Below are 144,179 nucleotides of genomic sequence, written 5' to 3'. Positions count from 1 at the left end.
ATCCAGTGAGCGGCAGTTCTGTGGGCGGAAATGCCTTGTTGATGCCAGAGGTCAGAGGAGAATGGGCAGACTGGTTCGAGCTGATAGAAAGGCAACAGTGACTCAAATCGCCACCCGTTACAACCAAGGTAGGCCTAAGAGCATCTCTGAACGCACAGTGCGTCGAACTTTGAGGCAGATGGGCTACAGCAGCAGAAGACCACACCGGGTACCACTCCTTTCAGCTAAGAACAGGAAACTGAGGCTACAATTTGTACAAGCTCATCGAAATTGGACAGTAGAAGATTGGAAAAACGTTGCTTGGTCTGATGAGTCTCGATTTCTGCTGCGACATTCGGATGGTAGGGTCAGAATTTGGCGTAAACAACATGAAAGCATGGATCCATCCTGCCTTGTATGGAGCATCTTTGGGATGTGCAGCCGACAAATCTGCGGCAACTGTGTGATGCCATCATGTCAATATGGACCAAAATCTCTGAGGAATGCTTCCAGCACTTTGTTGAATCTATGCCACGAAGAATTGAGGCAGTTCTGAAGGCAAAAGGGGGTCCAACCCGTTACTAGCATGGTGTACCTAATAAAGTGGCCGGTGAGTGTATATTAATTTAACAACGGCGGTTCCTCTCGTACTCTGAAAAACAACTTAGGAGGAGAGAGGGACCGCCCTTTTTATCTCTTTATCTCTGTAGGTTTCCTGTTCCTATGGGCGGGTCCCTCTCTCAAAGTGGGTGCTGTCGTGGACTCATTAAAAGAGCATTACCGGTAAGTAATCCGGCTTTTTGCATCGCTTTATTCTGGGAGCTATAACTTTTATTTTTCTGTGATTGGAGCTGTATGGCGGCTTGTTTTTTGTGGGACAAGATGACGTTTTTAGCGATTTCATGTTTATGTACCTTTGTTTTTTTGATTGCAGTTTATTCCACATTTTGTTTGGCGGTACGATGATAAAGCATCATTTTTTTTACACTTTTTATGGTGATTACTGAAGAGGTTAACTAGTGGTACAGTTTTATAGGTCGGATCGTTCCGGATGCGCCGGTAATAAATATGTGTACTTTTTTTCCCACAAAAATATGGTATTTATGAGTTGCAATACATTTTTATTTTTCTGTGATTTTATAAAAAAAAATAAAAAATAAAAAAATACATTTTTTTTTCCACTTAGTCCGTTTCTGGGACTTTCACTTTCAGCAGCCTGATCGCTGGTATAAAGGATGGCAAAATTTTATACTTGTCAGTGCTGCACTGACACACTAAGCTCTTATGCTCTGCACGTGGTCTAGGGGACTTACCATAGCCTGAAGACCTGGGTGTTGCCATGACAAAGATTGGAGGAGATACAATAATTCTTGGCACTCAAGAGAAATTTGTAGAAAAAGTTCAAAAAGTAGATTTTTATTTTAGTGCATCCAGCTCAACATATAAACGTTTTCGGTCTCGACAACTGAGACCTTCATCAGATATGGTTGTCAAATGCTGCAATGTATATACAAAAAAGACAAAAGAAAATGCTTTTGAATAAAGAAAATACTGTTGCACAATAATATATGAGAAAACGAATGACAAGGAATGCGATCCATACTATACTAATCAAAATGACAGTCTGCATACAAACATAAATAGTGACATGCAGCGCAGATGGCAGGGATAGGTGGATCCGGCCTGAATCAGCGTGAGTCGTGAGTCCTGTTCAAAAAAGTGCTGGAGAGTGTACACGTGTTAAGGTTATGCTAAGTAGAAACGAAAATAAGCACAGGTAACATAGAACGGGTAATATGAGGAAACATCGGGGTGTGACCTGGTGGTGGGTCTGGTGTAGCATTAAACACACTGTCCTAGGTAAAGGATACGGGAAGTGGACTACCCTCCACTAGTAGGTGTGGGGCTATGCACAGTGAGCTACCTGCAAACAGGAGAGAGAATACGCATCAGAGTATTAAAGACAAAAGGAAAAAGGAACAAAAAGGAATTGTACAGTGAAAGAACACAAGATATCCTGTGGGATGTATGCCATAATGACTACGGGGGTGACCACCATTAAACCAGATAGCTGCTATATAATACAGGGCCAATTGGTCCAGGGAGGTTTACCTGGAGAATACCGGTAGTGTGTGTGGGTCACACACAGCGTGTGTAGCCAAGGAGCGGGAATGCAAAGCGTCTGTAAATGAAAAGTTGATACACAGAACCGTATGAGACAGCTATAGGGGTACCACAGAAGGCTGTCATGGGCCTGGAAGCCATACCTGTAACACTGGACGGCAGTATATGGCGCTTGTGATAATGCGAGGTACTCGCAGGGTGAGGAGCGCTGTGGACAGAAGGTATGGGCAAAGGTTATAGGACATTAGTGGGACCAGAGCCAAAATAGACAGAAGGCCAAGCCGGCGGGGGGCTGGAACCGATGTTGGTATTACCTGTATGGTGCCGCTGCCAGGGGTGGGGAAGACGCTGCGCTGCTGTGCAAGGAGGCGCTCCCGGGGCTGCTAGGAGAAGTGCAGCACTTCCGGGTATAAGAGCGCGCAGGGAAGAGTCACCTGACGTCTGACGTCATCGGATCATGTGACCGGAGAGGCCGGCGCATGCGCAGAAGCGCTGATGGGGCTAACAGGGGGAATAAGCGCAGGGAACAGTCAGCGCTTGCATGGAACGCTCAGGGGGACGAAGTGAATGAATGTGAAGCTGCATTGCAGCATGTAGAAATGAACAGGCTGTATGATGGGGACACTAATGTGGGATAAACTATCATAAGGCCATCTGGTATGGGTCACCCCGATTATATAGAGAAATGGTTAACCCTCTATATAAAGGCATACAGTGCATACTATACCGTGTGCAGTGTTACGTGCGAGGGGTGCGTTTAACGGTTCTGTTGAAAGAAACAGAAAAGAACACAGGTTAGAGGCATCCAAAATGACTACAATGTTACATTTTACAAACCAGTGCTAAAAATCTATATTAACCCCTTAACGACCGCCGATACGCCTTTTAACGGCGGCCGCTAAGGGTACTTAAACCACAGCGCCGTTAATTAACGGCGCTGTGGAAAAAGTGAATAGCGCCCCCCAGAGTCGGATTTTCTCTGGGGTCTCGGTTGCCGAGGGTAGCCGAGACCCCAGAGAACATGATTCGGGGGGTTTTTACCGACCCCCGAGTTGCGATCGCCGGTAATTAACCGTTTACCGGCGGTCGCAACAAAAAAAAAAAAAACGCGATTTGCCGTTTAATTTCTCTGTCCTCCGATGTGATCGCACATCGGAGGACAGAGAAATGTGGTCCCCGATGGCCCCCAATAGCCCCCCAATACTTACCTACCTCCCCCGGTGCTCCTCGTGTCTCCCCATGGGCGCCGCCATCTTTTTTCCGGGAAAAAATGGCGGGCGCACGCGCAGTGCGCCCGCCGCCCGGATGTTCTTTGGGGTCTCGGCTGCCGGGGGTAGCCGAGACCCCAAAGAACATGATCGGGGTCGATTTGCACCGACCCCTGCTTTGCGATCGCCGGTAATTAACAGTTTACCGGCGACCGCAAAAAAAAAAAAAAAAAAAGCGATCAGTTATTTCTCTGTCCTCTGATGTGATCGCACATCAGAGGACAGAGAAATAGGGGGATTCGGGGACCCTATCATACTCACCCGGGGTCCCTGGGTCCTCTTCTGTCTTCTCCTGCCAGCCGGCTTTTTCATCATGGCGGGCGCATGCGCAGTGCGCCCGCCATCTGCTGCCATCTGCCGGCCGGCAGGAGAAGACAAGTTGGGGCTAAAATTAGGGTTAGGGTTAGGGTTAGGGTTAGAGTTAGGGTTAGGGTTAGAGTTAGGGTTAGGGTTGGGGCTAAATTTAGGGTTAGGGTTAGGGCTAGGGTTAGGGTTAGGCTACTTTCACACTAGCGTTTTTTGGCTTCCGTCGCAATGCGTCGTTGGAGAAAAAACGCATCCTGCAAAAGTGCTTGCAGGATGCGTTTTTTCTCCATTGGCTTGCATTAGCGACGCATTGCGACGCATTGCCACATGTCGCATCCGTCGTGCGACGGATGCGTCGTGCTTCGGCGGACCGTCGACACAAAAAAAACTACATGTAACTTTTTTGTGCGACGTGTCCCACATATTTCAGTGCCACGTGCCACGTATTTAAGTGACACGTGCCACGTATCAAAGTGCCACGTGCCACATATTTCAGTGCCACGTATCAAAGTGCCACGTGCCACGTATCAAAGTGCCACGTGCCACGTATCAAAGTGCCACGTGCCACGTATCAAAGTGCCACGTGCCACGTATCAAAGTGCCACGTGCCACATATTTCAGTGCCACGTATCAAAGTGCCACGTGCCACGTATCAAAGTGCCACGTGCCACGTATCAAAGTGCCACGTGCCACGTATCAAAGTGCCACGTGCCACATATTTCAGTGCCACGTGCCACGTATCAAAGTGCCACGTGCCACGTATCAAAGTGCCACGTGCCACGTATCAGAGTGCCACGTGCCACGTATCAAAGTGCCACGTGCCACATATTTCAGTGCCACGTATCAAAGTGCCACGTGCCACGTATCAAAGTGCCACATCTTTCAGTGCCACGTGCCACGTATTTAAGAGACACGTGCCACGTATCAAAGTGCCACGTGCCACATATTTCAGTGCCACGTGCCACGTATTTAAGTGACACGTGCCACGTATCAAAGTGCCACGTATCACGTATTTCAGTGCCACGTATTTAAGTGACACGTATCACGTATAAGTGCCACGTGTCACGTATTTAATTGCCACATATTTAAGTGCCACGTATCAAGATTTTCCATGGAGAACAGACACATCCAGAGATATGTCTGCTCTCCACGGCTGCAGCAACACACTGACAGGAGCCATAGTTCCTGTCGGTGTGTCACTGCGCATGCGCGAGCGAGTTTACCGGCGGTCATTGACCCCGGCACTCTCGCTTAACGGCAGTGCTGCGTGGGAAAGTTCAACGCAGCTGTACTGCTGTTAACCGAGACGCCGGAGTCATTGAACTCCGGAACAGTACGCGATACACTGCTAGGAGCTTCGCTCCTGGCAGTGTATCGCCGGAGAGCAGCCGATCGGCGTGGGACACTCGTTTTATGGATTCTGCGGACAGGGAGTATGAATTTGGTTTATTATTTTTGGATTTTTTCCTGGAGGATCGAGGGCTTCGCCTACAAGTGTGCTGTTGGTGAGTATATACTCTGTGTTATATGTTGTATGTACTGTGTGTCATGTATGTGTATTGTGTGTAGGTGTTTTGTGTAACTTTACAATTGTGCTAAGTCGCCGGACACAGGGACAACTCTCCCATCCTAATACCGGATGGGAGTAGTAGTCCCATACGGCGACTTAGCACAATGGTGGCACTAGCGTCGCATGGGGACACACACACGCACACACACGCACACACACGCACACACACACACACAGAAGGACTCCATGCTGCTTCACTGGGGGGCGGGGGCTTCCCTCTTCCTGTCCGACGTCACGTCCGGTCCTGGGTGTCAACCCCTCCGTACAAAGACGCCGACACCCAGGACAAAGGCGCTGTGTGTGGAATGGTACTCCCTCCCTTCTGAGCTCTGCCGTGCGCCCAAACAGTGGTTTACCCCCACATATGGGGCATCAGCGTACTCGGGATAAATTGGACAACAACTTTTGGGGTCCAATTTCTCCTGTTACCCTTGTGAAAATAAAAACTTGGGGGCTAAAAATCTTTTTTGTTGGAAAAAAATATATTTTTTTATTTTCACTACTCTGCATTATAAATTTCTGTGAAGCACTTGAGCTTTCAAAGTTCTCACCACATATCTAGATAAGTTCCTTAGGGGGTCTAGTTTCCAAAATTTGGTCACTTGTGGGGGTTTCTACTGTTTAGGTACATTAGGGGTCTGCAAACGCAACATAACGCCCGCAGACAATTCTATCAAAGTCTGCATTGCAAAATGGCGCTCCTTCCCTTCCGAGCTCTGCCGTGCGCCCAAACAGTGGTTTACCCCCACATATGGGGTACCAGCATACTCAGGACAAATTGGACAACAACTTTTGGGGTCCAATTTCTCTTGTTACCCTTGTGAAAATAAAAATTTGGGGGCTAAAAAAATCTTTTTTGTGGGAAAAAAAATATTTTTTATTTTCACTACTCTGCATTATAAACTTCTGTGAAGCACTTGGGCATTCAAAGTTCTCACCACATATCTAGATAAGTTCCTTGGGGGGTCTATTTTCCAAAATGGGGTCACTTGTTGGGGGTTTCTACTGTTTAGGTACATTAGGGGTCTGCAAAGGCAACATAACGCCCGCAGACAATTCTATCAAAGTCTGCATTCCAAAATGGCACTCCTTCCCTTCCGAGCTCTGCCATGCGCCCAAACAGTGGTTTACCCCCACATATGGGGTACCAGCATACTCAGGACAAATTGGACAACAACTTTTGGGGTCCAATTTCTCTTGTTACCCTTGTGAAAATAAAAATTTGGGGGCTAAAAAAATCTTTTTTGTGGGAAAAAAAATATTTTTTATTTTCACTACTCTGCATTATAAACTTCTGTGAAGCACTTGGGCATTCAAAGTTCTCACCACATATCTAGATAAGTTCCTTGGGGGGGTCTATTTTCCAAAATGGGGTCACTTGTTGGGGGTTTCTACTGTTTAGGTACATTAGGGGTCTGCAAAGGCAACATAACGCCCGCAGACAATTCTATCAAAGTCTGCATTCCAAAATGGCACTCCTTCCCTTCCGAGCTCTGCCATGCGCCCAAACAGTGGTTTACCCCCACATATGGGGTACCAGCATACTCAGGACAAATTGGACAACAACTTTTGGGGTCCAATTTCTCTTGTTACCCTTGTGAAAATAAAAACTTGGGGGCTAAAAAATCTTTATTGTTAAAAAATATATATTTTTTATTTTCACGACTCTGCATTATAAACTTCTGTGATGCACTTGGGCATTCAAAGTTCTCACTACACATCTAGATAAGTTCCATGGGGGGTCTAGTTTCCAAAATGGGGTCACTTTTGGGGGGTTTCTGCTGTTTAGGCACATCAGGGGCTCTCCAAACGCGACATGGCGTCCGATCTCAATTCCAGTCAATTTTGCATTGAAAAGTCAAATGGCGCTCCTTTGCTTCCGAGCTCAGCCATGCGCCCAAACAGTGGTTTACCCCCACATATGGGGTGTCGGCGTACTCAAGACAAATTGTACAACAGCTTCTGGGGTCCATTTTCTCCTGTTACCCTTGGTAAAATAAAAATTTGGAGGCAAAAAGATCATTTTTGTAGAAAAAATGCGATTTTTTTATTTTCACGGCTCTACGTTATAAACTTCTGTGAAGCACCTGGGGGTTTAAAGTGCTCACCACACATCTAGATAAGTTCCTTAAGGGGTCTAGTTTCCAAAATGGTGTCATATGTGGGGGGTCTCTACTGTTTAGGCACATCAGCGGCTCTCCAAACGTGACATGGCGTCCGATCTCAATTCCAGCCAATTCTACATTGAAAAAGTAAAACGACACTCCTTCTCTTCCAAGCTCTGCGGTGCGCCCAAACAGTGGTTTACCCCCATATATGGGGTATCGACGTACTCAGGAGAAATTGCACAACAACTTTTGTGGTCTAATTTCTCCTGTTACCCTTGTGAAAATAAAAATTTGGGGGCAAAAAGATCATTTTTGTAGAAAAAATGAGATTTTTTATTTTCACGGCTCTATGTTATAAACTTCTGTGAAGCACTTGGGGGTTCAAAGTGCTCACCACACATCTAGATAAGTTCCTTGGGGGGTCTAGTTTCCAAAATGGTATCACTTGTGGGGGGTTTCCACTGTTTAGGCACATCAGGGACTCTCCAAACGCGACATGGCATCCGATCTCAATTCCAGCCAATTCTGCATTGAAAAAGTCAAACGGTGCTCCTTCACTTCCAAGCTCTGCGGTGCGCCCAAACAGTGGTTTACCTCCACATATGGGGTATCGACGTACTCAGGAGAAATTGCACAACAACTTTTGTGGTCTAATTTCTCCTGTTACCCTTGTGAAAATAAGAATTTGTGGGCGAAAAAATCATTTTTGTGAAAACAAATGCGATTTTTTATTTTCACGGCTCTACGTTATAAACTTCTGTGAAGCACTTGGGGGTTCAAAGTGCTCACCACACATCTAGATAAGTTCCTTGGGGGGTCTAGTTTCCAAAATGGTGTCACTTGTGGGGGGTTTCCACTGTTTAGGCACATTAGGGGCTCTCCAAACGCGACATGGCGTCCGATCTCAATTCCAGCCAATTCTGCATTGAAACAGTCAAACGGTGCTCCTTCACTTCCAAGCTCTGCGGTGCGCCCAAACAGTGGTTTACCTCCACATATGGGGTATCGGCGTACTCAGGAAAAATTGCACAACAAAATTTGTGGTTAAATTTCTGTTTTTACACTTGTGAAAATTAAAAAAAATGGTTCTGAAGTAAAATGTTTGCAAAAAAAAGTAAAATGTTAATTTTTTTCTTCCACATTGTTTTAGTTCCTGTGAAGTACGTAAAGGGTTAATAAACTTCTTGAATGTGGTTTTGAGCAGCTTGAGGGGTGCAGTTTTTAGAATGGTGTCACACTTGGTTATTTTCTATCATATAGACCCCTCAAAATCACTTCAAAGGTGATGTGGTCCCTAAAAAAAACATGGTGTTGTAAAAATGAGAAATTGCTGGTCAACTTTTAACCCTTATAACTCCCTAACAAAAAAAAAAATTGTTTCCAAAATTGTGCTGATGTAAAGTAGACATGTGAGAAATGTTATTTATTAACTATTTTTTGTGACATATCTCTCTGATTTAAGGGCATAAAAATACAAAGTTTGAAAATTGCAAAATTTTAAAAATTTTCGCCATATTTCCATTTTTTTCATAAATAATCGCAAGTAATATCGAAGAAATGTTACCACTAACTTGAAGTACAACATGTCACGAAAAAACAATCTCAGAATCAGCGGGATCCGATAAAGCGTTCCAGAGTTATAACCTCATAAAGTGACACTGGTCAGAATTGTAAAAATTGGCTCGGTCATTAAGTACCAAATTGGCTCTGTCACTAAGGGGTTAAAAATAACAACATACGTGTACATTGTTACAGATATGCCGAGACGTCATAGTCCCTATTGAGTCCCTTTGGTTCTAAGGTCTGCAGGGTGTATATCCAGTAAGCCTCCCTTTTGAGAAGTAAACTAACGCGGCTTTGGCCCCTTCTTGGAGTGTCTACCTGTTCCAGGACTTGAAAACGGAGCTGAGAAATATTGTGGTTATATTTGGAAAAATGGTAGGGGAGGGGTAGGTGTGCCTTGTTACAGCGGATTGTAGATTTGTGTTGGGCCACTCTGTCTCTAATTGGCTGTGTGGTTTCACCCACATATGCCAGCCCACAGGGGCATTTGATGATATAAATAACATGTGTGGATTCGCAGGTGAAGAAACCTTTAATGGGAATGGCCTTGCCCGTCTGAGGGTGAAAAACTGAGGGCCCCCTCTGGACATTGCTACATTGTAGGCAACTCAGGCACGGGAATGTACCTTGTCTCTGGGTTTGTAAGAACGATTGTTTGGGCATCCTAATGCTAGAGCCAATGTCCGCTTTGACCAGTTTATCCCTAAGATTTCTAGCTCGTTTGTAGCAGGGCATAAAAGGTGCTCTAAATTCTGAAATATCAGGGTAGCTTTTTGTAAGGATACCCCAGTGTCTCCTGATGGTAGACTGAACCATATTGGAGAAGGGATGAAATGTGGAGACAAAAGGAATTCTCTTGCGGTCATCTTTAGGTCTAACCACTGAGATATTGCGTTGGGCCTCTGTGAGGATGTGCTGTGGATACCCCCGGTTGGAGAATTTTTGTTCCATCTCGCCCAGTCTTGTTTTTTTGATCTTGTCATCTGAGACAATCCTTTCCACTCTGTGGAATTGGGACTTGGGGATAGAATTTTTTATGGAAGGTGGATGGCAACTGGTGAAGTACAGGAGGCCGTTACGGTCCGTTGGCTTGGTGTATAAATCAATGGATAGGCGACCGTCCCTTTCCTTGTAAATAAGGGTATCTAGAAAGCTGATTTTGGAATTGTCATGTTGTAAGGTGAAACCGAGTTCGGGCCAGATGCTGTTGATGTGTTGGTCAAAGGTTATTAATGACTCAAGGGGACCGTCCCACACGCAGAAAATGTCATCAATATATCTGCGCCATACCCTACAGTGGGAGGAGAACAGAGGATGTTCATACACAAAGTCGTTTTCAAAAGCAGCCATGTATGCATTGGCGTATGGGGGCGCTACGTTCGCGCCCATTGCAGTACCCTGTAGCTGGGCATAATAGGAATCTTGGAACATGAAGTAATTATCTCTCAGGACTAAGTTTAACAGGTCCGCACAGAAGTGACGAATTTTGATGTCAACTTTATTGTCTAGCAGGAGCCTATCGGTCGCAGCAAGACCTTTGTCATGAACAATGGATGTGTAAAGGCTATTTACGTCCCATGTGATTAGGAGGGAGGAAGGAGGTATAGGGCCCAAAGTTTTTATGACTTGGATGAATTCACCAGTGTCCAAAAGAAAGGACCGGGTGGTTTTGACGAGTGGAGTGAGAATTTTCTCTAAGACTATGGACAGTAGTGAGAGTACAGAATCAGTCAGGGAGACGATGGGCCGACCCGGAGGTTTAACTAGTCTTTTGTGTATTTTGGGTAGGATGTACAGGATGGGAGTTATAGGGTCTTTTTTGATGAGAAAATCCCTCATCTTACCGTCTATGGTGCCAGTTTGCATGTGAAAATCAATGATTGGTGTGATTTTCTTCACCAACTCATTGAGGGGGTTACGTGGTATTAGTTTATATACCGCGGTGTCCCCCAGCTGTCTGTACACCTCCTCCAGGTAATCAGTTCTGTCCATTATTACCGTTGCTCCCCCCTTATCCGCCGGTTTGATGATGAGAGATTTGTCAGACGCCAGTTGCTCCAATGACAGTCTTTCAGAAGGTGAAAGGTTGGGCTGAAAATGGAACTTCCCCTGTTCCAATTTCCGAGTTAATGAGTGGATGTCCCTTTCAACAAGGGATACAAAAGTCTCCACTGGGGGATCCGACCGGGGTGGCATGTAGGAGCTATGGTTCCGAAGACCCAGGCTCTGGAGTTCCAGGAGAGTTTTTTCGCCCCTAGCAGGGTTTACCGCCGGAGGTTGCGCTGCAAAATGGACCCGAAGTCTGAGGTTCCGGTAGAACCTTTGAAGGTCCATACTGAGTTCAAATGAGTTGAACTTGTATACCGGGCAGAAGGATAAACCCTTCTGAAGTACAGCCAATTGGTGTGAGTCCAGGTTTTTTGATGAAATATTTACCACTAGGGGGAGATCCATACCTGTGAGCGTGTTGTCATCTGGTCTCTTGATTCCCCGGTGGCACTGGCCGCCCCGCCTCGTCTTCCTCTTCTGCGGCCTCGGTTGTACCCTAAAAAAGAAGCAGAGCTTGAGGTACCGGGTCTGCTGTCGGTGGATCCAGAAGAGCTTCTTGAGCTGTGCCGCCTGGTGGAAGGCTGAGTATCTCGCCACTGGTAAACCCGGTTCTGTAGGTAGTCTTCGGTATCCCGTAGGAACTTTGACCTCTTTCTCTTTTCGACCTCCAACCTGTGCTGCCGTAGTTGTTCCTGATTCTTTGTCTTTAGTTCCTGGAATTCTTCCTGGGGCATCGTGCTGGTCAGTTGAGACTCGATGGCCTGTATCTGGGTGTTGACTGAGTCCAAGTTCTTTTGAAGATAGGAGAGAGTGAGAGTCATCAGATCTGCTGAGCATTTGTTTAGAATGTGTTCAAATTTTTCACAATACTCCTTGTCTTCCCTGAAAAAGGTTGGTTGTAAGGGGACCCGCAAGCCGCGTGGGATCCTCTGGACTCGAAGGTACTCGGCAATGGTAACGATATGTAATTCAAGATTGACCGCTCTTCTGGATTCACGTTCCAGGTCACGGTTCTTTAATTCCTTGGTTGGAATTTGGAGAAAGTCGCTCGGTGCGGTTACTTTAGAGAGAATTTCTGCCGCCTCTGCTGCATTGAAGGAGAAGGTTTCAGACATCGTCCAAGGTGCTCGTGTACGGAAACAGCATATGGAAAGTAGTGACCACGGCACTCAGGGATTCTTGGGAGGTGCTCAAGTAGGGGATCCAACCCGTAAGTAGCAAATACAATAATTCTTGGCACTCAAGAGAAATTTGTAGAAAAAGTTCAAAAAGTAGATTTTTATTTTAGTGCATCCAGCTCAACATATAAACGTTTTCGGTCTCGACAACTGAGACCTTCATTAGATATGGTTGTCAAATGCTGCAATGTATATACAAAAAAGACAAAAGAAAATGCTTTTGAATAAAGAAAATACTGTTGCACAATAATATATGAGAAAACGAATGACAAGGAATGCGATCCATACTATACTAATCAAAATGACAGTCTGCATACAAACATAAATAGTGACATGCAGCGCAGATGGCAGGGATAGGTGGATCCGGCCTGAATCAACGTGAGTCGTGAGTCCTGTTCAAAAAAGTGCTGGAGAGTGTACACGTGTTAAGGTTATGCTAAGTAGAAACGAAAATAAGCACATTCTATGTTACCTGTGCTTATTTTCGTTTCTACTTAGCATAACCTTAACACGTGTACACTCTCCAGCACTTTTTTGAACAGGACTCACGACTCACGTTGATTCAGGCCGGATCCACCTATCCCTGCCATCTGCGCTGCATGTCACTATTTATGTTTGTATGCAGACTGTCATTTTGATTAGTATAGTATGGATCGCATTCCTTGTCATTCGTTTTCTCATATATTATTGTGCAACAGTATTTTCTTTATTCAAAAGCATTTTCTTTTGTCTTTTTTGTATATACATTGCAGCATTTGACAACCACATCTGATGAAGGTCTCAGTTGTCGAGACCGAAAACGTTTATATGTTGAGCTGGATGCACTAAAATAAAAATCTACTTTTTGAACTTTTTCTACAAATTTCTCTTGAGTGCCAAGAATTATTGTATTTGCTACTTACGGGTTGGATCCCCTACTTGAGCACCTCCCAAGAATCCCTGAGTGCCGTGGTCACTACTTTCCATATGCTGTTTCCGTACACGAGCACCTTGGACGATGTCTGAAACCTTCTCCTTCAATGCAGCAGAGGCGGCAGAAATTCTCTCTAAAGTAACCGCACCGAGCGACTTTCTCCAAATTCCAACCAAGGAATTAAAGAACCGTGACCTGGAACGTGAATCCAGAAGAGCGGTCAATCTTGAATTACATATCGTTACCATTGCCGAGTACCTTCGAGTCCAGAGGATCCCACGCGGCTTGCGGGTCCCCTTACAACCAACCTTTTTCAGGGAAGACAAGGAGTATTGTGAAAAATTTGAACACATTCTAAACAAATGCTCAGCAGATCTGATGACTCTCACTCTCTCCTATCTTCAAAAGAACTTGGACTCAGTCAACACCCAGATACAGGCCATCGAGTCTCAACTGACCAGCACGATGCCCCAGGAAGAATTCCAGGAACTAAAGACAAAGAATCAGGAACAACTACGGCAGCACAGGTTGGAGGTCGAAAAGAGAAAGAGGTCAAAGTTCCTACGGGATACCGAAGACTACCTACAGAACCGGGTTTACCAGTGGCGAGATACTCAGCCTTCCACCAGGCGGCACAGCTCAAGAAGCTCTTCTGGATCCACCGACAGCAGACCCGGTACCTCAAGCTCTGCTTCTTTTTTAGGGTACAACCGAGGCCGCAGAAGAGGAAGACGAGGCGGGGCGGCCAGTGCCACCGGGGAATCAAGAGACCAGATGACAACACGCTCACAGGTATGGATCTCCCCCTAGTGGTAAATATTTCATCAAAAAACCTGGACTCACACCAATTGGCTGTACTTCAGAAGGGTTTATCCTTCTGCCCGGTATACAAGTTCAACTCATTTGAACTCAGTATGGACCTTCAAAGGTTCTACCGGAACCTCAGACTTCGGGTCCATTTTGCAGCGCAACCTCCGGCGGTAAACCCTGCTAGGGGCGAAAAAACTCTCCTGGAACTCCAGAGCCTGGGTCTTCGGAACCATAGCTCCTACATGCCACCCCAGTCGGATCCCCCAGTGGAGACTTTTGTATCCCTTGTTGAAAGGGACATCCACTCATTAACTCGGAAATTGGAACAGGGGAAGTTCCATTTTCAGCCCAACCTTTCACCTTCTGAAAGACTGTCATTGGAGCAACTGGCGTCTGACAAATCTCTCATCATCAAACCGGCGGATAAGGGGGGAGCAACGGTAATAATGGACAGAACTGATTACCTGGAGGAGGTGTACAGACAGCTGGGGGACACCGCGGTATATAAACTAATACCACGTAACCCCCTCAATGAGTTGGTGAAGAAAATCGCACCAATCATTGATTTTCACATGCAAACTGGCACCATAGACGGTAAGATGAGGGATTTTCTCATCAAAAAAGACCCTATAACTCCCATCCTGTACATCCTACCCAAAATACACAAAAGACTAGTTAAACCTCCGGGTCGGCCCATCGTCTCCCTGACTGATTCTGTACTCTCACCACTGTCCATAGTCTTAGAGAAAATTCTCACTCCACTCGTCAAAACCACCCGGTCCTTTCTTTTGGACACTGGTGAATTCATCCAAGTCATAAAAACTTTGGGCCCTATACCTCCTTCCTCCCTCCTAATCACATGGGACGTAAATAGCCTTTACACATCCATTGTTCATGACAAAGGTCTTGCTGCGACCGATAGGTTCCTGCTAGACAATAAAGTTGACATCAAAATTCGTCACTTCTGTGCGGACCTGTTAAACTTAGTCCTGAGAGACAATTACTTCATGTTCCAAGATTCCTATTATGCCCAGCTACAGGGTACTGCAATGGGCGCGAACGTAGCGCCCCCATACGCCAATGCATACATGGCTGCTTTTGAAAACGACTTTGTGTATGAACATCCTCTGTTCTCCTCCCACTGTAGGGTATGGCGCAGATATATTGATGACATTTTCTGCGTGTGGGACGGTCCCCTTGAGTCATTAATAACCTTTGACCAACACATCAACAGCATCTGGCCCGAACTCGGTTTCACCTTACAACATGACAATTCCAAAATCAGCTTTCTAGATACCCTTATTTACAAGGAAAGGGACGGTCGCCTATCCATTGATTTATACACCAAGCCAACGGACCGTAACGGCCTCCTGTACTTCACCAGTTGCCATCCACCTTCCATAAAAAATTCTATCCCCAAGTCCCAATTCCACAGAGTGGAAAGGATTGTCTCAGATGACAAGATCAAAAAAACAAGACTGGGCGAGATGGAACAAAAATTCTCCAACCGGGGGTATCCTGTTATGACCCCAATGGCGAGGGTCTCAGAGGAACGTGGAAGTCTGCAGAATACAAAAAACCAGCTCATAGGGCAGTGGTAACTGGGTTGACCATATATCTACTCCTAACGCCAACACTAGAAGTAGCCGGGGATCATTCCTACGTTGATTCTAGATGACACGCGCCAGCCGGAGAATCTAGCTACCCCTAGTAGAGGAAAACAAAGACCTTTCTTGCCTCCAGAGAAGGGGACCCCAAAGCTGGATAGAAGCCCCCCACAAATAATGACGGTGAGGTAAGAGGAAATGACAAACACAGAAATGAACCAGGTTTAGCACAGAGAGGCCCGCTTACTGATAGCAGAATAAAGAAAGGTAACTTATATGGTCAACAAAAACCCTATCAAAATCCACACTGGAAATTCAAGAACCCCCGAACCGTCTAACGGTCCGGGGGGAGAACATCAGCCCCCCTAGAGCTTCCAGCAAAGGTCAGGATATAGATTTGGAACAAGCTGGACAAAAATACAAAACCAAAACAAATAGCAAAAAGCAAAAGGCAGACTTAGCTGATATAACTGGAACCAGGATCAGTAGACAAGAGCACAGCAGACTAGCTCTGATAACTACGTTGCCAGGCATTGAACTGAAGGTCCAGGGAGCTTATATAGCAACACCCCTAACTAACGACCCAGGTGCGGATAAAAGGAATGACAGAAAAACCAGAGTCAAAAAACTAGTAACCACTAGAGGGAGCAAAAAGCAAATTCACAACAGTACCCCCCCCTTAGTGAGGGGTCACCGAACCCTCACCACGACCACCAGGGCGATCAGGATGAGCGGCATGAAAGGCACGAACTAAATCGGCCGCATGAACATCAGAGGCAACCACCCAGGAATTATCCTCCTGACCATAGCCCTTCCACTTGACCAGGTACTGAAGCCTCCGCCTGGAGAGGCGAGAATCCAAGATCTTCTCCACCACGTACTCCAACTCGCCCTCAACCAACACCGGAGCAGGAGGCTCAGCAGAAGGAACTACAGGCACAATGTACCGCCGCAACAAGGACCTATGAAATACATTGTGAATAGCAAACGACACAGGAAGATCCAGACGAAAAGATACAGGATTAAGGATTTCCAATATCTTGTAAGGCCCAATAAAACGAGGTTTAAATTTGGGAGAGGAGACCTTCATAGGAACAAAGCGGGAAGAAAGCCATACCAAATCCCCAACGCGTAGTCGGGGACCCACACCGCGGCGGCGGTTGGCAAAGCGCTGAGCCTTCTCCTGTGACAACTTCAAGTTGTCCACCACATGATTCCAGATCTGCTGCAACCTATCCACCACAGAATCCACCCCAGGACAGTCAGAAGGCTCCACATGACCCGAAGAAAAGCGAGGATGGAAACCAGAGTTGCAGAAAAAAGGCGAAACCAAGGTGGCGGAACTAGCCCGATTATTAAGGGCAAACTCAGCCAACGGCAAGAATGTAACCCAATCGTCCTGATCAGCAGAGACAAAACACCTCAAATAAGCCTCCAAAGTCTGATTGGTTCGCTCCGTCTGTCCATTAGTCTGAGGATGGAAAGCAGACGAAAACGACAAATCAATGCCCATCCTACTACAAAAGGATCGCCAGAACCTGGAAACGAACTGGGATCCTCTGTCTGACACAATATTCTCAGGGATGCCGTGCAAACGAACCACGTTCTGGAAAAACACAGGAACCAGATCGGAAGAGGAAGGCAGCTTAGGCAAAGGAACCAAATGGACCATCTTGGAGAAGCGATCACATATCACCCAGATAACGGACATGCCCTGAGATAGCGGAAGATCAGAAATGAAATCCATGGAGATATGTGTCCAAGGTCTCTTCGGGACAGGCAAGGGCAAGAGCAAACCGCTGGCACGAGAACAGCAAGGCTTAGCTCGAGCACAAGTCCCACAGGACTGCACAAATGACCGCACATCCCTTGACAAGGAAGGCCACCAAAAGGACCTGGCCACCAGATCTCTGGTGCCAAAAATTCCCGGGTGACCTGCCAACACCGAGGAATGAACCTCGGAAATGACTCTGCTGGTCCACTTATCCGGGACAAACAGTCTGTCAGGTGGACAAGACTCAGGCCTATCAGCCTGAAATCTCTGCAACACACGTCGCAGATCCGGAGAAATAGCTGACAAGATAACTCCATCTTTAAGAATACCAACAGGATCAGCGACTCCAGGAGCATCAGGCACAAAGCTCCTAGAAAGAGCATCGGCCTTCACATTCTTTGAACCTGGTAAATACGAGACAACAAAATCAAAGCGGGAGAAAAACAATGACCAGCGGGCCTGTCTCCGGAAAACAGTTCAGGAATCGGTATTTTAGGTTCTGACCTAGGATTTCTAATAACATAGTCTTGTATGCCCTGCACACGAGTAGCCAGCTGGTCCACACTTGTAATCAAGGTCTGGACATTCATGTCTGCAGCAAGCATAGCCACTCTGAGGTAAAGGGGAAGAAGAAAAAAAAAAAAAAAAAACTCAGAATCTTCTTTCTTATAATCCCTCTTCTGCAATGCATTAAACATTTAATACTGGCCTGGCAAACTGTTATGACCCCAATGGCGAGGGTCTCAGAGGAACGTGGAAGTCTGCAGAATACAAAAATCCAGCTCATAGGGCAGTGGTAACTGGGTTGACCATATATCTACTCCTAACGCCAACACTAGAAGTAGCCGGGGATCATTCCTACGTTGATTCTAGATGACACGCGCCAGCCGGAGAATCTAGCTACCCCTAGTAGAGGAAAACAAAGACCTTTCTTGCCTCCAGAGAAGGGGACCCCAAAGCTGGATAGAAGCCCCCCACAAATAATGACGGTGAGGTAAGAGGAAATGACAAACACAGAAATGAACCAGGTTTAGCACAGAGAGGCCCGCTTACTGATAGCAGAATAAAGAAAGGTAACTTATATGGTCAACAAAAACCCTATCAAAATCCACACTGGAAATTCAAGAACCCCCGAACCGTCTAACGGTCCGGGGGGAGAACACCAGCCCCCCTAGAGCTTCCAGCAAAGGTCAGGATATAGATTTGGAACAAGCTGGACAAAAATACAAAACCAAAACAAATAGCAAAAAGCAAAAGGCAGACTTAGCTGATATAACTGGAACCAGGATCAGTAGACAAGAGCACAGCAGACTAGCTCTGATAACTACGTTGCCAGGCATTGAACTGAAGGTCCAGGGAGCTTATATAGCAACACCCCTAACTAACGACCCAGGTGCGGATAAAAGGAATGACAGAAAAACCAGAGTCAAAAAACTAGTAACCACTAGAGGGAGCAAAAAGCAAATTCACAACAGTATCCACAGCACATCCTCACAGAGGCCCAACGCAATATCTCAGTGGTTAGACCTAAAGATGACCGCAAGAGAATTCCTTTTGTCTCCACATTTCATCCCTTCTCCAATATGGTTCAGTCTACCATCAGGAGACACTGGGGTATCCTTACAAAAAGCTACCCTGATATTTCAGAATTTAGAGCACCTTTTATGCCCTGCTACAAACGAGCTAGAAATCTTAGGGATAAACTGGTCAAAGCGGACATTGGCTCTAGCATTAGGATGCCCAAACAATCGTTCTTACAAACCCAGAGACAAGGTACATTCCCGTGCCTGAGTTGCCTACAATGTAGCAATGTCCAGAGGGGGCCCTCAGTTTTTCACCCTCAGACGGGCAAGGCCATTCCCATTAAAGGTTTCTTCACCTGCGAATCCACACATGTTATTTATATCATCAAATGCCCCTGTGGGCTGGCATATGTGGGTGAAACCACACAGCCAATTAGAGACAGAGTGGCCCAACACAAATCTACAATCCGCTGTAACAAGGCACACCTACCCCTCCCCTACCATTTTTCCAAATATAACCACAATATTTCTCAGCTCCGTTTTCAAGTCCTGGAACAGGTAGACACTCCAAGAAGGGGCCAAAGCCGCGTTAGTTTACTTCTCAAAAGGGAGGCTTACTGGATATACACCCTGCAGACCTTAGAACCAAAGGGACTCAATAGGGACTATGACGTCTCGGCATATCTGTAACAATGTACACGTATGTTGTTATTTTTAATATAGATTTTTAGCACTGGTTTGTAAAATGTAACATTGTAGTCATTTTGGATGCCTCTAACCTGTGTTCTTTTCTGTTTCTTTCAACAGAACCGTTAAACGCACCCCTCGCACGTAACACTGCACACGGTATAGTATGCACTGTATGCCTTTATATAGAGGGTTAACCATTTCTCTATATAATCGGGGTGACCCATACCAGATGGCCTTATGATAGTTTATCCCACATTAGTGTCCCCATCATACAGCCTGTTCATTTCTACATGCTGCAATGCAGCTTCACATTCATTCACTTCGTCCCCCTGAGCGTTCCATGCAAGCGCTGACTGTTCCCTGCGCTTATTCCCCCTGTTAGCCCCATCAGCGCTTCTGCGCATGCGCCGGCCTCTCCGGTCACATGATCCGATGACGTCAGACGTCAGGTGACTCTTCCCTGCGCGCTCTTATACCCGGAAGTGCTGCACTTCTCCTAGCAGCCCCGGGAGCGCCTCCTTGCACAGCAGCGCAGCGTCTTCCCCACCCCTGGCAGCGGCACCATACAGGTAATACCAACATCGGTTCCAGCCCCCCGCCGGCTTGGCCTTCTGTCTATTTTGGCTCTGGTCCCACTAATGTCCTATAACCTTTGCCCATACCTTCTGTCCACAGCGCTCCTCACCCTGCGAGTACCTCGCATTATCACAAGCGCCATATACTGCCGTCCAGTGTTACAGGTATGGCTTCCAGGCCCATGACAGCCTTCTGTGGTACCCCTATAGCTGTCTCATACGGTTCTGTGTATCAACTTTTCATTTACAGACGCTTTGCATTCCCGCTCCTTGGCTACACACGCTGTGTGTGACCCACACACACTACCGGTATTCTCCAGGTAAACCTCCCTGGACCAATTGGCCCTGTATTATATAGCAGCTATCTGGTTTAATGGTGGTCACCCCCGTAGTCATTATGGCATACATCCCACAGGATATCTTGTGTTCTTTCACTGTACAATTCCTTTTTGTTCCTTTTTCCTTTTGTCTTTAATACTCTGATGCGTATTCTCTCTCCTGTTTGCAGGTAGCTCACTGTGCATAGCCCCACACCTACTAGTGGAGGGTAGTCCACTTCCCGTATCCTTTACCTAGGACAGTGTGTTTAATGCTACACCAGACCCACCACCAGGTCACACCCCGATGTTTCCTCATATTACCCGTTCTGTGTTACCTGTGCTTATTTTCGCTTCTACTTAGCATAACCTTAACACGTGTACACTCTCCAGCACTTTTTTGAACAGGACTCACGACTCACGTTGATTCAGGCCGGATCCACCTATCCCTGCCATCTGCGCTGCATGTCACTATTTATGTTTGTATGCAGACTGTCATTTTGATTAGTATAGTATGGATCGCATTCCTTGTCATTCGTTTTCTCATATATTATTGTGCAACAGTATTTTCTTTATTCAAAAGCATTTTCTTTTGTCTTTTTTGTATATACATTGCAGCATTTGACAACCATATCTGATGAAGGTCTCAGTTGTCGAGACCGAAAACGTTTATATGTTGAGCTGGATGCACTAAAATAAAAATCTACTTTTTGAACTTTTTCTACAAATTTCTCTTGAGTGCCAAGAATTATTGTATTTGCTACTTACGGGTTGGATCCCCTACTTGAGCACCTCCCAAGAATCCCTGAGTGCCGTGGTCACTACTTTCCAAAGATTGGAGGAGAGCGGGAGCTCCCTCCCTTCTAAATGCAGAGATTAATATCGATTGCAGCATTTAGTCGGTTAGACTGCCGGCAGCGGTTTGGGCACGGCTCCTGGCAGTGAGAGCCAGGTGTCAGCTGTGATGTTCGGCTCCTGGCAGTGAGAGCCAGACGTCAGCTGTGATGTTCGGCTCCTGGCAGTGAGAGCCAGGCGTCAGCTGTGATGTTCGGCTCCTGGCAGAGAGAGCCCGGTGTCAGCTGTGATGTTCAGCTCCTGGCAGTGAGAGCCCGGATGTCAGCTGTGATGTTCGGCTCCTGGCAGTGAGAGCCCGGTGTCAGCTGTGATGTTCGGCTCCTGGCAGTGAGAGCCCGGTGTCAGCTGTGATGTTCGGCTCCTGGCAGTGAGAGCCCGGTGTCAGCTGTGATGTTCGGCTCCTGGCAGTGAGAGCCCGGTGTCAGCTGTGATGTTCGGCTCCTGGCAGTGAGAGCCCGGTGTCAGCTGTGATGTTCGGCTCCTGGCAGTGAGAGCCCGGTGTCAGCTGTGATGTTCGGCTCCTGGCAGTGAGAGCCCGGTGTCAGCTGTGATGTTCGGCTCCTGGCAGTGAGAGCACAGTGTCAGCTGTGATGTTCGGCTCCTGGCAGTGAGAGCCCGGTGTCAGCTGTGATGTTCGGCTCCTGGCAGTGAGAGCACGGTGTCAGCTGTGATGTTCGGCTCCTGGCAGTGAGAGCACGGTGTCAGCTGTGATGTTCGGCTCCTGGCAGTGAGAGCCCAGATGTCAGCTGTGATGTTCGGCTCCTGGCAGTGAGAGCCCGGTGTCAGCTGTGATGTTCGGCTCCTGGCAGTGAGAGCCGGGTGTCAGCTGTGATGTTCGGCTCCTGGCAGTGAGAGCCCGTTGTCAGCTGTGATGTTCGGCTCCAGGCAGTGAGAGCCGGGTGTCAGCTGTGATGTTCGGCTCCTGGCAGTGAGAGCCCAGTGTCAGCTGTGATATTCGGCTCCTGGCAGTGAGAGCCCGGTGTCAGCTGTGATGTTCGGCTTCTGGCAGTGAGAGCCCGGTGTCAGCTGTGATGTTCAGCTCCTGGCAGTGAGAGCCGGATGTCAGCTGTGATGTTCGGTTCCTGGCACTGAGAGCCGGGTGTCAGCTGTGATGTTCGGCTCCTGGCAGTGAGAGCCCGGTGTCAGCTGTGATGTTCGGTTCCTGGCACTGAGAGCCGGGTGTCAGCTGTGATGTTCGGTTCCTGGCACTGAGAGCCGGATGTCAGCTGTGATGTTCGCTCCTGGCACTGAGAGCCGGATGTCAGCTGTGATGTTCGGCTCCTGGCACTGAGAGCCGGGTGTCAGCTGTGATGTTCGGCTCCTGGCACTGAGAGCCGGGTGTCAGCTGTGATGTTCGGCTCCTGGCACTGAGAGCCGGGTGTCAGCTGTGATGTTCGGTTCCTGGCACTGAGAGCCGGGTGTCAGCTGTGATGTTCGGCTCCTGGCACTGAGAGCCCGGTGTCAGCTGTGATGTTCGGTTCCTGGCACTGAGAGCCGGGTGTCAGCTGTGATGTTCGGTTCCTGGCACTGAGAGCCGGATGTCAGCTGTGATGTTCGGTTCCTGGCACTGAGAGCCGGGTGTCAGCTGTGATGTTCGGCTCCTGGCAGTGAGAGCCCGGTGTCAGCTGTGATGTTCGGTTCCTGGCACTGAGAGCCGGGTGTCAGCTGTGATGTTCGGTTCCTGGCACTGAGAGCCGGATGTCAGCTGTGATGTTCGCTCCTGGCACTGAGAGCCGGATGTCAGCTGTGATGTTCGGCTCCTGGCACTGAGAGCCGGGTGTCAGCTGTGATGTTCGGTTCCTGGCACTGAGAGCCGGATGTCAGCTGTGATGTTCGCTCCTGGCACTGAGAGCCGGGTGTCAGCTGTGATGTTCGGCTCCTGGCACTGAGAGCCGGGTGTCAGCTGTGATGTTCGGCTCCTGGCACTGAGAGCCGGGTGTCAGCTGTGATGTTCGGCTCCTGGCACTGAGAGCCGGGTGTCAGCTGTGATGTTCGGCTCCTGGCACTGAGAGCCGGGTGTCAGCTGTGATGTTCGGTTCCTGGCACTGAGAGCCGGGTGTCAGCTGTGATGTTCGGCTCCTGGCACTGAGAGCCCGGTGTCAGCTGTGATGTTCGGTTCCTGGCACTGAGAGCCGGGTGTCAGCTGTGATGTTCAGGCCCTGGCAGTGAGAGCCGGGTGTCAGCTGTGATGTTCGGTTCCTGGCACTGAGAGCCGGGTGTCAGCAGTGATGTTCGGCTCCTGGCAGTGAGAGCCGGGTGTCAGCTGTGATGTTCGGTTCCTGGCACTGAGAGCCGGGTGTCAGCTGTGATGTTCGGTTCCTGGCACTGAGAGCCGGATGTCAGCTGTGATGTTCGGTTCCTGGCACTGAGAGCCGGATTTCAGCTGTGATGTTCGGCTCCTGGCACTGAGAGCCGGGTGTCAGCTGTGATGTTCGGTTCCTGGCACTGAGAGCCGGGTGTCAGCTGTGATGTTCGGTTCCTGGCACTGAGAGCCGGATGTCAGCTGTGATGTTCGGTTCCTGGCACTGAGAGCCGGATGTCAGCTGTGATGTTCGGTTCCTGGCACTGAGAGCCAGGTGTCAGCTGTGATGTTCGGCTCCTGGCAGTGAGAGCCGTGTGTCAGGTGTGAAGTTCACTGAACACCCGGAAGGGATTGGGTGATCGCCTATGACGTATATATACTGCACATGTTTTCAAGCGGTTAATGTTTTTATGGTATAAAATATGAAAAATTATCAAGAAAGTTTTGATATTTTCTTCATGTAAACACCAATGGGAGCAGCTACTGACATTTGTTATGGAAAACTAGTGCAGTGCTGGCTCGCCTTACGACTGCAGCAAATGTGGGCGGGGTCTGCTCTGCCCTCCTGCAGACATCTATGTCCTCTCTCTTCCTTCAAACTCCTCTGCACCCCTTCTTCTCAAAACTCATCTTCCTCCAGACCTCTCAGTCCCTCTCCTCCTTCAGACTCATCTGTCGCTCTCTTCTTGCAGACTATTGTCTTCCTAATCCAGACTCCTATGTCCTCCTCCAGACTTCTGTCTCCCTCTTCCTCCAGACCTCTCTGTCCTCCTCCAGATTCCCAGACCCCTCTGTTCCCCAGTCCTCCTCCAGACTCCTCTGAACTCACCCAGACCTCTGTCCTCCTCCAGATTCCCAGACCCCTCTGTTCCCACTCCTCCTCCAGACTCCTTTGTCCTCCTCCTCCTCCAGACCCCTCTGTGCTCCTCCAGATTCCCAGACCCCTCTGTTCCCACTCCTCCTCCAGACCCCTCTGTGCTCCTCCAGATTCCCAGACCCCTCTATTCCCACTCCTCCTCCAGACTCCTCTGAACTCATCCAGACCTCTCTGCCCTCCTCCAGATTCCCAGACCCCTCTGTTCCCACTCCTCCTCCAGACTCCTCTGAACTCATCCAGACCTCTCTGCCCTCCTCCAGATTCCCAGACCCCTCTGTTCCCACTCCTCCTCCAGACTCCTCTGAACTCATCCAGACCTCTCTGTCCTCCAAATTCCCAGACCCCTCTGTTCCCACTCCTCCTCCAGACTCCTTTGTCCTCCTCCTCCAGACCCCTCTGTGCTCCTCCAGATTTCCAGACCCCTCTGTTCCCAGTCCTCCTCCAGACTCCTCTGAACTCATCCAGACCTCTGTCCTCCTCCAGATTCCCAGACCCCTCTGTTCCCACTCCTCCTCCAGACCGCTCTGTCAGCAGCTTATCTCTTGGATAATAGAAGGATCAGCTGTTGGAAATCCAAGGTGCCGGATGCGGCATTATCTGTTGGTGGAGAGTTAGGGTACCGTCACACGGTGCCATTTTCATCGCTACGACGGCACGATCCGTGACGTCGCAGCGTCGTATGATTATCGCTCCAGCGTCGTAGACTGCGGTCACACTTTGCAATCACGGCGCTGGAGCGATGCCGAAGTCCCCGGGTAACCAGGGTAAACATCGGGTTACTAAGCGCAGGGCCGCGCTTAGTAACCCGATGTTTACCCTGGTTACCAGCGTAAACGTAAAAAAAACAAGCAGTACATACTTACATTCCGGTGTCTGTCCCCCGGCGTTCTGCTTCTCTGCACTGTGTAAGCACCATAGCCGGAAAGCAGAGCGGTGACGTCAGACGTCACCGCCGTGCTCGCTTTCCGGCCGGCAGGCGTTTACAGTGCAGAGAAGCTGAGACGCCGGAGGACAGACACCGGAATGTGAGTATGTACTGCTTGTTTTTTTTACGTTTACGCTGGTAACCACGGTAAACATCGGGTTACTAAGCGCGGCCCTGCGCTTAGTTACCCGATGTTTACCCTGGTTACAAGCGAACACATCGCTGGATCGCTGTCACACACAACGATCCAGCGATGTCAGCGGGTGATCAAGCGACGAAAGAAAGTTCCAAACGATCTGCTACGACGTACGATTCTCAGCAGGATCCCTGATCGCTGCTGCGTGTCAGACACTGCGATATCGTAACGATATCGCTAGAACGTCACGAATCGTACCGTCGTAGCGATGAAAATGGCACTGTGTGACGGTACCCTTAGTCTGATTTGTATGGGGCCCCTAGACCGCCTCACATGTAACCATAAGAGCACACATTCAAAGATCCCGCCACTCACCAACTACTGGTACGAAGTCCTCACACCAAACCCTCTCCAACCATACACAGGTCACACGTATGAGACAAACATACTACAGAGACGTTTTGTTTCAGTCTGCTATACATAAATGTAAAGCGTTTAATATTTACAAAAGTAACAAATTACATAAAATGTGCAAAAACAATCTAAAAATAATGAGGGGGTCCAACACTGAGCGATTCCTGGTGGTAGCGAGTCCTCCACCTGCTCCAGGGACGAGGACAGAGGTCACACAAATGTCTGCTCACAAGTTCATGATGGACCATCATCTGTAGACTCTGGTGTTGGTGCGGGGAATGATCCTCCTCCATGCGCCCATAACGAGGGGACCACAGCCCCCAATACATAAATAATGACGCCCCAGCACGGAGGAGGCTACGGACAAGGACGGTCTCATCCATCCGATACCAGACGTGACCTGTGCAGACACCAATGATATATGGAGGCGAGGGGTCTGCACCGGAGCTAAAGTCCGAGCCACACAGAGGATGGGCCCCGGGGGGACACAATGTATAGCAGAAGGTGTAGAAGCGTCTGCACCGACCACAAGGGCTGCACTCATAGCACGGCACTCGGGTTGTCAGATGGACACCTCTTCCCTCTGCAGACCATTCTTGGTTGTGACGTTTTTCCTTTTTTTGTCTTTCTCGGTCGCTGTACGAGGCTTGTTCGAGTTGTAGTTTTGTATTACATAATTCATTTTACTATATAATGTACAAAAAGTGGGAAAAATCCGCCAGGTGCAGTGAAATGGTGAAAAAACCCACAATCCCGCCATTGCTTTCAGGGCTGTTTTTATGGCGCTCGTTTTATGGTAAAGACCCGACAAAGCGATTCTCCAGGTTGGTGCGATTACAGCAAGACCAACATTGTTTAATTTCCTCATATTTAATTAGTTTAAAAAAAAAAAAAATTTTTTCAACACCCAATTCAACCCCCGCAAAAAAAAATTGTTTCAACATCTTTTTATAGTTTATCAGTTTGGACAATTACTTGTGCAGCAATACCAAACATGCTGTTCTCTATTTTTAGACTTTTTTGCCATTTACATTAAGGGTAAGGGAGGGTTAAATTCTTACTTTATATTTAGAAACATATTTTTCACAGTTTTGCCCTTTAGGAAGTGAAGGTGCGATCACATGAAGACTGTAGTATTGCAGTGTACGGTGGAATCACCAATCTGCTGCAAAGTTACAGGCTTCACGTGGACAATAACATGGAGGCCTTCAGGCGGCCACAGGCTACACATGGATATTACCATAGAGGCCTACAGAAGGCCACAGGCCACACATGGATAATACCATGGAGGCCTCCAGAAGGCCACAGGCCACACATGGATATTACCATAGAGGCCTACAGAAGGCCACAGGCTACACATGGATATTACCATAGAGGCCTACAGAAGGCCACAGGCTACACATGGATATTACCATAGAGGCCTACAGAAGGCCACAGGCCACACATGGATAATACCATGGAGGCCTCCAGAAGGCCACAGGCCACACATGGATATTACCATAGAGGCCTACAGAAGGCCACAGGCTACACATGGATATTACCATAGAGGCCTACAGAAGGCCACAGGCTACACATGGATATTACCATAGAGGCCTACAGAAGGCCACAGGCTACACATGGATAATACCATGGAGGCCTCCAGAAGGCCACAGGCTACACATGGATATTACCATAGAGGCCTACAGAAGGCCACAGGCTACACATGGATAATACCATGGAGGCCTCCAGAAGGCCACAGGCTACACATGGATATTACCATAGAGGCCTTCAGGCGGCCACAGGCTACACATGGATATTACCATAGAGGCCTTCAGGCGGCCACAGGCTACACATGGATAATACCATGGAGGCCTCCAGAAGGCCACAGGCTACACATGGATATTACCATAGAGGCCTACAGAAGGCCACAGGCCACACATGGATAATACCATGGAGGCTTCCAGAAGGCCACAGGCTACACATGGATATTACCATAGAGGCCTCCAGAAGGCCACAGGCCACACATGGATAATACCATGGAGGCCTCCAGAAGGCCACAGGCTACACATGGATATTACCATAGAGGCCTCCAGAAGGCCACAGGCCACACATGGATAATACCATGGAGGCCTCCAGAAGGCCACAGGCTACACATGGATATTACCATAGAGGCCTACAGAAGGCCACAGGCTACACATGGATATTACCATAGAGGCCTACAGAAGGCCACAGGCTACACATGGATATTACCATAGAGGTCTACAGAAGGCCACAAGCCACACATGGATAATACCATGGAGGCCTCCAGAAGGCCACAGGCTTCACGTGGACAATAACATGGAGGCCTCCAGAAGGCCATAGGCTTCACGGGGATAATAACATGGAGGCCTTCAGGCGGCCACAGGCCACACATGGATAATACCATGGAGGCCTCCAGAAGGCCACAGGCTACACATGGATAATACCATGGAGGCCTCCAGAAGGCCACAGGCTACACATGGATATTACCATAGAGGCCTACAGAAGGCCACAGGCCACACATGGTTAATACCATGGAGGCCTCCAGAAGGCCACAGGCTACACGTGGATAATAACATGGAGGCCTCCAGAAGGCCACAGGCTACACGTGGATAATAACATGGAGGCCTCCAGAAGGCCACAGGCTACACATGGATAATACCATAGAGGCCTCTAGAAGGCCACAGGCTTCACATGGATAATACCATGGAGGCCTCCAGAAGGCCATAGGCTTCACGGGGATAATAACATGGAGGCCTTCAGGCGGCCACAGGCCACACATGGATAATACCATGGAGGCCTCCAGAAGGCCACAGGCTACACGTGGATAATAACATGGAGGCCTCCAGAAGGCCACAGGCTGCACGTGGATAATAACATGGAGGCCTCCAGAAGGCCACAGGCTACACATGGATAATACCATAGAGGTCTACAGAAGGCCACAAGCCACACATGGATAATACCATGGAGGCCTCCAGAAGGCCACAGGCTTCACGTGGACAATAACATGGAGGCCTCCAGAAGGCCATAGGCTTCACGGGGATAATAACATGGAGGCCTTCAGGCGGCCACAGGCCACACATGGATAATACCATGGAGGCCTCCAGAAGGCCACAGGCTACACATGGATAATACCATGGAGGCCTCCAGAAGGCCACAGGCTACACATGGATATTACCATAGAGGCCTACAGAAGGCCACAGGCCACACATGGTTAATACCATGGAGGCCTCCAGAAGGCCACAGGCTACACGTGGATAATAACATGGAGGCCTCCAGAAGGCCACAGGCTACACGTGGATAATAACATGGAGGCCTCCAGAAGGCCACAGGCTACACATGGATAATACCATAGAGGCCTCTAGAAGGCCACAGGCTTCACATGGATAATACCATGGAGGCCTCCAGAAGGCCATAGGCTTCACGGGGATAATAACATGGAGGCCTTCAGGCGGCCACAGGCCACACATGGATAATACCATGGAGGCCTCCAGAAGGCCACAGGCTACACGTGGATAATAACATGGAGGCCTCCAGAAGGCCACAGGCTGCACGTGGATAATAACATGGAGGCCTCCAGAAGGCCACAGGCTACACATGGATAATACCATGGAGGCCTTCAGAAGGCCACAGGCTACACGTGGATAATAACATGGAGGCCTCCAGAAGGCCACAGGCTTCACGTCTTCACAAGGACAATAACATGGAGGCCTCCAGAAGGCCATAGGCTTCACGGGGATAATAACATGGAGGCCTCCAGAAGGCCATAGGCTTCACGTGGACAATAACATGGAGGCCTTCAGGCGGCCACAGGCTACACATGGATATTACCATAGAGGCCTACAGAAGGCCACAGGCCACACATGGATAATACCATGGAGCCCTCCAGAAGGCCACAGTCTACACATGGATATTACCATAGAGGCCTACAGAAGGCCACAGGCTACACATGGATATTACCATAGAGGCCTACAGAAGGCCACAGGCCACACATGGATAATACCATGGAGGCTTCCAGAAGGCCACAGGCTACACATGGATATTACCATAGAGGCCTACAGAAGGCCACAGGCTACACATGGATATTACCATAGAGGCCTCCAGAAGGCCACAGGCCACACATGGATAATACCATGGAGGCCTCCAGAAGGCCACAGGCTACACATGGATATTACCATAGAGGCCTACAGAAGGCCACAGGCTACACATGGATATTACCATAGAGGCCTACAGAAGGCCACAGGCTACACATGGATATTACCATAGAGGCCTACAGAAGGCCACAAGCCACACATGGATAATACCATGGAGGCCTCCAGAAGGCCACAGGCTTCACGTGGACAATAACATGGAGGCCTCCAGAAGGCCATAGGCTTCACGGGGATAATAACATGGAGGCCTTCAGGCGGCCACAGGCCACACATGGATAATACCATGGAGGCCTCCAGAAGGCCACAGGCTACACATGGATAATACCATGGAGGCCTCCAGAAGGCCACAGGCTACACATGGATATTACCATAGAGGCCTACAGAAGGCCACAGGCCACACATGGATAATACCATGGAGGCCTCCAGAAGGCCACAGGCTACACGTGGATAATAACATGGAGGCCTCCAGAAGGCCACAGGCTACACGTGGATAATAACATGGAGGCCTCCAGAAGGCCACAGGCTACACATGGATAATACCATAGAGGCCTCTAGAAGGCCACAGGCTTCACATGGATAATACCATGGAGGCCTCCAGAAGGCCATAGGCTTCACGGGGATAATAACATGGAGGCCTTCAGGCGGCCACAGGCCACACATGGATAATACCATGGAGGCCTCCAGAAGGCCACAGGCTACACGTGGATAATAACATGGAGGCCTCCAGAAGGCCACAGGCTGCACGTGGATAATAACATGGAGGCCTCCAGAAGGCCACAGGCTACACATGGATAATACCATGGAGGCCTTCAGAAGGCCACAGGCTACACGTGGATAATAACATGGAGGCCTCCAGAAGGCCACAGGCTTCACGTCTTCACAAGGACAATAACATGGAGGCCTCCAGAAGGCCATAGGCTTCACGGGGATAATAACATGGAGGCCTTCAGAAGGCCACAGGCTACACGTGGATAATAACATGGAGGCCTCCAGAAGGCCACAGACTTCACGGGGATAATACCATGGAGGCCTTCAGAAGGCCACAGGCTTCACATGGATAATACCACGGAGGCCTTCAGGTCACAGGCTTCACATGGATAATACCATGGAGGCCTCCAGAAGGCCACAGGATACACATGGATAATACCATGGAGGCCTCCAGAAGGCCATAGGCTACACATGGATAATACCATGGAGGCCTCCAGATGGCCACAGGCTTCACGTGGATAATAACACGGAGGCCTCCAGAAGGCCATAGGCTTCACGTGGATAATACCATGGAGGCCTTCAGAAGGTCACAGGCTTCACGTGGATAATAAAACAGAGGCCTCCAGAAGGCCACAGTCAAATAAATAAGGCAGCCACTGTAGCACCAAAACCTGCAAACATGAAAATTCAATTGCATTACTGCACTAGAAATATGAAAAAATTAGAACGTTTAGCGCATAAATTGGCCAATTTATGTGTACCTCATTCTAGCCACAGGTGTTTTTAATCACAGCAGGACCACTACCCCTCCACACAGAGATTTTTAGTCAAAACAGAAGACTCATTAGGTTCCCATTCACATGAAGACTTTATTCTCAGAGAGGAAAGGCATTGCTAGGCCCTTATATACGAGAAATGCCTAATCGTGGCTACAAGGTACACATAAATTGGCCATTTTATGCGCTAAACTTTCTCATTTTTCATATTTCTAGTGCAGTAATGCAGTTCAATTTTCATGTTTGCAGGTTTTGGTGCTACAGTGTGCTGCCTTATTTATTTGACTGTATACGAGTTGGTGACTCTAGGTTCAGCACCTGTTCACACTTAGTCTATGTTTGGATGTGACGGTCAGTTTTTTAAAGTTTGTATCCAGAAGGCCACAGGCTTCACGTGGACAATAACATGGAGGCCTCCAGAAGGCCATAGGCTTCATGGGGATAATACCACGGAGGCCTTGAAAAGGCCACGGCAGCCATGTAAACATGTCACCAGGTCAAGGGTGACAGGGCAAGGCAGGCTCTGGACTGACAGTAGTCATCTTAGCGGCCTTTAAAACGCGGCTGTCATAATGGACTGCAGTATTTAAGATGTAACAGTGACGTGATCGGAGCCAGCTATGATCGCATCCATTACTCTCAAGATGACGTCTGTGTAATGCAGCCGTCTTCCGCATTGTACGGCGCGCTCAGCTCCTGAGCCAGCTCCATATAGCGACAGTGCTCGCCCGCTGAATATACATGGTGGCCGTTACCAAGGAATTAATAGTGATACATAGGAGAGGTTTGGAAGACAGAGAACACTTATGGTGACAGATCCGAGTCCACGCAGCACACGAGGATATGAAGAAATTAATCACATTATGTCCAGCAATAATTATACACGCTACATTATTATAGTCAGCTTCATTATAGGCCGAGTACGAAGACGATGAGGACAACTCCTGTATGATGGCATTGACTACGCCCCTGGGACAGCGAGGCGCCGCCCATGGGATGGCAAGGGTACAGACGTGGACTCCCCTGGGACAGCGACGCCCCTGGGACAGCAAGGGCAACACCCCTGGGACAGCGAGAGCAACACCCCTGGGACAGCGAGAGCAACACCCCTGGGACAGCGAGAGCAACACCCCTGGGACAGCGAGAGCAACACCCCTGGGACAGCGAGGGCGCTTCCCGTGCGATGGCAAGGGTACAGAGAAGAACTCTATTGGGAGAGCGAGGGCGACACCCCTGGGATAGAGAGGGTACAGAGGGTGACTCCAACGGGATAGAGAGGATGACACCCCTGGGATAGCGATGGCGACACCTCAGGGCTAGTGAGGATGACTCCCGTGTGATAGCAAGGGTGAACAATGATTCCTATGGCATAGCAAGTATGACACGCCTGAAATAGTGGCACAGATGATAACTCCCACCGGATGGCGAGGGCACAGAGGATGACTCCCACCGGATGGTGAGGGCACAGAGGACGACTCCCACCGGATGGTGAGGGCACAGAGGACGACTCCCGCTAGATGGGGAGGGCACAGAGGACGACTCCCACCAGATGGGGAGGGCACAGAGGACGACTCCCACCAGATGGGGAGGGCACAGAGGACGACTCCCACCAGATGGGGAGGGCACAGAGGACGACTCCCACCAGATGGGGAGGGCACAGAGGACGACTCCCACCAGATGGCGAGGGCACAGAGGACGACTCACTTGCAATGTCGCAGTCACCAGAGCTGAATCTCGTTTTCTAGGCTGGGTGCAGATGACGATACTCGTGTGCTACTAAAGATGCCACTAAAGTCCAGAAGTGACGTCCAGGCGAATAGACTGCCATTACTTATGGAGCAGTCAGAACACTCTGCAGGAATGATTAACATGTGTCTCAGTGTCCGTCTCACCTGACACATAAGGAGATTTTCCTTCTGATCTCTATAGAATAAAGAAGACCCTGCAGCTCTACAATGAGGGTGGCTGAGGTCCGGTCTTCTCCTCAGTAGGACGAGTGGGGGAGTCCATCTCCCATGTCACATTCTCAGCACATGATTACCATCTTCTGCGGCTCGAGTCCCAGATCGCCGACTCCAGAGCGACCATTCCCACATATTGGAGGATTCCTTCACAGTTTGTATAAAAAAAAAAAAATCAGCAACAAAATGCTTGAGAACACTGGTATAAAAGTATCGACATAAAAAATGTCACAAAGGCATGGAAGCAGAGAAATGTCCAGAGAATAAGTGCAGTGTGGTGAGTGCAACATGTCACCCGCTCCCCGGCCGCTGGATGCGATAATATACATCGTACATCACTGCTCCGGGATGTCCTTATGGGGGATAAACATGACGAGACCCTCCAGGATAGGAAAACTAGGCAACCTGGGGAGAAATGTCACAAATTATAACCAGTCATATCATCAGTGACCCCCCCCACAGGACCCATATAGTGATCTCATCTGATCCTCCCCCACACAACATACACCCCCATTATAAATTCGGATTATTCTATCGACTCTTGAAGTCTCAGGAATATTCAAGGCTTCATGACCAGCATCTTCAGCATTTGGTAGAGCACCTCTGGCTGTTATGACCTGCTGCAGACATGATGCTTTCCTGAGAAGTCTCAGCTCAGTCCTCATGGGTCAAGGCCCTCAGGTCACTAAAAGTATTGGATTTTTAAGACCGTGCCAACAATCTCTCCTCTGCACGTTTTGGGCCAAAGAAGAAAGTTCAAGAAGACACAGCAGCACTGAATGTTCCTAGAAATACAGCCGGGAGCAGAGGTCACATAGGAGCCCAGGAGACACTATCTGGACGAGGCAAGGAGAGGAGGCCGTCACAGGCTGCCACCAGATTCCTGAGAAGGCAGGTGCTCAAAACCCTCCAGTGACAGCAGAAGACCGGCAGAGCTCTGGTGGCAGCCGACGCTGAGGGTTCAGTTTGCACAGTAAGGAACATACTAAACACTGGAAATCTCATGTCTGAACTTCAGGACGTCCCTTCTACTGTTTCTGTGAAACAATGAAAAAACTGGAACTTTCCAAGTCAAGAAGAAAGGAGCATCTGGTAGAAAGAACACCCTGTGCACAGTGAAGCAGAGCGGGGGCTCGGTGATTTCTACAGTGAAGCAGAGCGGGGGCTCGGTGATTTCTACAGTGAAGCACAGCGGGGGCTCGGTGATGTCTACAGTGAAGCACGGCGGGGGCTCGGTGATGTCTAAAGTGAAGCATGGCGGGATCTTGTTGATGTCTACAGTGAAGCATGGCGGGGGCTCGGTGATGTCTACAGTGAAGCACAGCGGGGGCTCGGTGAGGTCTACAGTGAAGCACAGCGGGGGCACAGTGATGTCTACGGCGAAGCACAGCGGAGGCTCGGTGATGTCTACGGCGAAGCACAGCGGGGGCACGGTGATGTCTACGGCGAAGCACAGCGGGGGCACGGTGATGTCTACGGCGAAGCACAGCGGGGGCACGGTGATGTCTACGGCGAAGCACAGCGGGGGCACGGTGATGTCTACGGCGAAGCACAGCGGGGGCACGGTGATGTCTACGGCGAAGCACAACGGCGACTCGGTCATGCCTACAGTGAAGCACAGCGGAGGCTTGGTGATGTCTACAGTGAAGCACAGCGGAGGCTCGGTGATGTCTACAGTGAAGCACAGCGGAGGCTCGGTGATGTCTACAGTGAAGCACAGCGGAGGCTCGGTGATGCCTACAGTGAAACACGGCGGGGGCTCAGTGATGTCTACAGTGAAGCACAGTGGGGGCACGGTGATGTCTACGGCGTAGCACAGCGGGGGATCGGTGATGTCTACAGTGAAACACGGCAGGGGCTCGGTGATGTCTACAGTGAAGCACAGTGGGGGCACGGTGATGTCTACGGTGAAGCACAGCGGGGGCTCGGTGATGTCTACAGTGAAGCACATTGTGGGATCGGTGATGTCTACATTGAAGCGCGGTGGAAGATCGGTGATGTCTAAAAAGGAGCATGGTGGGGGTTAGGGTATGTTAATGACCTTGAGGATACCCACTCAGCCGTTATGGATAGAGAGAAACAGAAGCCCCAAATCTGCCTGATCCAGGACATTTATGCTACATTTCAAACACATCATTGGTGCCATCCTGAGGAAGTAACCGGATTATGTGACACCTGAATATAAGAGGGAATTAGGACGTGCAGATTACCGCGTACAAGGAGATGGAGATCACATGATGCTTCGTCATCTCTTACCTTCTACAGCTTCGATGTGCTGGTCTCATCTTCCTTTTCAGAGTCTTGAGCTTCTAGAAGCAGAAAGACGGGGATAAATTAGAATATCTGGAAGTCTCGAGTGAGGTCTGCGCTAATTCAGGGTTTACTGCCTACATTAATGCCTCAATAATTTACTATTAGTACCTTCCATACACAAAACCAGGAGGGTAGATACAGCTCTGTGCAAAAGTCTTAGGCAGGTATGGAATGAGTCAGAAGCTTCAGATATTAGAAGGAATAATAGATAATGTTTATCAATTAACAAAATACCAATGGAATTCAGAGGAATGTGAATCCCATCAGAATCTGGTGACCGCCCGTCTCCTCCATCATTAGAATCTGGTGACCGCCCGTCCCCTCCATCATCAGTATCTGGTGACCGCCCGTCCCCTCCATCATCAGTATCTGGTGACCGCCCGTCCCCTCCATCATCAGTATCTGGTGACCGCCCGTCCCCTCCATCATCAGTATCTGGTGACCGGCCGTCCCCTCCATCATCAGTATCTGGTGACCGCCCGTCCCCTTCATCATCAGTATCTGGTGACCGCCTGTCACCTCCATCATCAGTATCTAGTGACCGCCCGTCACCTCCATCATCAGTATCTGGTGACCGCCCGTCTGCTCCATCATCAGTATCTGGTAACTGCCCCTCTCCTCAATCATCAGTATCTGGTGACCGCCCGTCCCCTCCATTATCAGTATCTGGTGACCGCCCGTCCCCTCCATCATCAGTATCTGGTGACCGCCCGTCCCCTTCATCATCAGTATCTGGTGACCGCCCGTCCCCTCCATTATCAGTATCTGGTGACCGCCCGTCCCCTCCATCATCAGTATCTGGTGACCGCCCGTCCCCTCCATCATCAGTATCTGGTGACCGCCCGTCCCCTCCATCATCAGTATCTGGTGACCGCCCGTCCCCTCCATCATCAGTATCTGGTGACCGCCTGTCACCTCCATCATCAGTATCTGGTGACCGCCCGTCTGCTCCATCATCAGTATCTGGTAACTGCCCCTCTCCTCAATCATCAGTATCTGGTGACCGCCCGTCCCCTCCATTATCAGTATCTGGTGACCGCCCGTCCCCTCCATCATCAGTATCTGGTGACCGCCCGTCCCCTTCATCATCAGTATCTGGTGACCGCCTGTCACCTCCATCATCAGTATCTGGTGACCGCCCGTCCCCTCCATCATCAGTATCTAGTGACCGCCCGTCTGCTCCATCATCAGTATCTGGTGACCGCCCCTCTCCTCCATCATCAGTATCTGGTGACCGCCCGTCACCTCCATCACTATCTGGTGACTACCCATCACCTCCATCATCAGAATCTGGTGACCGCCCGCCGCCTCCATCATCAGTATCTGGATTATAGTCGGGTGTATGAAAGGCCAATTAGACCTAACAGTTAAGTGGAAACACAATCATTAACTGAAACCAATAGTTGTGTAGGAGGCTTAACACTGGGTGAGGATACGGAAGACAGATTCATGTCACAGGTCATACATCATGGCAAGAATGCGCACCACAAGACACCAGGTAGTTATACTGCATCAGCAAGGTGTCTCCTGGGCAAACAGGTCATAGTAGACGGAGGTCTCAAGGGTTTTCCAAGCTCTGGGGCAGAAGCACCAAGTAATGTGCAGTGCTGACGATAGAAGCAGTAATCGGACAAGGAGACAGTTCTGCAGATGAGACATCATAGTTACTGCTGCGTACATAAACCCTTTACAAAGCAAATGTTTATTGTGCAAATCGCCTCTTCAGAGAGAAAGAGGACTTGAACTCTATTGGAAGTAGCAATCCTACACGTCACAATCAACCGTTTAACGAGCCTTGCAATAGGACTTAGGATAAAAGCCAAATCAGAATCTCAATGTTTGGTGTTTCGGGCTATTGGCCCTCGTCAGTGCAAAGTATTAATAATTAATAAAAAAAAAACAACTCCTTACAGTGCAAAAGAACTAGATACCCCAAAAAATGTCTATAAGATGCAGACCACTAATAAGATCATCAGACCAGTAGTGTCTGTAGAGTCAGATCAATATTAAATATGTATACACACATAGGTTAGTGAACGAGGCCAGATAAATACTGGATTAGAAAATCGGCTTCAGAACACGCTGCAGAAACCGATCAGTGAGGGAACAGGGGGCGGTAAACAGGTTTTTTTTAAATTTCATCAATGAGTGTGTGGGGGTGAGCAAAACAGTGTGTTGGGTCCATTATACTGCATGGAGGGCAGTGTGTGGTCATTATACTGCATGGAGGGCAGTGTGTGGTCATTATACTGCATGGAGGGCAGTGTGTGGTCGTTATACTGCATGGAGGGCAGTGTGTGGTCGTTATACTGCATGGAGGGCAGTGTGTGGTCATTATACTGCATGGAGGGCAGTGTGTGGTCATACTGCATGGAGGGCAGCGTGTGGCCATTATACTGCATGAAGGGCGGTGTGTGGCCATTATACTGCATGGAGGGCGGTGTGTGGTCATTATACTGCATGGAGGGCGGTGTGTGGTCATTATACTGCATGGAGGGCAGTGTGTGGTCATTATACTGCATGGAGGGCAGTGTGTGGTCATTATACTGCATGGAGGGCAGTGTGTGGTCATTATACTGCATGGAGGGCAGTGTGTGGTCATTATACTGCATGGAGGGCAGTGTGTGGCCATTATACTGCATGAAGGGCGATGTGTGGCCATTATACTGCATGGAGGGCGGTGTGTGGTCATTATACTGCATGGAGGGCAGTGTGTGGTCATTATACTGCATGGAGGGCAGTGAGTGTGTGGTCATTATACTGCATGGAGGGCAGTGTGTGGTCATTATACTGCATGGAGGGCAGTGTGTGGCCATTATACTGCATGGAGGGCGGTGTGTGGGCCCATTATACTGTGGGAGGCTGTGTAGGGATAATTATACTGTGTGGAGGACTGTCTGGAGTCCATAATACTTTGTGAACAGTGTATTACACTGTGTGAAGGGGTGATTATACTGTACAGAACAGAGGGCTGTGTAGGGGTGATAATACTGCGTGGATGGATTGTGTGGGGACACTGTACTGTGAGAAAAGTTGTGTAGGGATAAAACAGGAAAGGGACACAAAAAGATATCCAAGAAATTGATAATGCCAGTCAGCAGCGCTCAAACTGCTTTTATACAGTTCAACTACCTTTCCCCGTAGATCCGTGGACAATTCTTTTGCTTTCCCCATGACTCACAATCCAGAAACATCAGTGGCTGGATGAAAGATGCAAGAGTCTGTCTGGATCCCAGAAACTCACTCAGCTTTTATGCACACACTGATTACAAGCAAACAGGTCACAGGTGAGGATGTTACCTTTAGTAGCCATTCACACCCATTTGTCTCAACTTCTGTGCATGTTATCAGGCCAAAATCACCAGGGGATGTGAACTTTTCATCAGGGTCATTTGGATGTTTTGGGTTGTCATTATGACTTAAGGCTGAGTCACACATAACGATATCGTTAACGATATCGTTGCAACATCACGCTTTTGGTGACGTAGCAACGATCCCGCTAACGATCTCGTTATGTGTGACAGCGACCAATGATCAGGCCCCTGCTGGGAGATCGTTGGTCATTGGGGAATGATCAGGACCATTTTTTGGTCGCTGATCACCCGCTGTCATCGCTGGATCGGCGTGTGACGCCGATCCAGTGATGTGTTCACTTGTAACCAGGGTAAATATCGGGTTACTAAGCGCAGGGCCGCGCTTAGTAACCCGATATTTACCCTGGTTACCATTGTAAAAGTTAAAAAAAAAAACAGTACATACTCACATTCTGATGTCTGTCACGTCCCCCGGCATCCACAGGGTTAAAACTGCTTTCGGCAGGAGAGCTGGTAATGCTGCGCTGCTGCCGAGAGCTTCCCTGCACTGACTGTCAGCGCCGGCCGTAAAGCAGAGCACAGCGGTGACGTCACAGCTGTTACTGCCGGCGCTGACCAGGGTAACCAGGGTAAATATCGGGTTACTAAGTGCGGCCCTGCGCTTAGTAACCCGATGTTTACCCTGGTTACCCGGGTGCTGCAGGGGGACTTCGGCATCGTTGAAGACAGTTTCAACGATGCCGAAGTCGTTCCCCTGATCGTTGGTCGCTGGAGAGAGCTGTCTGTGTGACAGCTCCCCAGCGACCACACAACGACTTACCAACGATCACGGCCAGGTCGTATCGCTGGTCGTGATCGTTGGTAAGTCGTTTAGTGTGACTTAGGCTTTACAAAGAGAAAACACAGTAGTCTGACAATAAATGGCTTCACCCGACCACTGAACATGAGTGGAGAAAAAGTTTTGAAGATATTCATATTCTCTGAAAAAAAAAGCCAAGAAAGCAAAGATTCTGCCGGGGTATGTAAACTTTTGAGCACAACTGTATATCCACAGCTCCTCTCTGTAGTCACTCTGTATATACTATATATCCACAGCTCCTCTCTGTAGTTACACGCTCTGTATATACTGTATATCCACAGCTCCTCTCTGTAGTCACACTCTGTATATACTATATATCCACAGCTCCTCTCTGTAGTCACACGCTCTGTATATACTATATATCACAGCTCCTCTGTAGTTACGCGCTCTGTATATACTATATATCCACAGCTCCTCTCTGTAGTCACACACTCTGTATATACTATATATCACAGCTCCTCTGTAGTTACGCGCTTTGTATATACTATATATCCACAGCTCCTCTCTGTAGTCACACGCTCTATATATACTATATATCCACAGCTCCTCTCTGTAGTCACACACTCTGTATATACTATATATCACAGCTCCTCTCTGTAGTTACGCGCTCTGTATATACTATATATCCACAGCTCCTCTCTGTAGTTACGCGCTCTGTATATACTATATATCCACAGCTCCTCTCTGTAGTCACACTCTGTATATACTATATATCCACAGCTCCTCTCTGTAGTTATATGCTCTGTATATACTATATATCCACAGCTCCTCTGTAGTCACACGCTATGTATATACTATATATCCACAGCTCCTCTCTGTAGTCACACGCTATGTATATACTATATATCCACAGCTCCTCTCTGTAGTCACACTCTGTATATACTATATATCCACAGCTCCTCTCTGTAGTTATATGCTCTGTATATACTATATATCCACAGCTCCTCTGTAGTCACGCGCTCTGTATATACTATATATCCACAGCTCCTCTCTGTAGTCACACGCTCTGTATATACTATATATCCACAGCTCCTCTCTGTAGTCACACGCTCTGTATATACTGTATATCCACAGCTCCTCTCTGTAGTCACACGCTCTGTATATACTATATATCCACAGCTCCTCTCTGTAGTCACACGCTCTGTATATACAATATATCCACAGCTCCTCTTTGTAGTTACACGCCCTGTATATACTATATATCCACAGCTCCTCTCTGTAGTCACGCGCTCTGTATATACTATATATCCACAGCTCCTCTCTGTAGTCACACGCTCTGTATATACTGTATATCCACAGCTCCTCTCTGTAGTCACACTCTGTATATACTATATATCCACAGCTCCTCTCTGTAGTCACACACTCTGTATATACTATATATCACAGCTCCTCTGTAGTTACGCGCTCTGTATATACTATATATCCACAGCTCCTCTCTGTAGTCACACACTCTGTATATACTATATATCACAGCTCCTCTGTAGTTACGCGCTTTGTATATACTATATATCCACAGCTCCTCTCTGTAGTCACATGCTCTATATATACTATATATCCACAGCTCCTCTCTGTAGTCACACACTCTGTATATACTATATATCACAGCTCCTCTCTGTAGTTACGCGCTCTGTATATACTATATATCCACAGCTCCTCTCTGTAGTTACGCGCTCTGTATATACTATATATCCACAGCTCCTCTCTGTAGTCACACTCTGTATATACTATATATCCACAGCTCCTCTCTGTAGTTATATGCTCTGTATATACTATATATCCACAGCTCCTCTGTAGTCACACGCTATGTATATACTATATATGCACAGCTCCTCTCTGTAGTCACACGCCCTGTATATACTATATATCCACAGCTCCTCTCTGTAGTCACACGCTCCGTATATACTATATACGCACAGCTCCTCTCTGTAGTCACACGCCCTGTATATACTATATATCCACAGCTCCTCTCAGTAGTCACACGCTCTGTATATACTATATATCCACAGCTCTTCTCTGTAGTCACACGCTCTGTATATACTGTATATCCACAGCTCCTCTCTGTAGTCACACACTCTGTATATACTATATATCACAGCTCCTCTCTGTAGTTACGTGCTCTGTATATATTATATATCCACAGCTCCTCTCTGTAGTCACACGCTCTATATATACTATATATCACAGCTCCTCTCTGTAGTTACGCGCTCTGTGTATACTATATATCCACAGCTCCTCTCTGTAGTCACACTCTGTATATACTATATATCCACAGCTCCTCTCTGTAGTCACACGCTCTGTATATACTATATATCCACAGATCCCGTCTGTAGTCGCACTCTGTATATACTATATATCCACAGCTCCTCTGTAGTCACTCTATATATACTATATATCCACAGCTCCTCTCTGTAGTTACACGCTCTGTATATACTATACATTCACAGCTCCTCTCTGTAGTCACACGCCCTGTATATACTATATATCCACAGCTCCTCTCAGTAGTCACACGCTCTGTATATACTATATATCCACAGCTCTTCTCTGTAGTCACACGCTCTGTATATACTGTATATCCACAGCTCCTCTCTGTAGTCACACACTCTGTATATACTATATATCACAGCTCCTCTCTGTAGTTACGTGCTCTGTATATATTATATATCCACAGCTCCTCTCTGTAGTCACACGCTCTATATATACTATATATCACAGCTCCTCTCTGTAGTTACGCGCTCTGTGTATACTATATATCCACAGCTCCTCTCTGTAGTCACACTCTGTATATACTATATATCCACAGCTCCTCTCTGTAGTCACAATCTGTATATACTATATATCCACAGCTCCTCTCTGTAGTCACACTCTGTATATACTATATATCCACAGCTCCTCTCTGTAGTTACACGCTCTGTATATACTATATATCCACAGCTCCTCTCTGTAGTCACACTCTGTATATACTATATATCCACAGCTCCTCTCTGTAGTCACACGCTCTGTATATACTATATATCCACAGCGTCTCTGTAGTCACACGCTCTGTATATACTGTATATCCACAGCTCCTCTCTGTAGTCACACGCTCTGTATATACTATATATCCACAGCTCCTCTCTGTAGTCACGCTCTGTATATACTATATATCCACAGCTCCTCTCTGTAGTCACACGCTCTGTATATACTATATATCCACAGCTCCTCTCTGTAGTCACATGCTCAGTATACACTATATATCCACAGCTCCTCTCTGTAGTCACACTCTGTATATACTATATATCCACAGCTCCTCTCTGTAGTCACACTCTGTATATACTATATATCCACAGCTCCTCTCTCTAGTCACACACTGTATATACTATATATCCACAGCCCCTCTCTAGTCACACGCTCTGTATATACTATATATCCACAGCTCCTCTCTGTAGTCACACTCTGTATATACTATATATCCACAGCTCCTCTCTGTAGTCACACGCTCTGTATATACTATATATACAGTGGGGCAAAAAAGTATTTAGTCAGTCAGCAATAGTGCAAGTTCCACCACTTAAAAAGATGAGAGGCGTCTGTAATTTACATCATAGGTAGACCTCAACTATGGGAGACAAACTGAGAAAAAAAAATCCAGAAAATCACATTGTCTGTTTTTTTTATCATTTTATTTGCATATACTGGTGGAAAATAAGTATTTGGTCGGAAACAAACAATCAAGATTTCTGGCTCTCACAGACCTGTAACTTCTTCTTTAAGAGTCTCCTCTGTCCTCCACTCATTACCTGTAGTAATGGCACCTGTTTATACTTGTTATCAGTATAAAAAGACACCTGTGCACACCCTCAAACAGTCTGACTCCAAACTCCACTATGGTGAAGACCAAAGAGCTGTCAAAGGACACCAGAAACAAAATTGTAGCCCTGCACCAGGCTGGGAAGACTGAATCTGCAATAGCCAACCAGCTTGGAGTGAAGAAATCAACAGTGGGAGCAATAATTAGAAAATGGAAGACATTCAAGACCACTCATAATCTCCCTCGATCTGGGGCTCCACGCAAAATCACACCCCGTGGGGTTAGAATGATCACAAGAAGGCATTTTTGCAGCTGCTCTCTACAGCTCCTCTCTGTAGTCACACGCTCTGTATATACTATATATCCACAGCTCCTCTCTGTAGTCACATGCTCAGTATACACTATATATCCACAGCTCCTCTCTGTAGTCACACTCTGTATATACTATATATCCACAGCTCCTCTCTGTAGTCACACGCTCTGTATATACTATATATCCACAGATCCCGTCTGTAGTCGCACTCTGTATATACTATATATCCACAGCTCCTCTGTAGTCACTCTATATATACTATATATCCACAGCTCCTCTCTGTAGTTACACGCTCTGTATATACTATACATTCACAGCTCCTCTCTGTAGTCACACGCTCTGTATATACTATATATCCACAGCTCCTCTCTGTAGTCACACACTCTGTATATACTATATATCCACAGCTCCTCTCTGTAGTCACACGCTCTGTATATACTATATATCCACAGCTCCTCTCTGTAGTCACACGCTCTGTATATACTATATATCCACAGCTCCTCTGTAGTCACACGCTCTGTATATACTATATATCCACAGCTCCTCTGTAGTCACACGATCTGTATATACTATATATCCACAGCCCCTCTCTGTAGTCACACGCTCTGTATATACTATATATCCACAGCTCCTCTCTGTAGTCACACTCTGTATATACTATATATCCACAGCTCCTCTCTGTAGTCACACGCTCTGCATATACTATATATCCACAGCTCCTCTGTAGTCACACGCTCTGTATATACTATATATCCACAGCTCCTCTGTAGTCACACGATCTGTATATACTATATATCCACAGCTCCTCTCTGTAGTCACACGCTCTGTATATACTACATATCCACAGCTCCTCTCTGTAGTCACACTCTGTATATACTATATATCCACAGCTCCTCTCTGTATATACTATATATCCACAGCTCCTCTCTGTAGTCACACGCTCTGTATATACTATATATCCACAGCTCCTCTCTGTAGTCACACTGTCTGTATATACTATATATCCACAGCTCCTCTCTGTAGTCACACTCTGTATATACTATATATCCACAGCTCCTCTCTGTAGTTACACGCTCTGTATATACTATATATCCACAGATCCCGTCTGTAGTCACACTCTGTATATACTATATATCCACAGCTCCTCTCTGTAGTCACACTCTGTATATACTATATATCCACAGCTCCTCTCTGTAGTCACACGCTCTGTATATACTATGTATCCACAGCTCCTCTCTGTAGTCACACGCCCTGTATATACTATATATCCACAGCTCCTCTCTGTAGTCGCACGCTCTGTATATACTATATATCCACAGCTCCTCTCTGTAGTCGCACGCTCTGTATATACTATATATCCACAGCTCCCCTCTGAAGTCGCATGCTCTGTATATACTATATATCCACAGCTCCTCTGTGTAGTCACACGCTCTGTATATACTATATATCCACAGCTCCTCTGTAGTTACGCGCTTTGTATATACTATATATCCACAGCTCCTCTGTAGTCACACTCTGTATATACTATATATCCACAGCTCCTCTCTGTAGTTATATGCTCTGTATATACTATATATGCACAGCTCCTCTCTGTAGTCACACGTCCTGTATATACTATATATCCACAGCTCCTCTCTGTAGTCACACGCTCTGTTTATACTATATATGCACAGCTCCTCTCTGTAGTTACGCGCTCTGTATATACTATATCCACAGCTCCTCTGTAGTCACACTCTGTATATACTATATATCCACAGCTCCTCTCTGTAGTTACACGCTGTGTATATACTATATATTCACAGCTCCTCTCAGTAGTCACACTGTCTGTATATACTATATATCCACAGCTCCTCTCTGTATATACTATATATCCACAGCTCCTCTCTGTAGTCACACGCTCTGTATATACTATATATCCACAGCTCCTCTCTGTAGTCACACTGTCTGTATATACTATATATCCACAGCTCCTCTCTGTAGTCACACTCTGTATATACTATATATCCACAGCTCCTCTCTGTAGTTACACGCTCTGTATATACTATATATCCACAGATCCCGTCTGTAGTCACACTCTGTATATACTATATATCCACAGCTCCTCTCTGTAGTCACACTCTGTATATACTATATATCCACAGCTCCTCTCTGTAGTCACACGCTCTGTATATACTATGTATCCACAGCTCCTCTCTGTAGTCACACGCCCTGTATATACTATATATCCACAGCTCCTCTCTGTAGTCGCACGCTCTGTATATACTATATATCCACAGCTCCTCTCTGTAGTCGCACGCTCTGTATATACTATATATCCACAGCTCCCCTCTGAAGTCGCATGCTCTGTATATACTATATATCCACAGCTCCTCTGTGTAGTCACACGCTCTGTATATACTATATATCCACAGCTCCTCTGTAGTTACGCGCTTTGTATATACTATATATCCACAGCTCCTCTCTGTAGTCACACTCTGTATATACTATATATCCACAGCTCCTCTCTGTAGTTATATGCTCTGTATATACTATATATGCACAGCTCCTCTCTGTAGTCACACGTCCTGTATATACTATATATCCACAGCTCCTCTCTGTAGTCACACGCTCTGTATATACTATATATGCACAGCTCCTCTCTGTAGTTACGCGCTCTGTATATACTATATCCACAGCTCCTCTGTAGTCACACTCTGTATATACTATATATCCACAGCTCCTCTCTGTAGTTACACGCTGTGTATATACTATATATTCACAGCTCCTCTCAGTAGTCACACGCTCTGTATATACTATATATCCACAGCTCCTCTCTGTAGTCACACGCTCTGTATATACTGTATATCCACAGCTCCTCTCTGTAGTCACACACTCTGTATATACTATATATCACAGCTCCTCTCTGTAGTTACGTGCTCTGTATATACTATATATCCACAGCTCCTCTCTGTAGTCACACGCTCTATATATACTATATATCACAGCTCCTCTCTGTAGTTACGCGCTCTGTATATACTATATATCCACAGCTCCTCTCTGTAGTCACACGCTCTGTATATACTACATATCCACAGCTCCCCTCTGTAGTCGCACACTCTGTATATACTATATATCCTCAGCTCCTCTCTGTAGTCACACGCTCTGTATATACTATATATCCACAGCTCCTCTCTGTAGTCACACGCTCTGTATATACTGTATATCCACAGCTCCTCTCTGTAGTCACACGCTCTGTATATACTATATATCCACAGCTCCTCTCTGTAGTCACACACTCTGTATATACTATATATCCACAGCTCCTCTCTGTAGTTACACGCTCTGTATATACTATATATCCACAGATCCTCTCTGTAGTCACACTCTGTATATACTATATATCCACAGCTCCTCTCTGTAGTCACACGCTCTGTATATACTATATATCCACAGCTCCTCTCTGTAGTCACACGCTCTGTATATACTGTATATCCACAGCTCCTCTCTGTAGTCACACGCTCTGTATATACTATATATCCACAGCTCCTCTCTGTAGTCACACTCTGTATATACTATATATCCACAGCTCCTCTCTGTAGTCACACGCTCTGTATATACTATATATCCACAGCTCCTCTCTGTAGTTACACGCTGTGTATATACTATATATCCACAGCTCCTCTGTAGTCACACGCTCTGTATATACTATATATCCACAGCTCCCCTCTGTAGTCGCACGCTCTATATACTATATATCCACAGCTCCTCTCTGTAGTCACACGCTCTGTATATACTATATATCCACAGCTCCCCTCTGTAGTCGCACGCTCTGTATATACTATACACTCACCGGCCACTTTATTAGGTACACCATGCTAGTAACGGGTTGGACCCCCTTTTGCCTTCAGAACTGCCTCAATTCTTCGTGGCATAGATTCAACAAGGTGCTGGAAGCATTCCTCAGAGATTTTGGTCCATATTGACATGATGGCATCACACAGTTGCCGCAGATTTGTCGGCTGCACATCCCAAAGATGCTCCATACAAGGCAGGATGGATCCATGCTTTCATGTTGTTTACGCCAAATTCTGACCCTACCATCCGAATGTCGCAGCAGAAATCGAGACTCATCAGACCAAGCAACGTTTTTCCAATCTTCTACTGTCCAATTTCGATGAGCTTGTACAAATTGTAGCCTCAGTTTCCTGTTCTTAGCTGAAAGGAGTGGTACCCGGTGTGGTCTTCTGCTGCTGTAGCCCATCTGCCTCAAAGTTCGACGCACTGTGCGTTCAGAGATGCTCTTAGGCCTACCTTGGTTGTAACGGGTGGCGATTTGAGTCACTGTTGCCTTTCTATCAGCTCGAACCAGTCTGCCCATTCTCCTCTGACCTCTGGCATCAACAAGGCATTTCCGCCCACAGAACTGCCGCTCACTGGATTTTTTTTCTTTTTCGGACCATTCTCTGTAAACCCTAGAGATGGTTGTGCGTGAAAATCCCAGTAGATCAGCAGTTTCTGAAATACTCAGACCAGCCCTTCTGGCACCAACAACCATGCCACGTTCAAAGGCACTCAAATCACCTTTCTTCCCCATACTGATGCTCGGTTTGAACTGCAGGAGATTGTCTTGACCATGTCTACATGCCTAAATGCACTGAGTTGCCGCCATGTGATTGGCTGATTAGAAATTAAGTGTTAACAAGAAGTTGGACAGGTGTACCTAATAAAGTGGCCAGTGAGTGTATATCCACAGCTCCTCTCTGTATTCACACGCTCTGTATATACTGTATATCCACAGCTCCTCTCTGTAGTCACACGCTCTGTATATACTATATATCCACAGCTCCCCTCTGTAGTCACATGCTCTATATATACTATATATCCACAGCTCCTCTCTGTAGTCACACACTCTGTATATACTATATATCACAGCTCCTCTCTGTAGTCACACTCTGTATATACTATATATCCACAGCTCCTCTCTGTAGTTACACGCTCTGTATATACTATATATCCACAGATCCTCTCTGTAGTCACACTCTGTATATACTATATATCCACAGCTCCTCTCTGTAGTCACACGCTCTGTATATACTATATATCCACAGCTCCTCTCTGTAGTCACACGCCCTGTATATACTATATATCCACAGCTCTTCTCTGTAGTCACACGCTCTGTATATACTATATATCCTCAGCTCCTCTCTGTAGTCGCACGCTCTGTATATACTATATATCCACAGCTCCTCTCTGTAGTCACACGCTCTGTATATACTATATATCCACAGATCCTCTCTGTAGTCACACTCTGTATATACTATATATCCACAGCTCCTCTCTGTAGTCACACGCTCTGTATATACTATATATCCACAGCTCCTCTCTGTAGTCACACGCCCTGTATATACTATATATCCACAGCTCTTCTCTGTAGTCACACGCTCTGTATATACTATATATCCACAGCTCCCCTCTGTAGTCGCACGCTCTGTATATACTATATATCCACAGCTCCTCTCTGTAGTCACACGCTCTGTATATACTATATATACAGTGGGGCAAAAAAGTATTTAGTCAGTCAGCAATAGTGCAAGTTCCACCACTTAAAAAGATGAGAGGCGTCTGTAATTTACATCATAGGTAGACGCCTCTCATCTTTTTAAGTGGTGGAACTTGCACTATTGCTGAACGACTAAATACTTTTTTGCCCCACTGTATATGGTTCATACAAAGCTGAAGAACAATCAGTATTTCTTCCTTGATCTTCAGTGACCAGCTCCCGGTCATCATTATTTAGGGGACCCCCAACCGGAGCCGAAAAGCCCTGGGTTGTTTCCTATAGAATCCTAGATCAGTGTCCCTCGTGATGGGGCCATGATGAATTGGCTGCAGTCCTTTCTCTTGTCTGTTGGGTGGTTTGCAGAATGTCTGGCTGGTAGCTCTGTGTAAAGGTACCGTCACACTAGGCGATATCGCCAGCAATCCGTGACGTTGCAGCGACCTGGATGGCGATATCGCTGTATTTGACACGCAGCAGCGATCTGGATCCCGCTGTGAAATTGCTGGTCGCTGCTAGAAGGTCTGCACATTATTTGGTCGCTAGGTCGCCGTGTATCGCCGTGTTTGACAGCAAAAGCGACGATACCAGCGATATTTTACACTGGTAACCAGGGTAAACATCGGGTTACTAAGCGCAGGGCCGCGCTTAGTAACCCGATGTTTACCCTGGTTACCAGCGTAAAAGTTAAAAAAACAAACAGTACATACTCACCTGCGCGTCCCCCAGCCTCTGCTTCCTGACACTAAAGCGCCGGCCCTAAACTGAAAGTGAAAGCAACAGCGGTGACGTCACCGCTCTGCTGTTAGGGCCGGAGCTCAGTCAGTGTCAGGATGCAGAGGCTGGGGGACGCGCAGGTGAGCATGTACTGTTTGTTTTTTTAACTTTTACGCTGGTAACCAGGGTAAACATCGGGTTACTAAGCGCGGCCCTGCGCTTAGCAACCCGATGTTTACCCTGGTTACCCGGGGACCTCGGCATCGCTGGTCGCTGGAGAGCGGTCTGTGTGACAGCTCTCCAGCGACCACACAGCGACGCTGCAGCGATCGGCATTGCTGTCGCTATCGCTGCAGCGTCGCTTAGTGTGACGGTACCCTTACTTCAGTCTCCCAGGATGTGATCTCTGGTCTTTCTATACCCAAGGCATGCAAGCCACTCCCAGAATCACCCAGGGTCTCCCAGTCCATCATCAAGATAAGGTAAACAATGGTGATGGGATTAAGTAGCACTATTAGCATATAAGCACACATCAATAAACAAAGCTTAACCCACTCAATGTACAGTCACTATTAGGGTATGTGCACACGTCCGGATTTCTTGCAGAAATTTCCTGAAGAAAACCGGAAATTTTCTGCAAGAAATCCGCATTTTCTCTTTGCGTTTTTTTTCCGTTTTTTTAGCATTCTGCAAGCGTAATTAGCTTGCAGAATGCTAGAGTTTTCCAAGCGATCTGTAGCATCGCTTGGAAAACTGACTGACAGGTTGGTCACAGTGACGTCATCGCAGGTCCTTCACACACACCAGCTATAGAAACCGAAGCGGCAGCATGCAGCGGAGAGGCGGGAACACTCCGGGGACATCGAAGGTGAGTATATGACTATTTTTTATTTTAATTCTTTTTTTTTGACCAATTATATGGTGCCCAGTGCGTGGAGGAAAGTCTCCTCTCCTCCACCCTGGGTACCAACCGCACATAATCTGCTTACTTTCCGCATGGTGGGCACAGCCCCGTGCGGGAAGTAAGCAGATCAATGGACCCCTAGGTGTGCGGAATCCCCTGCAATTCCGCATTTTAATGAACATGTTGCTTTTTTTTCCGCGATGCGATTTTTTTGCGGAAAAAAATGCAACATTTGCACAAAAAATGCGGAATACACTGAAAATAATGGGAGGCATATGTTAGCGTTTTTTTCGCGTTTTTATCACGTTTTTATAGCGAAAAAACGCGAAAAATACTGAACGTGTGCACATGGCCTTACAGACTTACACAGTATGTTAGATAGTATATCAGTGGGCAAGTCTGTCCTCTTGACCCACCAGACATAAACACTTACATTCACAAGCCAATATACAGATAAAAAGCCAGTTCTTTTGGTTTGCAAAAACATGGTTGTCTGGGAAATTAAGATACAATCTGGTTTCTTCACAAGTAATAACGAGGAATCCTGAGTGATGATCCGGCCCCGGAGCCCAGATCTCCCATCATCCAGTCTGCCTGGGATCACATGAAGAGACAGAAGGATCCTCACAAGCCTCATACACAGAAGATCTGGGGGAAGATCTCCAAGATGTTTGGAATGAGGTCTATATATGAAGCTTCTTACCTTGAATTATTTTCCACACCTGCCTAAAATATTTGCACAACACTGTATATTATGCAGCACGATGTCTAGAGGGTATATATTATATCTATTGTATACACATGAGGGGGATTAAGATTAAGTTGTTCTGATCACCACATACCATGGAATGGAGATCTTGAAGGTTATGTACGGTCGTGGTCGAAAGTGTTGGCACCCTTGAAATTGTTCCAGAAAATTTAGCATTTCACCCAGACAATTATCACAATTCCCCATGTTTTCTTATACTCAGGTTTATTTCCTTTATGTGTATTGGAACAACACAAAAAACAAAATAAGACAAATTGAACAGAAATTCACACAAAACCCTCAAAATAGGCAGAACAATATTGTTGGCGCCCTCCTTAATATTTGGTTGCATCCTTTGGAATAAAAAACTGCAATCATATCGCTTCCTGTAACCATCCACAAGCTTCTTCCTCCTCTCAGCCAGGATCTTGGACGATTCTTACAATCTGCTCCCGGTCTCATATTTCGTCTTCTCCTAACAGCAATTGTAAGATCTCTCCACATGTGATCAATGGGATTTAGATCCGGACTCATTGCTGACACTTCAGAACTCTCCAGCGCTTTGTTTCCATCCATTTCTGGGTGCTTCTTGAAATATGTTTGGGGTCACTGTCCTGCTGGAAAACCCATTACCTAGGACGCATGTGAGGCTTGTTCAGACTCACCTGTGGCAAGTAACAGGTGTATCTGTTACTTGCCACAGGCGAGTCTGAACAAGCCTTACATGCTGGAAACAAAGCTGCTTACCCACAATTCTGGAAAAGTACCAACAATTTTGACAATCTTGGGAGTTTTGTGTGAAATGATGTCTCATTTCAGTTTTTTCCCTCTTTTTTGTGTTGTTCTAATGCACAAAGAAAATAAACGTGGGTATAACAAAACACAGGGAATTGTAATTATGTTCGGGGAGAAATACATCATCTTCTGGAACAATTTCAAGGGTGACAACACTTTTGGCCATGACTGTATAATATATAAGTGTATAGACAGGAGGGGGATTAGGACGTGACGACCACCACACATGATGGCATGGAGATCACATGCTGTTTCACCGTCTCTCACCTTCCACATATTTGTTGTTCTGGATTTTGGGCTCCTCTTTTTGTGCAGAATTCTGAGGTCCTAGAAAGAGAAAGATAAGGACAATTTATCATATCTGGGGGTCTCGTCTGGGGTCTGCACCTATTCAGCCATATCAGTGAAGCAGCACTAGCTCTGCGATATCCGACTCATCCACTCAGTATTAACACCGCACTGATAAAAGTGGAAAGGAATAAAACCAATGTGTATGGAGGCACATGAAATATCTGGTGCTGTGTCCCCTGTACAGAAAGAGCGGTCTGCAGAATCTGGCAACACCCGATGTGGGGGATAAAAGAGAGAAATCCTCTCCTACTGTCCACTACCCACCCTGGAGAAAACTGGGAAGGGGATGGATGGACCTGGATGGAGTGCAGAGCCCGATGTCCGCCCTGCATCGCCCAATGTGCGCCGCGCCCCGCCCGATGACTGCCCCGCACCCCGCCCGATGCCTGCCCCGCACCGACCGATGCCTGCCCCGCACCGACCGATGCCTGCCCCGCACCGTCCGATGCCTGCCCCGCACCGACCGATGCCTGCCCCGCACCGACCGATGCCTGCCCCGCACCGACCGATGCCTGCCCCGCACCGACCGATGCCTGCCCCGCACCGACCGATGCCTGCCCCGCACCGACCGATGCCTGCCCCGCACAGAAAGATGTCTGCCCTCCACCGCCCGGTGTCTGCCCCACATCGCCCGATGTCTGCCATGCACCGCCCGATGACTGCTCCGCACCGATCACTGACTTCCTCCCATATCACAATATTACAGCACAATGGAGGCCACATGTACGCGCAGCAGAGATTCATGGGATCCGCATCAGATCTCTATAGAGCCTTCTGACTATTTCTGCCTCATCCTCCTGATCTGGACACAAACAGAACAATCTATAGGGCAGTAATCAGATCCCCACGTTTCTCCCGTTGTGGAGAATTTCTGCTGTTTATACGCCAAGCACTGAATAATGGCAGCAATAATGCAGTAATGCCGCCATCATGGCTCCAATGTGACTGCCCTATATTCATGTGCGTGCATATACCATGGGGTCCATACAGAATCACCCCCTAATCACTGGTGCTCATTATCTGAGCCGATGCGTCATTACTATACTCCTTGCTCCAGGTTGAGTAATGTATCAGCACACTGGACATGGAGATGCAGATACAGTTCAACACAATGATGAGAGAAGGAGCCGTCCGCTGACGCTCCCTTCTCCATCATTTCCCATGTGCGCCTGAGCTCTGCGATGTCTCAGCACCCTCTGATCATGTCACTACAGAGCGACCTCTGTGCCGAGCCGTGCAGAAGGTCAGAAGACTGGAGTAGGGGGGAAATGGGGAGAGGTGAGTATTTATTTTTACTGTGGGGTCCATAATACTGTATGGAGGACTATATGGGACACATAATGAATGGAGGACCATACGGTGCCCATAATACTGTACGGAGGGCTATGTGGTGCTCATAATACTTTATGGAGGACTATGTGGTGCCCATAATACTGTATGGAGGACTATGTGGTGCCCATAATACTGTATGGAGGACTATGTGGTGCCCATAATACTGTATGGAGGACTATGTGGTGCCCATAATACTGTATGCAGGACTATGTGGTGCTCATAATACTGTACGGAGGACTATATGGTGCCCATAATACTGCATGGAGGACTATGTGGTGCCATTAGTACTGTATGGAGGACTATATAGTGCCTGTAATACTGCATGGCGGACTATGTGGTGCCCATAATACTGTATGGAGCAGAATATAGTGACCATTATACTGTATGGAGGACTATGCAGGGCCGATAATTTATTTATTTTACTCACTTATATAGCGCCATTAATTCTGCAGCGCTTTACAGATATTATCGGAACTGTCCCCATCGGGGTTCACAATCTAGATTCCCTATCAGTATGTCTTTGGAGAGTGGGAGGAAACCAGAGAACCCGGAGAAAACCCATGCAAACACGGGGAGAGCAGACAAACTCCTGGCAGATGTTGTCCTTAATGGGATATAAACCCAGGACCCCAGCGTCTCAAGGCTGCAGTGTTAACCACCATGCTGCTCATAATAATAATAATAGTAATAATAATAATAATGTACATAGACCTAAGTGGTGTCTATCATACTGCATATGTAGGGCTATGTGGGGCCCAGTAAACGATTTGCAGCACTATATGGGGGTCATTATACTGTCCGTAGGTCTATGTGAAGTGGCAGTTACACTGTTTGTCGGTTCTATGAGGGGGCCATTATACTGTATGGAAGCAATTTTACAGTGTGAAGGTTTTTGTGGGGTCAATAATGCAGTATACGGGTCAGTATGCTGTTTGGAGGGCTAGTGGGGATGATTATACCGTGTGAATGGTTATGTTGTGGCCATCATACTCAGTGGAGAGGTGCGGGGGCCATTATACTGTATGGAGGCACATTATGCTGCATGGAGGACTGTGTGGCGATCACAGTTGGGGTATCACACTTTGCAGGGAGGGTACTGTGGATGAGTATGATACTGTGATTCAGAGGGACACTACGGTTGGCATCATACTTAATGGGGGCAATCTGGGGGCTTCAATTGGAGGAAAATTACTTTATAAGGGCTGAAAAGTTGTGAAATCTGCTCTTCTGTGACCCGGTCAAATGTAAACGTTTTTTTGTTGTTGGAGGGGGCAATTAGAACGTCTGCTATGGGGCCCCATGATTTCTAGGTAAGCTAGTCTGAAGATACAATCTTTATTGCAAAATAATTCAAGAAAACACATTAACCCCTTTACCCCCCAAGGGTGGTTTCCGCGTTAATGACCGGGCCAATTTTTACAATTCTGACCACTGTCCCTTTATGAGGTTATAACTCTGGAACACTTCAACGGATCCCGGTGATTCTGACATTGTTTTCTCGTGAGATATTGTACTTCATGACAGTGGTAACATTTGTTTGATATTACTAGCGTCTATTTGTGAAAAAAAAATAATGGAAATTTGGTGAAAATGTTGAAAATTTCGCAATTTTCCAACTTTGAATTTTCAAGCCCTTAAATCACAGATATTTCACAAAAAATACTTAATAAGTAACATTTCCCACATGTCTACTTTACATCAGCACAATTTTGGAAACAAATTTTTTTTGTTAGGCAGTTATAAGGGTTAAAAGTTGACCAGCAATTTCTCATTTTTACAACAAAATTTACAAAACCATTTTCTTTTGTAGGGACCACTTCACATTTGAAGTCATTTTGAGGGGTCTAGATGAAAGAAAATAACCAAAAGTGACACCATTATAAGACTGCATCCATCAAGGTGCTCAAAACCGCATTCAAGAAGTTTATTAACCCTTCAGGTGCTTCACAGGAATTTTTGGAATGTTTTTTAAAAAAAAAAACAAAAAAAACCAAAACACATTTTCAGAAAAAATTTACTTCAGATCCATTTTTTTTTATTTTCCCAAGGGTAACAGGAGAAATTGAACCCAAAAGTTGTTGCGCAATTTGTCCTGAGTACGCGGATACCCCATATGTGGGGGTAAACCACTGTTTGGGTGCATGGCAGAGCTCAGAAGGGAAGGAGCAACAGATGTTACTGTTATGGTATTCAGGTGCTGTGACCCACTGGGAGAGCCCATGAGGTGCCAGAACAGCAGAACCCCCCATAAGTGACCCCATTTTACCAAGTAAGCCTCTCAGTGAATTCATCTAGGGGGGCAGTGATCATACTGACACCATGGGTGTGTCTCCGAATTTTATACCATTGGGCAGTGAAGAAAAAAAAATTTACATTTTACCACCACAATTTTGTTTTAGCCAAAGATTTCACATTTTCACACAAGAAGTGGGTAAAAATGGTACCAAAATTTATCGCACAATTTCTACTGAATGTGGCAATACCCCGTATGTGGCTGTACAGTACTGCTTAGCCATACGGAGAGACTCGGGAGGGACGGAGCGCTATTTGCCTCCAGGAGCGCAGATTTTCCTAGAACAGTGTGCGGACGCCATATACAGAGCCCCTGATAGCTAGAAGAGCAGAATCCCCCCTCAAGTGACCCCCCGGGGAATTTATCTACAGGTATAGTGATGAAAGCATAAAGTTGTGGCATACATAATACATATAGGGAAAATCATACTAAATAATATATATAAATAGTGTACCCTCCTAGATATGTATGTCACGGACGTAATAGGGACAACTGTAACAACAGAAATCCTAAAACACCACAAGAACACAGTTATATCCCATAAAAAATCACTTTTATTAATATACCTTTAAAAACAATATGTAGGCACAAAGGACAGGGTAGGGGAGGTGGAGAACTAAACCACAATACACTGTAAGCGTAGGGACCTGTGAAACCCCCCATAGCCGGTGTACCCAGCAGTACTCAATAGTAATAAGATAACAGCCCATGAAAATAAGAAGAATAGTAAATGAAATACAACAGGCGTGATATCAAGCACCTAACTAGGTGCAGACACAGTAATATAGGTACCGTACCTGGTGTGTGCACCAACTAGGGGGCCCAGGACCCTCCCCTATAGGTATAGTGATGACTGACTCCATGGGTATTTTCCAGAAACAAGCAGCAATGAATGTTGCCGAGTGAAAATTGCAAACTGCTGTTGTAGTGACCAGTACGCTGCAGTGACCAGTATGCTGTAGTGACCAGTACGCTGCAGTGACCAGTACGCTGCAGTGACCAGTACGCTGCAGTGACCAGTACGCTGCAGTGACCAGTACGCTGCAGTGACCAGTACGCTGCAGTGACCAGTACGCTGCAGTGACCAGTATGCTGCAGTGACCAGTACGCTGTAGTGACCAGTACGCTGTAGTGACCAGTATGCTGTAGTGACCAGTACGCTGCAGTGACCAGTACGCTGCAGTGACCAGTACGCTGCAGTGACCACTACGCCGTAGTGACCGTGACCAGTACGCTGCAGTGACCAGTACGCTGCAGTGACCAGTACGCTGCAGTGACCAGTACGCTGCAGTGACCAGTACGCTGCAGTGACCAGTACGCTGCAGTGACCAGTACGCTGCAGTGACCAGTACGCTGCAGTGACCAGTACGCTGCAGTGACCAGTATGCTGCAGTGACCAGTACGCTGTAGTGACCAGTACGCTGTAGTGACCAGTATGCTGTAGTGACCAGTACGCTGCAGTGACCAGTACGCTGCAGTGACCAGTACGCTGCAGTGACCACTACGCCGTAGTGACCGTGACCAGTACGCTGCAGTGACCAGTACGCTGCAGTGACCAGTATGCTGCAGTGACCAGTACGCTGTAGTGACCAGTACGCTGTAGTGACCAGTATGCTGTAGTGACCAGTACGCTGCAGTGACCAGTACGCTGCAGTGACCAGTACGCTGCAGTGACCAGTACGCTGCAGTGACCAGTACGCTGCAGTGACCACTACGCCGTAGTGACCAGTACGTTATTCCCAACCCGTGCTTCTGAAGTCATGCTCACAGTGCTAACGGGGATGACACCGAGGTCACGGCAGTTCAGCCCGGCTGGGAACGAGGCCTCAGTGACCGGAGGTAACCTCGATGATGTCACCGCCAGTCACCAACGCTCCGCTCACAGCAGCTCATTCCCCGGTGGTTCTCAGCTTGGACGGTCACATGTTGGCACCGTCTAGGTTGAAAACTATTTCTCCCCAAGACATAGACAGCGGCGTGGGACACAACGACGGACAGGTGAGGGATATTGGTGTTTTATTTTTGTTTTATTACAGGAAAACGAGGGCTTTGGTGGAATAGGCGAGGTGAGTGTAACGGTTTGTTTTAAATAAAAATGAAAAAGTGTGTTTTGTTTTACTTCTAATAAAAGACGTTATTCTGGCTGTGTCTTTATTTACCATATAACTATAGGATTAGTAAGGAAAAGGCGTCTTATAGACACCTCTCCATTACTAATCTGTGGGCTTGATGTCACCTGACAATACAAAGGTGACATCAACCCCACAAATATGAACCCACCTGCCACAGCTACAGGGCAAGTGGGAAGAGCGGGGCAAAGCACCAGAATTGTCGTATCTAATAGATGTGTCTTATCTGGGCAGCTGCGGGCGGCTATTTTTAGGCTGGGGGGGATCAATATCCATGGCCCCTTACCAGCCTGAAAATACCAGCCCTCAGCTGTCCGCTTTAAGCAAGGCTGGTTGTTAAAAATGAGTGGGACCTCACATTTTTTTTTTAATTATTAAGTTATTTAATAATAATAATAAATATTTTAATTATTATTATTAAAAATTAAAAAAACAGCGTGGGGACTCCTCTATTCTTGATAACCAGCCTTGCTGAAGCGGACAGCTGAGTGTTGCAGCCCCCAGCTGTGAGTTTTGCCAGGCTGGTTATAGAAAATACAGGGGAACCCACATTGTTTTTTCATTTATTTATTTATAGCGCAGGCGGCAGCTGATGAATACCCCCATCAGCTGCTCCTGCTGTCACTGGTATTAGCGTCAGCAGGTGTAGTACGATTACAACGATACCTCATTTATAGTGTGCTTCATAATTTGGCGCATTTATACAAAAAAATTTTTTTTACAGAAAAATATATTTTTGCATCGCTTTATTCTGAGCTGTAACTTTTTTATGTTTCCGCTGATGGAGCTGCATGGAGGCTTCCTTTTTTGCGGGACAAGATGACGTTTTCAGGGTATACACAGTGGCGTGTAAAAGTTTGTGAATCCCTGGTCAAATGACCGTTACCAGGAACAGTGGAGGTCAAGATATGAACTGGAAGAGCAAGTAAAATTTCAGTGAGAGCTGCTCGTAGGATTGCTAGAGAGGCAAATAAAAAACCTCCCTTGACTACAAAACACCTTCACAAAGATTTAGCAGACTCTGGAGCAGGGCTGTGGAGTGGGTAAGCCAAACCTCCGACCCACACTACTCAATTTCCCGGACTTCCAACTCCACAGCACTGGTCACTATTGAGCATGTACATAAAGTGCAGCACAGATTCATCTCAACTGAAAGCCGAGACCCTCAGATCAGGATTGATAGAACATTTCAGAACTTTCCCAAATTCTTATAAAATAATTTACATTACATCCAGCATTGAACTACTGCACCAATTTATTATATATTGAAGGTGTCAGAGTTGGTCCATTTTTATACCGACTCCACCAAAATGGACACCCTGCACAAATATGTCCATCATGGAAGAGTCATCAGAAGAAAACCTCTCCGGCTTCCTCACCATAAAATCCAGTGTCAGATGTGTGCAAAAGAACATCTAAACAAGCCGGAAGCATTGTGGAAACAAGTCCTGTGGAAAGATGACACACAGGTATGTGTGGAGAAAAACGGGCAGAGAATTTCAGGAAAAGAACATCTCGCCAACCATCAAGGATATATCCACAGCTCCTCTGTAGTTACGCGCTTTGTATATACTATATATCCACAGCTCCTCTCTGTAGTCACACTCTGTATATACTATATATCCACAGCTCCTCTCTGTAGTTATATGCTCTGTATATACTATATATGCACAGCTCCTCTCTGTAGTCACACGTCCTGTATATACTATATATCCACAGCTCCTCTCTGTAGTCACACGCTCTGTATATACTATATATGCACAGCTCCTCTCTGTAGTTACGCGCTCTGTATATACTATATCCACAGCTCCTCTGTAGTCACACTCTGTATATACTATATATCCACAGCTCCTCTCTGTAGTTACACGCTGTGTATATACTATATATTCACAGCTCCTCTCAGTAGTCACACGCTCTGTATATACTATATATCCACAGCTCCTCTCTGTAGTCACACGCTCTGTATATACTGTATATCCACAGCTCCTCTCTGTAGTCACACACTCTGTATATACTATATATCACAGCTCCTCTCTGTAGTTACGTGCTCTGTATATACTATATATCCACAGCTCCTCTCTGTAGTCACACGCTCTATATATACTATATATCACAGCTCCTCTCTGTAGTTACGCGCTCTGTATATACTATATATCCACAGCTCCTCTCTGTAGTCACACGCTCTGTATATACTACATATCCACAGCTCCCCTCTGTAGTCGCACACTCTGTATATACTATATATCCTCAGCTCCTCTCTGTAGTCACACGCTCTGTATATACTATATATCCACAGCTCCTCTCTGTAGTCACACGCTCTGTATATACTGTATATCCACAGCTCCTCTCTGTAGTCACACGCTCTGTATATACTATATATCCACAGATCCTCTCTGTAGTCACACGCTCTGTATATACTATATATCCACAGCTCCTCTCTGTAGTCACACGCTCTGTATATACTGTATATCCACAGCTCCTCTCTGTAGTCACACGCTCTGTATATACTATATATCCACAGCTCCTCTCTGTAGTCACACTCTGTATATACTATATATCCACAGCTCCTCTCTGTAGTCACACGCTCTGTATATACTATATATCCACAGCTCCTCTCTGTAGTTACACGCTGTGTATATACTATATATCCACAGCTCCTCTGTAGTCACACGCTCTGTATATACTATATATCCACAGCTCCCCTCTGTAGTCGCACGCTCTATATACTATATATCCACAGCTCCTCTCTGTAGTCACACGCTCTGTATATACTATATATCCACAGCTCCCCTCTGTAGTCGCACGCTCTGTATATACTATACACTCACCGGCCACTTTATTAGGTACACCATGCTAGTAACGGGTTGGACCCCCTTTTGCCTTCAGAACTGCCTCAATTCTTCGTGGCATAGATTCAACAAGGTGCTGGAAGCATTCCTCAGAGATTTTGGTCCATATTGACATGATGGCATCACACAGTTGCCGCAGATTTGTCGGCTGCACATCCCAAAGATGCTCCATACAAGGCAGGATGGATCCATGCTTTCATGTTGTTTACGCCAAATTCTGACCCTACCATCCGAATGTCGCAGCAGAAATCGAGACTCATCAGACCAAGCAACGTTTTTCCAATCTTCTACTGTCCAATTTCGATGAGCTTGTACAAATTGTAGCCTCAGTTTCCTGTTCTTAGCTGAAAGGAGTGGTACCCGGTGTGGTCTTCTGCTGCTGTAGCCCATCTGCCTCAAAGTTCGACGCACTGTGCGTTCAGAGATGCTCTTAGGCCTACCTTGGTTGTAACGGGTGGCGATTTGAGTCACTGTTGCCTTTCTATCAGCTCGAACCAGTCTGCCCATTCTCCTCTGACCTCTGGCATCAACAAGGCATTTCCGCCCACAGAACTGCCGCTCACTGGATTTTTTTTCTTTTTCGGACCATTCTCTGTAAACCCTAGAGATGGTTGTGCGTGAAAATCCCAGTAGATCAGCAGTTTCTGAAATACTCAGACCAGCCCTTCTGGCACCAACAACCATGCCACGTTCAAAGGCACTCAAATCACCTTTCTTCCCCATACTGATGCTCGGTTTGAACTGCAGGAGATTGTCTTGACCATGTCTACATGCCTAAATGCACTGAGTTGCCGCCATGTGATTGGCTGATTAGAAATTAAGTGTTAACAAGAAGTTGGACAGGTGTACCTAATAAAGTGGCCAGTGAGTGTATATCCACAGCTCCTCTCTGTATTCACACGCTCTGTATATACTGTATATCCACAGCTCCTCTCTGTAGTCACACGCTCTGTATATACTATATATCCACAGCTCCCCTCTGTAGTCACATGCTCTATATATACTATATATCCACAGCTCCTCTCTGTACTCACACACTCTGTATATACTATATATCACAGCTCCTCTCTGTAGTCACACTCTGTATATACTATATATCCACAGCTCCTCTCTGTAGTTACACGCTCTGTATATACTATATATCCACAGATCCTCTCTGTAGTCACACTCTGTATATACTATATATCCACAGCTCCTCTCTGTAGTCACACACTCTGTATATACTATATATCACAGCTCCTCTCTGTAGTCACACTCTGTATATACTATATATCCACAGCTCCTCTCTGTAGTTACACGCTCTGTATATACTATATATCCACAGATCCTCTCTGTAGTCACACTCTGTATATACTATATATCCACAGCTCCTCTCTGTAGTCACACGCTCTGTATATACTATATATCCACAGCTCCTCTCTGTAGTCACACGCCCTGTATATACTATATATCCACAGCTCTTCTCTGTAGTCACACGCTCTGTATATACTATATATCCTCAGCTCCTCTCTGTAGTCGCACGCTCTGTATATACTATATATCCACAGCTCCTCTCTGTAGTCACACGCTCTGTATATACTATATATCCACAGATCCTCTCTGTAGTCACACTCTGTATATACTATATATCCACAGCTCCTCTCTGTAGTCACACGCTCTGTATATACTATATATCCACAGCTCCTCTCTGTAGTCACACGCCCTGTATATACTATATATCCACAGCTCTTCTCTGTAGTCACACGCTCTGTATATACTATATATCCACAGCTCCCCTCTGTAGTCGCACGCTCTGTATATACTATATATCCACAGCTCCTCTCTGTAGTCACACGCTCTGTATATACTATATATACAGTGGGGCAAAAAAGTATTTAGTCAGTCAGCAATAGTGCAAGTTCCACCACTTAAAAAGATGAGAGGCGTCTGTAATTTACATCATAGGTAGACGCCTCTCATCTTTTTAAGTGGTGGAACTTGCACTATTGCTGAACGACTAAATACTTTTTTGCCCCACTGTATATGGTTCATACAAAGCTGAAGAACAATCAGTATTTCTTCCTTGATCTTCAGTGACCAGCTCCCGGTCATCATTATTTAGGGGACCCCCAACCGGAGCCGAAAAGCCCTGGGTTGTTTCCTATAGAATCCTAGATCAGTGTCCCTCGTGATGGGGCCATGATGAATTGGCTGCAGTCCTTTCTCTTGTCTGTTGGGTGGTTTGCAGAATGTCTGGCTGGTAGCTCTGTGTTACTTCAGTCTCCCAGGATGTGATCTCTGGTCTTTCTATACCCAAGGCATGCAAGCCACTCCCAGAATCACCCAGGGTCTCCCAGTCCATCATCAAGATAAGGTAAACAATGGTGATGGGATTAAGTAGCACTATTAGCATATAAGCACACATCAATAAACAAAGCTTAACCCACTCAATGTACAGTCACTATTAGGGTATGTGCACACGTCCGGATTTCTTGCAGAAATTTCCTGAAGAAAACCGGAAATTTTCTGCAAGAAATCCGCATTTTCTCTTTGCGTTTTTTTTCCGTTTTTTTAGCATTCTGCAAGCGTAATTAGCTTGCAGAATGCTAGAGTTTTCCAAGCGATCTGTAGCATCGCTTGGAAAACTGACTGACAGGTTGGTCACAGTGACGTCATCGCAGGTCCTTCACACACACCAGCTATAGAAACCGAAGCGGCAGCATGCAGCGGAGAGGCGGGAACACTCCGGGGACATCGAAGGTGAGTATATGACTATTTTTTATTTTAATTCTTTTTTTTTGACCAATTATATGGTGCCCAGTGCGTGGAGGAAAGTCTCCTCTCCTCCACCCTGGGTACCAACCGCACATAATCTGCTTACTTTCCGCATGGTGTGCACAGCCCCGTGCGGGAAGTAAGCAGATCAATGGACCCCTAGGTGTGCGGAATCCCCTGCAATTCCGCATTTTAATGAACATGTTGCTTTTTTTTCCGCGATGCGATTTTTTTGCGGAAAAAAATGCAACATTTGCACAAAAAATGCGGAATACACTGAAAATAATGGGAGGCATATGTTAGCGTTTTTTTCGCGTTTTTATCACGTTTTTATAGCGAAAAAACGCGAAAAATACTGAACGTGTGCACATGGCCTTACAGACTTACACAGTATGTTAGATAGTATATCAGTGGGCAAGTCTGTCCTCTTGACCCACCAGACATAAACACTTACATTCACAAGCCAATATACAGATAAAAAGCCAGTTCTTTTGGTTTGCAAAAACATGGTTGTCTGGGAAATTAAGATACAATCTGGTTTCTTCACAAGTAATAACGAGGAATCCTGAGTGATGATCCGGCCCCGGAGCCCAGATCTCCCATCATCCAGTCTGCCTGGGATCACATGAAGAGACAGAAGGATCCTCACAAGCCTCATACACAGAAGATCTGGGGGAAGATCTCCAAGATGTTTGGAATGAGGTCTATATATGAAGCTTCTTACCTTGAATTATTTTCCACACCTGCCTAAAATATTTGCACAACACTGTATATTATGCAGCACGATGTCTAGAGGGTATATATTATATCTATTGTATACACATGAGGGGGATTAAGATTAAGTTGTTCTGATCACCACATACCATGGAATGGAGATCTTGAAGGTTATGTACGGTCGTGGTCGAAAGTGTTGGCACCCTTGAAATTGTTCCAGAAAATTTAGCATTTCACCCAGACAATTATCACAATTCCCCATGTTTTCTTATACTCAGGTTTATTTCCTTTATGTGTATTGGAACAACACAAAAAACAAAATAAGACAAATTGAACAGAAATTCACACAAAACCCTCAAAATAGGCAGAACAATATTGTTGGCGCCCTCCTTAATATTTGGTTGCATCCTTTGGAATAAAAAACTGCAATCATATCGCTTCCTGTAACCATCCACAAGCTTCTTCCTCCTCTCAGCCAGGATCTTGGACGATTCTTACAATCTGCTCCCGGTCTCATATTTCGTCTTCTCCTAACAGCAATTGTAAGATCTCTCCACATGTGATCAATGGGATTTAGATCCGGACTCATTGCTGACACTTCAGAACTCTCCAGCGCTTTGTTTCCATCCATTTCTGGGTGCTTCTTGAAATATGTTTGGGGTCACTGTCCTGCTGGAAAACCCATTACCTAGGACGCATGTGAGGCTTGTTCAGACTCACCTGTGGCAAGTAACAGGTGTATCTGTTACTTGCCACAGGCGAGTCTGAACAAGCCTTACATGCTGGAAACAAAGCTGCTTACCCACAATTCTGGAAAAGTACCAACAATTTTGACAATCTTGGGAGTTTTGTGTGAAATGATGTCTCATTTCAGTTTTTTCCCTCTTTTTTGTGTTGTTCTAATGCACAAAGAAAATAAACGTGGGTATAACAAAACACAGGGAATTGTAATTATGTTCGGGGAGAAATACATCATCTTCTGGAACAATTTCAAGGGTGACAACACTTTTGGCCATGACTGTATAATATATAAGTGTATAGACAGGAGGGGGATTAGGACGTGACGACCACCACACATGATGGCATGGAGATCACATGCTGTTTCACCGTCTCTCACCTTCCACATATTTGTTGTTCTGGATTTTGGGCTCCTCTTTTTGTGCAGAATTCTGAGGTCCTAGAAAGAGAAAGATAAGGACAATTTATCATATCTGGGGGTCTCGTCTGGGGTCTGCACCTATTCAGCCATATCAGTGAAGCAGCACTAGCTCTGCGATATCCGACTCATCCACTCAGTATTAACACCGCACTGATAAAAGTGGAAAGGAATAAAACCAATGTGTATGGAGGCACATGAAATATCTGGTGCTGTGTCCCCTGTACAGAAAGAGCGGTCTGCAGAATCTGGCAACACCCGATGTGGGGGATAAAAGAGAGAAATCCTCTCCTACTGTCCACTACCCACCCTGGAGAAAACTGGGAAGGGGATGGATGGACCTGGATGGAGTGCAGAGCCCGATGTCCGCCCTGCATCGCCCAATGTGCGCCGCGCCCCGCCCGATGACTGCCCCGCACCCCGCCCGATGCCTGCCCCGCACCGACCGATGCCTGCCCCGCACCGACCGATGCCTGCCCCGCACCGTCCGATGCCTGCCCCGCACCGACCGATGCCTGCCCCGCACCGACCGATGCCTGCCCCGCACCGACCGATGCCTGCCCCGCACCGACCGATGCCTGCCCCGCACCGACCGATGCCTGCCCCGCACAGAAAGATGTCTGCCCTCCACCGCCCGGTGTCTGCCCCACATCGCCCGATGTCTGCCATGCACCGCCCGATGACTGCTCCGCACCGATCACTGACTTCCTCCCATATCACAATATTACAGCACAATGGAGGCCACATGTACGCGCAGCAGAGATTCATGGGATCCGCATCAGATCTCTATAGAGCCTTCTGACTATTTCTGCCTCATCCTCCTGATCTGGACACAAACAGAACAATCTATAGGGCAGTAATCAGATCCCCACGTTTCTCCCGTTGTGGAGAATTTCTGCTGTTTATACGCCAAGCACTGAATAATGGCAGCAATAATGCAGTAATGCCGCCATCATGGCTCCAATGTGACTGCCCTATATTCATGTGCGTGCATATACCATGGGGTCCATACAGAATCACCCCCTAATCACTGGTGCTCATTATCTGAGCCGATGCGTCATTACTATACTCCTTGCTCCAGGTTGAGTAATGTATCAGCACACTGGACATGGAGATGCAGATACAGTTCAACACAATGATGAGAGAAGGAGCCGTCCGCTGACGCTCCCTTCTCCATCATTTCCCATGTGCGCCTGAGCTCTGCGATGTCTCAGCACCCTCTGATCATGTCACTACAGAGCGACCTCTGTGCCGAGCCGTGCAGAAGGTCAGAAGACTGGAGTAGGGGGGAAATGGGGAGAGGTGAGTATTTATTTTTACTGTGGGGTCCATAATACTGTATGGAGGACTATATGGGACACATAATGAATGGAGGACCATACGGTGCCCATAATACTGTACGGAGGGCTATGTGGTGCTCATAATACTTTATGGAGGACTATGTGGTGCCCATAATACTGTATGGAGGACTATGTGGTGCCCATAATACTGTATGGAGGACTATGTGGTGCCCATAATACTGTATGGAGGACTATGTGGTGCCCATAATACTGTATGCAGGACTATGTGGTGCTCATAATACTGTACGGAGGACTATATGGTGCCCATAATACTGCATGGAGGACTATGTGGTGCCATTAGTACTGTATGGAGGACTATATAGTGCCTGTAATACTGCATGGCGGACTATGTGGTGCCCATAATACTGTATGGAGCAGAATATAGTGACCATTATACTGTATGGAGGACTATGCAGGGCCGATAATTTATTTATTTTACTCACTTATATAGCGCCATTAATTCTGCAGCGCTTTACAGATATTATCGGAACTGTCCCCATCGGGGTTCACAATCTAGATTCCCTATCAGTATGTCTTTGGAGAGTGGGAGGAAACCAGAGAACCCGGAGAAAACCCATGCAAACACGGGGAGAGCAGACAAACTCCTGGCAGATGTTGTCCTTAATGGGATATAAACCCAGGACCCCAGCGTCTCAAGGCTGCAGTGTTAACCACCATGCTGCTCATAATAATAATAATAGTAATAATAATAATAATGTACATAGACCTAAGTGGTGTCTATCATACTGCATATGTAGGGCTATGTGGGGCCCAGTAAACGATTTGCAGCACTATATGGGGGTCATTATACTGTCCGTAGGTCTATGTGAAGTGGCAGTTACACTGTTTGTCGGTTCTATGAGGGGGCCATTATACTGTATGGAAGCAATTTTACAGTGTGAAGGTTTTTGTGGGGTCAATAATGCAGTATACGGGTCAGTATGCTGTTTGGAGGGCTAGTGGGGATGATTATACCGTGTGAATGGTTATGTTGTGGCCATCATACTCAGTGGAGAGGTGCGGGGGCCATTATACTGTATGGAGGCACATTATGCTGCATGGAGGACTGTGTGGCGATCACAGTTGGGGTATCACACTTTGCAGGGAGGGTACTGTGGATGAGTATGATACTGTGATTCAGAGGGACACTACGGTTGGCATCATACTTAATGGGGGCAATCTGGGGGCTTCAATTGGAGGAAAATTACTTTATAAGGGCTGAAAAGTTGTGAAATCTGCTCTTCTGTGACCCGGTCAAATGTAAACGTTTTTTTGTTGTTGGAGGGGGCAATTAGAACGTCTGCTATGGGGCCCCATGATTTCTAGGTAAGCTAGTCTGAAGATACAATCTTTATTGCAAAATAATTCAAGAAAACACATTAACCCCTTTACCCCCCAAGGGTGGTTTGCACGTTAATGACCGGGCCAATTTTTACAATTCTGACCACTGTCCCTTTATGAGGTTATAACTCTGGAACACTTCAACGGATCCCGGTGATTCTGACACTGTTTTCTCGTGAGATATTGTACTTCATGACAGTGGTAACATTTGTTTGATATTACTAGCGTCTATTTGTGAAAAAAAAAATGGAAATTTGGTGAAAATGTTGAAAATTTCGCAATTTTCCAACTTTGAATTTTCAAGCCCTTAAATCACAGATATTTCACACAAAATACTTAATAAGTAACATTTCCCACATGTCTACTTTACATCAGCACAATTTTGGAAACAAATTTTTTTTGTTAGGCAGTTATAAGGGTTAAAAGTTGACCAGCAATTTCTCATTTTTACAACAAAATTTACAAAACCATTTTCTTTTGTAGGGACCACTTCACATTTGAAGTCATTTTGAGGGGTCTAGATGAAAGAAAATAACCAAAAGTGACACCATTATAAGACTGCATCCATCAAGGTGCTCAAAACCGCATTCAAGAAGTTTATTAACCCTTCAGGTGCTTCACAGGAATTTTTGGAATGTTTTTTTAAAAAAAAACCAAAAAAAACCAAAACACATTTTCAGAAAAAATTTACTTCAGATCCATTTTTTTTTATTTTCCCAAGGGTAACAGGAGAAATTGAACCCAAAAGTTGTTGCGCAATTTGTCCTGAGTACGCGGATACCCCATATGTGGGGGTAAACCACTGTTTGGGTGCATGGCAGAGCTCAGAAGGGAAGGAGCAACAGATGTTACTGTTATGGTATTCAGGTGCTGTGACCCACTGGGAGAGCCCATGAGGTGCCAGAACAGCAGAACCCCCCATAAGTGACCCCATTTTACCAAGTAAGCCTCTCAGTGAATTCATCTAGGGGGGCAGTGATCATACTGACACCATGGGTGTGTCTCCGAATTTTATACCATTGGGCAGTGAAGAAAAAAAAATTTACATTTTACCACCACAATTTTGTTTTAGCCAAAGATTTCACATTTTCACACAAGAAGTGGGTAAAAATGGTACCAAAATTTATCGCACAATTTCTACTGAATGTGGCAATACCCCGTATGTGGCTGTACAGTACTGCTTAGCCATACGGAGAGACTCGGGAGGGACGGAGCGCTATTTGCCTCCAGGAGCGCAGATTTTCCTAGAACAGTGTGCGGACGCCATATACAGAGCCCCTGATAGCTAGAAGAGCAGAATCCCCCCTCAAGTGACCCCCCGGGGAATTTATCTACAGGTATAGTGATGAAAGCATAAAGTTGTGGCATACATAATACATATAGGGAAAATCATACTAAATAATATATATAAATAGTGTACCCTCCTAGATATGTATGTCACGGACGTAATAGGGACAACTGTAACAACAGAAATCCTAAAACACCACAAGAACACAGTTATATCCCATAAAAAATCACTTTTATTAATATACCTTTAAAAACAATATGTAGGCACAAAGGACAGGGTAGGGGAGGTGGAGAACTAAACCACAATACACTGTAAGCGTAGGGACCTGTGAAACCCCCCATAGCCGGTGTACCCAGCAGTACTCAATAGTAATAAGATAACAGCCCATGAAAATAAGAAGAATAGTAAATGAAATACAACAGGCGTGATATCAAGCACCTAACTAGGTGCAGACACAGTAATATAGGTACCGTACCTGGTGTGTGCACCAACTAGGGGGCCCAGGACCCTCCCCTATAGGTATAGTGATGACTGACTCCATGGGTATTTTCCAGAAACAAGCAGCAATGAATGTTGCCGAGTGAAAATTGCAAACTGCTGTTGTAGTGACCAGTACGCTGCAGTGACCAGTATGCTGTAGTGACCAGTACGCTGCAGTGACCAGTACGCTGCAGTGACCAGTACGCTGCAGTGACCAGTACGCTGCAGTGACCAGTACGCTGCAGTGACCAGTACGCTGCAGTGACCAGTACGCTGCAGTGACCAGTATGCTGCAGTGACCAGTACGCTGTAGTGACCAGTACGCTGTAGTGACCAGTATGCTGTAGTGACCAGTACGCTGCAGTGACCAGTACGCTGCAGTGACCAGTACGCTGCAGTGACCACTACGCCGTAGTGACCGTGACCAGTACGCTGCAGTGACCAGTACGCTGCAGTGACCAGTACGCTGCAGTGACCAGTACGCTGCAGTGACCAGTACGCTGCAGTGACCAGTACGCTGCAGTGACCAGTACGCTGCAGTGACCAGTACGCTGCAGTGACCAGTACGCTGCAGTGACCAGTATGCTGCAGTGACCAGTACGCTGTAGTGACCAGTACGCTGTAGTGACCAGTATGCTGTAGTGACCAGTACGCTGCAGTGACCAGTACGCTGCAGTGACCAGTACGCTGCAGTGACCACTACGCCGTAGTGACCGTGACCAGTACGCTGCAGTGACCAGTACGCTGCAGTGACCAGTACGCTGCAGTGACCAGTACGCTGCAGTGACCAGTACGCTGCAGTGACCAGTACGCTGCAGTGACCAGTATGCTGCAGTGACCAGTACGCTGTAGTGACCAGTACGCTGTAGTGACCAGTATGCTGTAGTGACCAGTACGCTGCAGTGACCAGTACGCTGCAGTGACCAGTACGCTGCAGTGACCAGTACGCTGCAGTGACCAGTACGCTGCAGTGACCACTACGCCGTAGTGACCAGTACGTTATTCCCAACCCGTGCTTCTGAAGTCATGCTCACAGTGCTAACGGGGATGACACCGAGGTCACGGCAGTTCAGCCCGGCTGGGAACGAGGCCTCAGTGACCGGAGGTAACCTCGATGATGTCACCGCCAGTCACCAACGCTCCGCTCACAGCAGCTCATTCCCCGGTGGTTCTCAGCTTGGACGGTCACATGTTGGCACCGTCTAGGTTGAAAACTATTTCTCCCCAAGACATAGACAGCGGCGTGGGACACAACGACGGACAGGTGAGGGATATTGGTGTTTTATTTTTGTTTTATTACAGGAAAACGAGGGCTTTGGTGGAATAGGCGAGGTGAGTGTAACGGTTTGTTTTAAATAAAAATGAAAAAGTGTGTTTTGTTTTACTTCTAATAAAAGACGTTATTCTGGCTGTGTCTTTATTTACCATATAACTATAGGATTAGTAAGGAAAAGGCGTCTTATAGACACCTCTCCATTACTAATCTGTGGGCTTGATGTCACCTGACAATACAAAGGTGACATCAACCCCACAAATATGAACCCACCTGCCACAGCTACAGGGCAAGTGGGAAGAGCGGGGCAAAGCACCAGAATTGTCGTATCTAATAGATGTGTCTTATCTGGGCAGCTGCGGGCGGCTATTTTTAGGCTGGGGGGGATCAATATCCATGGCCCCTTACCAGCCTGAAAATACCAGCCCTCAGCTGTCCGCTTTAAGCAAGGCTGGTTGTTAAAAATGAGTGGGACCTCACATTTTTTTTTTAATTATTAAGTTATTTAATAATAATAATAAATATTTTAATTATTATTATTAAAAATTAAAAAAACAGCGTGGGGACTCCTCTATTCTTGATAACCAGCCTTGCTGAAGCGGACAGCTGAGTGTTGCAGCCCCCAGCTGTGAGTTTTGCCAGGCTGGTTATAGAAAATACAGGGGAACCCACATTGTTTTTTCATTTATTTATTTATAGCGCAGGCGGCAGCTGATGAATACCCCCATCAGCTGCTCCTGCTGTCACTGGTATTAGCGTCAGCAGGTGTAGTACGATTACAACGATACCTCATTTATAGTGTGCTTCATAATTTGGCGCATTTATACAAAAAAATTTTTTTTACAGAAAAATATATTTTTGCATCGCTTTATTCTGAGCTGTAACTTTTTTATGTTTCCGCTGATGGAGCTGCATGGAGGCTTCCTTTTTTGCGGGACAAGATGACGTTTTCAGGGTATACACAGTGGCGTGTAAAAGTTTGTGAATCCCTGGTCAAATGACCGTTACCAGGAACAGTGGAGGTCAAGATATGAACTGGAAGAGCAAGTAAAATTTCAGTGAGAGCTGCTCGTAGGATTGCTAGAGAGGCAAATAAAAAACCTCCCTTGACTACAAAACACCTTCACAAAGATTTAGCAGACTCTGGAGCAGGGCTGTGGAGTGGGTAAGCCAAACCTCCGACCCACACTACTCAATTTCCCGGACTTCCAACTCCACAGCACTGGTCACTATTGAGCATGTACATAAAGTGCAGCACAGATTCATCTCAACTGAAAGCCGAGACCCTCAGATCAGGATTGATAGAACATTTCAGAACTTTCCCAAATTCTTATAAAATAATTTACATTACATCCAGCATTGAACTACTGCACCAATTTATTATATATTGAAGGTGTCAGAGTTGGTCCATTTTTATACCGACTCCACCAAAATGGACACCCTGCACAAATATGTCCATCATGGAAGAGTCATCAGAAGAAAACCTCTCCGGCTTCCTCACCATAAAATCCAGTGTCAGATGTGTGCAAAAGAACATCTAAACAAGCCGGAAGCATTGTGGAAACAAGTCCTGTGGAAAGATGACACACAGGTATGTGTGGAGAAAAACGGGCAGAGAATTTCAGGAAAAGAACATCTCGCCAACCATCAAGGATGGAGGTGGATCAATCATGCTTTGGGGTTGTGTTGCAGCCAATGGCACAGGGAATATTTCACGGGTAGAGGGAAGAATGGATTCAATGAAATTTCAACAAATTCTTGATGTAAACATAACACCATCTGTAAAGCAGAAGGGGAAAAAGAGGAAGAGGATGGCTGCTACAAAATGGATAATGACTAGTGATGAGCGAATATATTCGTTACTTGAGATTTCTCGAGCACGCTCGGGGGTCCTCCGAGTATTTTTTAGTGCTCAGAGATTTAGTTTTCTTCTCCGCAGCTGAATGATTTACATCTCTTAGACAGCTTGATTACATGTGGGGATTCCCTAGCAACCAGGCAACCCCCACATGTACTTATGCTGGCTAAAGGATGTAAATCATTTAGCTGCGGTGAGGAAAACGAAATCTCCGAGCACTAAAAAAATACTCCGAGGACACCCGAGCGTGCTCAAGAAATCTCGAGTAACGAGTATACTCGCTCATCACTAATAATGACCCTAAACACACAGCAAAAACCACAATAGACGAGTTCAAAAGGCATAAGCTGAAGGTTTTACAATGGCCCTCACAGTCCCCTGATCTGAACATCCTTGAAAATCTTTGTCTAGACCTCAAAAACGCAGAGGATGCAACATGACCCAGGAATCTCACAGAACTGGAGGAATTCTCCAAGGAAGAATGAAGGAAAATCCAAACAAGAAGAGGAAGACTCTTGTTTGGCTACAAAAAGTGTTTACAAGCTGTGATACTTTGAAGACGGTGCTGCTAGGTACTAACCTTGCAGGGTGCACAAACTTTTTGCATTGGCCATTTCCCTTTTTGTAATTTTTAAAATGTAAAAGTAGAATGTATATTATATATATATATATATATATATATATATATATATATATATATATATATATATATATATATATATATATATATATATATATTGCAAATAAAGTGTGTCCTTTGTAACTTTAGGCCTTTTAGATCATTTCATCTTCAACTTGCGTAACTGTTCACAGTAAAAATAAATTTTGACCAGGGGTGCACAGACTTTTACAGTATGACGCACAGTGTATACACATCAGGGGGATTAGGACGTGCAGACCGCCAGATGGGATGGAGATCACATGATATTTCGTCCTCTCTCACCTTCTGAATTTCTATTGTTCTGGGTCTTGAGTTCCTCTCCATTTTCTGCAGATTCCGGAGCTCCTGGAGGTGAAGAACAGGGACAAGTTATAATGTCCGGGGGTCTCACCTGGGGTCTGAACTTATACAGTGTTTACTGCCTACATTAACCCCTCAGTACATCACCAGGAGCGACGGCCATAGAAAACAGGAAACTGGGGGGAAGAATAAAGGTGGGAAGCCGGGGTCCCTGTATGTATGTATGTATGTATACACACACACACACACACATAGATACACACACACACACACACACACAGTGTTGGCTCCGTTGACACTGTTACAGAAAATGCAGTATTCCTCCCAGTTATTGCACACATTTATTTCCTTTGTGTATTGGAACCCTCCAAAAAAAAAAAAAAAAACAGGAAAAAAAGAGGCAAACTGGACATAATTTTACACAAGACTCCAAAATTGTTGACGCCCTCCTTAATATTTGGTTGTATCCTTTGGAATAAATAATTGCAATCATATCGCTTGCTATAAGCACCATAGCTTCTTCCTCCTCTCGCCGGGATCTTGGACTCTTCTTACAATCTGCTCCCGGTCTCATATTTCGTCTTCTTCCAACGGCGACTGTAAGATCTCTCCAACGGTGACCAATGGGATTTAGATCCGGACTCATTGCAGACACTTCAGAACTCTGGAGCTTTATTTCCATCCATTTCCGGGGTCTTCTTGAGGTATGTTTGGGGTTATTGTCCTGCTGGAAGTCCCATGACCCAGGAACAAAATCCCAGCTTTCTGACACTAGGCACTACATTGCCACCCAAAATCCTCTCGTAATCTTCAGATTTCATGATGCCTTGCACTCAGTCAAGGCACCCAGTGCCAGACACAGCAAAACAACCCGGAAACATCTGTGAACCTCCACCATATTTGACTGTAGGAACTGTATTCTTTTTTTAGCTTTTTAATGTTTGTGTCAGCAGTGGGGTCCTCCTGGGTTTGCTGCCATAGCATTACATTTCATTCACATGTGGACTGATAGTTCGCACTGAGTGATGCACCTGAGCCTGCAGGACAACTTGAATTTCTTCAGACCTTGATTGGGAGTTATCCATCATCTGGACTATCCTGCGTTACAACCTTTCATCTATTTTTCTATGCCGTCAACATCCAGGGAGATTAGCTACAGTGCTATGGGTTGTAAACTTCTTGATTATGTTGTGCACCGTGAACAAGGGAACACAAAGATCTCTGCAGATGGACTTGTGACCTTGAGTTGTTAATATTTTTCAACAATTTTGGTTCTCAAGTCCTCAGACAGTTCTCTTCTTCTCTTTCTGTTCTCCATGCTTAGTGTGACACACACAGACACACAATGTCAAGATTGAGGCAACTTCTCCCCTTTTTTTCTGGTTTCAGGTGTGATTTTCATATTGCCCGCACCTGTTACTTGCCACAGGTGAGTCTGAACGAGCATCACATGCTTGAAACCAAGTTGCTTACAAACAATTCTGGAAAAGTGCCAACAATTTTGCCAATCTTGGGGGTTCTGTGTGAAATGATGTCCCATTTGCACTTTTATCCTCTTTTTTTGTGTTGTTCCAATACACAAAGGAAATAAACGTGTGTATAACAAAATATGGGGAATTGTAATTATGTTCGGGGAGAAATACTTCATCTTCTGGAACAATTTCAAGGGTGACAACACTTTTGGCCATGACTGTATAATATATAAGTGTATAGACAGGAGGGGGATTAGGACGTGACGACCACCACACATGATGGCATGGAGATCACATGCTGTTTCACCGTCTCTCACCTTCCACATTTCCGTTTTTCTGGATTTTGGGCTCCTCCTCTTTTTGTGCAGAATTTTGAGCTCCTAGAAAGAGAAAGACGGGGACAAATTATCATATCTGGGGGTCTCGTCTGGGGTCTGCACCTATTCAGCCATATCAGGGAAGCAGCACTAGCTCTGCGATATCCGACTCATCCACTCAGTATTAACACCGCACTGATAAAAGTGGAAAGGAATAAAACCAATGTGTATGGAGGCACATGAAATATCTGGTGCTGTGTCCCCTGTACAGAAAGAGCGGTCTGCAGAATCTGGCATCACCTGATGTGGGGGATAAAAGAGAGAAATCCTCTCCTACCGTCCACTACCCACCCTGAAGAAAACTGGGAAGGGGATGGATGGACCTGGATAGCGGAGTGCACCGCTCTATGTCCGCCCTGCACCGCCCACCACCTGCCCTGCATGGTCTGCCCTGCACCGCCCGATATCCGCCCTGCACCGCCCACCACCTGCCCCACATGGTCTGCCCTGCACCGCCCACCACCTGCCCCACATGGTCTGCCCTGCACCGCCCGATATCCGCCCTGCACCGATCACTGACTTCCTCCCATATCACAGCACAATGGAGGCCACATGTACATGCAGCAGAGATTCATGGGATCCGCATCAGATCTCTATAGAGCGGTCTGATTATTTCTGCCTCCTGATCTGGGCACAAACAGAACAATCTATAGGGCAGTAATCAGATCCCCGCGTTTCTCCCGTTGTGGAGAATTTCTGCTGTTTATATGCCAAGCACTGAATAATGGCAGCAATAATGCAGTAATGCCGCCATCATGGCTCCAATGTGACTGCCCTATATTCATGTGCGTGCATATACCATGGGGTCCATACAGAATCACCCCCTAATCACTGGTGCTCATTATCTGAGCCGATGCGTCATTAGTATTAGTAATTACAGATTACTAATCTGCGAAGAAATAATTACAAAAGAAGATATGACTCCCCCAGAAGGCGGGAAAAGCGTCCGGAGAATCCCCCGGCCTCCAAACTACGGGTGAGTAACCGCTCTGACATTCAGCTCACGTCATCGAGGAGTTACGCCTGGACCTGCCTTGCTCACCAACCTCCCACTTTCATTCTTTTACAGCCACAACAGATCTTCAATTATTGGCTCACAAATTAGTATTGAAAAAGTTACATGAAAAAAACAACACCGGGGAAATTTGGACTGAAAATGAACTTCAGGCCATGGCAATTTTGGAGGAACAGGAAGGAAATAGTACTACAGGTAAAAAAAATGTTCTCCACCCATCCCCCCAAAATGTCCCCTCTTACAATTGTACCCTAACATCGAAATGTTTGTGAAATTAGTAACCCAGTCTTACAACGGCCCAAAGAACAACACTGAGGGGAGTAAAAAACCTGAAGGAGGTTGTGATAAAGTCGGCGGATGAAGGGGGAAACGTGGCCAACCAACATGTATGAAGGGGAGGCCTTCCGGAAGCTCCGAGGCGCAGCTCGCTACAAAACATTTACTTAGAATCCCACGTCTACATTTCAGGAGGAGCCGCAGGGAACTCTGGATGAAGCATTTAATGAGGGCACCATCACTAAAAATATAAAGGATCATCTTGTGCCTCAATATCCCAAAATGGCCTGCATTTACTGTATGCCAAAAATACATAAAGATCCCACCAACCCACCAGGCAGTGGAAACCTCTGCGAAACAGTGGGTAAAGGTTAAGACTTCTACTTGAAACCTTTGGTTTATGACCTTCCCTTGTACGTAAAGGACACTGGTGACATATTGAAAAAATGGAAGGAATATGTCTAGATGATGATATGTGGCTTGTTACCATGGACGTGGAGTCCTTGTACACGTCCAGCCAACACCAGCATGGCACACAGGCGGGTAACACCTTCCTGCACATGGCCACCCACAAGACAGAATTTAGCCAATTCCTTCTGAATTTACTTCGATTTGCATTGAAGCAGAATTTTTTTTTTTAATTTTTAAGCATTTACCTGAAAAAGTAGGGCACCGCGATGGGGGCGCCATGGGCATCATCCGACGAAAATCTTTTTTTTAGGTTTGTGGGAAAGGAAGTATATACACACACACACACACACACACACACACACACACACACACACACACACACACACACACACACACACACATACATATATACACACACTTTTTTTTTTATGTTTTGTGTGTTTGGTATAATATGTCATTTTGTCTTTTTAAACAGTTCTCTGTGTTCCACATATTAGCCATATGGTCATTTTTACAATGGTTTAGTGTATTTGATGTATTTATTTTATTTATTTCACGTCATTAGTTTTAAACACACTAACTCCTTTTGCTAATTTTAGTATTATTACACATTTTATTAGTATGTTATATTATTTTTCATATTGACACTTCATGTCACTTTACATAGCATCCATTACTAGATTCCTCATAATGAGGATTTATTGTTTGCACATCTGCACTTTCCTTCCCCCTCTGAACACACAAACTAGTTCCACACCTTCAGCTTTATTCAACACTCCCCCCTTTGTATGGAGTCACTCCCTACTAGATGCCTGCGGCCATCCCCTGGAAAAAGCGAAACGCGCGTCGGGGTGTCAGCGCCACTTAAAGGTACAGCACCCACTTACTACCAATGATCTTTTCTTAAATCCTCCATCCCCAGTAAGGTTTTTCTTAAGGGATAATGACCTCAGGCACTATAAGACCATCTATTGTGAGCAGAATGACTCCATCATTCTTGGATTGGGGATATATGGAGACTCCTTTTATTGGAAGCTGTTTTGCTCCTTAATGATTTTGATATGTGTCCCTCCTCCCGGCATTGGTAGAACTTTACAAGATTTTCTGTATTTAACATATGTTACACCATTGTGTTACTGTGTTCCCAAAAGTGTTTTTTTTTTTTTACATAGTTTTCTTTTTTTTCACATTTTTTAATCTTGGTCTTAATCAAATACTAATAAAATTGGAATCATTTTATGGCACGTAGCTTCCATTTTGCTTTGTTTGATGTAGGTACTAACCATGCAGGGTGCACAAACTTTTTGCATTGGCCATTTCCCTTTCTGTAATTTTATAAATGTAAAAGAATAAATAAAATACAAATGAAGTGTGTCCTTTGTAACTTGAGGTGTGAAGGAACAAATTATGAAAGGTTCTCCATTTTGTGCTAGATTCTCCATTTTGTGTTTTTGACTCCATTTTCTTGTTGCTTTAAGATAAATTCTGTTATTTAATTAGGTAAAAGGTTACAGCTGCCATGGAGTAACTTTATCTTGTTGTTCACAAGCCTGGTATGCAACTAGGCTATGGTTCATAATTGGTATAAAGACCTTGAGTCTTCGGACTCGAGCCAGGGAAGAGATTCGGGGGTGTATCACTATACAAGACTGAGGCATCTGTTAGAAAAACACATACTATGCCAAAAAGACATGACCATATCTGTAGTTTCTATTTTTCCTGTATCCTCATGGGTTAAGTTTTTCCTGCATTCTTATAGGTTAAGAACTGTGAGCGTGTTCTTATGCTGATTGGTTGAAGTATAATTTCTATGACTATGAAAACTCATACTCATTAAACGGGGGCCAGAGAGATCAGCTTGATCCCCCCCAAACAGAGACACACGTCTCCGTCTGGTCATTTTCAGTTGCCGGCAACACCTTGTATATTAATTTGGAAATCACTGGGTTAACCGTGAAGGATCACTTTAGATCCTCCCTCAACAGTTGGCGCCCGGGAACGTGGGGCTCCAAGCAGGAACGCCTCTGCCCCTCGGAGGACAACAAGACAAAGGATCCTCGGACCGGACGCAGGCACTGGAAAATTGGGACTGATCATCCCCCACAACAACCACGGTAAGTTGGCAGTTATACTGTCCAGACTGACCGTTTGGTGTGGTTTTCCTGTGTTTGTTGCTGCAAAGAGGATCTGAGGTTTGTCCCTGGAGGTGGGATGATTTTTGGGTGGAATCATATAGAGGTGTAGTTAGTTCCGTTGGAAGCCCAGTGCTCGAACCGTACCTCATAAGGGACGGACACCCCGGATTGACCAGTGATGTAATTCTCTTTACAGTCAAAATATCCTGAATTCCTGATCACTGTTAGAATCAGGCGCGGTGAGGTGATCGAAGATTGGGTAGGATGCGTAACTCAGGAATCATATATTTATATATGTCCAGGGGTGTCCGGAGGGAAAGTCTAAGACGCCCTCCTCCTTTCACTGAGTACCGCGATTTTGGGTTGTCCCAGCGGGGGACAGGTAAAAACCCTAGTGGAATAGATTATACGGCCGCTCTAGTACTATGCACGACTAAGTAAGGGTATTTAACTCTAAAGGAGAATCAGTTTCCGTGGTAGAAGATTTTGAATTGTGTGATGAATTTGATATTGTTAGCTCAAAGATGGGGAAAGAAATCTGTCAGGAATGCAGGGAAAATATTCTCAATTATTGTTTTTTTCCTAAGGTGTTCTGGTATGTGAATTGTGCGATGAAGATTTTGTAGAAATTAATTAAGTCTGAGAACTGCTGTATTTCGTTTTTGTGTGAAAGTTATCTTTAAAATATCCGATGGGAGGGGGGAGTTATACAGCTGCGTTATGGCTTTCTTCTGTGTTGAGGAATGCTGTGATTTCTCTTATCTCCGTGTTTCTGGTAGGGAGGGGGCAGCAGCATGTGGCTGCGCTCTTGAGTCTCTCTGTATTTTCTTGGTGTAGTACGCGCTGGTAGATCTGTGTTTTGTTTAAAGCGACAATATCGTTTTGAAGTTCAAAGAAATATTATAATCTGGAATTTGAAAGTGAAATCTAGTGTCTAGTTTTAGAAGGAAATTTGTAAGTGATTGTTTGGTTATCAGTGTGATTGAAAGATTGGTAAAAGATTCACCTGCTTCAAGTTGAGTGGTTGATATATAGCAAATTGAGCATCAACAGAGGAGATAGAAGATTTCCAGGAAATGTATTCTAATGTTATTCCTGGACCCCACCGTCATGATGTGCTCTTTAGGATAGGGACAGGGGATCTCACAAAACAATATGTTGGGGCCATAGTAAATGCCGCAGATAACCAGCTCCGCTATGCTGGAGGACTGGCTGCAGTGATTTCACAGAAAGGTGGACCCATGATACAGGAAGAATCTAATTCATATATACAAACTTATGGCCAGGTAGAAACAGGACAGTTTCCGTGTCAATATGTAATATATGCAGTGGGGCCACGGTATAATCCTACCAACATTCCCAAGTCCCAACAGTTACTTACTGAGGCTGTCCAGAACGCAATCCTGTTTGCCTCCTCCGTTCCTCCCGGTACGATGCCTCAACGTACAATGGCCATACCATTAATCTCTGCCGGTATCTTCCAATATCCCAGGAAGGATGCCGCCATGGTTATAGTATCAGCAATAGAGCGCTGTATACAGGAAAACCCCATAAAATTGGAGGAGGTCTGATTCAGGCACTACAATATCTAACTGTAGCAGATGCGTCTTGTACCGCCACCTCCTCCCGCCCCAGAGTCACTAATATCAGAGTTTGAAGAAGATGATGCATTAAGGCCCCATACACACGTTCAGGAATTGATGCAGAAAATTCCTGTGAAAATCCGGACATTTCTGCCAGATTTCCGCATAAAAACCGCATGCGTTTTTTTGCGCGTTTTTTGCGCGTTCTTGACGCGTTTTTGACGCGTTTTTGACGCGGTTTTTCCCAAACATTTCCCAATGCATTAGACAGTGGGAAAACCGCGAAAAAAACGCAAAATTAATGAGCATGTCCGGTTTTTTACTGCAATGCGTTTTTCATGCGGAAAACCGCACATCATGTGCACAGAAAGTGCGGATTTCATTAAAAATGATAGGATGCTTAATGTATGCAGATTATTTGCGGTTTTATAGCGTTTTTATAGCGCAAAAACGCTAAAAAACCGCAAATAATCTGCACTGTGTGCACATAGCCTAAAAGTAGTAAAAAAAAGGTTTTAAGAACTTACCCCGCTCTGCATCAGCAGAGGAACAGGGAAATTAACAGGGAAATTAAGGGTTAAACCAGCCACAGCAATTCCCGCTCCAAACACTGCTCTAGCCCCCACCGCAGTACAAGGACATTCCTTATCAGTGGCCCACAGACTTCAGCTCCAGCCCTCCCCACCTTACACAAATCTAGTCTCATACTAAAATATCCCTTTTAACCCTGTCTGGGAATCTCCCTCCCCAGCCCCATGTCAATTCTCAGATCAAGAGCTTGTTTTAATTAGAGTAGATGACAGATCCAATAAATATACTCTTATAAAACCCATCCCTGTGGGACCCTTTCCCTGAAGTTACTGCTCAGTTCGTAATCTCTCCTATATGTCCAGTATATATACTGGGGGCAGATTTATTATCACAGTTCCGCTCCAGAATACAATTCCAAGATGATGGTCAGCTGATACTTACGTTATATAACTCCTATGCAGATGAACACAATGAGATCTGTATCCTACATGCCCTTCCCACAGTTATGATGGTCCTGATAGACCCAGATTCTCCCCCAATAATGCCTGTAGAACCAGTAAAAGTGTTTCTCAAACCAGGTGCCCCTTTTCCCAAAGTCCATCAGTACCCTTTGAAACAAGATCAGGAGCAGTGTCTCAAGGGGCAAATACAAATGTTATTCGATAATGGTGCCCTGGTACCCTGTGTTTCCCCATGGAACATGCCCTTGTTTCCCGTTAAGAAAAAGACCCCACCCGGCCAACCCCCTGTGTACCGGCTGGTACAAGGTCTACGGGCAGTTAATGCAGTTACTGTTCCAGAAACTCCGGTGCCTAATCCACATACTCTTTTGTCCCAGATATCTCAGGATGCTGCTTGGTTCACAGTTATTGACCTTGCCAATGCCTTCTTCAGCATTCCATTACACTCAGATTGCCAGTTCTGTTTGCATTCACATATCAGGGATGACAATTGACGCGGACAGTTATGCCACAGGGGGCCCAAAATAGTCCCAATCAGTTTGCAAAAAATATGGGCGAGTGTCTTTTACCCTGGCAGTTAGATCACCCCTATGTCACGCTGCTTCAGTATGTGGCTGATCTTTTGTTGTGTGCAGAAACAGAGCAGGAAGCCATTGTTGCCACTGTTAGCCTCCTCAAGTATCTGGCAGATCTGAACTGTCGGGTTTCGGCCTCGAAACTTCGGTTCTGCCTTGGTCAAGTGATATTTTTGGGTCACTGTCTCCTTCAGGGTGTCAGACACCGCACAGAAGAAAGAAAAATAGCCGTCAGCTCCTTTCCTTTACCAAAAGATGAGACTGAACTCCAGCGTTTTCTTGGACTATGTACTTATTGTTGTCAGTGGATACCGGACGCATCCCGCATAATGCAACCTTTCTATAATGCCCTGAAAGACGGTTCAAGATATGCTGATGATTTGGCAGATTCCACACCAGATACGCTGTTACTACGGAAGACACTGTAGTGCACGGAGCTGCACTCCCTCCCTCCCTCGCTGTCAGCAAGCTGGTCAAACAGACTAGTAGCAAATAAGGGGACATAATGTTTTGGTTTTTCGTATTTCCATATAATAATATTGGTAACCGCATGGGACAGCCTAAATTCCCCAATATCCTTGAATAATAAGTTTGTACAATATCATGAAAGATTAGTAGTACAGATGGGTATAGCCAATAAAATTGTCAGTTCTATTTTCATTTACCCTATGATTACACAAATGTGGGATACATTGGTTAGGGCCACAGATTATCTAGATGATCAAATTTGGGATATATTGGATGTACTTAATACTACTGTTGCTGTCCAAAACCAACTTATCATAGTCACTAATCAATACACTGTAGTACTGGATTACTTAACAGCAGCACAGGGTGGTATGTGTCAGGTTACTGGACCCGCTTGCTGTCATTATATAGATCCCAATAGTATAATGAAGATAAAGTTAGAGGATATTCAAAAACTCAGAAATTAATATAATAAAGACAATGACCGTAATAAGGACAGTTGGTGGGCAGACACCTTCTCCTTTCTTAATCCAGCCAATTGGTTTGAGGGACCTGGGGGCTGGATAGCTGGAATCTTTCAAAGTTTGTTCTTGTTATGTATGTAATACTAAAACTTGTTTTTTGGTGTATTTCTGTATGTATTAGGAAATTCTGCACTAGGACAACTAGTGATGAAACCAAAAGCGTTGCCACTCCTGCTCTTCTCTACACCGATTTCACAAAGTTACCTGATGAAGATGTTGAAGCCAAGCGCATGGCTATCTTCAAAAGATCCCCACTACTGTTATCAATAATTGTTATTCGTAAATTCTAGTATACAGGGGGGACGGGTACGCCGCAATAGCCATGGCTGGTAACATGGCACCAGTCATGTGAAGACCAGTACCCCTCGAGCTTAGAGCTTGGGATAGTACCTCTGATGCTGGACATTAACAAAATTTATCTAGGGGGGAATGTGAAGGAACAAATTATGAAAGGTTCTCCATTTTGTGTTTTTGACTCCATTTTCTTGTTGCTTTAAGATAAATTCTGTTATTTAATTAGGTAAAAGGTTACAGCTGCCATGGAGTAACTTTATCTTGTTCACAAGCCTGGTATGCAACTAGGCTATGGTTCATAATTGGTATAAAGACCTTGAGTCTTCGGACTCGAGCCAGGGAAGAGATTCGGGGGTGTATCACTATACAAGGCTGAGGCATCTGTTAGAAAAACACATACTGTGCCAAAAAGACATGACTATATCTGTAGTTTCCATTTTTCCTGTATCCTCATGGGTTAAGTTTTTCCTGCATTCTTATAGGTTAAGAACTGTGAGCGTGTTCTTATGCTGATTGGTTGAAGTATAATTTCTATGACTATGAAAACTCATACTCATTAAACGGGGGCCAGAGATCAGCTTGATCCCCCCCAAACAGAGACACACGTCTCCGTCTGGTCATTTTCAGTTGCCGGCAACACCTTGTATATTAATTTGGAAATCACTGGGTTAACCGTGAAGGATCACTTTAGATCCTCCCTCAACAGAGGCTTTTCAGATCATTTCATCTTCAACTTGCGTAACTGTTCACAATAAAAGTAATTTTGACCAGGGGTGCACAGACTTTTACATGTCACAGTATGACACACAGTGTATACACATCAGGGGGATTAGGACGTGCAGACCGCCAGATGGGATGGAGATCACATGATATTTCGTCCTCTCTCACCTTCTGAATTTCTATTGTTCTGGGTCTTGAGTTCCTCTCCATTTTCTGCAGATTCCGGAGCTCCTGGAGGTGAAGAACAGGGACAAGTTATAATGTCCGGGGGTCACATCTGGGGTCTGAACTTATACAGTGTTTACTGCCTACATTATCCCCTCAGTACATCACCAGGAGCGTCGGCCATAGAAAACAGGAAACTGAAGGGAAGAATAAAGGCGGGAAGCCGGGGTCCCTGCATGCGTATATATTATATATATATATTATATATATATATATTTTGTGAGGCAGTGACCCCTGTTACAGCTAGGGGGCGCTGTATGTGCTCTGCAGAATGTGCATGGAAGCGTAGTGAGGCCATGAGGGCGTACTACAGACACAGGTGTGGCTGTAACTAGAGAGATGAAGCAGTGACTGATTAAAAAGCCCTGTAGTAGAGGGGGAGGTGTGTCAGTGTGTTCTTGGAAGCAGACAGGGCAGTTGTCTGCAGAGCTCTCTCAGTGTGGAGCAGCACAGAGGCTAAAGGAACCAGAGAGACTGACACCCTGCGTCTTGGGCTGTCTTATTTGTACCCGGCTGCACTCCAGAGGATAAAGAGTGCAGTGCGCTGAGTGAGTACAGAGACTTGTTGTACCCGGCTGCACTCCAGAGGATAAAGAGTGCAGTGCGCTGAGTGAGTACAGAGACTTGTTGTACCCGGCTGCACTCCAGAGGATAAAGAGTGCAGTGCACTAAGTGAGTACAGAGACTTGTTACCGGCGTGCGGTCACCCAGGGAAACTGGACAGAGTGAAGTTCGGCCTATGTATTGACTGCGTCATATAGCCATGCATTATTAATGGACTCTATGAAGAAGCCGTTTACTATATTGACTGTGTGAAGTAACACAATAAAAGAACGTTTTGTTTGAACTTGTTTGGGTCACTGCCGTTTCACTGTGTATGGTCATACCGCTGCATCACATATGGTGGAAAGAATGCGAGGCCAGTGAACTAAGGCATACCCCAGAGAGTGCTGCAGATTGTTGTGCGAGTCTGCTGGAAAAATGGAGGAACTTTTGGAGCAGGTTGTGCTCACTCAGCAAAGGCTTCAACAAGAGATGCTGCAGTTTCAACATTCCCAGCAAGAGATTTTGCAGCAGCGGCAGCAGGAGACACTGCAGAGGGAGCTAGCAGAGCTTCAACGATATAAAGTGGAGACCTCTAATGTGAGGGGTGAACAGCAGAGTCCTGAAGAGACCCCAAAGGTAAGGGGCGATCATTGGGTGTACCAGTGGTCCTATGTAGAGACTCGGTCTGCCAGGTCTCAAGCAAGTGACTTGTTGCAATTGGTGGAGGAGTGGCTCCAGCCTGAGTTCTGTTCTCCGTATGAGATGATGGAGAGAATCGTGGCTGACCGGATGGCGAGGGCTCTGCCGGCCGCCATGCAGCGTTGGGTCGGCCTGAGGGACCTAGGCCACCTGGAACTACTGATAGAGTTGATTGAGCAGTATAAGTCCACTCAGGACGTTGCACCAGAGCCCGGGTAAGGGGCTAGTAACTGTTCGGTAACATCTAAGCCCATGGACTGGGGGAACACTGGTCAGGAGTCTATGTGTGCCCAGCCTGTCTGTATCACCACTACGGGCACAGCTGGCGGCGAACCAGAATTGTGCCAGCTACTAGTGAATGGGTGCCGAACAGAGGCTCTCCTGGACACAGGGAATAAGGTCACTCTGGTCCATCGTTCCCTTGTTGCTGGGGACAACACCAACGGACAGAAAGTGGAGGTGATGGGTATCCATGGGGAAATCCGGGAGTACCCGACCGCGGAGGTCAATGTTTCTACACCATGCGGAGACACTAGACATGTGGTGGGAGTGGCAAAGACCCTTCCCTATGGGACTGTGTTGGGAAGAGATTTTCCCCTGTTTTGGTCCATGTGGGAGACCAGGGTAAACCCTCTCATGGGAAAAGTTATACCGGGTGCAGAACCCAAAGATATTGAGATACCTGCCATAGGGGTCGCCAACCTAGGGACAGAGTGTAATCCCGATAGGCTCCCCTACAGGTAATGGCAGGAGAAACTGAAGATGTTGTTTCAGGCGTAGAACCCGAAGATCCTAAGATGTCTGCCACAGGGGTCGCCAATTTAGGATTAGAGTGTAATCTCGACAGGCTCCCCCTAGAGGTTGTGGCAGTAGAGGTTGTGGGGACCACACTGAACCCCAAGCTGGAGGTGTTCCCAGGTAAGGTCGGGACAGCTCAGATCCAGGGTCCCACACGGAGACGCAGATATAAAAGTCGCAGGCATGAGAAGAGCCGAGAGTGTATGATCGCAGAGGCGACTGGGGATGTGCGCACGTGGAACCCTCTGGCATCGGTCAAGGATGGGGCCGGGGGTCAGGGTAAATTAGATAGAGCGCTTGCTAGACAGCAGTGTCGGGAGGCTCCGGTTCGGGTGTGGCGTAGTACAGATATGTGCTCAGAGTTGCCAGCGCGGTCTGTGGCATTTCAGCGTGATATAGTCACTGAGGCACGGGTAAGGGTACAGAGGAAACGGTACCAGGGGCCCGAAAGCAGATACTTAGGTGACAGGATGACCCGTGGGGTTAGTGAACCTAAAGTAAACTAAGTAAAGACCACCAAAAACTGTCCCAAATCTGCGGTTAATCAGAAAAGAGGGTTTGGCTTCTGCAATAGAGATCGTGGTGGGTGGTCCCGTAATGAAATATGGAGGAGAAACGCAAAGGGGAGGGATGCGTGCGTTGATCGATGGTTCCGGTCCCTACTTTGGTTTCTTAATGTAGTGAGCGAGGATGTCAGGGGGGCATACCGATGCCCTGTCTTTCGCCCTTACGGGGTAACAAATGTTCTACCCCACAGGTATGAACAGGGGGGAGGATATGTGAGGCAGTGACCCCTGTTACAGCTAGGGGGCGCTGTATGTGCTGCTCTGCAGAATGTGCATGGAAGCGTAGTGAGGCCATGAGGGCGTACTACAGACACAGGTGTGGCTGTAATTAGAATAGTGAAGCAGTGACTGATTAAAAAGCCCTGTTGTAGTGGGGGAGGGGTGTCAGTGTGTTCTTGGAAGCAGACAGGGCAGTTGTCTGCAGAGCTCTCTCAGTGTGGAGCAGCACAGAGGCTAAAGGAACCAGAGAGACTGACACCCTGCGTCTTGGGCTGTCTTATTTGTACCCGGCTGCACTCCAGAGGATAAAGAGTGCAGTGCGCTGAGTGAGTACAGAGACTTGTTACCGGCGTGCGGTCACCCAGGGAAACTGGACAGAGGGAAGTTCGGCCTGTGTACTGACTGCGTCATATAGCCATGCACTATTAATGGACTGTATGAAGAAGCCGTATACTATATTGACTGTGTGAAGTAACACAATAAAAGAACGTTTTGTTTGAACTTGTTTGGGTCACTGCCGTTTCACTGTGTATGGCCATACCACTGCATCACAATATATATATATATATATATATATATATATATATATATATATATATATATATATATATATATATAATTGTCTAAAGGTTTTTCCGTCTGTCTGTCTGTCTGTCTGTCTTTCTGTCCTGGAAATCCCGCGTCTCTGATTGAAGCGACGGGCACAGCATGGCGACGATGATGTCATAAAGGTTGCCTCGACCAATCAGCGATGGGCACAGTCTGCCGCGAATTCGCCTCGACCAATCAGCGACGGGCACAGTATCGCCGTAGATGTCATAATGGTTGCCATGGTGACGATGATGTCATAAAGGTTGCCTCGACCAATCAGCGACGGGCACAGTCTGCCGCAAATTCTGGAATCATCATTGTCCATATACTACGGGGACATGCATATTCTAGAATACCCGATGCGTTAGAATCGGGCCACAGTCTAGTATATATATATATATATACTATATAATTGTCTAAGGGTACTTCCGTCTTTCTGTCTGTCTTTCTTTCTGTCACGGTTATTCGTTCGCTGATTGGTCTCGCCAGCTGCCTGTCATGGCTGCTGCGACCAATCAGCTACGCGCACAGTCCGGAAGAAAATGGCCGCTCCTTACTCCCCGCACGTCGCCAGCATACACCCCTCCGCTCACCGCTCACACGGGGTTAATGCCGGCGGTAACGGACCGCGTTATGCCACGGGTAACGCACTCCGTTACCGCTGCTATTAACCCTGTGTGACCAACTTTTTTACTATTGCCGCAGCCTATGCAGCGCTAATAGTAAAAACATCTAATGTTAAAAATAATAAAAGAAATAAAAAATGATTATATACTCACCTACACCGCCTTTCCCGCTCCTCGCGATGCAACCGCCACGCTCCGGTGCCACGGATCGTCTGGCAGAAGGACCTGCCATGACATCACGGTCATGTGACCGCGACGTCATCACAAGGCCTGTGAGCCTGCGCGGACAGGATCTGCCAGTCGACAGAGCTACAACGCGCCGGCGGAAGGTGAGTATATGTTTATTTTTTTATTTTTGTAACCTGTGTCATACGCTGGGCAATAAATATACTACATAGCTGGGCAATATACTATATGGGCTAGGCAATATACTACGTGGCTCTGTGCTGTATACTACGTCACTGGGCAATATACAATGTAACTGGGCAATCTACTACGTGGCTGGGCTATATACTACGTGGCTGGGCTATATACTACGTGGCTGGGTACGTGGCTCTGTGCTGTATACTACGTCACTGGGCAATATACAATGTAACTGGGCTATATACTACGTGGCTGGGCTATATACTACGTGGCTGGGCTATATACTACGTGGCTGGGTACGTGGCTCTGTGCTGTATACTACGTCACTGGGCAATATACAATGCAACTTGGCAATATGCTACATGGATATACATATTCTAGAATACCCGATGCGTTAGAATCGGGATAGATATATACAGTTATCGCGCACATTTATTTCCTTTGTGTATGTTTTCACTTTCCCGCCCACATCGCCGTCTGAGGCTGCTTTTTCTTGGACCATTTGTCGTTCTTGCCTCCATTCGAATTGAACAACATGGGAAAAAACTCCAAGTGCAGTGAAAAATCAGCAATTTCCCTATTTTTCAGGGTTTTTCTTCACAACCCTTGTGGGGTAACAATGGCGCCCCAGCAGATTCCCCAGGACAGGGCGAATACAGCGAGACCAAAATTCAGAACTTTAGTGTTTTCTAAGATCCATAACTTTTACCTTCTCGGTGGATGCGGCGGGGCGAGGGCTCTTGTACCCCCATCTTGGGTGCATCCGATGCACTGGACGCTTTTTGCTGTAATCCTTACCACCATCTGTGGTTTCCGTATTATTTCAGCGCTTTATAAACTTTTTCCCTTTATTTTTCGCCCCTCAGAGGACGGGACCCTGCGCTCTGTATGCGGTGATACGATGGTGCTGCAGTATACCGTGTGGCTGACGCTCTGCTATGGGCCCGGACCCGTGACCATTACACAGGAGGACCAAGATGACAGGGATGAGGTGGTCTGGTTGCCATGGGAACCCCGTGCTCCCATTATGGTGGGGGTGGGAGCCGGTGCATGAGCTCATTAGCAATCACACTAATAACTGGCGCTCAACGGCAGCGGTCAGGCGTAGGACACCGCTCCAGAGCACGCCGTGACCTCCGCGACCCTGGCTGGGACGGACGCTTACATCAGGGGGAGTGAAATGGTTAAACATGTTGTGCGTTTATCCCGGGGGACAGATTTATAGCACGGAGGATTTTCTACTGTCTCAGGGAGGATCCGGATCCAGGAATCACTTTATAGAAATCTGCAGAAGAGCAACTGGATATGAGAGATCCAATATGGAGACCGTCCCGGCCTGACACCGTCCTGCTGTGCGGAGACCCCCGGGACACCAGGACCACGAGCGTTACACCCCCGACAGCGGCTCCTCCAGAGAGTCAGGGTCCGGGCATATAGCGACCAGAGACACAGAGGAGAGCACAGAGTCGCACCTCCGGAGCCTTCAAGGGCAGCTGCAGACCACCCCGGCTCCGCGTTTCACCGCTCCGGCTGAGCTCGGCACTTTTATATGACGCACATCACATATTTCTCACTCTGGTTCCCCACTGTAAGATTTCCCCCCTTTCATGTTGGCCATTTCAAGCCGTCTTGGCTGTGAGGGAGGTCGGACAGGCTGGATCCATGCACGGGCCGTGCCGGTCACTATGGCAGTGAGTGGTGATGGGCCGGGGTCAGGGTCTTACAGTTCCGGTCAGGGATGTGATGGAGGATGGACAGGCTGGATCCATGCACGGGCCGTGCCGGTCACTATGGCAGTGAGGGGTGATGGGTCGGGGTCAGGTCTTACAGGTCTGGTGGTCAGGGATGTGATGGAGGACGGACAGGCTGGATCCATGCACGGACCGTGCCGGTCACTATGGCAGTGAGTGGTGATGGGCCGGGGTCAGGGTCTTACAGTTCCGGTCAGGGATGTGAGGGAGGACGGACAGGCTGGATCCATGTACGGGCCGAGCCGGTCACTATGGCAGTGAGGGGTGATGGGTCGGGGTCAGGTCTTACAGGTCTGGTGGTCAGGGATGTGATGGAGGACGGACAGGCTGGATCCATGCACGGGCCGTGCCGGTCACTATGGCAGTGAGTGGTGATGGGCCGGGGTCAGGGTCTTACAGTTCCGGTCAGGGATGTGAGGGAGGACGGACAGGCTGGATCCATGTACGGGCCGAGCCGGTCACTATGGCAGTGAGGGGTGATGGGCCGGGGTCAGGTCTTACAGTTCCGGTCAGGGATGTGATGGAGGACGGACAGACTGGATCCATGTACGGGCCGAGCCGGTCACTATGGCAGTGAGGGGTGATGGGCCGGGGTCAGGGTCTTACAGTTCCGGTCAGGGATGTGAGGGAGGACGGACAGGCTGGATCCATGTACGGGCCGAGCCGGTCACTATGGCAGTGAGGGGTGATGGGTCGGGGTCAGGTCTTACAGGTCTGGTGGTCAGGGATGTGATGGAGGACGGACAGGCTGGATCCATGCACGGACCGTGCCGGTCACTATGGCAGTGAGTGGTGATGGGCCGGGGTCAGGGTCTTACAGTTCCGGTCAGGGATGTGAGGGAGGACGGACAGGCTGGATCCATGTACGGGCCGAGCCGGTCACTATGGCAGTGAGGGGTGATGGGTCGGGGTCAGGTCTTACAGGTCTGGTGGTCAGGGATGTGATGGAGGACGGACAGGCTGGATCCATGCACGGGCCGTGCCGGTCACTATGGCAGTGAGTGGTGATGGGCCGGGGTCAGGGTCTTACAGTTCCGGTCAGGGATGTGAGGGAGGACGGACAGGCTGGATCCATGTACGGGCCGAGCCGGTCACTATGGCAGTGAGGGGTGATGGGCCGGGGTCAGGTCTTACAGTTCCGGTCAGGGATGTGATGGAGGACGGACAGACTGGATCCATGTACGGGCCGAGCCGGTCACTATGGCAGTGAGGGGTGATGGGCCGGGGTCAGGGTCTTACAGTTCCGGTCAGGGATGTGAGGGAGGACGGACAGGCTGGATCCATGCACGGGCCGAACCGGTCACTATGGCAGTGAGGGGTGATGGGTCGGGGTCAGGTCTTACAGGTCTGGTGGTCAGGGATGTGATGGAGGACGGACAGGCTGGATCCATGCACGGGCCGTGCCGGTCACTATGGCAGTGAGGGGTGATGGGCCGGGGTCAGGGTCTTACAGTTCCGGTCAGGGATGTGAGGGAGGTCGGACAGGCTGGATCCATGCACGGGCCGAGCCGGTCACTATGGCAGTGAGGGGTGATGGGCCGGGGTCAGGTCTTACAGTTCCGGTCAGGGATGTGAGGGAGGACGGACAGGCTGGATCCATGCACGGGCCGTGCCGGTCACTATGGCAGTGAGGGGTGATGGGTCAGGGTCTTACAGGTCTGGTGGTCAGGGATGTGATGGAGGACGGACAGACTGGATCCATGTACGGGCCGAGCCGGTCACTATGGCAGTGAGTGGTGATGGGCCGGGGTCAGGTCTTACAGGTCTGGTCAGGGATGTGATGGAGGACGGACAGGCTGAATCCATGTACGGGCTGTGCCGGTCACTATGGCAGTGAGTGGTGATGGGCCGGGGTCAGGGTCTTACAGTTCTGGTCAGGGATGTGATGGAGGACGGACAGGCTGGATCCATGCACGGGCCGTGCCGGTCACTATGGCAGTGAGGGGTGATGGGTCGGGGTCAGGTCTTACAGGTCTGGTCAGGGATGTGAGGGAGGATGGACAGGCTGGATCCATGTACGGGCTGAGCCGGTCACTATGGCAGTGAGTGGTGATGGGCCGGGGTCAGGGTCTTACAGGTCTGGTCAGGGATGTGATGGAGGACGGACAGGCTGGATCCATGCACGGGCCGTGCCGGTCACTATGGCAGTGAGGGGTGATGGGTCGGGGTCAGGTCTTACAGGTCTGGTGGTCAGGGATGTGATGGAGGACGGACAGACTGGATCCATGGACGGGCCGAGCCGGTCACTATGGCAGTGAGTGGTGATGGGCCGGGGTCAGGGTCTTACAGGTCCGGTCAGGGATGTGAGGGAGGTCGGACAGGCTGGATCCATGTACGGGCTGTGCCGGTCACTATGGCAGTGAGTGGTGATGGGCCGGGGTCAGGGTCTTACAGTTCTGGTCAGGGATGTGATGGAGGACGGACAGGCTGGATCCATGCACGGGCCGTGCCGGTCACTATGGCAGTGAGGGGTGATGGGCCGGGGTCAGGGTCTTACAGTTCCGGTCAGGGATGTGAGGGAGGTCGGACAGGCTGGATCCATGCACGGGCCATGCCGGTCACTATGGCAGTGAGGGGTGATGGGCCGGGGTCAGGGTCTTACAGGTCTGGTCAGGGATGTGAGGGAGGACGGACAGGCTGGATCCATGTACGGGCTGTGCCGGTCACTATGGCAGTGAGTGGTGATGGGCCGGGGTCAGGGTCTTACAGTTCTGGTCAGGGATGTGATGGAGGACGGACAGGCTGGATCCATGCACGGGCCGTGCCGGTCACTATGGCAGTGAGGGGTGATGGGCCGGGGTCAGGGTCTTACAGTTCCGGTCAGGGATGTGAGGGAGGTCGGACAGGCTGGATCCATGCACGGGCCATGCCGGTCACTATGGCAGTGAGGGGTGATGGGCCGGGGTCAGGGTCTTACAGGTCTGGTCAGGGATGTGAGGGAGGACGGACAGGCTGGATCCATGCACGGGCCGAGCCGGTCACTATGGCAGTGAGGGGTGATGGGTCGGGGTCAGGTCTTACAGGTCTGGTGGTCAGGGATGTGAGGGAGGACGGACAGGCTGGATCCATGCACGGGCCGTGCCGGTCACTATGGCAGTGAGGGGTGATGGGTCAGGGTCTTACCGGTCTGGTGGTCAGGGATGTGATGGAGGACGGACAGACTGGATCCATGTACGGGCCGTGCCGGTCACTATGGCAGTGAGTGGTGATGGACCGGGGTCAGGGTCTTACAGTTCTGGTCAGGGATGTGATGGAGGACGGACAGACTGGATCCATGCATGGGCCGTGCCGGTCACTATGGCAGTGAGGGGTGATGGGTCGGGGTCAGGTCTTACAGGTCTGGTCAGGGATGTGAGGGAGGATGGACAGGCTGGATCCATGCACGGGCCGTGCCGGTCACTATGGCAGTGAGGGGTGATGGGTCGGGGTCAGGTCTTACAGGTCTGGTCAGGGATGTGAGGGAGGATGGACAGGCTGGATCCATGTACGGGCTGAGCCGGTCACTATGGCAGTGAGTGGTGATGGGCCGGGGTCAGGGTCTTACAGTTCTGGTCAGGGATGTGATGGAGGACGGACAGGCTGCATCCATGCACGGGCCGTGCCGGTCACTATGGCAGTGAGGGGTGATGGGTCGGGGTCAGGTCTTACAGGTCTGGTGGTCAGGGATGTGATGGAGGACGGACAGACTGGATCCATGGACGGACCGTGCCGGTCACTATGGCAGTGAGTGGTGATGGGCCGGGGTCAGGTCTTACAGGTCCGGTCAGGGATGTGAGGGAGGTCGGACAGGCTGGATCCATGTACGGGCTGTGCCGGTCACTATGGCAGTGAGTGGTGATGGGCCGGGGTCAGGGTCTTACAGTTCTGGTCAGGGATGTGATGGAGGACGGACAGGCTGGATCCATGCACGGGCCGTGCCGGTCACTATGGCAGTGAGGGGTGATGGGCCGGGGTCAGGGTCTTACAGTTCCGGTCAGGGATGTGAGGGAGGTCGGACAGGCTGGATCCATGCACGGGCCATGCCGGTCACTATGGCAGTGAGGGGTGATGGGCCGGGGTCAGGGTCTTACAGGTCTGGTCAGGGATGTGAGGGAGGACGGACAGGCTGGATCCATGCACGGGCCGAGCCGGTCACTATGGCAGTGAGGGGTGATGGGTCGGGGTCAGGTCTTACAGGTCTGGTGGTCAGGGATGTGAGGGAGGACGGACAGGCTGGATCCATGCACGGGCCGTGCCGGTCACTATGGCAGTGAGGGGTGATGGGTCAGGGTCTTACCGGTCTGGTGGTCAGGGATGTGATGGAGGACGGACAGACTGGATCCATGTACGGGCCGTGCCGGTCACTATGGCAGTGAGTGGTGATGGACCGGGGTCAGGGTCTTACATTTCTGGTCAGGGATGTGAGGGAGGATGGACAGGCTGGATCCATGCATGGGCCGTGCCGGTCACTATGGCAGTGAGGGGTGATGGGTCGGGGTCAGGTCTTACAGGTCTGGTCAGGGATGTGAGGGAGGATGGACAGGCTGGATCCATGCACGGGCCGTGCCGGTCACTATGGCAGTGAGTGGTGATGGGCCGGGGTCAGGGTCTTACAGTTCTGGTCAGGGATGTGATGGAGGACGGACAGGCTGGATCCATGCACGGGCCGTGCCGGTCACTATGGCAGTGAGGGGTGATGGGCCGGGGTCAGGGTCTTACAGTTCCGGTCAGGGATGTGAGGGAGGTCGGACAGGCTGGATCCATGCACGGGCCATGCCGGTCACTATGGCAGTGAGGGGTGATGGGCCGGGGTCAGGGTCTTACAGGTCTGGTCAGGGATGTGAGGGAGGACGGACAGGCTGGATCCATGCACGGGCCGAGCCGGTCACTATGGCAGTGAGGGGTGATGGGTCGGGGTCAGGTCTTACAGGTCTGGTGGTCAGGGATGTGAGGGAGGACGGACAGGCTGGATCCATGCACGGGCCGTGCCGGTCACTATGGCAGTGAGGGGTGATGGGTCAGGGTCTTACCGGTCTGGTGGTCAGGGATGTGATGGAGGACGGACAGACTGGATCCATGTACGGGCCGTGCCGGTCACTATGGCAGTGAGTGGTGATGGACCGGGGTCAGGGTCTTACAGTTCTGGTCAGGGATGTGATGGAGGACGGACAGACTGGATCCATGCATGGGCCGTGCCGGTCACTATGGCAGTGAGGGGTGATGGGTCGGGGTCAGGTCTTACAGGTCTGGTCAGGGATGTGAGGGAGGATGGACAGGCTGGATCCATGCACGGGCCGTGCCGGTCACTATGGCAGTGAGGGGTGATGGGTCGGGGTCAGGTCTTACAGGTCTGGTCAGGGATGTGAGGGAGGATGGACAGGCTGGATCCATGTACGGGCTGAGCCGGTCACTATGGCAGTGAGTGGTGATGGGCCGGGGTCAGGGTCTTACAGTTCTGGTCAGGGATGTGATGGAGGACGGACAGGCTGCATCCATGCACGGGCCGTGCCGGTCACTATGGCAGTGAGGGGTGATGGGTCGGGGTCAGGTCTTACAGGTCTGGTGGTCAGGGATGTGATGGAGGACGGACAGACTGGATCCATGGACGGACCGTGCCGGTCACTATGGCAGTGAGTGGTGATGGGCCGGGGTCAGGTCTTACAGGTCCGGTCAGGGATGTGAGGGAGGTCGGACAGGCTGGATCCATGTACGGGCTGTGCCGGTCACTATGGCAGTGAGTGGTGATGGGCCGGGGTCAGGGTCTTACAGTTCTGGTCAGGGATGTGATGGAGGACGGACAGGCTGGATCCATGCACGGGCCGTGCCGGTCACTATGGCAGTGAGGGGTGATGGGCCGGGGTCAGGGTCTTACAGTTCCGGTCAGGGATGTGAGGGAGGTCGGACAGGCTGGATCCATGCACGGGCCATGCCGGTCACTATGGCAGTGAGGGGTGATGGGCCGGGGTCAGGGTCTTACAGGTCTGGTCAGGGATGTGAGGGAGGACGGACAGGCTGGATCCATGCACGGGCCGAGCCGGTCACTATGGCAGTGAGGGGTGATGGGTCGGGGTCAGGTCTTACAGGTCTGGTGGTCAGGGATGTGAGGGAGGACGGACAGGCTGGATCCATGCACGGGCCGTGCCGGTCACTATGGCAGTGAGGGGTGATGGGTCAGGGTCTTACCGGTCTGGTGGTCAGGGATGTGATGGAGGACGGACAGACTGGATCCATGTACGGGCCGTGCCGGTCACTATGGCAGTGAGTGGTGATGGACCGGGGTCAGGGTCTTACATTTCTGGTCAGGGATGTGAGGGAGGATGGACAGGCTGGATCCATGCATGGGCCGTGCCGGTCACTATGGCAGTGAGGGGTGATGGGTCGGGGTCAGGTCTTACAGGTCTGGTCAGGGATGTGAGGGAGGATGGACAGGCTGGATCCATGCACGGGCCGTGCCGGTCACTATGGCAGTGAGGGGTGATGGGTCGGGGTCAGGGTCTTACAGGTCTGGTGGTCAGGGATGTGATGGAGGACGGACAGGCTGGATCCATGCACGGACCGTGCCGGTCACTATGGCAGTGAGGGGTGATGGGCCGGGGTCAGGGTCTTACAGTTCTGGTCAGGGATGTGATGGAGGACGGACAGGCTGGATCCATGCACGGGCTGTGCCGGTCACTATGGCAGTGAGTGGTGATGGGCCGGGGTCAGGGTCTTACAGTTCTGGTCAGGGATGTGATGGAGGACGGACAGGCTGGATCCATGTACGGGCTGTGCCGGTCACTATGGCAGTGAGTGGTGATGGGCCGGGGTCAGGGTCTTACAGTTCTGGTCAGGGATGTGATGGAGGACGGACAGGCTGGATCCATGCACGGGCCGCGCCGGTCACTATGGCAGTGAGGGGTGATGGGTCGGGGTCAGGTCTTACAGGTCTGGTCAGGGATGTGAGGGAGGATGGACAGGCTGGATCCATGCACGGGCCGTGCCGGTCACTATGGCAGTGAGTGGTGATGGGCCGGGGTCAGGGTCTTACAGTTCTGGTCAGGGATGTGATGGAGGACGGACAGGCTGGATCCATGCACGGGCCGTGCCGGTCACTATGGCAGTGAGTGGTGATGGGTCGGGGTCAGGTCTTACAGGTCTGGTCAGGGATGTGAGGGAGGATGGACAGGCTGGATCCATGCACGGGCCGTGCCGGTCACTATGGCAGTGAGTGGTGATGGGCCGGGGTCAGGGTCTTACAGTTCTGGTCAGGGATGTGATGGAGGACGGACAGGCTGGATCCATGTACGGGCTGTGCCGGTCACTATGGCAGTGAGTGGTGATGGGCCGGGGTCAGGGTCTTACAGTTCTGGTCAGGGATGTGATGGAGGACGGACAGGCTGGATCCATGCACGGGCCGTGCCGGTCACTATGGCAGTGAGGGGTGATGGGTCGGGGTCAGGGTCTTACAGGTCTGGTGGTCAGGGATGTGATGGAGGACGGACAGGCTGGATCCATGCACGGACCGTGCCGGTCACTATGGCAGTGAGGGGTGATGGGCCGGGGTCAGGGTCTTACAGTTCTGGTCAGGGATGTGATGGAGGACGGACAGGCTGGATCCATGCACGGGCTGTGCCGGTCACTATGGCAGTGAGTGGTGATGGGCCGGGGTCAGGGTCTTACAGTTCTGGTCAGGGATGTGATGGAGGACGGACAGGCTGGATCCATGCACGGGCCGTGCCGGTCACTATGGCAGTGAGGGGTGATGGGTCGGGGTCAGGGTCTTACAGGTCTGGTGGTCAGGGATGTGATGGAGGACGGACAGGCTGGATCCATGCATGGGCCGTAGCGGTGATGGGTTGGGGGTCACACCGTCTTACAGGTCTGTATTCAGGGGTCTGAGTTTCTGGATTTCCTCACATATGGTTACGGGGGGCATCTGGTTAGGACATATGCTGAGACCAAGCTCCCGTCTATCACACACTCACCTGCTCCGTCGTTTCCCGGCTTCTTCACGTCATCTTCACATTCAGGATCCTCAGGGTCTAGAAGGCGACAAACAGAAAAAATTATTAGTAAAGTTACAACAATCACCGACGCTGCAGGATCCAGCACTATCTGTATTACACAGCACGGGAGGCAGGAGAAATAGGCCATCGCACTCCCACCATCACAGAAGGGGCCTGGCTCAGCTAATATAATGCCGGCCAGCCCCCTTCACAGGCATCTGGGGAAACATACTGACATAAGAAGCTCCCACTACAGACTCTGCAGGAAGAGGGAGGAGCTATGAGACCAAGTCTCCTATACTGAGCTCTGTATAACCCCGCCCACAGCACTGATTGGCAGCTGTCTGTATAACCCCGCCCACACCACTGACTGGCAGCTCTGTATAACCCTGCAAACACCACGGATTGGCATCTTTCTGTGTACACTGTGCATAGGCAGAAACCTGTCAATCAGTGGTTGATGGTGGGGTTATACGGGGCTCATGAATATGGGAGATACATGGCAGCAGGTTTACAAAGTCTCGAGTGATAATCTGCTGTTAAAACTGCAGCAAGAAGCCTCGTAAGTGACACATCGCTGGAATCAGGGTTTGCACCCCTACATCAAGCTGCTCTCACAAGATGGAGGAACAATCTGGTGACAGATTCAGTTTATGACACCCCTGGGGGCATCGGAACATAACTTATAATTGCGGATTTCTCCTGTAACTGGTAGATTTGCCCCGGAGGAATTCAGCCTCCAGCCTCCGGCCTGCCGATGTGATCAGGTGATCAGTGCCCAGCGGCCCCTGCTCCCTCCACAACATCCAGTGATCACAGGACTGCGGGGTCCGGGGGAAGACGCACTGCCGGGACTTCCTATATACTGTACAGACAGCGCTGCCCGGACTTCCTATATACTGTACAGACAGCACTGCCAGGACTTCCTATATACTGTACAGACAGCGCTGCCAGGACTTCCTATATACTGTACAGACAGCGCTGCCAGGACTTCCTATATACTGTACAGACAGCGCTGCCAGGACTTCCTATATACTGTACAGACAGCGCTGCCAGGACCTCCTATATACTGTACAGACAGCGCTGCCAGGACTTCCTATATACTGTACAGACAGCGCTGCCAGGACCTCCTATATACTGTACAGACAGCGCTGCCAGGACTTCCTATATACTGTACAGACACTGCCAGGACTTCCTATATACTGTACAGACAGCGCTGCCAGGACTTCCTATATACTGTACAGACAGCGCTGCCAGGACTTCCTATATACTGTACAGACAGCACTGCCGGGACTTCCTATATACTGTACAGACAGCGCTGCCAGGACTTCCTATATACTGTACAGACAGCGCTGCCAGGACTTCCTATATACTGTACAGACAGCGCTGCCAGGACCTCCTATATACTGTACAGACAGCGCTGCCAGGACTTCCTATATACTGTACAGACACTGCCAGGACTTCCTATATACTGTACAGACAGCGCTGCCAGGACTTCCTATATACTGTACAGACAGCGCTGCCCGGACCTCCTATATACTGTACAGACAGCGCTGCCAGGACTTCCTATATACTGTACAGGCAGCACTGCCAGGACTTCCTATATACTGTACAGACACTGCCAGGACTTCCTATATACTGTACAGACAGCACTGCCAGGACTTCCTATATACTGTACAGACAGCGCTGCCCGGACCTCCTATATACTGTACAGACAGCGCTGCCAGGACTTCCTATATACCGTACAGACAGCGCTGCCAGGACTTCCTATATACTGTACAGACAGCACTGCCGGGACTTCCTATATACTGTACAGACAGCGCTGCCGGGACTTCCTATATACTGTACAGACAGCACTGCCGGGACTTCCTATATACTGTACAGACAGCGCTGCCAGGACTTCCTATATACTGTACAGACACTGCCAGGACTTCCTATATACTGTACAGACAGCACTGCCAGGACTTCCTATATACTGTACAGACAGCACTGCCGGGACTTCCTATATACTGTACAGACAGCGCTGCCAGGACTTCCTATATACTGTACAGACAGCGCTGCCAGGACTTCCTATATACTGTACAGACAGCACTGCCAGGACTTCCTATATACCGTACAGACAGCGCTGCCAGGACTTCCTATATACTGTACAGACAGCGCTGCCAGGACTTCCTATATACTGTACAGACAGCGCTGCCAGGACTTCCTATATACTGTACAGACAGCGCTGCCAGGACTTCCTATATACTGTACAGACAGCGCTGCCAGGACCTCCTATATACTGTACAGACAGCGCTGCCAGGACTTCCTATATACTGTACAGACACTGCCAGGACTTCCTATATACTGTACAGACAGCGCTGCCAGGACCTCCTATATACTGTACAGACAGCGCTGCCAGGACTTCCTATATACTGTACAGACAGCGCTGCCGGGACTTCCTATATACTGTACAGACAGCGCTGCCAGGACTTCCTATATACCGTACAGACAGCGCTGCCAGGACTTCCTATATACCGTACAGACAGCGCTGCCAGGACTTCCTATATACTGTACAGACACTGCCAGGACTTCCTATATACTGTACAGATACTGCCAGGACTTCCTATATACTGTACAGACAGCGCTGCCAGGACTTCCTATATACTGTACAGACAGCGCTGCCAGGACTTCCTATATACTGTACAGACAGCGCTGCCAGGACTTCCTATATACTGTACAGACAGCGCTGCCAGGACCTCCTATATACTGTACAGACAGCGCTGCCAGGACTTCCTATATACTGTACAGACAGCGCTGCCAGGACTTCCTATATACTGTACAGACAGCGCTGCCAGGACTTCCTATATACTGTACAGACAGCGCTGCCAGGACTTCCTATATACTGTACAGACACTGCCAGGACCTCCTATATACTGTACAGACACTGCCAGGACTTCCTATATACTGTACAGACAGCGCTGCCAGGACTTCCTATATACTGTACAGACAGCGCTGCCAGGACTTCCTATATACTGTACAGACAGCGCTGCCAGGACTTCCTATATACTGTACAGACAGCACTGCCAGGACCTCCTATATACTGTACAGACAGCGCTGCCAGGACTTCCTATATACTGTACAGACAGCGCTGCCAGGACTTCCTATATACTGTACAGACACTGCCAGGACTTCCTATATACTGTACAGACACTGCCAGGACTTCCTATATACTGTACAGACAGCGCTGCCAGGACTTCCTATATACTGTACAGACAGCGCTGCCAGGACTTCCTATATACTGTACAGACAGCGCTGCCAGGACTTCCTATATACTGTACAGACAGCGCTGCCAGGACCTCCTATATACTGTACAGACAGCGCTGCCAGGACTTCCTATATACTGTACAGACAGCGCTGCCGGGACTTCCTATATACTGTACAGACAGCGCTGCCAGGACTTCCTATATACCGTACAGACAGCGCTGCCAGGACTTCCTATATACCGTACAGACAGCGCTGCCAGGACTTCCTATATACTGTACAGACAGCGCTGCCAGGACTTCCTATATACTGTACAGACAGCGCTGCCAGGACTTCCTATATACTGTACAGACAGCGCTGCCAGGACTTCCTATATACTGTACAGACAGCGCTGCCAGGACTTCCTATATACTGTACAGACAGCGCTGCCAGGACTTCCTATATACTGTACAGACAGCGCTGCCAGGACTTCCTATATACTGTACAGACAGCGCTGCCAGGACTTCCTATATACTGTACAGACAGCGCTGCCAGGACTTCCTATATACTGTACAGACAGCACTGCCAGGACTTCCTATATACCGTACAGACAGCACTGCCAGGACTTCCTATATACTGTACAGACAGCGCTGCCGGGACTTCCTATATACTGTACAGACAGCGCTGCCAGGACCTCCTATATACTGTACAGACAGCGCTGCCAGGACTTCCTATATACTGTACAGACAGCGCTGCCAGGACTTCCTATATACTGTACAGACAGCACTGCCAGGACTTCCTATATACTGTACAGACAGCACTGCCAGGACTTCCTATATACTGTACAGACAGCGCTGCCGGGACTTCCTATATACTGTACAGACAGCGCTGCCGGGACTTCCTATATACTGTACAGACAGCACTGCCAGGACTTCCTATATACTGTACAGACAGCGCTGCCAGGACCTCCTATATACTGTACAGACAGCGCTGCCGGGACTTCCTATATACTGTACAGACAGCACTGCCAGGACTTCCTATATACTGTACAGACAGCGCTGCCCAGCACGGTGTATACAGCAGAGATGGTAATAAGCCCTCTCTGCCCTCCGCCTGACAGCCGGCCCCCGCAGCCCCACCATTACATGCATCAGCTTAACCTGACTGAATAAACACCAGTGGGCTGAGAAGTGCGGCCCACCCGGACGTGTAAATCTGTGCTGCCGGACTGGAGAAAGGGATGTAGGGCCAGTTTCAAACTAGCGTTTTGCTGAGCTGCGGAGGGTTGCCGACTTCCTCCGTGAAGCCCCGCTCACGGCCGCACCTCCGCCGCTCAGCTCCGCCTACATCAGCATGCAGCCTGCGTACCTATCTTTAGCATTAGGTACGCAGGTCGTGCGGATGCCTCCGCATGCGTTGTTTTGACGCTGCAGAGAAAAAAGCAAATTCCAACAAGTTGCGTTCGCCGCGGGTCACCACATCGTGAAAACGACGCATGGGGAGGCATCCACACACATCCGCACAACCTGCGTACCTGATGTTAAAGCGGCTCCAGAGGCTGACCAGACCCCCCTCCAGAGGCTGACCAGACCCCCCTCCAGAGGCTGACAAGACACCCCTCCAGAGGCTGACCAGACACCCCTCCAGAGGCTGACCAGACCCCCCTCCAGAGGCTGACCAGACCCCCCTCCAGAGGCTGACCAGACACCCCTCCAGAGGCTGACCAGACACCCCTCCAGAGGCTGACCAGACACCCCTCCAGAGGCTGACCAGACACCCCTCCAGAGGCTGACCAGACACAACTCCAGAGGCTGACCAGACACCCCCTCCAGAGGCTGACCAGACACCCCTCCAGAGGCTGACCAGACACCCCTCCAGAGGCTGACCAGACACCCCTCCAGAGGCTGACCAGACACCCCCTCCAGAGGCTGACCAGACACCCCTCCAGAGGCTGACCAGACACCCCTCCAGAGGCTGACCAGACACCCCCTCCAGAGGCTGACCAGACACCCCTCCAGAGGCTGACCAGACACCCCTCCAGAGGCTGACCAGACACCCCTCCAGAGGCTGACCAGACACCCCTCCAGAGGCTGACCAGACACCCCTCCAGAGGCTGACCAGACACCCCTCCAGCGGCTGACCAGACACCCCTTCAGAGGCTGACCAGACACCCCTTCAGCGGCTGACCAGACCCCCCTCCAGCGGCTGACCAGACCCCCCTCCAGCGGCTGACCAGACCCTCCTCCAGCGGCTGACCAGACCACCCTCCAGCGGCTGACCAGACCACCCTCCAGCGGCTGACCAGACCACCCTCCAGCGGCTGACCAGACCACCCTCCAACGTTGTGTTAACAAGGGGGCCTGTGTCAGCCCTCTCCATCTCCCCCACAGACGTCTCTCACCTGTAGTCGGCACTCGCTGTCGCTCCGGACGGCAGGATCTCAGAAGGCGGCAATCTAGAAAGCCAACGAAAGAGAAAACCAATTCAGGAAATCTCGTCATGATCTCAGACAGCGAGAAGTCACAGAAACCAGAGAATACGGCAAGAACGGCCGACACCAAGACTGCAGCTAACGTGGACGGACGCTTTATTATAGGGGCGCTATCAGACTGATACTGGGGTCCTAGGGGTTCTCTTATGGGTAATTACAGCAGCTCTACCAAAGGGGTATAACTAGTCTATTACGGGGGTATTGGGGGCGCTCCATTATAGAGGCATTACCACTGTTATGGGGGCACTGTTAGAATATATAATTCATGGACACTATCAGAAATTCATGGAGTCCTGTGGCCAATCCATTATAGGGGACTACTGCTATTAGGGGGGCACAACAGTCACTTTGTTAAAGGCACACCATGAGACTATTATGGGGGCACTATGGCTGTCTATTGTAGGGGCTCTACCACTATTATGGGGGCACTATGGCTGTGTATTACAGGGGCACTACCACTATTATGGGGGCACTATGGTTGTGTATTATAGGGGCACTACCACTGTTATGGGGGCACTATGGCTGTGTATTATAGGGGCACTACCAGTATTATGGGGGTACTATGGCTATGTATTATACGGGCACTACCACCATTATGGGGGCACTATGGCTGTCTATTGTAGGGGCACTATCATTACTATGGGGGCACTATGGCTGTGTATTACAGGGGCACTACTGTCAAGGTGAAAATGTATTTTCTTATATACCTTTTATACTTTTATAAATCTTTATACTCTTTTTGTACTGTTATACTTTTATACTGTGAAACAATAAGTTTTTCCTATCTGCTAGCTAATGCAAATGTAATTGTATCTAAAGATGGCTGCCAGTGTTCATTGTTCATTTCAGTTTAGAATGTGAAGAGTTAAGTTTATTTCTCTTGAAAAAGATAACTCTGGAATGTGAAGAAAGTAACTATTGAAGATGTCCTGACGAATGAGAGAGAGAGACTGAGTACTAGATGTATGCTGCTTAAACTCCGCCTAATGCATTCCTTTTTCCTAAACAATAGTACTGTGTATTCAATAAAAAAATAAAGTAGTTGCTGCTCGGCTCTGGACACAGGTGAACGCAAGAGCGTCAGCAAAGATTGAATCAGCTACGTGTCTGAATCATTTCTTTTTCCGGTACCAGAAGTTCTGCGCTCACATTACAATTTGGAATGACTGGTGAATGAGGATTAATTGTCGTTATTACGGCCCCGACACTACCACTATTATAGGGGCACTATGGCTGTCTATTATAGGGGCACTACCACTATTATGGGGGCACTATGGTTGTGTATTATAGGGCCACTGCCACTGTTATGGGGGCACTATGGCTGTGTATTATAGGGGCACTACCACTATTATGGGGGCACTATGGCTGTGTATTATAGGGGCACTACCACTATTATGGGGGCACTATGGCTGTGTATTATAGGGGCACTACCACTATTATGGGGGCACTATGGCTGTGTATTATAGGGCACTACCACTATTATGGGGGCACTATGGCTGTGTATTATAGGGGCACTGCCACTGTTATGGGGGCACTATGGCTGTGTATTATAGGGGCTCTACCACTATTATGGGGGCACTATGGCTGTGTATTATAGGGGCTCTACCACCATTATGGGGGCACTATGGCTGTCTATTATAGGGGCTCTACCACTATTATGGGGGCACTATGGTTGTGCATTATAGGGGCACTGCCACTGTTATGGGGGCACTATGGCTGTGTATTATAGGGGCACTACCACTATTATGGGGGCACTATGGCTGTGTATTATAGGGGCACTACCACTATTATGGGGGCACTATGGTTGTGTATTATAGGGGCACTGCCACTGTTATGGGGGCACTATGGCTGTGTATTATAGGGGCTCTACCACTATTATGGGGGCACTATGGCTGTGTATTATAGGGGCTCTACCACCATTATGGGGGCATTATGGCTGTCTATTATAGGGGCTCTACCACTATTATGGGGGCACTATGGTTGTGTATTATAGGGGCACTGCCACTGTTATGGGGGCACTATGGCTGTGTATTATAGGGGCTCTACCACCATTATAGGGGCACTATGGCTGTGTATTCTAGGGGCTCTACCACCATTATGGGGGCACTATGGCTGTGCATTATAGGGGCTCTACCACTATTATGGGGGCACTATGGCTGTGTATTATAGGGGCACTACCACTATTATGGGGGCACTATGGCTGTGTATTATAGAGCACTACCACTATTATGGGGGCACTATGGCTGTGTATTATAGGGGCTCTACCACCATTATGGGGGCACTATGGCTGTGTATTATAGGGGCACTACCACTATTATGGGGGCACTATGGCTGTGTATTATAGGGGTACTACCACCATTATCGGGGCACTATGGCTGTGTATTATAGGGGCACAGGCACTACCACTGTTATGGGGGCACTATGGCTGTGTATTATAGGGGCTCTACCACCATTATGGGGGCACTATGGCTGTGTATTATAGGGGCACTACCACTGTTATGGGGGCATTATGGCTGTGTATTATAGAGGCACTACCACCATTATAGGGGCACTATGGCTGTGTATTCTAGGGGCTCTACCACCATTATGGGGGCACTATGGCTGTGCATTATAGGGGCACTACCACTGTTATGGGGGCATTATGGCTGTGTATTATAGGGGCACTACCACCATTATAGGGGCACTATGGCTGTGTATTCTAGGGGCTCTACCACCATTATGGGGGCACTATGGCTGTGCATTATAGGGGCACTACCACTGTTATGGGGGCATTATGGCTGTGTATTATAGGGGCACTACCACCATTATAGGGGCACTATGGCTGTGTATTCTAGGGGCTCTACCACTATTATGGGGGCACTATGGCTGTGTATTATAGGGGCACTACCACTATTATGGGGGCACTATGGCTGTGTATTATAGAGCACTACCACTATTATGGGGGCACTATGGCTGTGTATTATAGGGGCTCTACCACCATTATAGGGGCACTATGGCTGTGTATTCTAGGGGCTCTACCACCATTATGGGGGCACTATGGCTGTGCATTATAGGGGCTCTACCACTATTATGGGGGCACTATGGCTGTGTATTATAGGGGCACTACCACTATTATGGGGGCACTATGGCTGTGTATTATAGAGCACTACCACTATTATGGGGGCACTATGGCTGTGTATTATAGGGGCTCTACCACCATTATGGGGGCACTATGGCTGTGTATTATAGGGGCACTACCACCATTATCGGGGCACTATGGCTGTGTATTATAGGGGCACAGGCACTACCACTGTTATGGGGGCACTATGGCTGTGTATTCTAGGGGCTCTACCACCATTATGGGGACACTATGGCTGTGCATTATAGGGGCACTACCACTGTTATGGGGGCATTATGGCTGTGTATTATAGGGGCACTACCACCATTATAGGGGCACTATGGCTGTGTATTCTAGGGGCTCTACCACCATTATGGGGGCACTATGGCTGTGCATTATAGGGGCACTACCACTGTTATGGGGGCATTATGGCTGTGTATTATAGGGGCACTACCACCATTATAGGGGCACTATGGCTGTGTATTATAGGGGCTCTACCACCATTATCGGGGCACTATGGCTCTGGTATACGGGTATATACATTACAGGGCAGATATGGGCGCTGTATACTCACACTTATATTTCAGCACTAGCCCGATGATGATGACGAGGACGATCAGTGGCACCAGGATGGCAGGGATGATGTAGTTGTGTGATCTCTGGACAAGGTCTGTGGGATAGATCAAATTAGTGATTAGTCCCCCTTTTTGGGGTCATTACCTTTATTCGGGGGTGCAATGATAACCCGTGGGTCACGCTGCTCCTTCGTCCTGGGATTTCACGCTCACATATAACAGTGATACCGGCGATGGGTGCGGAGAGCTTTTTAAGCATCACAGTAAAATCTCTCTTGTAGCCGACATTAAGGGGTGTAAGAACCACGGGTCATATGCTGCCACCTGGAGGCCGACACTGAGAATACACCTTAGAGAGCCGACTTCCCCAGCAACCCCGACACACAGCTATTCAGTCAGTACAAGAGCAGCAAGAGGAGCAAAACCAAGACCCCCAAACAAGGCGGTGCAGTGCCCCTCTAAAAAGGCGATGTGACAAAGATTTTACACTAAATGTCAAAAACATTTCTTTCTTGGTCGCTTCTTTGGGGGAACACAGGAAGCATGGCACGTCTTAAGCTGTCCGTACCATCCTGCAGGTTACTGCCCGAGCAGCTGTCACTTGTAGTCCTCTTCTGCTAAGACTTGCATCCCTAGACGTAAAGGAAAGAGCGCCACAAAAAAAAAATGGACAGAAGACTAAGTAGTGGCCCTCTGGATGAGAAGAACAGAAACCTGAAGGCCCAAGACCCAGGAGGCTTCTACCCTGCAGGGAGAGAGCAGTGTCCTGGCAGGGGCGACCCAACGCAGCCAGAAAGCAGAGAACAATGGTAGCCCAAGAAGAGGTGTGACCTCTGCCAGAACTTAACAAGATGATCCTCAATGCAACCGAACGTCCAAATGGGGCTGTGAGAGACCAGCAGAGCTGCACCACCCCGACTATGTCACGTTGTGTAAGAACCTCTCTGAGAGAGGACACCAAGCACCTGAAGGAAGAAGCACAATCTCCTCATTATGGTGGAAAGCAGAGGACCACGCTAAGGACGGAGATCGACACAAGGCCACTGAGTGCTGGAGAAGGAGACAGACAGGAGACGGCCCCTTCAGAGACTCGCCCGATAGAAGAGATCACTAGAGCGGTAAGAATCACCCGGCCAGAAAATCGGGAAGGAGAGATCTCTCTGATCAGGACCAATGGAGAACTCCAGAAGGATGACCAAGACCAGAAGGCGATTCTTGTTCCTTAATCTTAGTCAGACAATCCAAATCCATTAGACCCAGAACCTTCCGAACTGCGGACTCAGCAGTGCTGCCAGTAACTAAAACGACCAAGAAATTGGGCAGAAGAGGAAACCAGTGGGAAAGGTCTATCTGGATCAGGGTGGATAAAAATCAATGTTTTTTAAAAAAAATCAAAAAAATCGGATTTTTTTGATTTAAATCGGATTTTTTTGATTTAAATCGGATTTTTTTCAATAAACTGCTTTTTGAGGAAAATATTTTACCATCCAAAGGTTCTTCCATCATGAGATAAAGCTGAGTTGTTTAACTCAGTAGAATAAAGGCTGTATATGTGTAACATTCACAATGCCATGCTCTTCCAGAGGTTTCTGTAGGATGCTGACTATCCAACAAGTTTGGGCATGTCAACTGAATGGAAAAAGAAACTAAACCAAAAGTGAAACCAAGCTAGAAGTGTGGAATTAAAGGGGCAGTATGAACAAAATGTGGAGGCTATTAATAGTTTATACAATTAAGACATGCTGCTTTTAAACACCTACCTATTGCCATATAGTAAAACAAAAAAGATTTTTACTTACTTTGGGGTCCCCCCCTCACCCTGGCGTTAGATCGTTGCCCCTAGTTTCGTCCGTGTAACTATGGGCGCACATGCGCACTGCTCTCACTTCTCATTTTAATCGTGATTTATATTAAAAAAAACCTTTTGATTTAAATCATTGATTTAAATCATGATTAAAATCATGATTTAAATCGATCCGATTTAAATAGAAAAAAATCTTTTGATTTAAATCGTGATTTAAATCATGATTTAAATCGGCGTGATTTAAATCAATCCACCCTGATCTGGATGCTACGAATGGTGACCTGGACATGTGCGACGAACAACGGGAGATCAGGACTCAATCTGAAGAATGCTTAGCTCAGAAGGCACCAACATCTTCAGTCTAAGCTGGAGGAGACTTATGACTGATATGCCAAGACCAACAATCCCCTGGAATCAAGTAGAGTCCTGACCTGTCACCAATCAAGGAAAGTGTAATGGAGGAGACCATCAGACACGTAAAAACCCCACAACAGAAGTGTGAACAACCTGCCGTCACACTCGAATGGGACAGACCGGGCCAGCGCTTCTCTAGGGGAACAGATAGAAACACTGCCAGCATTCTCTTACCCAGCCAGGCATCAAGGACGGTAGGCCAAAAAGAGCAGGACAAGGAAGACACCACCGTGAGGACCGAGATAACATAAGGGATGACACAGAGTACACAAAGAGAAAAGGGCAAGCTCCTAACCTGTCTAATCAAGGATAAGACAAGTCTGCCCCTCCCAGGCCAGAGTCTGCCCCTCCCAGGCCAGAGTCTGCCCCTCCCAGGCCAGAGTCTGCCCCTCCCAGGCCAGAGTCTGCCCCTCCCAGGCCAGAGTCTGCCCCTCCCAGGCCAGAGTCTGACTCCCCCCAGCTGGCTTTTCTTTCTAAGATGTATTCCCAGTGTCAGCCTCCAGGTGGGAGCATTTAACCCATGGTTCCTACGTCCACCAATGAAACGACAGAGAATTCTTCATCTTTTTCAAACCTTTCGATTTCAACCTTAATATTTAATTGTGGGTGGAGCTTAACAGGAGGGTGTGGCAATCAACAGCCCAACAGATTAACTATGATCCACCCCAGAAAGTGGCGGCAATTATAATCTGGTGCACGGGAGCGAGCTGATGAAGTGCTCTCCTCCTGGTTACATAGTTACATAGTTATTAAGGTTGAAGGAAGACTGTAAGTCCATCTAGTTCAACCCATAGCCTAACCTAACATGCCCTAACATGTTGATCCAGGGGAAGGCAAAAAAACCCCATGTGGCAAAGAGTAACTCCACCATGGGGAAAAAAATTCCTTCCCGACTCCACATACGGCAATCAGACTAGTTCCCTGGATCAACGCCTTATCAAGGAATCTAGTGTATATACCCTGTAACATTATACTTTTCCAGAAAGGTATCCAGTCCCCTCTTAAATTTAATTAATGAATCACTCATTACAACATCATACGGCAGAGAGTTCCATAGTCTCACTGCTCTTACAGTAAAGAATCCGCGTCTGTTATTATGCTTAAACCTTCTTTCCTCCAGACGTAGAGGATGCCCCCTTGTCCCTGTCTCAAGTCTATGATTAAAAAGATCACCAGAAAGGTCTTTGTACTGTCCCCTCATATATTTATACATTAACATAAGATCACCCCTTATTCTTCGTTTTTCCAAACTAAATAGCCCCAAGTGTAATAACCTATCTTGGTATTGCAGACCCCCCAGTCCTCTAATAACCTTGGTCGCTCTTCTCTGCACCCGCTCCAGTTCAGCTATGTCTTTCTTATACACCGGAGACCAGAACTGTGCACAGTATTCTAAGTGTGGTCGAACTAGTGACTTGTATAGAGGTAAAATTATGTTCTCCTCATGAGCATCTATGCCTCTTTTACTGCATCCCATTATTTTATTTGCCTTTGTAGCAGCTGCCTGACACTGGCCACTGAATGGTAAATGGGGTCTTAGGTTTTAAGACTCTTCTTCAAGACCAGCACAAAAACACCTACCATAATTTCCAGCTAGTCGGCATGTTTTAGAGCCTCGCAGTGCTGGGATCAGTAGTGCTTACAGCTCTATTGCAAAGGGTTGAAGAGCTCTCTGTGTTGCCCCGTAGGGCCGGGTTATATCAAAAGATCATCGTCCCGTTCTCAGAAGCACATCCTCCAGTGGGAACACTTGCTGCCGAGAACGGCCGTCTACCTGGTAATCGTGCTGTGCGCCTGCTAAGGGCAGCCTGTCATTCTGAGCCCCCACTGTCACCCCCTCACCTAGCTGTGATCCTGAGCCCCCCGCAGTCACCTCCGCACCCTGTTGTGATCCTGAGCCCCCCGCAGTCACCTCCGCACCTTGCTGTGATCCTGAGCCCCATCAGTCACCTCCGCACCCTGTTGTGATCCTGAGCCCCCCGCAGTCACCTCCGCACCCTGCTGTGATCCTGAGCCCCCCAGTCACCTCCGCACCCTGCTGTGATCCTGAGCCCCCCGCATTCACCTCCGCACCTTGCTGTGATCCTGAGCCCCACAGTCACCTCCACACCCTGCTGTGATCCTGAGCCCCCCGCAGTCACCTCCACACCCTGCTGTGATCCTGAGCCCCCCGCAGTCACCTCCGCACCCTGCTGTGATCCTGAGCTCCCCGCAGTCACCTCCGCACCCTGCTGTGATCCTGAGCCCCCCGCAGTCACCTCCGCACCCTGCTGTGATCCTGAGCCCCCTGCAGTCACCTCCGCACCTTGCTGTGATCCTGAGCCCCTCAGTCACCTCCGCACCTTGCTGTGATCCTGAGCCCCCTCAGTCACCTCCGCACCTTGCTGTGATCCTGAGCCCCCCGCAGTCACCTCCGCACCTTGCTGTGATCCTGAGCCCCCCGCAGTCACCTCCGCACCTTGCTGTGATCCTGAGCCCCCCGCAGTCACCTCCGCACCTTGCTGTGATCCTGAGCCCCCCGCAGTCACCTCCGCACCTTGCTGTGATCCTGAGCCCCCTCAGTCACCTCCGCACCTTGCTGTGATCCTGAGCCCCCCGCAGTCACCTCCGCACCTTGCTGTGATCCTGAGCCCCCCGCAGTCACCTCCGCACCTTGCTGTGATCCTGAGCCCCCCGCAGTCACCTCCGCACCTTGCTGTGATCCTGAGCCTCCCGCAGTCACCTCCGCATCTTGCTGTGATCCTGAGCCCCCCGCAGTCACCTCCGCACCTTGCTGTGATCCTGAGCCCCCTCAGTCACCTCTGCACCTTGCTGTGATCCTGAGCCCCCCGCAGTCACCTCCGCACCTTGCTGTGATCCTGAGCCTCCCGCAGTCACCTCCGCATCTTGCTGTGATCCTGAGCCCCCCGCAGTCACCTCCGCACCTTGCTGTGATCCTGAGCCCCCCGCAGTCACCTCCGCACCTTGCACCTGCATTGCTGACGTCTGCCCTATGCCTGGATACTAGCTCTGTCCCTGAGGGGTGAATGGAGCTAAAATCCACGATTCTGATAAGAGACACAGCAGTGTGCTATTGTCGTGGCACATTCGTTTGGTAAATGGCCGCTCCCTAATCAGAGTGCAGATGTTACACAAATCTGGTATATACCGTGTATACACCATTCACTGCGGCTACGTCTAGATCACAGACGACTGTCTGGACCGGATAACACTGCAGCAAACCCTCAGCTGTGAGAAGTGATCATCATTCTTCCCATCGTGTAACAATGGAGGAGGAGGCAGTGGCCGAGTACTCCTTGTTAGGAGGCCTCTCGCCACCTTTCTAGAACATTCTCAGATATTCAGACGATGTTTGGATCTTATAGGAGAAGCCTCATTTTTCATTCTTATTCTCTCTTCTCTTACAATATCAGATGAGATCAGTGCAAGAATCCGAAATAATTGAGCGTTTTTCATATTATCTTTCTTCTGAGGACAAATAAGCACTAGAATACATTGTATAATGTTCCCTTTTCTGTAAAATTATTTACTGTATATACTCGAGTATAAGCTGAGATTTTCAGCCCATTTTTTGGGGCTGAAAGTCCCCCTCTCAGCTTATACTTGAGTCATACACTGGGGTCAGCAGGGGAGGGGGAGCGGGGGCTGTCTAATTATACTCACCTGCTCCTGGTGCGGTCCCTGCAGGTCCCTGGTTCCCCGGCGCCCCAGCTTCTTCCTGCACTGAGCGGTCACATGGTACCGCTCATTACAGTAATGAATATGCTGCTCCACCTCCCATAGGGGTGGAGCCGCATATTCATTATGGTAATGAGCGGTAACGGTGACCGCTCAGTACAGATAGAAGCTGGGGCGTCGGGGAAGCGGGGACAGCACCGCGCCAGGAGCAGGTGAGTATAACGGGGAGGGGAGCGCTGCGCGATATTCACCTGCTCCTCGTTCCGGCGCCGCTCCGTCTTCAGCGTCCTCTGCAGTGACGCTCAGATCAGAGGGCGCGGTGACGTGGTTAGTGCGCACCCTCTGCCTGAACGTCAGCAGTGCAGAAGACGCTGAAGATGGAGCGCGCTGGAACGAGGATAGGTGAATATAGCAAGTCCCGGGGGCCTGAGCGACGGAGAGGTGAGTATGTGATTTTTTTTTTCTGTTGCAGCAAATAGGGCAAGTGTCTGTATGGAGCATCTTATGGGGCCATTATTAACCTTTATGCAGCATTATATGGGGCACATTTTCTATGGAGCATCTTATGGGGCCCATCATGAACTGTATGGAGCATTATATGGGGCTCCTGATTCAATATGGATATTCAAAAACATTTAACCTACAGATGTCTCAATTCATTTTACTTTTATTGGTATCTATTTTTATTTTTGACATTTACCGGTAGCTGCTGCATTTTCCACCCTAGGTTTATACTCGAGTCATTAAGTCTTCCCAGTTGTTTGTGGAAAAATTAAGGGGGGTCGGCTTATACTCGAGTATATACGGTATATACATTTTCCCCAAATGTGTATAATATATATGTGTGATTTCCCCTGTAACTGGGGATCTAGCAGCTCCATCCCTACACCCAACAATCACATGTCCACGGGGTCCATGGAAAAGGCGCTGCCACGACTTATGTCAGAGCAGTGATAGGGAAGGCAGCGGTGGTAATAAACCCTGCCTGCCTTCTCTCTGGAGAGTATGGCTGTGTGATAGTTGGCTCCTCGCTCTGTAGATCATGATTTCGTGCATCTGCTATACAGCAGTCACCACAGAAAGCGGACCACCTGGACCTTTATAGTCTATGTCCAGTGTAGAATAGTTAAATATTGGAGTACCCGGCACAGGCCATTGCTCTACGTTCCTTTAGTGTCAGCGACCCATATGTGCGTATCCAGCTGGTTCCTTTAGTTGACAGGTACCTGTGCAGCACTGGCTTACTATATGTACAGGCCGCCTGTAGACCGCCGTACACACTCACCTGGTTCTCGGGGGGGCACAGTGACGGTGGCATTACTACTGGAGACCTTATTACTGGCGTTACATAGCAAAGTCTGCGGCTCTTTCCCCATGGATATGGTGAGGTCCTGCTGGTCGGACACATGGTGAGTGACGTTTCGCCATTTATACTGCGAGGGTTGAGCGCCATCCGAGGAGCAGGAGCAGCTCAGCGTGACGTTGTGCCCCACAGTCGTGTTCTGTACAGATACTTTACACACTGGATCTGTAGAAGACAAGAAAGAAATGGATCAGCTCCTGCTAACCCCATGTACCGCGGCCGACGGATGTGCCGCAATAATGTCCACACCACAGCGGCAGACCGAACGAGGACGTCTATGGGAATAGCGGCATTACTGCCGTATGGTCAGGGGTGTGTCAGACAACAGACAGTAACTGCATCTAGTTGCAGAAGGTCTATTCGCCTGCCCTTGCAGACACCTTCTTAACCCTTCTGACTCTTCAACCCAGTGGCAATTTTTCTCCTGCTCTAATTGACACACCTGGACCTGGGTGCTTATAGAATCCCAGTCTGCTGCTGGGAGTTGCCGGTGAAATTTCCATTACCCCTGTTGAGTCTTGAAGTTATAGCAGTTGGCTACCTTCTCTTTGGTGTTGCTGGTGGACGTCTGTGTTACATCTCTTAGTCTACTCAAATTAAGTGTTCCCCTTGTTCGTTTACGTCAGGGTTCACGGGGAATATACCCTTATCTTCCCCACCACTCACACCAATTTGTCATAAACCGGGGTTGTTTGGTTGCCCAGTTCTTTTTGAAGGGGATTTATCCATATCCCACTTCCGGTTTGGAACTTGCAGCTCTCTGGCGCCCCCCTTACCCTCAGGTCAGACAGGGTACTGCACCTAGGGTAATTAGTCGCCAGAAATGCTGCCTTACTTTGTACTGGCTAATGGGCACACTGCAGCGAAGGCGATATAACTACTCCCAATCAGACGGGAACAATAATTATCAACGCCGTCCATCACTACAAAGCCTCCCAAATGCACAGGACAAATCCGCTGCCACCAGCTCCGATTTCTTAATTAATAACGTGTCTGGATCCAACCCAGATTAGTAGCGTAATTCACTTCAGAGGACGTGACACTTTGTTATAGAGCAAGGAGAAACAAAATTAGTAATTTTATATATTTTACTCCAAAAAAGTAGGCAGTGTTTACAGAACTATAAAAAGGCATTATAATAGTAGACAAGTATCGTATGTACAGTACAACTACAAATAAAATGGGATTAAAGTTGAAAAACACTTACAGTTCATTCATATCATTTCATCTCATGGCCGACCATGTGCTGTGGGGGATGGGCACACATCTAGATGCATCACACATCTGTCTCACAGCTAGACCCGAGACAAAAGATTCAGGAAGACTGATGTCTCACTCAGTTATCTCCGTGCCCAAAACCAAGGCACTCACCCTGTGGTGACCTCACTCAGAGGCTGAATACTCCTTTCTTAGAGTTATGACAAGCCGTTTCTATACATAACCCGCTGTATGAACCTCATAGAAGAACGGCACAAGGATCATGGTGCTCACTATGTCAGGGGGGGGGGTTCGATTAAGTATAAACATGGTGTAGGTATATGACCCACTTACGGAGAAACCCGTTCTTTGCTTTTCGTTTGGTTTAGCTCCAAGCGATTTCAGTGAGTTATAAATCTCTCGGTGGACATCCGGAACATGTAACTTTTATCTCGCTATCCCTGATCGGTGCCCGTATACATAACTTTTCAAGAACAAAAGAGTCCCATGCAGTTTGGAAGTTGCTTTACCAGTTTTATCTGGTATCTGGAGATGAATGACCTCCAATATGAGGTTCAGCAGCAGCAACAGTGGCTCCAGGTCACTGCTGTTGGGGTCTCTGCAGGTAGGCCGGTCCAACCCGAACCCAAGGTTGCTCTGCCGGACAGGTTTTCCAGAGATAGAGACAAGTTTTTGGTTTTCAAGGAAGCTTGCAAACTATTTTAAGCTTCGTCCCTACTCCTCCAAGAATGAGAGCAGCGAGTTGGTATTGTGATCTCTCTGCTACAGGAAGATCCGCAGTCCTGGACTCTCTCTTTGCCGCAGGATTCGGTTTGTCTCCAGTCCGTGGAGGGATTTTGGGGCTCTAGCCCTTATCTATGATGACCCTAACCGAGTCGCCTTGGCCAAGTCCAGGTTGTGTCGCCTTCAGCAGGGGAAACAGTCAGTGGAGATGTACAGCTCCGAATTCCGCAGATGGGCAACTGATACAAAATGGAATGACCCGGCTCTCAGCTGCCAATTTCTTCAGGGTCTCACTGAAAGGTTGATAGATGTCTTAGCGGTATATGAAACCCCTGAGTCCTTGGAGGCCGCTATGTCGTTGGCTATACATGTTGACAGATGCCTTCGAGATGGGTGGGCAAGACCACCTTCTCCGGAGCCTCTTTTTCAGGTTATTGCCCCTTTGCCAGGGGAGCGGTCTAGCTGCCTGATCTGATGCTGTGAGACTTGGTGAAAAATGCTCACTAATGGCTTACAGGTTGCGCCATATTAATCCTCGCCTGGGATGTGCCCATCATGGCGAACGTAGACCCAACACTGCTCTTATGCAAGCTGTTTCCAACCCAAAACAGAAGATAGCCCTGCACCCCTTAACTCCTTCCCCATTCTCTCCAGTTCATATGGGCAACCTAAGGCAACAAATGGAAATTGATGTGTGGACTCCCAGTCTGAAACGAGGACTGAAGAAAAGATATTTCTCCTGTCCCACCAGATGTCTATTGCTTGCTCGGCCCTTGTCCCGTCTGTACAATCTCGATAATCATCTTGTTTGGTGCCGCAACGCAGGACTGGGGACAATGCTTCACATATGATTGTACTATTCCTCCCTCAAATCCTTCTGACGGTCATTTCTGCCTTTATATACTCTGGACAGAAAAGAAGCCAAAATAAGGAATTTCAGGACGAGGAGGAAAAAGACAAGGTGGTGCCGAGAGAAGCCCTTGTGCCAGACGAAGGCTGTAGCTCACAGTCGAAACGCGGGGCACTGTCAATGAAGGACAGTTTGCTTTTAACCAAAAACATTATATATGGGGAGGTCCGGTCCACAGGGTGACATCCGGTTGGAATGAAGGTTCTCTTACCGACCATACAAACAATAGGGAAAGGTCATACCTCCGCCTTACTGTCCGGTATACCAGGCTTGCCACACAAACAAAATACCTTCTCACATGGCCGGGCTCGGAAGGGAATGAACGCCATTTGACTTTTGAAGCACAATTTTTGCTAAAACAAATTGTAGACCCCATGTCAAACTGGCAGAGCCCATGAGGTGGCAGGTCACATTGGCAGAGCCCCTGAGGTGACAGGTCACATTGGCAGAGCCCCTGAGGTGGCAGGTCTCATTGGCAGAGCCCCTGAGGTGACAGGTCACATTGGCAGAGCCCCTGAGGTGACAGGTCACATTGGCAGAGCCCCTGAGGTGACAGGTCACATTGGCAGAGCCCCTGAGGTGGCAGGTCTCATTGGCAGAGCCCCTGAGGAGGAAGGTCACACTGGCAGAGCCCCTGAGGAGGAAGGTCACACTGGCAGAGCCCCTGAGGTGGCAGGTCACACTGGCAGAGCCCCTGAGGTACCAAAACAGCAGAAACCCCCATAAATGATTAACCCCTTCATGACCCAGCCTATTTTGGCCTTAATGACCTTGCCATTTTTTGCAATTCTGACCAGTGTCCCTTTATGAGGTAATAACTCAGGAACGCTTCAACGGATCCTTGCGGTTCTGAGATTGTTTTTTCGTGACATATTGGGCTTCATGTTAGTGGTAAATTTAGGTTGATAATTTCTGAGTTTATTTGTGAAAAAAACGGAAATTTGGCGAAAAATGTGAAAATTTTGCAATTTTCACATTTTGAATTTTTATTCTGTTAAACCAGAGAGTTATGTGACACAAAATAGTTAATAAATAACATTTCCCACATGTCTACTTTACATCAGCACAATTTTGGAAACAAATTTTTATTTTGCTAGGAAGTTATAAGGGTTAAAATTTGACCAGTGATTTCTCATTTTTACAACAAAATTTACAAAACCATTTTTTTTAGGGACCACCTCACATTTGAAGTCAGTTTGAGGGTTCTATATGGCTGAAAATACCCAAAAGTGACACCATTCTAAAAACTGCACCCCTCAAGGTGCTCAAAACCACATTCAAGAAGTTTATTAACCCTTCAGGTGTTTCACAGCAGCAGAAGCAACATGGAGGGGAAAAATAAACATTTAACTTGTTAGTCACAAAAATGATCTTTTCGCAACAATTTTTTTATTTTCCCAAGGGTAAAAGGAGAAACTGGACCACGAATGTTGTTGTCCAATTTGTCCTGAGTACGCTGATACCTCATATGTGGGGGTAAACCACTGTTTGGGCGCACGGCAGGGCTCGGAAGGGAAGGAGCGCCATTTGACTTTTTGAATGAAAAATTGGCTCCAATCTTTAGCGGACACCATGTCGCGTTTGGAGAGCCCCCGTGTGCCTAAACATTGGAGCTCCCCCACAAGTGACCCCATTTTGGAAACTAGACCCCCCAAGAAACTAATCTAGATGCATAGTGAGCACTTAAAACCCCCAGGTGCTTCACAGAAGTTTATAACGCAGAGCCATGAAAATAAAAAAATTATTTTTCTTTCCTCAAAAATGATTTTTAGCCCGGAGTTTTTTATTTTCCCAAGGATAATAGGAGAAATTGGACCCCAAATGTTGTTGTCCAGTTTGTCCTGAGTACAATGATACCCCATATGTGGGGGTAAACCACTGTTTGGGCGCACGGCAGGGCTCGGAAGGGAAGGCACGCCATTTGGCTTTTTGAATGGAAAATTAGCTTCAATCATTAGCGGACACCATGTCGCGTTTGGAGAGCCCCTGTGTGCCTAAACATTGGAGCTCCTGCACAAGTGACCCCATTTTGGAAACTAGACCTCCCAAGGAACTAATCTAGATGTGTGGTGAGCACTTTGAACCCCCAAGTGCTTCACAGAAGTTTATAACGCAGAGCCATGAAAATAAAAAATTATTTTTCTTTGCTCAAAAATGATTTTTTAACCCACAATTTTTTATTTTCCCAAGGGTAACAGGAGAAATTGGACCCCAAAAGTTGTTGTCCAGTTTCTCCTGAGTACGCTGATACCCCATATGTGGGGGTAAACCACTGTTTGGGCACATGCCGGGGCTCGGAAGGGAAGTAGTGACGATTTGGAATGCAGACTTTGATGGAATGGTCTGCGGGAATCATGTTACGTTTGCAGAGCCCCTGATGTGCCTAAACAGTAGAAACCCCCCCTAAGTGACGCCATTTTGGAAACTAGACCCCCCAAAGAACTTATCTAGGTGTGTGGTGAGCACGTTCAACCCCCAAGTGCTTCACAGAAGTTTACAACGCAGAGCCGTGAAAATAAAAAATCATTTTTCTGTCCTCAAAAAAGATGTTTTAGCAAGCAATTTTTTTTTCACAAGGGTAGCAGGAGAAATTGGACCCCAATATTTGTTGCCCAGTTTGTTGTAAGTATGCTGGTACCCCATATGTGGGGGTAAACCACTGTTTGGGCGCACGTCAGGGCTTGGAAGGGAAGTAGTGACATTTGAAATGCAGACTTTGATGGAATGGTCTGCGGGCGTCACGTTGCATTTGCAGAGCCCCTGATGTGCCTAAACAGTAGAAACACCCCACAAGTGACCCCATTTTGGAAACTAGACCCCAAAAGGATCTTATCTAGATGTGTGGTGAGCACTTTCAACCCCCAAGTGCTTCACATAAGTTTATAACGTAGAGCCATGAAAATAAAAAATAATTGTTCTTTCCTCACAAATTATGTTTTAGCAAGTAATTTTTTATTTTTACAAGGGTAACAGGAGAAATTGGACCCCAATAGTTGTTGCCCAGTTTGTTCTGAGTACGCTGGTATCCCATATGTGGGGGTAAACCACTGTTTGGGCGCACGTCGGGGCTTGGAAGGGAGGGCGCACCATTTGACTTTTTGAACGCAAGATTGGCTGGAATCAATGGTGGCGCCATGTTGCGTTTGGAGACCCCTGATGTGCCTAAACAGTGGAAACCCCTCAATTCTAACTTCAACACTAACCCCAACACACCCCTAATCCTAATCCCAACTGTAGCCATAACCCTAATCACAACCCTAACCCCAACACACCCCTAACCACAACCCTAACCCCAACACACCCGTAACCCTAAATCCAACCCTAACCCTAATCCTAACCCTAATCCCAACCCTACCCACAACTGTAACCCCAACACAACCCTAACCCTATCCTTAACCCTAACCACAAGCCTAATCTTAACCCTATTTCCAACCCTAGCCCTAATTCCAACCCTAAGGGTACCGTCTCACATAACGATTTACCAACGTTCACGACCAGCGATACGACCTGGCCGTGATCGTTGGAAAGTCGTTGTGTGGTCGCTGGGGAGCTGTCACACAGACCGCTCTCCAGCGACCAACGATGCCAAGGTCCCGGGTAACCAGGGTAAACATCAGGTTACTAAGCGCAGGGCCGCGCTTAGTAACCCCATGTTTACCGTGGTTACCAGCGTAAAAGTAAAAAAAAAAAAAAACGTACATACTCACATTTCGGTGTCCTTCAGGTCCCTTGCCGTCTGCTTCCCGCTCTGACTGAGTGCCGCCGTACAGTGAGAGCAGAGCGCAGCGGTGACGTCACTGCTGTGCTGTGCTCTCACTTTCTGGCCGGCAGTCAGAGCGGGAAGCAGACGGCAAGGGACCTGAAGGACACCGAAATGTGAGTATGTACGGTTTTATTTTTTTTACTTTTACGCTGGTAACCACGGTAAACATCGGGGTACTAAGCGCGGCCCTGCGCTTAGTAACCCGATGTTTACCCTGGTTACAAGCGAACGCATCGCTGGATCGCTGTCACACACACCGATCCAGCGATGACAGCGGGAGATACAGCGACGAAAGAAAGTTCCAAACGATCTGCTACGACGTATGATTCTCAGCAGGGTCCCTGATCGCTGCTGCGTGTCAGACACAGCGATATCGTATGGATATCGCTGGAACGTCACGGATCGTACCGTCGTAGCGATCAAAGTGCCACTGTGAGACGGTACCCTAACTCTAATTCCAACCCTAACCCTAAGGCTATGTGCCCACGTTGCGGATTCGTGTGAGATTTTTCCGCACGATTTTTGAAAAATCCGCAGGTAAAAGGCACTGCGTTTTACCTGCAGATTTACAGCAGATTTCCAGTGTTTTTTTGTGCGGATTTCACCTGCGGATTCCTATTGAGGAACAGGTGTAAAACGCTGCGGAATCCGCACAAAGAATTGACATGCTGCAGAAAATACAACGCAGCGTTTCTGCACGGAATTTTCCGCACCATGGGCACAGCGGATTTGGTTTTCCATAGGTGTACATGGTACTGTAAACCTGACGGAAAACTGCAACGAATTCGCAGCGGCCAATCCGCTGCGGATCCGCAGCCAAATCCGCTGCGGATCCGCGGCCAAATCCGCTGCGGATCCGCGGCCAATCCGCTGCGGATCCGCAGCCAAATCCGCACATGCCATAACCCTAACCCTACCCCTAACCCTACCCGTAACCCTAACCCTACCCTAACCCTAGTTCTAACCCTAACCCTAGTGGAAAACGAAAAAAAAATATATATATATATTTTCTTTATTTTATTATTCTCCCTACCTATGGGGGTGATAAAGGGGGGGGGGTATTTATTATTTTTTTTATTTTGATCGCTGTGATAGAACCTACCACAGCGATCAAAATGTACTTGTAAGGAATCTGCCGGCTGGCAGATTCGGCGGGCGCACTGAGCATGCGCCCGCCATATTGGAAGATGGCGGCGCCCAGCGAGGAGACGTACGGACACCGGGAGGATCGGTAAGTATGAAGGGGTGGTGGGGGGGTGGATTGGAGCACAGGGGGGGTGAATTCAAACAAGGAGGGAGCGGACAGGAGGACGGGGGAGCCGGCAGGCAGACGGAGGGGACCGGACCCCATAACGGAGGACTGGGGGGGCGATCGGTGGGTGTGGGGGTCACTTAAGTATTTCCAGCCATGGCCGATGATATTGCAGCATCGGCCATGGCTGGATTGTAATATTTCACCATTTTTTTAGGTGAAATATTACAAATCGCTCTGGTTGGCAGTTTCACTTTCAACAGCCAATCAGAGCGATCGTAGCCACGGGGGGGTGAAGCCACCCCCCCTGGGCTGAAGCACCACTCCCCCTGTCTCTGCAGATCGTGTAAAATGGGAGTTAACCCCTTCACCCTATCTGCAGGGACGCGATCATTCTATGACGCATACGCTGCGTCATAGGTCGGATTGGCACAGACTTTCATGACGCAGCGTATGCGTCAAAGGTCGGGAAGGGGTTAAATTACAGAAACTGCACATCTGAAGGAATTCATCTAAGACTGTAGAGAGCATATTGAATTCTAAAGCAATTCATGGAATAGTACAACAATCTGACGAGAAAAAGATTACACAAAAATATTCCTTAAGCCCCAAGAGATTAATTTTCAAAAAGGACAATAGCAGAAAATTGACCCCAAAATTTATTACACAATTTCCGCAAGTGAATCAATACCCCACATGTGGTCAGAAACTACTTCACCACCACAGTGCAAAGGGAAGGAGACCCGAATTGTAGTGCAGACTTTGCTTTTATGATTTGCGGGTGCCAGGTCCCACTGGCAGAGCTCCTGGGGTGGCAGGTCAGACTAGCAGAGCCCCTGAGGAGCCAGGTTACACTGGCAGAGCCCCTGAGGAGCCAGGTTACACTGGCAGAGCCCCCGAGGAGCCAGATTACACTGGCAGAGCCCCCGAGGAGCCAGATTACACTGGAAGAGCCCCTGAGGAGCCAGGTTACACTGCCAGAGCCCCCGAGGAGCCAGATTACACTGGCAGAGCCCCCGAGGAGCCAGATTACACTGGAAGAGCCCCTGAGGAGCCAGATTACACTGGCAGAGCCCCCGAGGAGCCAGATTACACTGGAAGAGCCCCTGAGGAGCCAGGTTACACTGCCAGAGCCCCCGAGGAGCCAGATTACACTGGCAGAGCCCCCGAGGAGCCAGATTACACTGGAAGAGCCCCTGAGGTGGCAGGTCTCATTGGCAGAGCCCCTGAGGTGACAGGTCACATTGGCAGAGCCCCTGAGGTGACAGGTCACATTGGCAGAGCCCCTGAGGTGACAGGTCACATTGGCAGAGCCCCTGAGGTGGCAGGTCTCATTGGCAGAGCCCCTGAGGAGGAAGGTCACACTGGCAGAGCCCCTGAGGTGGCAGGTCACACTGGCAGAGCCCCTGAGGTACCAAAACAGCAGAAACCCCCATAAATGATTAACCCCTTCATGACCCAGCCTATTTTGGCCTTAATGACCTTGCCATTTTTTGCAATTCTGACCAGTGTCCCTTTATGAGGTAATAACTCAGGAATGCTTCAACGGATCCTTGCGGTTCTGAGATTGTTTTTTCGTGACATATTGGGCTTCATGTTAGTGGTAAATTTAGGTTGATAATTTCTGAGTTTATTTGTGAAAAAAACGGAAATTTGGCGAAAAATGTGAAAATTTTGCAATTTTCACATTTTGAATTTTTATTCTGTTAAACCAGAGAGTTATGTGACACAAAATAGTTAATAAATAACATTTCCCACATGTCTACTTTACATCAGCACAATTTTGGAAACAAATTTTTATTTTGCTAGGAAGTTATAAGGGTTAAAATTTGACCAGTGATTTCTCATTTTTACAACAAAATTTACAAAACCATTTTTTTTAGGGACCACCTCACATTTGAAGTCAGTTTGAGGGTTCTATATGGCTGAAAATACCCAAAAGTGACACCATTCTAAAAACTGCACCCCTCAAGGTGCTCAAAACCACATTCAAGAAGTTTATTAACCCTTCAGGTGTTTCACAGCAGCAGAAGCAACATGGAGGGGAAAAATAAACATTTAACTTGTTAGTCACAAAAATGATCTTTTCGCAACAATTTTTTTATTTTCCCAAGGGTAAAAGGAGAAACTGGACCACGAATGTTGTTGTCCAATTTGTCCTGAGTACGCTGATACCTCATATGTGGGGGTAAACCACTGTTTGGGCGCACGGCAGGGCTCGGAAGGGAAGGAGCGCCATTTGACTTTTTGAATGAAAAATTGGCTCCAATCTTTAGCGGACACCATGTCGCGTTTGGAGAGCCCCCGTGTGCCTAAACATTGGAGCTCCCCCACAAGTGACCCCATTTTGGAAACTAGACCCCCCAAGAAACTAATCTAGATGCATAGTGAGCACTTAAAACCCCCAGGTGCTTCACAGAAGTTTATAACGCAGAGCCATGAAAATAAAAAAATTATTTTTCTTTCCTCAAAAATGATTTTTAGCCCGGACTTTTTTATTTTCCCAAGGATAATAGGAGAAATTGGACCCCAAATGTTGTTGTCCAGTTTGTCCTGAGTACAATGATACCCCATATGTGGGGGTAAACCACTGTTTGGGCGCACGGCAGGGCTCGGAAGGGAAGGCACGCCATTTGGCTTTTTGAATGGAAAATTAGCTTCAATCATTAGCGGACACCATGTCGCGTTTGGAGAGCCCCTGTGTGCCTAAACATTGGAGCTCCTGCACAAGTGACCCCATTTTGGAAACTAGACCTCCCAAGGAACTAATCTAGATGTGTGGTGAGCACTTTGAACCCCCAAGTGCTTCACAGAAGTTTATAACGCAGAGCCATGAAAATAAAAAATTATTTTTCTTTGCTCAAAAATGATTTTTTAACCCACAATTTTTTATTTTCCCAAGGGTAACAGGAGAAATTGGACCCCAAAAGTTGTTGTCCAGTTTCTCCTGAGTACGCTGATACCCCATATGTGGGGGTAAACCACTGTTTGGGCACATGCCGGGGCTCGGAAGGGAAGTAGTGACGATTTGGAATGCAGACTTTGATGGAATGGTCTGCGGGAATCATGTTACGTTTGCAGAGCCCCTGATGTGCCTAAACAGTAGAAACCCCCCCTAAGTGACGCCATTTTGGAAACTAGACCCCCCAAAGAACTTATCTAGGTGTGTGGTGAGCACGTTCAACCCCCAAGTGCTTCACAGAAGTTTACAACGCAGAGCCGTGAAAATAAAAAATCATTTTTCTGTCCTCAAAAAAGATGTTTTAGCAAGCAATTTTTTTTTCACAAGGGTAGCAGGAGAAATTGGACCCCAATATTTGTTGCCCAGTTTGTTGTAAGTATGCTGGTACCCCATATGTGGGGGTAAACCACTGTTTGGGCGCACGTCAGGGCTTGGAAGGGAAGTAGTGACATTTGAAATGCAGACTTTGATGGAATGGTCTGCGGGCGTCACGTTGCATTTGCAGAGCCCCTGATGTGCCTAAACAGTAGAAACACCCCACAAGTGACCCCATTTTGGAAACTAGACCCCAAAAGGATCTTATCTAGATGTGTGGTGAGCACTTTCAACCCCCAAGTGCTTCACATAAGTTTATAACGTAGAGCCATGAAAATAAAAAATAATTGTTCTTTCCTCACAAATTATGTTTTAGCAAGTAATTTTTTATTTTTACAAGGGTAACAGGAGAAATTGGACCCCAATAGTTGTTGCCCAGTTTGTTCTGAGTACGCTGGTATCCCATATGTGGGGGTAAACCACTCTTTGGGCGCACGTCGGGGCTTGGAAGGGAGGGCGCACCATTTGACTTTTTGAACGCAAGATTGGCTGGAATCAATGGTGGCGCCATGTTGCGTTTGGAGACCCCTGATGTGCCTAAACAGTGGAAACCCCTCAATTCTAACTTCAACACTAACCCCAACACACCCCTAATCCTAATCCCAACTGTAGCCATAACCCTAATCACAACCCTAACCCCAACACACCCCTAACCACAACCCTAACCCCAACACACCCGTAACCCTAAATCCAACCCTAACCCTAATCCTAACCCTAATCCCAACCCTACCCACAACTGTAACCCCAACACAACCCTAACCCTATCCTTAACCCTAACCACAAGCCTAATCTTAACCCTATTTCCAACCCTAGCCCTAATTCCAACCCTAAGGGTACCGTCTCACATAACGATTTACCAACGTTCACGACCAGCGATACGACCTGGCCGTGATCGTTGGAAAGTCGTTGTGTGGTCGCTGGGGAGCTGTCACACAGACCGCTCTCCAGCGACCAACGATGCCAAGGTCCCGGGTAACCAGGGTAAACATCGGGTTACTAAGCGCAGGGCCGCGCTTAGTAACCCCATGTTTACCGTGGTTACCAGCGTAAAAGTAAAAAAAAAAAAAAAACGTACATACTCACATTTCGGTGTCCTTCAGGTCCCTTGCCGTCTGCTTCCCGCTCTGACTGAGTGCCGCCGTACAGTGAGAGCAGAGCGCAGCGGTGACGTCACTGCTGTGCTGTGCTCTCACTTTCTGGCCGGCAGTCAGAGCGGGAAGCAGACGGCAAGGGACCTGAAGGACACCGAAATGTGAGTATGTACGGTTTTATTTTTTTTACTTTTACGCTGGTAACCACGGTAAACATCGGGGTACTAAGCGCGGCCCTGCGCTTAGTAACCCGATGTTTACCCTGGTTACAAGCGAATGCATCGCTGGATCGCTGTCACACACACCGATCCAGCGATGACAGCGGGAGATACAGCGACGAAAGAAAGTTCCAAACGATCTGCTACGACGTATGATTCTCAGCAGGGTCCCTGATCGCTGCTGCGTGTCAGACACAGCGATATCGTATGGATATCGCTGGAACGTCACGGATCGTACCGTCGTAGCGATCAAAGTGCCACTGTGAGACGGTACCCTAACTCTAATTCCAACCCTAACCCTAAGGCTATGTGCCCACGTTGCGGATTCGTGTGAGATTTTTCCGCACGATTTTTGAAAAATCCGCAGGTAAAAGGCACTGCGTTTTACCTGCAGATTTACAGCAGATTTCCAGTGTTTTTTTGTGCGGATTTCACCTGCGGATTCCTATTGAGGAACAGGTGTAAAACGCTGCGGAATCCGCACAAAGAATTGACATGCTGCAGAAAATACAACGCAGCGTTTCTGCACGGAATTTTCCGCACCATGGGCACAGCGGATTTGGTTTTCCATAGGTGTACATGGTACTGTAAACCTGACGGAAAACTGCAACGAATTCGCAGCGGCCAATCCGCTGCGGATCCGCAGCCAAATCCGCTGCGGATCCGCAGCCAAATCCGCTGCGGATCCGCGGCCAATCCGCTGCGGATCCGCAGCCAAATCCGCACATGCCATAACCCTAACCCTACCCCTAACCCTACCCGTAACCCTAACCCTACCCTAACCCTAGTTCTAACCCTAACCCTAGTGGAAAACGAAAAAAAATATATATATATATTTTCTTTATTTTATTATTCTCCCTACCTATGGGGGTGATAAAGGGGGGGGGGTATTTATTATTTTTTTTATTTTGATCGCTGTGATAGAACCTACCACAGCGATCAAAATGTACTTGTAAGGAATCTGCCGGCTGGCAGATTCGGCGGGCGCACTGAGCATGCGCCCGCCATATTGGAAGATGGCGGCGCCCAGCGAGGAGACGTACGGACACCGGGAGGATCGGTAAGTATGAAGGGGTGGTGGGGGGGTGGATTGGAGCACAGGGGGGGTGAATTCAAACAAGGAGGGAGCGGACAGGAGGACGGGGGAGCCGGCAGGCGGACGGAGGGGACCGGACCCCATAACGGAGGACTGGGGGGGCGATCGGTGGGTGTGGGGGTCACTTAAGTATTTCCAGCCATGGCCGATGATATTGCAGCATCGGCCATGGCTGGATTGTAATATTTCACCATTTTTTTAGGTGAAATATTACAAATCGCTCTGGTTGGCAGTTTCACTTTCAACAGCCAATCAGAGCGATCGTAGCCACGGGGGGGTGAAGCCACCCCCCCTGGGCTGAAGCACCACTCCCCCTGTCTCTGCAGATCGTGTAAAATGGGAGTTAACCCCTTCACCCTATCTGCAGGGACGCGATCATTCTATGACGCATACGCTGCGTCATAGGTCGGATTGGCACAGACTTTCATGACGCAGCGTATGCGTCAAAGGTCGGGAAGGGGTTAAATTACAGAAACTGCACATCTGAAGGAATTAATCTAAGACTGTAGAGAGCATATTGAATTCTAAAGCAATTCATGGAATAGTACAACAATCTGACGAGAAAAAGATTACACAAAAATATTCCTTAAGCCCCAAGAGATTAATTTTCAAAAAGGACAATAGCAGAAAATTGACCCCAAAATTTATTACACAATTTCCGCAAGTGAATCAATACCCCACATGTGGTCAGAAACTACTTCACCACCACAGTGCAAAGGGAAGGAGACCCGAATTGTAGTGCAGACTTTGCTTTTATGATTTGCGGGTGCCAGGTCCCACTGGCAGAGCTCCTGGGGTGGCAGGTCAGACTAGCAGAGCCCCTGAGGAGCCAGGTTACACTGGCAGAGCCCCTGAGGAGCCAGGTTACACTGGCAGAGCCCCCGAGGAGCCAGATTACACTGGCAGAGCCCCCGAGGAGCCAGATTACACTGGAAGAGCCCCTGAGGAGCCAGGTTACACTGCCAGAGCCCCCGAGGAGCCAGATTACACTGGAAGAGCCCCTGAGGAGCCAGGTTACACTGCCAGAGCCCCCGAGGAGCCAGATTACACTGGCAGAGCCCCCGAGGAGCCAGATTACACTGGCAGAGCCCCCGAGGAGCCAGATTACACTGGAAGAGCCCCTGAGGAGCCAGATTACACTGGCAGAGCCCCCCGAGGAGCCAGATTACACTGGAAGAGCCCCTGAGGAGCCAGGTTACACTGCCAGAGCCCCCGAGGAGCCAGATTACACTGGCAGAGCCCCCGAGGAGCCAGATTACACTGGAAGAGCCCCTGAGGAGCCAGGTTACACTGGCAGAGCCTCTGAAAAGCCAGGTTACACTGGCAGAGCCCCTGAGGAGCCAAGTCACACTGGCAGAGCCCCTGAGGAGCCAAGTCACACTGGCAGAGCCCCTGAGGTGGCAGGTCACACTGGCAGAGCCCCTGAGGTGGCAGGTCACACTGGCAGAGCCCCTGAGGTGGCAGGTCACACTGGCAGAGCCCCTGAGGTGGCAGGTCACACTGGCAGAGCCCCTGAGGTGGCAGGTCACACTGGCAGAGCCCCTGAGGTGGCAGGTCACACTGGCAGAGCCCCTGAGGTGGCAGGTCACACTGGCAGAGCCCCTCCCCCCCAATAAGTGACCCCATTTTAAAAACTACAGCCCTCAGTGATTCTTCTGGGGGTGCAGGGAGCATACTGACACCACCGGTGGGCCACAGAATTTTATACCATTGGGCGGTATAAGTGATTAGATGGATTTATACTTTGGGTGGGTGAGATTACAGCGAGAGCAGATTTATATTGATTTTTCAATACTACTATACCCCAAGTTATAACCTTTCCATATTTCTCCTGGCAGAGTCATGCGACAGGTTGATTTGTGCGAGATGAACTGTCGTTTTTATTGGTACCATTTTTGGGCACATGACATTTTTCACTGCTTTGTATTCTGATTTTTGTGAGGCAGAATAAACAAACACCAGCAGTTCAGGAATTGTTTATACCGTTCACCATCTGGTACAAGTGATAAGACGGCTTTACCGGTCAGTGCGGTTGTATTCTGAGCTCTGTCTCATTTTTCCACTGACGGTGCTGTATGGCGGCTTGTTTTTTGCTGGAGGAGATCACGTTTTCCTTTACATCATTTCTATTTACATACAACTTTATGTCGTTTTATTCCACTTTTTGTGGAGGAGCATTATGTAAAAGATAGTTTTGCCACAGTTTTCGGTTTTTATGTGACAGTTTCATAGCTCAGGTCGTTCCGGATGCAGCGATACCAAATACGTGCACTTCTTTTCAGTCTACTTTTGCAGTTACATAAATACAGGCATTTACTGGTGTAACATTTTCTTTGCTCTTTATCTTTCATACTTTATATACATGCTATTCCTTAGTTCTTTACTTGCGCTTTGTCTGATCACAGGTGTAATGCGTTGCAGTGCGCACATGGCGACACAGGAGAGCTGTCGGTGTGACGCTGCAGAACAAGTGCTATACCTGCCTATGGCAGAGCCTAACAGGCCACCGTACCAGGCATTATTTCACCTCCGTTCTCCACTACTACCATTGGCTCCCCACGATTGCGTTGTGGGGGTGTCAATGAGCTGAGAGAGGTGTCCTCTCCCTTTCACAATCGCAGCAGCTTGGCAGCTCCTCGGCCCACAAATTTATCAGGAAGGCTCATAATAACACTCACCTCCGATCATTGGCCCCGATACACATGCTACAACTCATTCAATCTGATCAAACACAAGGACCCATAAGTTGTCGGCAGCACAAATTCCATGTGAACAAGTAAAGTGCTGGTGACAGTAACCAGAGAGCCCCCCCAGTGTGCCGGTCCTTGTATAAGGTTAGATCTTTCAATAACAGAAGGGGAGAAATCCTGAACGATCCCCCGGCCCCGCACTCACCGAGCACCCGCAGGCTGAAGAAGAGGTTTGTAATTCTGCCATCAACCAGGAGCACCGCCTTGTACATCCCGCTGTCCTCTGGAGTCACATCACGGAGGATGAAGGTCTTCTCCGTCAGATTTGCATCAACCCTGTCCTTAATGTTATAGAACCCGTAGAAGTCCGGCTCCTTCCCCTCCTCCAGGTCCACGATCTTTATCTCTTCCTTCAGCCAGGTGATCTCCGAGGGCTGAACATCTCCACTCGCTCTGAAGGTCACACTGCTGCCAGAGAGTTTAGTAATCTGCTCTTGTCCTAAGAGAAAAAGAAACAAGGGATCACAGGTATAGGGACACCAGAATGTGACCTGAAAGAATAGTGACGAGCGACCGAGGATGAGCCCAGACTGTACGTGTCTGACACTACTGATCCCGAGCTACAGCCGTTATTATACTCCAGAGCTGCACTCACTATTCTGCTGGTGCAGTCACTGTGTACATACATGACATTACTGATCCTGAGTTACATCCTGTATTATACCCCAGAGCTGCACTCACTATTCTGCTGGTGCAGTCACTGTGTACATACATTACATTACTGATCCTGAGTTACATCCTGTATTATACCCCAGAGCTGCACTCACTATTCTGCTGGTGCAGTCACTGTGTACATACATTACTGATCCTGAGTTATATCCTGTATTATACCCCAGAGCTGCACTCACTATTCTGCTGGAGCAGTTACTGTGTACATATATTACATTACTGATCCTGAGTTTCATCCTGTATTATACCCCAGAGCTACACTCACTATTCTGCTGGTGCAGTCACTGTGTACATACATTACATTACTGATCCTGTATTATACTCCAGAGCTGCACTCACTATTCTGCTGGTGCAGTCACTGTGTACATACATTACATTACTGATCCTGAGTTACATCCTGTATTATACTCCAGAGCTGCACTCACTATTCTGCTGGTGCAGTCACTGTGTACATACATTACATTACTGATCCTGAGTTACATCCTGTATTATACCCCAGAGCTGCACTCACTATTCTGCTGGTGCAGTCACTGTGTACATACATTACATTACTGATCCCGAGTTACCTCCTGTATTATACTCCAGAGCTGCACTCACTATTCTGTTGGTGCAGTCACTGTGTACATACATTACTGATCCTGAGTTACCTCCTGTATTATACCCCAGAGCTGCACTCATTATTCTGCTGGTGCAGTCACTGTGTACATAGATTACATTACTGATCCTGAGTTACATCCTGTATTATACTCCAGAGCTGCAATCACTATTCTGCTGGTGCAGTCACTGTGTACATACATTACATTACTGATCCTGAGTTACCTCCTGTATTATACCCCAGAGCTGCACTCACTATTCTGCTGGTGCAGTCACTGTGTACATACATTACATTACTGATCCTGAGTTACATCCTGTATTATACCCCAGAGCTGCACTCACTATTCTGCTGGTGCAGTCACTGTGTGCATACATTACATTACTGATTCTGAGTTACATCCTGTATTATACCCCAGAGCTGCACTCACTATTCTGCTGGTGCAGTCACTGTGTACATACAGTACATTACTGATCCTGAGTTACATCCTGTATTATACCCCAGAGCTGCACTCACTATTCTGCTGGTGCAGTCACTGTGTACATACATTACTGATCCTGAGTTACCTCCTGTATTATACCCCAGAGCTGCACTCACTATTCTGCTGGTGCAGTCACTGTGTACATACAGTACATTACTGATCCCGAGTTACCTCCTGTATTATACTCCAGAGCTGCACTCACTATTCTGCTGGTGCAGTCACTGTGTACATACATTACTGATCCTGAGTTACCTCCTGTATTATACCCCAGAGCTGCACTCACTATTCTGCTGGTGCAGTCACTGTGTACATACAGTACATTACTGATCCCGAGTTACCTCCTGTATTATACTCCAGAGCTGCACTCACTATTCTGTTGGTGCAGTCACTGTGTACATACATTACTGATCCTGAGTTACCTCCTGTATTATACCCCAGAGCTGCACTCACTATTCTGCTGGTGCAGTCACTGTGTACATACATTACATTACTGATCCTGAGTTACACCCTGTATTATACTCCAGAGCTGCACTCACTATTCTGCTGGTGCAGTTACTGTGTACATACATTACTGATCCTGAGTTACACCCTGTATTATACTCCAGAGCTGCACTCACTATTCTGCTGGTGCAGTCACTGTGTACATACATGACATTACTGATCCTGAGTTACCTCCTGTATTATACCCCAGAGCTGCACTCACTATTCTGCTGGTGCAGTCACTGTGTGCATACATTACATTACTGATTCTGAGTTACATCCTGTATTATACCCCAGAGCTGCACTCACTATTCTGCTGGTGCAGTCACTGTGTGCAGTTTGCTTGTGCACTTGCCACTATCAGCAAGCTTCGCACATAGGTTGTCTACTCCCTGAATGCTTTGCCCCTGTTCCTCCATCACCTCGATCTCATTCTCATCACACCCAGCACACAAGGTTGGGGAATGATGGGGGGAGGACGAGTAGCAGGATGAGGTCCGGTCATATTATGCATTCCGTATTATTTTTATTAAATTTAAAATATACCTTTTAAGTACACAAGAAGGACACTAGGGATCTCTAGGGCCAGCTATTGCAAGTTGCTATCCTTTTAGTCAGTATCATTCCTTCATGAGCCTTGTGGCACGACTTAGGCCAAAAGCCAAACCAGAGGCAATTTGCAGAGACGTGTTTCAGGGAGTTTGCCCCTCATCAGTACAAAGCTATCGTATGAGGATTCATTCCCTCAGAGCTTTTCTTTTTTTCTGGACTCTGGCGCAGAAAAAGACCAATTTCCATGTGATATTATGTGCGAAGAAAATGCCAGGAACGTCTGGAGAATTTAAAGGGGAAATTATTGCAGTGGTTCAAAGTGGCACTTTTTTCCTTGCGCAGCTTCAGGAAGTGGCACGGTACTCACTGAGGTGGAGGAATCTGAGCAAAATCCACACGGATTGGACACAAATCTCATCCACCCACTGGAGAAAAATCAACGCGGATTTCACCAACCAAAAAAACACAAGAGCCACAACAGGTTTCCACTAAAAGTCCTGAATAAAATAAGATCTGACCAAGAATGACAGAAGCTACGATCATGATAGGAGGACGGAGGACGCTCACACCGGAGCTAGGACACGATCAGAGAAGGAAGAGGGCGCTCACATCAGAGCCAAGACCAGATCAGAGGAGGAAGGAGGCCGCTCACATCAGAGCCAAGACCAGATCAGAGGAGGAAGGAGGCCGCTCACACCGGAGCCAAGACCAGATCAGAGGAGGAAGGAGGCCGCTCACACCGGAGCCAGGACCAGATCAGAGGAGGAAGGAGGCTGCTCACATCAGAGCCAAGACCAGATCAGAGGAGGAAGGAGGCCGCTCACATCAGAGCCAAGACCAGATCAGAGGAGGAAGGAGGCCGCTCACACCAGAGCCAAGACCAGATCAGAGGAGGAAGGAGGCCGCTCACACCGGAGCCAGGACCAGATCAGAGGAGGAAGGAGGCCGCTCACACCGGAGCCAGGACACGATCAGAGAAGGAAGGAGGCCGCTCACACCGGAGCCAGGACACGATCAGAGAAGGAAGGAGGCCGCTCACACCGGAGCCAGGACACGATCAGAGAAGGAAGAGGGCGCTCACATCAGAGCCAGGACCAGATCAGAGGAGGAAGGAGGCCGCTCACACCGGAGCCAGGACCAGATCAGAGGAGGAAGGAGTCCGCTCACACCGGAGCCAGGACACGATCAGAGAAGGAAGAGGGCGCTCACATCAGAGCCAAGACCAGATCAGGAGGAGGAAGAAGGCCGCTCACACCGGAGCCAGGACCAGATCAGAGGAGGAAGGAGGCCGCTCACACCGGAGCCAGGACACGATCAGAAGAGGAAGGAGGCCGCTCACACCGGAGCCAGGACCAGATCAGAGGAGGAAGGAGGCCGCTCACACCGGAGCCAGGACACGATCAGAGGAGTAAGGAGGCCGCTCACACCGGAGCTAGGACACGATCAGAGAAGGAAGAGGGCGCTCACACCAGAGCCAGGACCAGATCAGAGGAGGAAGGAGGCCGCTCACACCAGAGCCAGGACACGATCAGAGAAGGACGGAGGCCACTCACACCGGAGCCAGGACACGATCAGAGGAGGAAAGAAGAGGGCGCTCACACCGAAGCCAGGACACGATCAGAGGAGGAAGGAGGCCACTCACACCAGAGCCAGGACCAGATAAGAGGAGGAAGGAGGCCGCTCACACCGGAGCCAGGACCAGATCAGAGGAGGAAGGAGCCCTCTCATACCGGAGCCAGGACACGATCAAAGAAGGAAGGAGGCCGCTCACACCGGAGCCAGGACCAGATCAGAGGAGGAAGGAGCCCACTCATACCGGAGCCAGGACACGATCAGAGAAGGAAGGAGGCCGCTCACACCGGAGCCAGGACCAGATCAGAGGAGGAAGGAGGCCACTCACACCGGAGCCAGGACACAGGCCACTCACACCGGAGCCAGGACACAGGCCACTCACACCGGAGCCAGAACACGATCAGAGGAGGAAGGAGGCCGCTCACACCGGAGCCAGGACACGATCAGAGGAGGAAAGAGGCCGCTCACACCGGAGCTAGGACACGATCAGAGGAGGAAGAGGGCGCTCACATCAGAGCCAAGACCAGATCAGAGGAGGAAGAAGGCCGCTCACACCGGAGCCAGGACCAGATCAGAGGAGGAAGGAGGCCGCTCACACCGGAGCCAGGACACGATCAGAGGAGGAAGGAGGCCGCTCACACCGGAGCCAGGACACGATCAGAGGAGGAAGGAGGCCGCTCACACCGGAGCCAGGACACGATCAGAGGAGGAAGGAGGCCGCTCACACCGGAGCCAGGACACGATCAGAGGAGGAAGGAGGCCGCTCACACCGGAGCCAGGACACGATCAGAGGAGGAAGGAGGCCGCTCACACCGGAGCCAGGACACGATCAGAGGAGGAAAGAGGCCGCTCACACCGGAGCTAGGACACGATCAGAGAAGGAAGGAGTCCGCTCACACCGGAGCCAGGACCAGATCAGAGGAGGAAGGAGCCCACTCACACCGGAGCCAGGACACGATCAAAGGAGTAAGGAGGCCGCTCACACCGGAGCTAGGACACGATCAGAGAAGGAAGAGGGCGCTCACACCGGAGCCAGGACCAGATCAGAGGAGGAAGAGGGCGCTCACACCAGAGCCAGGACCAGATCAGAGGAGGAAGGAGGCCGCTCACACCAGAGCCAGGACACGATCAGAGAAGGACGGAGGCCACTCACACCGGAGCCAGGACCAGATCAGAGGAGGAAGGAGCCCACTCATACCGGAGCCAGGACACGATCAGAGGAAGAAGAGGGCCGCTCACACCCGAGCCAGGACCAGATCAGAAGAGGAAGGAGGCCGCTCACACCAGAGCCAGGACCAGATCAGAGGAGGAAGGAGGCCGCTCACACCGGAGCCAGGACACGATCAGAGGAGGAAGGAGTCCGCTCACACCAGAGCCAAGACCTGATCATAGGAGGAAGGAAGAGGGCGCTCACACCGAAGCCAGGACCAGATCAGAGGAGGAAGGAGGCCGCTCACACCAGAGCCAGGACCAGATCAGAGGTGGAAGGAGGCCACTCACACCGGAGCCAGGACCAGATCAGAGAAGGACGGAGGCCACTCATACCGGAGCCAGGACACGATCAGAGGAGGAAGGAGTCCGCTCACACCAGAGCCAAGACCTGATCATAGGAGGAAGGAAGAGGGCGCTCACACCGAAGCCAGGACCAGATCAGAGGAGGAAGGAGGCCGCTCACACCAGAGCCAGGACCAGATCAGAGGAGGAAGGAGGCCGCTCACACCGGAGCCAGGACCAGATCAGAAGAGGAAGGAGTCCGCTCACACCGGAGCCAGGACACGATCAGAGAAGGACGGAGGCCGCTCACACCAGAGCCAGGACACGATCAGAGGAGGAAGGAGGCCGCTCACACCAGAGCCAGGACCAGATCAGAGGTGGAAGGAGGCCGCTCACACCGGAGCCAGGACCAGATCAGGGGAGGAAGGAGGCCGCTCACACCGGAGCCAGGACCAGATCAGAGGAGGAAGGAGGCCGCTCACACCGGAGCCAGGACCAGATCAGAAGAGGAAGGAGTCCGCTCACACCGGAGCCAGGACACGATCAGAGAAGGACGGAGGCCGCTCACACCAGAGCCAGGACACGATCAGAGGAGGAAGGAGGCCGCTCACACCAGAGCCAGGACCAGATCAGAGGTGGAAGGAGGCCGCTCACACCGGAGCCAGGACCAGATCAGGGGAGGAAGGAGGCCGCTCACACCGGAGCCAGGACCAGATCAGAAGAGGAAGGAGTCCGCTCACACCGGAGCCAGGACACGATCAGAGAAGGACGGAGGCCGCTCACACCGGAGCCAGGACACGATCAGAGGAGGAAGGAGGCCGCTCACACCGGAGCCAGGACACGATCAGAGGAGGAAGGAGGCCGCTCACACCGGAGCCAGGACACGATCAGAGGAGGAAGGAGGCCGCTCACACCGGAGCCAGGACACGATCAGAGGAGGAAGGAGGCCGCTCACACCGGAGCCAGGACACGATCAGAGGAGGAAGGAGGCCGCTCACACCGGAGCCAGGACACGATCAGAGGAGGAAGGAGGCCGCTCACACCGGAGCCAGGACACGATCAGAGGAGGAAGGAGGCCGCTCACACCGGAGCCAGGACACGATCAGAGGAGGAAGGAGGCCGCTCACACCGGAGCCAGGACACGATCAGAGGAGGAAGGAGGCCGCTCACACCGGAGCCAGGACACGATCAGAGGAGGAAGGAGGCCGCTCACACCGGAGCCAGGACACGATCAGAGGAGGAAAGAGGCCGCTCACACCGGAGCTAGGACACGATCAGAGAAGGAAGGAGTCCGCTCACACCGGAGCCAGGACCAGATCAGAGGAGGAAGGAGCCCACTCATACCGGAGCCAGGACACGATCAAAGGAGTAAGGAGGCCGCTCACACCGGAGCTAGGACACGATCAGAGAAGGAAGAGGGCGCTCACACCGGAGCCAGGACCAGATCAGAGGAGGAAGAGGGCGCTCACACCAGAGCCAGGACCAGATCAGAGGAGGAAGGAGGCCGCTCACACCAGAGCCAGGACACGATCAGAGAAGGACGGAGGCCACTCACACCGGAGCCAGGACCAGATCAGAGAAGGACGGAGGCCACTCATACCGGAGCCAGGACACGATCAGAGGAAGAAGAGGGCCGCTCACACCAGAGCCAAGACCTGATCATAGGAGGAAGGAAGAGGGCGCTCACACCGAAGCCAGGACCAGATCAGAGGAGGAAGGAGGCCGCTCACACCAGAGCCAGGACCAGATCAGAGGAGGAAGGAGGCCGCTCACACCGGAGCCAGGACCAGATCAGAAGAGGAAGGCGTCCGCTCACACCGGAGCCAGGACACGATCAGAGAAGGACGGAGGCCGCTCACACCAGAGCCAGGACACGATCAGAGGAGGAAGGAGGCCGCTCACACCAGAGCCAGGACCAGATCAGAGGTGGAAGGAGGCCGCTCACACCGGAGCCAAGACCAGATCAGAGGAGGAAGGAGGCCGCTCACACCGGAGCCAGGACACGATCAGAGAAGGACGGAGGCCGCTCACACTGGAGCCAGGACCAGATCAGAGAAGGAAGGAGGCTGCTCACACCGGAGCCAGGACACGATCAGAGGAGGAAGGAGGCCGCTCACACCAGAGCCAGGACACGATCAGAGGAGGACGGAGGCCGCTCACACCGGAGCCAAGACCAGATCAGAGGAGGAAGGAGGCCGCTCACACTGGAGCCAGGACCAGATCAGAGGTGGAAGGAGGCCGCTCACACCGGAGCCAGGACACGATCAGAGGAGGAAGGAGGCCGCTCACACCAGAGCCAGGACACGATCAGAGGAGGACGGAGGACGCTCACACCGGAGCCAGGACCAGATCAGAGGAGGAAGGAGGCCGCTCACACTGGAGCCAGGACCAGATCAGAGGTGGAAGGAGGCCGCTCACACCGGAGCCAGGACACGATCAGAGGAGGAGGCCGCTCACACCGGAGCCAGGACACGATCAGAGAAGGAGGCCGCTCACACCGGAGCCAGGACCAGATCATAGGAGGCCACAGGAGCCAGGACGTCCCCGTTGTCTTGTATGGAGTCGCACCCGTTGTTTACGGGACAGTTCACCCTTCTGACCAGAGATGAAGTTGAGGTGAGATCCTGTCATGGAGGAGACGCTGTGGATCCTCACATAGCTGCACACATTGTGCTTTTTTTCTGCGGCGTGTGAACACGGCCTGTGCCCGTATCTCGCCCACCGCACGTCAATGTCACCCGGTACAGTAATGTGGAGGGCAAGAGCCACCTGAGACCCCGAGAAACCTCATTACAGGCTTGTTCTCGGATAGAACGTGTCCGGTCATGATCCAAGCCAGGAAAGGCGGCTGAGCACACGGACGACATTTCTTTTCCTGAGGAGGCAGAACCCTTGTGGATTTTGTGGGGAAAGTAAACTGCAAAGTGTGGACAGAACCTCAGTGCACCCCCGTCTGTGTGTGTGAATGAGAGAGGCCTCTGGGGTATGGGCGATACCATGTAGGGAATAGGGGGAGGACAGGTGTGTGCGCCTGAGGTAAATGCCGGTGTCCGCTGTCTCCCGGGCGCTGCAGATATAGTGAACACCCGGCTTTACCTCAGGGCGGGCGCCGCTCGGTCCCCGCTGTCTCTCCCCCAGCTCTCGTCCGTCACTCACCCCGACACCAGGCGCTCAGCAGCAGCAGAACCACAGTCCTGGTCTCCAATTCCCGCATCGTGCGGCCGAGCTCCGGTGCAGGACGGCGGCTCCGCCCGAGGCAGGACACCGGAAGTAGACGAAAGTGAAACCGAAAGCTGCGGTGCTCGGTACCGGATGTACAGGCTGACCTATACTGAGGCCTGGGGTTATAGGGGGGCTGCCCCTGACCTGTACTGAGGCCTGGGGTTATAGGGGGCTGCTCCTGACCTGTACTGAGGCCTGGGGTTATAGGGGGGCTGCCCCTGACCTGTACTGAGGCCTGGGGTTATAGGGGGGCTTCCCCTGACCTGTACTGAGGCCTGGGGTTATAGGGGGTCTGCTCCTGACCTGTACTGAGGCCTGGGGTTATAGGGGGCTGCCCCTGACCTGTACTGAGGCCTGGGGTTATAGGGGGGCTGCCCCTGACCTGTACTGAGGCCTGGGGTTATAGGGGGCTGCTCCTGACCTGTACTGAGGCCTGGGGTTATAGGGGGGCTGCCCCTGACCTGTACTGAGGCCTGGGGTTATAGGGGGGCTTCCCCTGACCTGTACTGAGGCCTGGGGTTATAGGGGGTCTGCTCCTGACCTGTACTGAGGCCTGGGGTTATAGGGGGGCTGCCCCTGACCTGTACTGCGGCCTGGGGTTATAGGGGGGCTGCTCCTGACCTGTACTGAGGCCTGGGGTTATAGGGGGGCTTCCCCTGACCTGTACTGAGGCCTGGGGTTATAGGGGGTCTGCTCCTGACCTGTACTGAGGCCTGGGGTTATAGGGGGTCTGCTCCTGACCTGTACTGAGGCCTGGGGTTATAGGGGGGCTGCCACTGACCTGTACTGCGGCCTGGGGTTATAGGGGGGCTGCCCCTGACCTGTACTGAGGCCTGGGGTTATAGGGGGCCGCCCCTGACCTGTACTGAGGCCTGGGGTTATAGGGGGCTGCCACTGACCTGTACTGCGGCCTGGGGTTATAGGGGGGCTGCCCCTGACCTGTACTGAGGCCTGGGGTTATAGGGGGCTGCTCCTGACCTGTACTGAGGCCTGGGGTTATAGGGGGGCTGCTCCTGACCTGTACTGAGGCCTGGGGTTATAGGGGGCCGCCCCTGACCTGTACTGAGGCCTGGGGTTATAGGGGGGCCGCTCCTGACCTGTACTGAGGCCTGGGGTTATAGGGGGGCTGCTCCTGACCTGTACTGAGGCCTGGGGTTATAGGGGGCCGCCCCTGACCTGTACTGAGGCCTGGGGTTATAGGGGGGCCGCTCCTGACCTGTACTGAGGCCTGGGGTTATAGGGGGGCCGCCACTGACCTGTACTGAGGCCTGGGGTTATAGGGGGCTGCCCCTGACCTGTACTGAGGCCTGGGGTTATAGGGGGCTGCCCCTGACCTTTACTGAGGCCTGGGGTTATAGGGGGGCTGCCCCTGACCTGTACTGAGGCCTGGGGTTATAGGGGGCTGCCCCTGACCTTTACTGAGGCCTGGGGTTATAGGGGGGCTGCCCCTGACCTGTACTGAGGCTTGGGGTTATAGGGGGGCTGCCCCTGACCTGTACTGAGGCCTGGGGTTATAGGGGGGCTGCCACTGACCTGTACTGCGGCCTGGGGTTATAGGGGGGCTGCCCCTGACCTGTACTAAGGCCTGGGGTTATAGGGGGGCTGCCCCTGACCTGTACTGAGGCCTGGGGTTATAGGGGGGCTGCCCCTGACCTGTACTGAGGCCTGGGGTTATAGGGGGGACGCCCCTGACCTGTACTGAGGCCTGGGGTTATAGGGGGCTGCCCCTGACCTGTACTGAGGCCTGGGGTTATAGGGGGGCTGCTCCTGACCTGTACTGAGGCCTGGGGTTATAGGGGGGACGCCCCTGACCTGTACTGAGGCCTGGGGTTATATGGGGCTGCCCCTGACCTGTACTGAGGCCTGGGGTTATAGGGGGCTGCTCCTGACCTGTACTGAGGCCTGGGGTTATAGGGGGGCTGCTCCTGACCTGTACTGAGGCCTGGGGTTATAGGGGGCCGCCCCTGACCTGTACTGAGGCTTGATGTTATAGGGGGGACGCCCCTGACCTGTACTGAGGCCTGGGGTTATAGGGGGCCGCCCCTGACCTTTACTGAGGCCTGG

The 144,179-nt window shown here is 48.8% G+C and overlaps 2 protein-coding genes and 1 long non-coding RNA gene across 7 annotated transcripts; all 3 read right to left on the bottom strand.

Annotated features, from left to right (window-relative positions):
- Nucleotides 1-1,498: 1,498 nt before the first annotated feature.
- LOC143817876 (uncharacterized) lies at nucleotides 1,499-2,873 on the bottom strand. Its single transcript, XR_013224191.1, has 3 exons — nucleotides 2,831-2,873; nucleotides 1,851-1,903; nucleotides 1,499-1,701 (listed from the first exon to the last, which is right to left on the bottom strand). It is a non-coding gene; the product is annotated as an uncharacterized LOC143817876 (long non-coding RNA).
- A 27,089-nt stretch (nucleotides 2,874-29,962) lies between these two features.
- LOC143814910 (uncharacterized) lies at nucleotides 29,963-105,820 on the bottom strand. 5 transcript variants are annotated; one of them, XM_077293591.1, is made up of 9 exons: nucleotides 105,675-105,789; nucleotides 100,031-100,087; nucleotides 85,872-85,934; nucleotides 76,651-76,713; nucleotides 74,844-74,906; nucleotides 66,316-66,341; nucleotides 53,010-53,046; nucleotides 35,713-35,765; nucleotides 29,966-33,861 (listed from the first exon to the last, which is right to left on the bottom strand). In XM_077293591.1, the coding sequence occupies exons 1-8, from the start codon at nucleotides 105,772-105,774 to the stop codon at nucleotides 35,716-35,718; spliced, it is 459 nt and encodes a 152-aa protein (XP_077149706.1). In that variant the 5' UTR covers nucleotides 105,775-105,789; the 3' UTR covers nucleotides 29,966-33,861; nucleotides 35,713-35,715. The 5 variants fall into 5 exon arrangements, with proteins under 5 accessions (XP_077149708.1, XP_077149709.1, XP_077149711.1 ...); XM_077293593.1 differs by lacking the exon at nucleotides 76,651-76,713 and having other exon boundaries at nucleotides 29,963-33,861; nucleotides 105,675-105,820; XM_077293594.1 differs by lacking the exon at nucleotides 85,872-85,934 and having other exon boundaries at nucleotides 29,963-33,861; nucleotides 105,675-105,820.
- A 3,583-nt stretch (nucleotides 105,821-109,403) lies between these two features.
- LOC143816869 (uncharacterized) lies at nucleotides 109,404-142,198 on the bottom strand. Its single transcript, XM_077297801.1, has 4 exons — nucleotides 142,050-142,198; nucleotides 133,199-133,492; nucleotides 116,618-116,860; nucleotides 109,404-109,531 (listed from the first exon to the last, which is right to left on the bottom strand). Exons 1-4 carry the CDS (start codon nucleotides 142,105-142,107, stop codon nucleotides 109,404-109,406), a joined length of 723 nt encoding a protein of 240 aa, XP_077153916.1. The 5' UTR covers nucleotides 142,108-142,198.
- Nucleotides 142,199-144,179: the final 1,981 nt, after the last annotated feature.

Source organism: Ranitomeya variabilis, chromosome 3, assembly GCF_051348905.1.
Source record: "Ranitomeya variabilis isolate aRanVar5 chromosome 3, aRanVar5.hap1, whole genome shotgun sequence".
In the NCBI taxonomy this organism is placed as follows: Eukaryota; Metazoa; Chordata; class Amphibia; order Anura; family Dendrobatidae; genus Ranitomeya; species Ranitomeya variabilis.
This window is presented reverse-complemented; position numbering and strand designations above follow the sequence as displayed.

Excerpts from the sequence above, each read along its gene's own strand:
- LOC143814910 (XM_077293591.1), bottom strand. The coding sequence starts at position 105,774 with ATGACGAGATTTCCTGAATTGGTTTTCTCTTTCGTTGGCTTTCTAGAT. Across the intron at positions 100,088-105,674 it reads ACAGCGAGTGCCGACTACAG|ACCCTGAGGATCCTGAATGT; the intron begins GTGAGAGACGTC and ends GTCGCCTTCTAG. Across the intron at positions 66,342-74,843 it reads GAACAATAGAAATTCAGAAG|GACCTCAGAATTCTGCACAA; the intron begins GTGAGAGAGGAC and ends TTCTCTTTCTAG.
- LOC143816869 (XM_077297801.1), bottom strand. The coding sequence starts at position 142,107 with ATGCGGGAATTGGAGACCAGGACTGTGGTTCTGCTGCTGCTGAGCGCC. Across the intron at positions 133,493-142,049 it reads GCTGAGCGCCTGGTGTCGGG|GACAAGAGCAGATTACTAAA; the intron begins GTGAGTGACGGA and ends TTTTTCTCTTAG. Across the intron at positions 116,861-133,198 it reads CTTCAGCCTGCGGGTGCTCG|ATCCAGTGTGTAAAGTATCT; the intron begins GTGAGTGCGGGG and ends TGTCTTCTACAG.